Source organism: Sphaerodactylus townsendi, linkage group LG02 (assembly GCF_021028975.2).
Source record: "Sphaerodactylus townsendi isolate TG3544 linkage group LG02, MPM_Stown_v2.3, whole genome shotgun sequence".
NCBI classification, from domain to species: Eukaryota; Metazoa; Chordata; class Lepidosauria; order Squamata; family Sphaerodactylidae; genus Sphaerodactylus; species Sphaerodactylus townsendi.
In genome coordinates, this window is record NC_059426.1 from 121,996,068 (window position 1) to 122,132,019 (window position 135,952).

The 135,952-nt window shown below is 42.8% G+C and overlaps 3 protein-coding genes across 7 annotated transcripts; 2 read left to right on the forward strand and 1 right to left on the reverse strand.

The window, feature by feature from the left end:
* Positions 1 to 1,986: 1,986 nt before the first annotated feature.
* Positions 1,987 to 24,324, reverse strand: ZFYVE1 (zinc finger FYVE-type containing 1). 2 transcript variants are annotated; one of them, XM_048486605.1, is made up of 12 exons: positions 24,088 to 24,324; positions 22,184 to 23,023; positions 17,879 to 18,383; positions 13,322 to 13,536; positions 9,789 to 9,895; positions 8,547 to 8,655; positions 8,017 to 8,114; positions 7,791 to 7,908; positions 6,670 to 6,840; positions 4,438 to 4,618; positions 2,939 to 3,052; positions 1,987 to 2,272 (listed from the first exon to the last, which is right to left on the reverse strand). In XM_048486605.1, exons 2-12 carry the CDS (start codon positions 22,673 to 22,675, stop codon positions 2,040 to 2,042), a joined length of 2,343 nt encoding a protein of 780 aa, XP_048342562.1. In that variant the 5' UTR covers positions 22,676 to 23,023; positions 24,088 to 24,324; the 3' UTR covers positions 1,987 to 2,039. The 2 variants fall into 2 exon arrangements, with proteins under 2 accessions (XP_048342562.1, XP_048342563.1); XM_048486606.1 differs by lacking the exon at positions 24,088 to 24,324 and adding an exon at positions 23,874 to 23,993.
* A 2,618-nt stretch (positions 24,325 to 26,942) lies between these two features.
* Positions 26,943 to 67,418, forward strand: RBM25 (RNA binding motif protein 25). 3 transcript variants are annotated; one of them, XM_048484076.1, is made up of 19 exons: positions 26,943 to 27,099; positions 31,020 to 31,138; positions 31,390 to 31,439; positions 32,574 to 32,744; positions 34,942 to 34,999; positions 36,396 to 36,556; positions 48,111 to 48,293; positions 50,284 to 50,337; positions 50,601 to 50,684; positions 54,264 to 54,529; positions 55,226 to 55,430; positions 55,702 to 55,791; positions 58,359 to 58,432; positions 60,561 to 60,711; positions 60,862 to 61,189; positions 61,567 to 61,841; positions 63,993 to 64,091; positions 65,045 to 65,092; positions 66,022 to 67,418. In XM_048484076.1, the coding sequence occupies exons 2-19, from the start codon at positions 31,033 to 31,035 to the stop codon at positions 66,112 to 66,114; spliced, it is 2,496 nt and encodes an 831-aa protein (XP_048340033.1). In that variant the 5' UTR covers positions 26,943 to 27,099; positions 31,020 to 31,032; the 3' UTR covers positions 66,115 to 67,418. The 3 variants fall into 3 exon arrangements, with proteins under 3 accessions (XP_048340033.1, XP_048340032.1, XP_048340034.1); XM_048484075.1 differs by lacking the exon at positions 26,943 to 27,099 and adding an exon at positions 29,793 to 29,824; XM_048484077.1 differs by lacking the exons at positions 26,943 to 27,099; positions 50,284 to 50,337 and adding an exon at positions 29,793 to 29,824.
* A 3,260-nt stretch (positions 67,419 to 70,678) lies between these two features.
* On the forward strand, positions 70,679 to 114,362 carry PSEN1 (presenilin 1). 2 transcript variants are annotated; one of them, XM_048484078.1, is made up of 13 exons: positions 70,679 to 70,744; positions 74,946 to 75,074; positions 80,937 to 80,978; positions 81,562 to 81,800; positions 82,601 to 82,742; positions 85,645 to 85,712; positions 91,695 to 91,915; positions 94,519 to 94,617; positions 96,424 to 96,510; positions 97,804 to 97,971; positions 107,481 to 107,599; positions 110,582 to 112,852; positions 112,999 to 114,362. In XM_048484078.1, exons 2-12 carry the CDS (start codon positions 74,994 to 74,996, stop codon positions 110,735 to 110,737), a joined length of 1,422 nt encoding a protein of 473 aa, XP_048340035.1. In that variant the 5' UTR covers positions 70,679 to 70,744; positions 74,946 to 74,993; the 3' UTR covers positions 110,738 to 112,852; positions 112,999 to 114,362. The 2 variants fall into 2 exon arrangements, with proteins under 2 accessions (XP_048340035.1, XP_048340036.1); XM_048484079.1 differs by lacking the exon at positions 80,937 to 80,978.
* Positions 114,363 to 135,952: the final 21,590 nt, after the last annotated feature.

A 135,952-nucleotide genomic window follows, 5' to 3' on the forward strand; every position in this document is an offset into this window, starting at 1 on the left:
CCTACCAGCATGGCCAATTGGCCATGCTGACAGAGGCTGATGGGAATTGTAGTTCCTGAACATCTGGAGAGCCGCAGGTTCCCTACCCCTGTGCTAGCCTAAACAATGCGCCCCCTGCAGGCCAAAAACCAAAAAAGCACTAAAATGTTTTAAAAACCCACAAATGGAGGGGCGGAGCTTCAGACATGAATGGGGGGGTTCAAACCCAAGAACCCCCTCCTTACCTACATCCATGTTGGGCACCACAGTGGCAGGCCAGCTCCTGGGCCGGCCTGCTGCTGCGGTGCCCATCTGAGCAGCCCCCCTTGCCTCCCTGCAGAAGCCGGCCTGCAGGGAAGCGGGGGGCAGGGTGCCATGGCAGGCAGCCCAGGAGCCAGCCTGCTGCCATCGTGCCCATCTGAGCCACGTCCAATCCCTGCCCCCAAGGACCTGGGGAGGAAAGGAGGTGGCTCGGACAGGCACCACATATTGCCCATGGGGATGGGGGGTCCAATAACCCCAGGGTCAGCATGTGGGAGGAGCGGGTAGGGATGATTTTGCACCCCCCACCAGTGCACCCAGGGTCATTTGACCCCCCTGTTCTCATGGGTGGTATGCCCCTGTCCCCAGACACCAACTTGGGCCCAGCAAGGAGGGCAGTGTAAAGCCATTTTCTACATCAGGCCTGGCACAAGCCTTCATCTTCCCCTGTTCACCCTCTCCCACCCCCCAAACACCATCCCAGGCCCAGCAGGGAGGGTACCCTCCATGCCAGGCTTGGCACAAGCCTCCACTTTCCCCACCCAACCTCTCTCACCCACCAACACCAACCTGGCCCCGGTGGGGAGGGGAGGCTTGCCACATGCCTCCTCCTCCCCCCATCTACCCTCTCTCACACACACCCAAACACCAATCTGGACCAGTAACTCAGCAACAGCAGCAAAGTAAAAGATGCATGGGTGGATAAGAGAAGGGACAGGGGGAAGGAGAAGACAAACAAGCAGGAAAAGTAACCTCCCCCCCATCTAGAGCCCATTTTATTAAAGCATAAAATGGGTTTTACTGCTAGTTTGTTTTATATTCAGCATAAATGGCACTGTTAAAACAATAAAAATGCACAAAAAAATGAATGACTTTGACTGGCTACAAAGAGAAAAACAGTATTTCATCCTCTACTCTGAAAGAGGAACTAATTTACAATTGATTCATGAATACAGAGAAATCAGAAGTAATCAACTAAACTGGAAGTAAAAGGGACAGCAGCCCTAAGAAACCACAGAAGTGCTTCGATCGCTCACTTACAACTATCTCACATTTCAACTGCATTTTAAGTTTCAAAAATGGCGAAAACCAAGGTCTGAAAAAAGACAGAAAAGTAACACTGAAAATACATGAATGCCACAGATCGCCCATGGTTTTGTCTCGACCGTCTGCTAAAACTGAACAAGCAAATAATGGCAATTCCAGATAGATGGTACCATCCAAAGGCAGCTGGAGTAAAATAAATACGGGCGATGAATTTGCAGGGGCAAGTCCTAGGACTCCCTATTCAAATGCAGGGACCACCTCACTTCTCACAATATGAAACTGTAAGCAACAAAATGCTTCACACAAAGAATTCAAAGGCACTCAAGAGGCTATGTGTTTGACCCATTACACTTCATAAAATAGTTCCATTCACATTTGTTTTACTGTAAATAATCAATGTTTCATCCGCCAGCTCCATTCTCAGCATACTAAATTATATAATAGATATAGAGATACATTTAACCGGTATATAATACAATGGATTTGGGATTTCTCATTTTTTTGCAAGCTTCTCCACACTTACCCACCTTTAACTTTCAATATCAGTTTGAAAACAAACCCTGTTGGGCCTGTTCAAATGAGCTATATAGTAATCTTATTGAAAACAGCACGTGAAAAGAGAGCAGGAGTTCAGAAGCATGCACTCTGACTGTAAAAGGTTAAAAAAGGGTTCTTTTGTTGTTGTTGTTGTTGTAGTAGTACTAACCCTGAGAAGCTAACATAGTATGGAGAGCCCAGAGAAGAATCTGAGGTTAAAGGTCACCGGGCTTTTTATTGCAATTAAAGCAGACTCTGACAGGATGATCCCAACCACGGGAGGGGACTGCTCTGCGCTCATGGGAGCACTCATCACAGAAACCTTGGCCACAGGCACGGCAGTGGTGTTTGGACATCTTGATGTTGAATTCCTTCTGGCAGTTGTGGCAATGTAAGATTTCATGGTCGGGCACCCAGTAAGCAGGTCTAGCAGCATCCTTCATGAGACCTGCAGAGGGTTATAAAAATCCACCATGCTCTGACCATTATTAATAGAATGGAAAAAGGATTACAAAACCCTCTGCCATTTCCAATAACTTCATGAAGGGAAGGATTAAGATCTATAAGGTTCAGATAATGCTCACTCTGGGTTTTTTAAAAAAATTAATGAACAAATTGACATTAGGCAGCACTCATGCAGATCTCAAACTGCCGCTGTCTTGAGGTAAGCACACTGCAACCATAACCCACCTAATACACAGCTGCATGGAAGATGCTCATCCTACTTGGCTGCAATACCTACCAATTCCACAACCATGTTGTTAGAACAGTTAACACAAATCTGTCTCATCCTACTGGCTCCTTCCTTCCCAGGATGTTATTGATTTGATGTTATTGCTGTACTGTACTCAAATGCCAAACTACAGTTGTATCTGCGTGGGAAAGAAGTTCCCATGCACCTGTGTCTACAGGAGACCAGCATTTAAGAGCTGTTATGAATGTAAGATGTGCATCCAAGGACAACCCAAACCATGGAGAAAAAGCACACCACTCACAGAACCCTGACAGGAGTATCTCCTTACCTCACTCAGTGTTACTTCTCTAAAAACCCAACTCTGCATCTACCTTTTGAACTGCGGCCAGACAGTTCTAAACAGAGCAAGTCAACACTTACCTAGTGGGATGTCAATGGCAGTCACAACAGCCCCAAGAGTGTTCTGCACAGCTTCACCAACCTTCCTGGCTATCACTGTGCCCCCTTCCTCATCTGTTGGAGCCTCGGGCACATCTGTGTGATACATATTGATGTTCAGAGCCAAAGGCACAAGTTCAGCCAGCTAACTTCACAGTTTAGAAAGAAACTAATGTCCCCAAATGAAAGTGCTAGTCAGCAGCAGCCAGTGGTTAATATTGCAGGAGGATAATGATATATAAATGTGTAACTCCAAAGGAACTGCCCTGTTGAAGTAGAGACTTTATCAACTGAAAAGCCTCCTTGGGGCTGCTTTCATATAAATGTTTCTCAGCTTTTACTGGATTTGTTTGTTTTCAGAATCCTTACAATGCCATCCTCCAATCATCTACGTTCCACGTTTCCCCCATCTTGGACAAATTCAAGAAAAAACCAGGCCAAGTGCATTAACATCTTTCTGGATGGGGAGGTACACGTTTTCAGAGACCTCATCTACATTTAAAAGACACTAATATTCTGCCTTCCTTCCTAGACCTTAGGAATTTTCCAAGTAGCCAGATAGACAAGACATAGGGTAATATCCTCCCAGCAGTTTAATAAATGTACACCCTTGGATCTAAACTGAAAGCATGAATATCAGATTGATTATCCTGAGTTAACTGGTTCGTACATATATGTGAGATTGAACAGAAGTTAAAGTGAGCTGAATGTATGGAAGGTAATCCATCAAAACCAGGAGCTCTTGAATCACGTTTCATCTCAAACTAAGAAACTATATAAATAAGAATTGACCCATTAATATAGGAAAAAGGAAAAACTGAATTCACTGTAGGACCACAGTAATCCTCAGATGAAAGCATGTGGTTAGTAGTACCTTTGAGATTTCTTGCACACTATATTTGTGAATTCAGGTTACCAACCCTGGAACAGCCTTGTTATCCTCTATGTTAAATGATTTTGTCCTTCATCTTGAATCATATTCAAGCTTCCCCTACATCTGCTTTGAAGTACCATGTTACATAACTGGACCAACCTACTGCTACAGCAAATATATTTGTAAATAATGGGCATTTATATTAGTATTCTCTAGACTCTAGAGACATTAAATAGGAACGGAATGTTACCTTACATCTGTGGAATAAATCCATTTACTTTAGAATACACTGAAGGAGATTTTTTAAAAATTAGAATTCTGGCTGAACTCAATGTATAGCAGCTTCCTTTCAGAAAAGATATTTATAGCCTAATAAACTGAAAAATTTTGAAACTAGGTTATTCATAAATCTTTGTTACAGCCTGTGTTCTACTTCTTTATTATTCTGCTGTGCACTGTGCCTCAAATTTGTGGTTTCAGTTAAGAGCACCTAGAGGACCAGGTGGGACATGACAAGAGCAGCAATGAAAAGACTCAGCATTACCCTCACAGAAGGCTGTAGGAGCCTTCTTGAGTCACACACTTACTATGGTCATAACTGGATTACCTAATTGAATGCCCCCGTTGTCATGGCAGCTGTCACACACTCGCACAGGTGTGGGTCCCCAGCCCCGCTCTGGGACAGGGCGAGTCTTGGATGAACAGCCATCACAGAAACCTTCACCACATGACCGACAATGGTGTTTGGTGTCATTATCTTTAAATGATATGCCACATTTTTTGCAGTTCTGAAAACAACAACAAAAACCTGTTGAGTTATCTTCTTGTTTGGCTTATAAGAGAAAGCAAAGAAAGGAGATGGGGTAGTTTCAGGCTCAAATTGACCAATGCAATGATGTCTATAATGCCTGTAGAACCATGGTAGGCAAAAAGATCTCCCTAAAGACAAACAGGCCTGCTCTGAAAATACCAATAACTTGGGCTTTTGGGAGATTTTTTTTTTTTTTTTTGGGGGGGGGGGGGTTAGGACATGTGAATGGATGATTAGTATTTATTTCAGTCCCAGATGTTACCTCTTTGGATGTAACTGCCACAAGGCCCAGCATTTAGCAACTATTCTGGAAGGGTCCACAGTATAGCTGCTGGCTCTGGGTTTGGCACCATGTCCAATGGTACCTGGCAGGAGTCTGCACATTTTGCAATTCAGCAAGCTGAATGCAACCACATATGGTGACTCATCTGAGATTTACTGTTTGCCTGGGAGTTGAAAATCAGGGGATAGCCAAGCTCTGACTATGGCACAGGGCATAGTTGGTGGGATGTTGTTCAGGCCTGATATGTAGTGCTAGCAAGTGCCACATATGCAGGACCTCTACTCACAAGTCCACCCACCAATTCAGTAGATGCCATGATTCCATTTTTTGTGGGGAAAATTTTAAAATCAAAATATAGTACTGGGAATAAAAATTTACCACTGCAGCTTTTCTAGTTGGTATAGTTGAAGCTCATAATTGTGTAAACTTAGTGTTTCCAACCTACTCAATTTCCAGTTCACTAAACCTGAACAAGAAGAGACACATTCACCATCACTGTCAACATACAGAATCAGAACCCAAGGGTTCAGATTTGTCTATATACACCAATGTTGGATCATGGAGACCAGTCCCTACAGGCTCATGGAAGTTAGTCCTTCTAGCAGTCACTGGAGAAAGGCAGACAAATCATTTACAACATAGAAACAACAGACCAAGGAAAGGAGATCTAGATAGGATGTTTCATGATAAAGTTAAAAAAGGTTACTATAGCAGAGCCTCATAATTCAGCAATATTGGTCACCCAGCATCTGATTCACTAGCATGAGATTCCATAATATTCTCTCCCCCATGACCCCCCACATTCTGCCTCTCCCCAGTCCCAGAATACAAGAGAGAGCTAGAATTGTCCTGATCTCCTTCCCAGCTCAGGAAGACATGGAGAGCCACAAGTGATAGGCAACTGCTACTGGAGCTGAGCTGTTTCTCCAGAGCATCACAAATGGTGGCTGATCACTTTCAAAAGTAAAGGTTTACTCCTGGGAACAGGAAAGAGAAACCAGACCAGCAGGTAACCTCAGAAGGATTAAGAACATAAGAAGAGTCCTGCCAGACGAGACCAGTGTCCATTTAGTCAAGCATCCTGTCTCACACACAATGGCCAACTAGTTTCTGCTAAAGAGAGACACCATTGGCTTGTATGTTCTCTTGATAAAAAGGAAAAGTTAAAAGTCGGTGAACTTCTGGCTCGGTCCAATTGAAAAACATACAGGTCTGCTAGGAATAATACTGCCTTTTGTTTCTTCTACAGCAGGAGGAAAAGACAAGCAGCCAATACCTCAGGATTTACCCAGCTACCCAAATGCACCAAGACTGGCAGGACACTCCTTTTATTCCTCTCGCTGTACTACATAAGACAGAGCATCTACTCTAGAGGTAACAAGCTGGATTGTTTTCCCTAGTCCTGCCTATCCAGGAAGGAAGGAAGGAAGTGGCCACCAGAATGTAACTTTAGAGACAGCATGCCAAGATGTTTTTTTCACTCTATGGGAAACAAAGGGGAATGAGAGTACTTATATGGGAAGTTGCATACAGGACTGTCTTGTTTGGGCATTTTTACTCTCCCCAGGCAAGCAGTTATCTGCAAGCCTACAAAACACTGAGGACAACAGACTTCTAGCTCACAAAAGATCGCCATCAAATCAAACCATAATTTTTATCCTTTTGGGACACGAACAAGTTGTGGGAAGTCTTGCAAACATGGACAGATTTTTGCTCAGCATGCAAGTACAGTGGCTGTTAGATACCAGAATCTGGGAATTGGGTTTCCAGTACGCTGGGGCAATTTGGTCAGTCAGCCAAGATGTCACAGCTTTTGTGGGTCCCAGGCTCAGCTCAGATACTGACTGCGCCATGAAGTTCATCCCATCTATGAGGCGCTGGGCAGCATTGTTGTTGTCCTTCAGAAATCCATCCGTCTGCAACAAAATGGACATTTGGTACTATCACATGAGTGCCTTTCTGCTATGCCACCCTCCATTAAAAAGCAAACACAGGAAGATGAATGCCATCCTACAGAGACCAGGGATGGTTTGCTAGTGCAACCAGATAGAAATACCATCCTTGATAAAAAGACTCTCACTGCTAATCGTGACCTTTTGCAACACGATGCAAGTTTCTTTTAAGGACTTCAAAACAGTGGCTGTATCTGAGGAAATCAAAGGTTGCAACCTATTCTGTGCTCATTTGACTGGATTCTAACTGCCACAAACTGAAGGAGATTGTGGAGGGACTTTTCCTCACTGTTCCAAAAATCCTTTGCTGAGGACTGAGGGATTCTCCATAAGAATATGCCATTCAGCAGGGGGGGGGGGGGGGGGGGGGGGGCTGCACTAAAAAGTGGAGAAACAAGTGGAATTAGTGTCCCTTGCATGAGTTGAGCAATCCTTAAGCCAAGTTTGCTCCCCTGTGGATGAGTAAGGAATGGTGATTTTTATTCAATTCCTCCTCCTTACTGCAGCCACCATGCCAAGCTACACTGTACAAAATTTCGGGGAACACAGGGACAAGATCTGCTTCTGCAAGCTCCTTTCACTTGTAACAGTGCAGATCCAGCCTACTCTTCTCTCTGCTTTGGAATCCATGTCCAAGGCACAAAAGGTTGGGTTCTAAAGAGGCAGCAAGAAGAATATGTAATATACCACATACATTGGGAAACCGAGTCTTGTTAGGTTTTCTAATCCATGTTTCAAAGTGCGACTAAGCTTCTAAACACTCCCTTTGCTGTGTCTCTTGTTTTGTCCCTATAACAATTCTGGAGTGGCATTTTTTAATACTGAATGGACAGAAAACTTATCATTATGACAGTTTGAACACTTTCCTTTCTGTGAGCGTAGGGAAGACCACCAGTCCACACAAACAGACTTACTCCTGGCCAGACGTGCACAATTTCTGTCCTCACCACGGTGTCCACAGGATCTTGGTTGCCAAACCAGTACTGTCTGCTGCGGTACACAACTCCACAGGTAGGGCACTCTATCACATAGCTGTAGGCAGGAAAAAGAGACAATCACTCAAGCATGCCCCAACAAGTGATAAGAACAGGAGTTCATAAAGGAAAGAAGACAACAATTCTTCTGCACTCCCATACTTACCCTGACCAGGCATATTTTGCAAGACCCATCCAAGGAGAATCTGTGGAAGCAGATGTTTTTGGCACCACCCTAACCTCATTACCACGTTCATAACAGGCCTGGAATGGGAGAGATCCATTAAAATTCATGTCCCAAAGAACAGTTTTTGTGTGTACATGAAGAGAAAGCTTGTTTCCCAAGAAACTATTTTCCAAATACAGGTAAATTGGAAATCCCATGATGTGAATATTTGTATGAAATCATTGAAGGGAAAAAAAGCAGCACATTTGCCAATCCTCAGTACAAGATAGAAGCTGCCTAGCTTGCTACCCATCAAGAGCTCAATACTTCATAGGAGTTTCTTCTTGTCTACTTAAGACTGCAGAAATGGGGGGGGGGGTTTCCAAGAACTTCACAGGCTGCAATGTATAGCTGAAGGACCACAATCAGTTTGGTGCCTTACGAGTTGTACTTGTCTGCTGTAGCTCATGTATAAGCTGCATCTCCCAATTCCTGCACTTACTCTACTCTATTTTGCTTACTCTACTGACCTTGCAGGTAAACACTCTGTTATCATATTGATGGGTATATCGACAGCGACTCTTGGCTATATGAGGAACTCCTTCTTTTGCATGGTTCATGCTGTTCTTACATCCACATCTGGAATTTCAAAATCAAGCAAAGAAAAGTTCAGAGAAAAGGTTTGATACCAGCAACACAAATCTCAATACAAAATCAGTGACTTGGGGAGAGCCAATTTACAGTTTCCTACTGTCACTGAGTCAATAAGCCTGTGTGTATGAGACAGAGAGAGAATCAAATAGATAACATCAAGCATGAAAAGAGGAAAACATATTCACACTCATTCAGAATGAGAGCAGAAAGCAGTGCCCTCATTTGGCACTGGCTTTCAGACATGGTCACATAGTATGAGCCAGTTGATTCCATGGCATTTTGGCATCATCATGCTTATTATTTGATCCCCAATTAGGGGGGATCATGTTCAACAAAGAAGCAGTTCCTCTTTTGTAGAATATAAGACACAGAAGCAGCTGCTGGTAAGCACTGAATAGTTAAAGGGAAAGGAGGAAGGAAGGTTTTGGAGGGGAGTGTCAGGAACATTTCATTTCTTCCCTCTATTCACCAAAGAATAAACTGTTCACAAGCAAACATTTGGTGCAGCCTTATTTCTCACTGTTTGAACTTTGCATAAATCTTTTATTTTTCAAGCATTCTTTAGAAAACATACATTTCAAAAATTACATGGACTCTGCATCTTCCAACAACACTAGCAACAAAGCATGCAGAAATTTGCTTGAAAAGCGAGCTTTCTCAATAATGCTTCCAAAGTACAGTTTGAGGATGTGATGCAGCAACATCCCTGAAGCCAACCAGATCTGAGTTTGGTCAATGCTGAATGGAAGACCACCTGGGAAACCCACTTGTACTGTCTTGGATTTCATGAGAGAATTTCTACTCTATTTCTGTTTATTCATTTACATTTATACACTGAATAAAGTCAGGACATACATGTAATAAATAAGATATAAAATGTCAGAATCCAATTAATTGTTTTGGAATGTCTGTTGCAGGTATCCCTGTGACCCATTTCTGCCTGAATGGTTTGCTAAGTAAAAGCAATTTTGAATGTACACTTTAAGAGGCTATGGCAGAGTATGTATCAAAACTGGACAATGTCCTTGACGCTATAACCCTTACAGTACAATGAACTGCATACTCTGATGCCATAGACTTTATTCAAAAAGGTCACTGATGGATCTGCATCCACCTACCCACAGCTGAGACACATTGAGGAACAGGTGAAATATTCGTCTGGAAAGAAGGAGCTATGAGCCATTTGATCATCTGGGATCTCACCACTGAATCGATCACTCAGTGCCTGCAGGAAAGTGCAATAGAAGCCACAACATCAAATCCAACTTTAGTTTTTGTAGAAAGATAGATAAAAATGAAATGCTTCCTGTAAGACTGGTAATTCTTCCATTAATGCTTTCTGGGCTACCCTTCCAGATGTATTTATTGAAAACATTTGAACCCTACCTTTTGATATACGATATCTTACAGAACCCCATATTTAATTCTGAACCAGAACCTTGGTGCATGGATTGTTAAACCCAAACACTGTGGAGATGTTTGTACAATCATTCCCACCCCTTAAATAATCACTAGACACAGTGTGAAACAGACTTTTCTCTGTGATACACCTTTGAAGATGTCAGCCACAGATGCAGGCGAAACATTCGGAACAAGATCTACCAGACCACAGCCACACAGCCCGGAAAACCCACCACAACCAAATTTTAAAATGTTTTAATGTTATGGTCTCAGAGGAACTATCCCTGTCCACCCCCACCTCTCCCCCACCAGGGCTGTGTGCTTCTCCCATATGTGGCCTTTCTGTGGGCAGCCTTAAATCCCATGTCTGTGTTGGTCTGGAAGCCACTAGGTCCTGGTTTCCGCCTCGCCTCTCTAGTTGATGGTAAATATAGGGAGGCCAGGGGAACAGGCTGCAACCCAAGAAAATGGGTAGGCAGGAGAGGAGGAATGGGAACTGCTGCTGCTGTCCCCTTACCACTATGTGAGGAAGGTGGGCAGAGCCAGAGGGGGATTGGGAGCATGAACCACTGCAGAACCCCATCCCCCACAGCTTGAGTCATGCAGGTAGAGGCAGTGAGAGCAGCGCTCCAAGTAGGCAGGTGGGCAGGCTGGTGGCCCAGAAGGTGAGTGGGGAGGATGGAATACCATCCCACAAGTCTCACAGGTTCCTGACCTATAAAATTGATCAGTGGAGGAGCAGATGGCAGAATATGACTATCCTGCAGTCCTGGAGAAGGCAGTAACAATTGCTGTTGCTCCCAAGGCTGTAGAAAGATTTCCAGTTCCTTGGCATCAGAATTAAATATTTAAGGGGAGGATCAGGCTTTTAAGTAGCTGAGAATGTCTGTCTGTGTTGCTCATCCATTCAAATTCTCCAGCAAAACAACAATGGCAAATGACAAAGTCTTAGTTCCATACTAGATTGGTGATTACAATATTTTTCCACCATGTGACAGGAAAGATATGATTAAAAAATACCTTTGATTTTGATTTGATCTTAACACTGAATCAAGTGAATTCATAACAGGTATAAATTATGGGTGGAAAGGTACCACTGGGTGGACATTAGGAAAAAAAATGACAGTCAGAATAGTTTAGAAGTGGAATTGGCTGCGGTTGGGAAATGGTAAACTTCCCCTCACTGGCAGTCTTCAAGCAGCAGTTGGACAGACACTGGTCAAGGATGCTTTAGGCCAGTGACGGCGAACCTTTTCGAGACCGAGTGCCCACATTGCAACCCAAAACCCACTTATTTATCGCAAAGTGCCAACACGGCAATTTAACCTGAATACTGAGGTTTTAGTTTAGAAAAAATGGTTGGCTCCAAGGCGTGCGTTACTCGGGAGTAAGCTTGGTGGTAGTCGGTGGCTTTGCTTTGAAGCAACGGTGGAACTTTTCCAATGGGCGAATCACTACCCTAGGAGGCTTTACTCAGAAGCAAGCCCCATTGCCAGCAAACAAGCTTACTCCCAGGCAAAGGAGCGCACTTTAGTTCTTCGCATGAAAATCAGTTTAACAGCATTTAACAGGGTTATCTACACTGCTTCCCCAAAACTAGGTTTAATGCTAATAATCTTAGGTTTAATGCTAATAATCGAGCCCAGCAGCCCAGGCCAGCCTAGAGGTGTGTGTGGGTGGGGGGCGACTCTGTTTGCGAGTGCCCACAGAGAGGGCTCTGAGTGCCATCTCTGGCACCCGTGCCATAGGTTCGCCATCACTGCTTTAGGCTGATCCTGTATTGAGCAGGAGGTTCGACTAGACAGCCTACATGACCTTCCAGTTTTATGAGTCTATGATTCAATATGATTTTTTAATATTTGTTTTATCTCCCCCTACTGATGCTTACAAATAAATAGAACTTATATATATTCTCTTACACAATACTAAGTATATTCACCTTAAAAAAGATTAATCACAACTTCCAATTTCCAAGTTCATATTATCTTGACAATGGCATTCAGTCATTGGTTGTTTCATAAAATCAACAACAACCTTTTAAAATGAAACAAAATTTCCAGAGAAATCACCCCCTTACAAGTATAGCCACTCCCTAATGCACAGTTATTAAAGCCTCTAAAGTCATTTTGGATTTCAAACTCTACATGAAGACATGGTGTATGATTAGGACAGACCCCTTGTCTTCTCCCACTAAAAAATTACATGTTATGGTTAAAAAAAGTGTATACCACAATCATCCATACATAGATATTCCACACATGGATACGGAATAGTACTAGGAAGAGTGAATATAACCTTGAGCTGATTTTGTCAATTCTTGAGGTAACTGTGTGGGGGTTATAGAAAAGAATTAGTGAAAACCAAAGCTGAATGTGGAAGTAATGACAACACAGTGAGCACGAGAGTAAAGACAGAGAGAATTTAAAACTTCTCCTTCTCCCAAAGAAAAAATACGTCTTTGTCCTTGACTGAAAATACACAAAATACTGTTCATGTACCTTCTCTATCAGCTATTTAAATGCTAACATTTTCCCCTCAAGAGTTGTGCTCTAGACTGCCACTGGTTCCAGGTGTCACATCTTTGCTATCTACAGACAAAAAGCATTTTCCCATTTAAGGAATCTGAGAAAATCAAGGTGTGTCAAAAGAATGGGCTGTTGCTTGGAGACCTTATTTTTACTCTCAGTTACCCTGGCAACAACACAGGCGTTACCACTGTACAACAATGGCTTTGTCCTGGTTTGATTATGTATTTCACAGTTCATGGGTTATTGTCATCACTAGAACCAAGCCTAGGAGACAGCTTCTGAGTTAAATAATCTATAAAAATTAGATTTATTGGGAAAATGTACATGGGTAATGTACATGATCCAAAGTTTTTTCTATCCTAGATCCTTTATCAACTGGATCCTTTATCAACTGGAATGGGTATGCAAGTGGAACAATACACTTACCATAGAAGTATCAAAAGTAAACATCAGTGGTGAACCAGCACACAGCCTAGATTCTTTAAAACCAATTTTCAAACAAGTTTTCCCCAGTTTAGATTGGTTAGGATCTGTGAGTGCAAGGTCTGTATGTGATCCTGCCTTAATATCATCCAGTGCCTCATAACAATAACACAAGCTATCTGCCACCAGTACACCAACTGGCATACATAAATAATGTAGGAGCTAAGGATTCAGCCCCAGAAAGGGAGTCTGGATAGTTTCTACTAATCAACAGCAGTGATCCATAATTCCTAATTCACCTTGAGTGCTTTGTAGATAACTCCAGGAGGCCGGGGAGAACGGGTTGTATTATTTTCTAGTTGCTGCTCCACAGCATGCCTGAGTCCAGAGAAGTCTGTTGGAGGGTTGTAAGTCCTTGTTCCTTTGTAATGGATTGAGCTGAAGGCTTCAGGGAAGAGGCCTAGTTTCCGAAACCGATCCTGGACAAGTTTCTCAGGCACCTCAGAAGAATGATCTAAGTATATTGAACAATAAGCAGTATTTGAACAACGGCTTATTAAACTACACCATTCTTACAACTGATACAGACTTTTGGTAATCTATTAAGAGCAAGTTACATGATTAAAAATGAGATAGCCAAATTTGAAGTGAAAAATTATTTTTAAGGACTTTTTCCATTGTTAGGTTACACACACACACACACACACACACACACACACACACACACTCCCTTGCGTGCTTCTCCCTCGCCCCTCTCCCTGTTGCCGGCTACTTCCCACTTCTTATTCTGCCAAATCATTTCCACCACACTACAAAGTCCCACTGTGGAACAGCCTTTACTGTCGGGAAGTTTATTCAAGACGCTTCTTTAACACTTCGCCTTTTGTATGTTGATATCTTGATCTATCAATAGATTGACAGATCAATCGATGTGTATTGATCTATTGATTTATATTTATAAATTGATATATCTATTGAAAAGATTAAAGATAAAAATTAAAGCTTATATAAAAAATTAAAGCATGCATGTGTAATAGAGAACCCGCAAAACATTGCCCCCCCCCCCCAGCAAAAAGCCAGCTGATGGGTAATGCCTGCCCTGCTGCAAACAGGGCAGTGGGTAATAATGCCAAACATATCCCGAAACAAAGACTCCCCAGCTAATCTCTTTGAAGTTGCGGGAACCTCGCTGTGCGTACTTGGCCAAAGAATGAAATCTGCACTGGCCTAAGGACAGCTGCCACCAGCACCCCATAAAGTTTTAACCTGCATATTGTTTCAATCTTAGCTGGGCAAAGGATAGACATGTTGGTCTGCAGTTGAAATCAAGGTTGCACTTACCTGTAATTATTGTTCATCAAGTGTTTTCTGTGCAGCGTCAATACTCAGCCTGTGCACTGATCCCATAATGGTCTGCATCTAAAAAACTGGCAGACGTTGGAACAACGCTTCAGGATTAGAGATAACGCAAGCACTCTGTAGACAACAACAAGATTTTCAGTGTATAAACTTTAAGAATCAAAGCTCCCTTTGGGTTTCTGACAAGGGGAGTTTTGACTCCTGAAACCTTACACCTGCAAAATTTTGTTGGTCTCTAAAGTGGAAGTGGATTGCAATCTTGTTGAACTTCTCTTGTTGATGAATTGTTGTTGTGGTTTTGTGTCCTTACAAATCTTGTTGCTTCGTTAGCCACCTTGCATCTGAGGCACTAAGGTGGGATATCAATATTTTCAATGAACAATTAACTAGTTCTTTTTGAGTGGAGATATAAGTGTAAAGGTGTATCTCAGAAACAACAGGACCAGACATTTATATATATTTTTAATGAACGCAAAGAATGCCTCTGAATTCCTTTTAGATCAGGACAACAGATCAATATAATATTATAACAAAAGAGATCTAGCAATTACTGATTATAGTAAAAACCCTAATAATACCCTCCTGTGGCACAAGGGGGAGGGGCAGCAGTTATGGAAAGTTGAGGCCAAAAAAAAGTATTGATGAGGGTAGAAGTTGAAAAATGTGCACCTTCCTGTATACTTTGTGTACAAACAAAAGATCATATCAATTTATTTATGAGATTTATAACCTCTCATAAATCAGTCAGGCTTACGAGTGGTCACAGTTAAAGACATTGTTTCCCTTAGCAGACAGTGGGAATGGGCAGAAGGGGGGCTGTGGTGATGGAATAGCTAATCAGAATACAGGAAAAATTGGATGTTTGTGATTGAGTAGCTATGTTTGCACTGTAAAAAAAATAGCGAGTTTGTGAGAAGGGACAGAAAGAAAACGGATTGTTCTCCCCTCCACCCGGCCTCAACTTCAATTCCTTCACAGAAAACAGGCACCCACGCAAAGAACAAAACTGGAATAAAATGGACCTAGATTCAAAAATAATGGACGTTACCTGTTATTATTATGCTGTGCGGAATCCACCTAGGTTTTTAAAAAAACAGGAATATAATTTCATATCTGGGGTTTCCTTAACATACAAATCACTTCTGAACATATCTTCCAATTGGAAAAAGGAACTCAGGGGGAGAAAAAATTTCCTTTAGAAACACTTGCTGGGCGAAAGATGCCAGAAGATGGGGAGACAAACCGAAATAAAGATTTTCTTTTAATGTGAAACTGAATTCTGCATTCTGGATTACATCATCTTCTGCCTAGCCTCACTCTGCATTTAGTAGTGGAAAGTGATTTTATTTCCTGGTATAGCTTCATGAAAATTTTCAAAATTACTTTGTATCAATCTTTTTTTTAATCAAAAGCTGTTCTTGCAATAGTCATCAAAAGAGTAAGAAATTCATTTTTAAATGGTGATTTTGAGGTAGTTTCAAGCAGCAATGAGAACTGGACACAAAATTTGCCATTGTTCGCTATATAGGGACTTTTTTCACACATATACTTCTAATTACCTTTTTTTATATACTGGCTTCTGCATCTTGGTCAGTTTCTTGAGTCACCATTAGAGTTTCCAGCTGGTCTGGAGAAAAGTGTCTTGTCCTTTTAATAGAATCTTAATATGTGGAAATGGGAAGTTGAAGCTTTTCATAGCATGTACTATCTCATCAAGAGACAAGACATTTTTTTTCTCCAGGCCTCTTGGAAACCCTGGTCCCCTACTGATATCATCCAATGTTACTAATTACCCTTAGCTAAGCACTTTACATTTCAGCAGAAATGTATCAAAATAACTCCCTTCATATACGACCAGTATAAAGTTTGCAGATTTACATATTTTGCTTATTTTACATGATCTGTTTGGCTTCTGCTGGACCTAGGGAGAGGCAATGAGTCATAGGCCAATTACGCACAGCAAGGTTCCCATGACTTCATGGAGAATTGGCCAGGGCGTCTTTGTTTTGGGGCATGTTCAGCATTATTACCCACCAGCCTGTTTGCAGCAGGACAGGCATTACCCATCAGCTGACTTTTGATTTGCGGGTGAGGGGGGCAAAGTTCCACAGGTTTAATTTTTAATATAACATTTAAGTTTGATCTTTAATCTCATCAATAGATTGATATATCAATTTATCTATAATCTATAAATCAACGTACTAAAGGCGAACTAAAGCCCCCCCCCCTTCCAACTAATGGGACTCGCCGTTCCTCCCTCCTAGGGAGGATTCTTAAAAGTGGGGTTGCTGGACGCCTCTTACGTTTATCGCTGCTTTAAATTGTTTTAACTAGTGTTTTAGCTGTATTTTATGTTGTACACTGCCCAGAGCCCCTTGGGGATGGGGCGGTATAAAAATCTAAATAATAAATAAATAAATTAAAGAAAAATCTTGAATACGTCATCTATACACTTTGCCCAAACACTGATTGTCTTTTACGGTGGGAAGTGAAAGAGATGTAAAGGCAGCGTGCAAACTGCAAAACAAGGTGAACTGCAGTTTGCTAAGCTGCCATGGTTCATGGTCATCTGTCTCCCAGTGTGCTGTAAACCCAAGCATCAATACAGATGGGCTTTTCCCGATGTGGTCTGGAATCACTGATTGCTTGTGTAAAAAACCAAGAGGCTGGGGACATCCCAGTTTGTTGATCAAATGCAGGGGCAAATCAGGTGTTTGGACTGATCCACTAGTCTTATTATTTTTACATCTTTTCATTTCAGTATCAATCTATCGATATGGTTATTTTTTTTTTAATCTAAAGATCTAAAGATATGCCGGAGTGGGGAGGCCACAGGCAACAGAAATTATTTGGCAGGCAAGTAGTCGCCATCAGGGAGGAGGGCGAGGGGGGAAGCCTGCAAAGCAGCAAGAGGAAACGGGGTGGGGGGGTTGTGTGTGTGTGTAAGACTAGATGGCCTGGCTCTGGGTAGAGGAAAGAGGTCCAGAGGTTTCCTGCTCTGGCAGCGAAGCAAAATTAAAATCATGCTATAAGTATATTTGCTTGCAGTAGAGAGAGTGGAAAATAAAAGTGGGTCTAGAGAAAATACATCAGTACAAGAAATCTTGCCACGGTGGACATTCACATCCACCACACAGCAAACACCTTGTGCATAATTAGCCATACATGGTCAAGAACCCCTAACACTGCAAATCCTAGTCAGAATTCTGAAATCTCACAATGGAGATTTATTTACCCAATGCTAGATTTGTACAACATGAACCTAATTTTGGGCAGAATCAGTAGTGGAGCTATAAGGAGATGGTGTGTGTGTGCGTGCTGTGCACTGGGCGTGCACCAGTGGCAGCAGAAAATCACCTTTCCACTTTTGCAACATAAACAGTGAAAGCTCCCAGGACTAAAACTCATATCTTTCATATGGCAACTCTAAGCAATACTTGCCATACTACAGATTCATCCCAAATTATTCAAATTCCACCAGATATTCATCTACTCACCAGCACCCAGTAACTGTGTGTATACAGTCTCATGGAAGATAATGACTCCAGGACCCAGAGTTGATAAGGGAACATCCAGACCACAACGGGCTGTGGTCGCTTTCAGTTCTTTGGTGAAATGTTTCAGGTATGCCTCAGAGGCATCACCAAGAAATTTAAAAAGATCATTGTGAAGTCTGTCAGCATGTGTTCGATAGATGATAACATCTGAAATGGCCAATACCTTCAGAAGCAGCCGTGTCCTCTGACTGAGGTTCACTGTGGCTCCAAGAAGACCCTCTGTGTCAATTGCCACCATTTTGTGGACAGGGTCATAGGCTGCCCAGACTCCTACTGTACAGGACTCCTGAGCTGGAGATGTTTTAAAAACCTCTCGGCCATAGAAGAAAGTGTGGTTAAGGGTATGGGATTTGCCATCCCCAGTGTTCCCAAAAATAGAGACAACCTTGAGATGCTGGTCAGGTTTGCAGTCCAGTTTTCGGATGAATTCTTCTTCATTTGCCACCTAGCAACATAGGAAAAGGACGATATTAGAATTTTGAAACCGTAAGAGCCAAACCATGAAGCTGTGCAACTCCATATACATAACTTGTAACCCTAACGGAAACTATAACACTCAATGTTCAGCAAAAGTTCAGTGAAAGAGAGTTTCATGACACCTTCAGAGAGTGCCCCCCTCTTTCCTCCTTTTTTTTGACTCTGCTTTGTATTCAACACATTACCATCAAAACCCCATTCTGGGCCCATTACAAAGATAGCAATAAACAACTTCTCAGTACGTATGGCCTATATATATATATATTAAAAAGCTTCCTTGAAATGTGCCCAGAAAGCCATAAAAGGCTCACTCGGCCACATTTACAGCCTTTGAGTCAATGAATAAAATCATATGCAGCACATTCCAAAGATCAGCCTTCGAAGTAAGAAAATGTACAGTTGACAGCTACAGCTAAATCAGAAAGAAGTGTTCACAGCCATTCCCTGTAGACAAGCAACTCTAGTCCCAGCAGTGCGTTCAGAAGAATCTCAGAGATGAGAACCAAGGAGTAGCTGCTTCCAAGCCACAGCTCCTAAGCCAGGGAGGCGGCCGCCACCACAGCCTCATTTAAGCTCAAGTTCTACCAATTCAGTCACTGGCAGTTTTCCATCTTCAGTCAGTCATTGAAAAAATATCAAGATCTTGAATTAGCACATTCAACTCAAGACATATTTGTCCCATGCAGAATTTTCCACAGAAACAACTGGTTTTGGTAGAGAAAAAAATGTACATTTCCCTTATTCTTCCCTCGTCAAAAGGCAGCAATATTTTAAAAGAATCTATTTCTACCCTCAGTATTATGAGTCCAAACTGTATTTTCCTTTTGTCCTATAAAGTACACTTCCAGTAAAAATCTCTAGTCTGCAGACTAGAAGGTGAATACTCACATGAAACAGAATTTGCTGAAAGAGGTCTGTAATGATAAAATGAATTGTACCAGTTGAGTCTGCAAGTGTGTGTGGGAGGGTTGTGTTGTTGTTTTACAATCCCTTGCATAAAATAGTCCCTGCAAACAGAAAACTAGAAAAACAGAAAAAAGACCCCTGAACTCAAGGACAGATTGATAATGTCCACCAGGAGGCTCATGCCCCCCTTACCACTGGCTTTACCCGACCACAACAGGCACAAGTTTAAGAGACAATTGATTGGGCTTCTCAGCATCCAGGATTCTGTCAACATCGGCCTGTGAGAGTCAGCTGAAGTAGCCCAATACAGGACCTGAAGATAGCCAAGGGGCCTCCTGTTCGCTCACTGTATCAATATTGTTGGGGAGGTCTTGGTGAAGAGGCAAGACTTTAGCAACAAAATAGCTTGCACAGTTAAACACTTCTAGCCCATTCACTTAACACGGTGTAACTTTACTTAGGACTGCACTGTTAACATTACTAGCAGGGCTCCTGTATATTTAACAACTGCACAGCAGCCAGAATTGAGAAGGTGAAGCTTTTCCTGGTATAGTACTGGAATAGAAAAGCTTCACTAGCTAACTTTCTGCCTATTTTACAGCCTTCAGGCCAATTCCGCACAGCACAGGCAGAGCGGGTTGCAGTCAGGACAAAGTAACCCACTCTCCTGTTTTTGCGTTTGCACGCCTCAATGGAGGCAGAGAACGGCGCCTGTGGAAACAATGCGGGTTGCTGTCATGCCTTCGCACAGAGGCAACTCTTTTTTTTTACTTACTTCCCTCTGCTGTGTAACTATGCGGGCAGGCAGGCATGGACCCCCACAGCCATGCTGACGTCTCGCAATGCCACAAAATGTCCCTGTGACCACACAGCTGCAAGGCGGGGACTTTAAGAAAAGGGGAAAGATGGCTAATTAAAGTGCTTTCCAGCCAGCCGTTTGCTTGCAAGTGGCTGCGACCCGGGTTTAAACAAAAGACTCGTGGATAGCGCAGTTCTCAAAAAACCCATTTCGGGGGACTTGACACGGGGCAGCCTTGTTTAGAGGCAGGATCCATGCGAAGTTCCCCCCACACCCGAAAAGGGGTTTTTTCCGTACCCAGCCCGGGTTTATTGGCCCGTGCAGAAGGGGCCTCACAGTAGTATATGCCTATTTCTGCCTATTTTACAGCCTTCAGAGCTCCAAAGAGAAAATATAAGCAAATGCTGATGCAAGAAACCATGTCAGAATTTGCTCTTGCTGCACTGAAGCTGTTTAAGAGATCCAACTTCCAATTTGTGAACTAGCATAACAGATGCACTATAGTCATGATAGACAGCTGGCTGGCAACATTACAGTCACATGGAAACTGTAGATAGCCTAATAACCAAGGAACTGGATGGAGTTCTTCTCTTTATGTGCGCCAAAATCAACCTATTTGTTGCACAAAACACTGGGGTTTTTAAAAAATTGTTTATTTGTGTGCAATAGTTTTTAAAAAGGAAGCTGCAGAAAGGACAAAAATGTACCAGTATGTGTATTTTTTTGTCTTCATTGCATCAGAAAAATTATCCTTTATCTGGATTTTCCTCTTGAAACATTAAAAAGATATAAAAATAGAATTACTAAAGTCCAAGTTGTTGAAACTTGACAAGTGTCTGATGACAGATCCACTGCTATTCATAAACCATAACCCTTTTATTCTTAAGCAGTCCTGTTTAAAACCAGAATAACTACTCCAGCTTACGTAAATTCATCTCCATCCAGGGTTAAGAAAACTCATCCACTGGTTTGCCCAATAAGGGGGTAAAGGGAGGGAATCAGGAGGATGTATAAACAGTTTTCAGTTTTTATTAAGGTTGCCATCTTACAAGTCCTTTGCCTTTCACAGCAGCCTTGCATCCAGAAATGTACTAGCTTGAAGCTCTTCCTATTTTTTTATCTCCAAGAGGACAAACATTTGAAAAATGTCTGCATGTCAGGCTGTTCCAGAGGCACAAATTAGGACAACGGGGATGGGGGGGGGAGAAGGAGAGGGGGGAGCAGCAATCTTCACTGCCAATCAAGCCACTCAGGAATAATAATCAGGTGCGCTACATTCCAGTCTCTTGCCACAACAAGCAGACAACACTTCCTTCTCAGTGTGTGTATTTAACTTTATGACACTATTTTGCACTGCCTTTTGTAAACTTATCTATGTAAAGTATTTGTATATCGGGTTTCAACTATAACACCTCCATGGGCAATAGTCTTAGTAGCAGACTACAAAAGAATAGAACCACCTTTCTTCGCTAGCCCATTGATTTTTTTTCACCAATTCATCTTATTGTCAGGAGATGTCAACGAATTTTCTAGCACTGAATCAATGTCTGCTTCTGAGAAACTCAAGAAAAGGTCAAGCTTTGCAGTTAATGTCATAGAATAGCATGAATTATTGGCTCTGACATTTCCAAGTTTACAGATGTAATATGTTGGTAGGTACAATGCATGCTTACTTGGGTTTACTTTTATGTCTCTGGTTTATGGGGTTATATTGAGAATAAAATATTATTGTGGTAGAATCCAACACTCTCCATAGTACAACGGTTGTGGGAGCAAAGGAAAAAACCCTTCACCCTTCTAATTTCTATTTAAGAATATATATGGAACAGCGAATAACAGCTTGACTTAGTGGAATCTAGCAGACTTTGGAACTTGGTCAGGTGAAGGTAAAGGCCACAAAGAAAATCATTGACATTATCATTGCGTTCTCCTCAAGGCAGGGCTGATGTGGGCCTTTAGGCAAACCAAGAATAACTGATTAGCCTACCAGTAATATCAGAGTAGCCTATGTTCCCTCCCCACACACACATACACAAATGTTCAAAGCTCACAGCAGTGCTTACCTGGATCTCTTCTGTTTCATCTACCAAAAGGAAGCTTACAACATTTTCTGTCATCTTCTTTCTCTTGGCTTCTTCATCCATCCCCTCTTCCTCCTCTTGGGGTTTGCCACCATGGTATACAGTAATGGGGTGCTTCCGCTTGTTTCCACCAGCATGAGTCCTCTTCTGACACTCAACACATAGATTAGTTTTGCAGGCCTGGCACCGAACTACTGCTCTCTGTCTGGAACTTGTGGTATTGTTCTGCATGATATTTCCACTGGCACCTTTGCAAGAGTCACAGTATGGGACATGGCCAGCTTTAATACGGATCCGTTCATGATTTCGTAGTCTTTCTTGCCTGTGCAGTTCTTCTTCACACCGCTGGCACTGCAGACTTCCACACTCATCACACTCAAAAGTTGCCTCATCTGCTCCACTGCAAGCATAGCTTTCCTGGCACAAAAGGGCTGTATTTAATCCCTTGTCCACTGTTGGAGGCTGGGCACTCATTTTCAGCAGTCAACTATTGGCTTTATGCAACCAGTTTATTTTTTAGCAGATTTGCACATTGACTTTCCAATAGACTAAAATTAGTCTTTGTCTTAACATGAAGGATACCCTACTAAGGCAGTTTCTCTGTTCCAGTATGTATATATTAATCTCAATTTTCCTACAGTTTTTTCATGATATGCAAAGTGAATTTTCCCCCTAAAACAAATGCAAACACTGCAGCTTCATACAATAGGACCAATACTGACCGCACTAATTTCTAGGTTAAAAATTACAACCAAGTCAGATTTGTATAAAAAAGGCAACAAATGTTTCCAGAATACCACTTAGATTTCTTCTCTGAGGGACCTAAAAGAAAGAGATAGAAAAATTATAAAGAAAACTGCAAACACAGCAAACACAAGACAACGTTACAAGATCCTCTACTTTCCTCCCACAGTGAAATTCCTCCTTTAAAAAAATAAAGAACTTGCAGGCAGTTCTGAGATCAGCTTTTTCCAAAACAAGACATTTATTTTTGTTCTTAAAGAAATGCTGCCTCATTCAAGGGCTCTATTTTAACTGCACATATTTTATAAGACAGAGAGATCCTCACACAACGTACTTGTAGAGGGGTTTTTTCCCCCAAAAAACTAATTGCTGTCTGGCCTGATACTATGTCACTTTGCTCAGGCTTACTCCTAAGTACACGTATATAAGATTGCAGCTTTTACGTCATTACAATTCATTTTTCACAAACAAATCTGATCAGGGTATTTCACTCCAACACTTATTATTTAACAGGCTGCTAAAACCCTAGAAACTAACAAGCAGTTGGTTTTCCAGTGGTGACCTCCCTCTTTACCTGCTCATTACAAAATCATTTGACACTTATTATAAACTGTTAAATCCACTTTCGAAAGCAAGAGGGAAAGGTTACAGTAACAGCATTTATTTACTTTGTAACTCGACTGCCCCCCCCCCCTTCCGAGACAAGACCTTTTCCTGAACCACATCGAACATCTCTTATTGCTACAATCAGGACAGATAATGTACATTATAGCCGCTGAAGTGAAAGCTAATTTACGTTACTTTAGACCAACATAAGAAAATACTGATTTATGTTACACAGTATTGCTACAGCAATGCTTTCCATAAACAACAACATTGTTAGTGGAGGACGGATGGACAAAACAATAAAGTATGCCTAGAAACAAACCGGGTCGCCGATAAAAGAGACACAAATAGTTCAACCCATTGTTTACAAAACAGCAGACATCTTCCTCTTCCTCCTCCTTCCTGCAAGTCTAAGTGACTAAGGAATCAGATCATAGTCTCCTCCTCCTGTTAGTTGGAAAGGAGGGGAATCGGTCTTTTCCCCTCCCGCAGGATTAGGGCATGACTCTCGACATGCCTAAGCTCCCCACACAAACCTGGCACCCCCAGCGGGCATCTGAGCCAGTCCCCTGCCTGTCGTCTCCTTCTCCCCCCCTTGTTGTCAGTACTGATCAGCTGATGGCTGGGAACTTCAGGGTTATTTTTTTTCTCAGCTAAAACAGGAAAATGAGTGGTCGAGTGGGAAAGGAGGCAGGGACGGCGAGAGGCATGGTGGGATTTGTAGTGTTCCCACTGCAGTGCTTGAATGTTTTCAGCCCAGGAGCTGGACTACATGTCCCCCACTGCATAGCAGGAAGTAAAGCCGAACGCGCAGCATCCTGGGCGATGTAGTTTCAAAATCCCTGACCATTTAGCATCAACCGGCTGGAGAAAAAAAAATGGGTTGGGAGGAAAGGAGAGTGCGGGTGATATTATGGTTGAAATGTGTCTTGTAGGGTTGCCACTCCTCCCTCCCTTCAGGTAGTGGCTGGGGATCTCCTAGAATTATACCTGATCTTCAAGCCACATAGATAAACTTACCAAGAGAAAAAATGAACGCTTTAGAAGGTGGAGTCGATGGCATTTTACTTCCTCGAAGTCCCCCCCCCAAACCCCAGCGTCATCAGGCTCCATCCCCAAAATCTCCAGGTATTTCCCAACCCAGCTCTGGCAACCTGAGTGGAGGGAGAAAGGGGAAACTTCTGCATGTGGTGGGGTTCTTGGCACTTATGCATATTAATGTTTACTGTCTCTGCTTGGGAGAAGAAGGTTGCTACGATCTGCATGTAGTTTGCCATGCTTAATCGGAAGCTGTTTCTTCTGTAGCTTGATTAAAAAGCTGGTTCACTGGCTTGCAACAAGGAAAAACTGTGATTTTTTTTTAAAAAACCTTGTTTTGTGAAATTATTAGCAACAGATTATTGAGTGATGACCCCGATGGTAGAGAGAACTGGATTAATTGTTCATTATAGGAGAAAGAATCATATTTCAATGCACAATATTAACCATAAATCATTTGAAACCAACAGTTGAACAATTTAATACATAAACAGTTGGGACGTACTTATTTCCTTGTATCTTTTGGCAAGATATTAGCTGCCTGCTCAGATGCATCATAACTGATACTGTGTACAGATTAACTACAAAACTAAATGGTTTACCATAAACAAGGTGCATATAGAGTGTGCCCAGAAGACAGTAATTTGAGCCCCCTAAAGCTCCCCAAATGGATTCTCCCATTCAACTTATAGAATTGCACATCTCTGCTATTAATTATCCTCCAAAGGACAATGTAAATTGACAAAATTTGGAATTAAAAACTGACTAAACAACCTTTGAATCATAAGAACATAAGAAAGAGCCTTGCTGGATCAGACCAGAGTCCATCTAGTCCAGCACTCTGCTACTCGCAGTGGCCCACCAGATGCCTTTGGGAACTCACATGCAGGGTGTTCAGGGTTCAGGGTGGCATATACTGTTCTCCCCACATCCATTTTATCCTCACACTTTATAAATGCTCTAAATTAAACAAAAACCATATGCTGCCTTGCAGAGACCTACTCACAAAAGTCCACAACAATCCCATTAGGTAGGTTAGGCAAAGAGAGAACTGCAAGTTCATGCAGTGAGTGCTAATTCACACACCAAAGTCCTCACATCCCTCAAGCATCTGTCCCCAGATATGCTTTGGAAATTCTGTGCTTGGAACTTAATTCCCAGACACATGAGGTCCTGATTCAGTTTGGGACCATGGTGCATGGGCAGAGGGGGTTGAGCCTTCTCTGTCATGCCACTTCCACCTGTAATGGCCTTTGGGAGCTTCTTTTTGTCCCACCAGGCAAAGTGTTTGTAATAACGGGGCCACACATAAGTGGTTCCCTAGAATCGTTCCTATTTTTTAAAAATGTTGCAGGAAGGTTTACAGTTCAATCCTAAACAGAGTTACACCCTTATTAGCCCAAATATACTTAGGTTATAACTCTGTTTACAATTGTGCTGTTAAACCCCCTCTCTCAGTGCTTCGTGATCCTAGTCCAAATCAGGCTTGTTGTTTGTGCCTGGGAATTAAGTTCAGAGCATTGAACTCCGTTGATGGGACATGTGGGACAGGAGGATTTTGTAATATGTGAATTGGCCCTCACCCAGTTAGTTCCCCAAGCTAATTTGATACTCTTACCTGCTGCAATACATCAACTGTCTAAAGCTGATGAACCTAATGCAAAGTATTTATTGTTTGACTAATGTTGATGTTTCCATCACATTAGTCTTTGTTAGCTGATTTGCGAGGATACATGAAGAATATCAAAATAGTTGCAGTATATCTTGGCTAGAGCCAGCGTGCTGTAGCAATTAAGGTTCAAATCCTTACTTGCTGGGTGACCTTGGACCAGTCACATACTCTCAGTCGTAACCCTGACTAGTATTTGGATGGGAAACCTCCAAGAAATACCAGGGTCCTGACGGGGAGGAAGGCAATGGCAAGGTCTCTTGCCTTGAAAACCCTATGGGGGTCGCCATGAGTCAAGTGTGCCTTGACCACACAAAAAAAATTGTTTCAAAGACAGATCGGAGCTCTGCATTCGAGAAGGAAGTGAAAATGAACGAAACAGTATTGACAGTTCCCATGGTGAGAGAGAACGCAGGAAAGCCGTAGTTAGCCTCAAGATGGCGGCTCTCGCTCTTCGCCGACTATCATGTGCCGACATTGACTGCCCACAGCAAAAATGGAGACTGAGCGCACTCATCTGCCCTTTCTGGCAAGCGCTACTCTATGGTAGGGCACTCCAAACCGTTTGTTGTGCAGACATCCTTTCAAGCTAAACGATATTCCCCGCCCCTCGCGTAAATAGGAAGACGTTCTAGCCTCATGTCTATAGTCAAGGTAGCGCGATGCAGGCCGGGAGTCTGACGACAGCCGCCGCGAGGAGGTTGTTCACATGACCAGTCGCGTAGAGCAGCGGCGGCGGCTGCGTCTGTAGCTGTGCGCGGTGCGTTCGCGGCCTAGCTGCCTTTGCTAGGCTCAAAGACGTCGAGACGGACAGGCCCCGCTTCCCCGGCCAGCGATTGGGGTGAGAGGCGAATGCAGGCCAGGCCGCTGGCCCTCGGGAGAAGGAAGCGTGCACGGGCGAGGGAAAGGCAGGCCTTCCGACGGCAGGAACCTGCGGCACGGGCGCCAGCAGACCAGGGGGCGGGAGAGGGCTGACTCCGGTCTCCCCCCCCCCCTTGTGCGTAGCTCCTTTGGGGGAGGGGGGGCAAATCATCCCGGATTTGTTATTGCGGGAGGGGGCGGCGCTGTAGGCGCTTTTAAAGAAATCATTAGGAGCGCCAGTCAGTCGGTTTAGAATGAATTTGCGCGCTTGGGCGGGAGGGGTGTTCTCTGTGACTCCTGGTTCAGGCACGAGCAGGGCTCCCGGGGGATGCACGTCCAGTCCTTGGAAGCAATAGTCCATTTGTCTGTGAATCCAGAGGCCTAGCAGGGCAGGCGGCGCCGTCGTCTTAAATGTAATGCCTTTTAAAACATGTCTGATTTGCATAACGTGCCCTTAAAACTATTCTTTATAGTCTCTCTTCTGCGGACCCCGAATTCACTAATCAGCCTTAGCCAGTGAACTGATTTTCCGTTCTCACTGAATTTTGGTTCTGGCCTTGCTCTGAAAAAGTACAAATAGCTCTGTAGAAATATTTTGGTATGCCCACATATTATAATTGGGGTTCAGCGGGACTAGTAGTTTTAACGAGCAATTAATTTCTGTTTGGGTGAGCAAGACCATGGGATGTTCTGAGGCTGAAGTGCTCATCCTCTGTGAAAGTAATCTAATTAATCTTTTTTTAAAAATGTATCAACAAGTTTTTTAAAAAAACAATTCATTTATTTTTGTGGCATTTCCTTTGCAGTCGGCTTGCAGCCCTAGTAATGCTGGGAGAGCCATTGTGAACACTAAACTGCCCCAGAGAACTTCGGTAAATTAGCATTGAGAATTTGTGTGTGTATCAGTGTCGATACAAGCCATTATTATTTTGTTCACTGCTCTTTGTTTCCAGTTGCTCTTTGAGGAGTCAGTTAAACAACATTTGGATAAAAGATTAGGGAAATTCTAAATGCATTCAGAAGCTATTTTTCTTATTGCAGCAGAAATATCCTCAATTAAACTAAAGTTGTGCACCTGTAGTGTTAACTGCCCCCATCACAGAGATTTTATAGATACAAAAATAAAATTTCAAATGGGATAGGAAGAGCAGAGGACAACTACTGGACCTATAGAGCTTATGACTATTTCTACATCTGCTAAATTAATTCTCTCTACAGTGATATTCTCGCTATAGAATGCAGATATTTTGTGTTCAGTTGTATTTAGTACTGTTATTATGATGATTTAAAGCATTATGTCATTTTTTGGCACAATCAGGGTCCACAAGTTGGTGAATGTTAAAACATTTAAAATTACAGCTATGAATCATGAAATTCAGTCAAAATCCTTAAACATATAGAGTGTAATTGTGACTGTCAACTTAGATATTTTAAAGTTTTATAAAATTGCTTGTGTGGCTCTCAGCCTCCAGGCCCGCTGAGACTCCCTTCCACATCAATGGCAAGCCCACCAAGCCCACTGAGTCTTCCCCCTCCATCAATTGCAGTGAACCCCCTGGCCCCCAGGATTGCTAAGGCTCCCCCCACCATTGTTGATGGCAGTGACTAGCTCTGGCTCCTGGCTACCTGGTCTTCTGAGGTTTCTCCCCCCACGCCCCAACATCCTAGCGAGCCCAACACAGCTTCTGGAACCTAAAGGCCCCCCCCCCCCAAAAGTGATGACGGTGGCAAGGTTTCTTCCTCCTGTCAGTGACATCAGAGGAGGTAGGAGCATTAGCTGCACAAGCACAGACACCTTTGTGTGGGGGAAAAGGTGATTTAAACCTCCTTTCAATATTTTTTAAAATCTTTTTCAAATTTTTCTGCAAACCTGGAGAGTCCACTGAGTTTTCTAAACAAAACATTGTGACTCCAATCCGGGATTTAGGTATCTGTAGAGGGGGGCCATGCTGTTAGATGTATAGATCTCTCTGCTGGTCAAGGACAATGTTAAATATTGTTTCATCATATATGCATTTCTAATTGTACAATTTAAACTAATTGATTTGAAAATATTTGTTTCAGTTGCTGTTTAAATGATTGAAGGAGATCTACAACTATTTTAGATATTAATATCTGAAATAGTTGCAGATCTCCTTCAATCATTTAAACTGCAACTGAATATCTATTAAAGTACAGACCTAATCTCTCCCTTCCCCACCCCCTTGTTTGCCAGCACACCTTTACAATTAGTCATTGCATTTCTTTCAGACCCCTGTCCAAAAGCCTACCTCTGCTTTTTGCTCCTCTAGTATCCCGGCTTTCTCAATTAAAGTATGGCAGCTATACAGTAATTTATAAATTTATAAACAATAATTTTATAAATAAATGTATCAAAATGGTCGCTTTTGTTTATCTTGAGGACAAATACGTCCACTAAACTTAAAGCAAATCCTAGAATCATTTAACATCTGAAGTTCTGAAATATTCAGCTACACTTGAGTAGTGAGGTTTATTTATACACTGAGAAGAGAAAGGTGAAGGAAAAGGTGAAGGAAAAGATAAGAACTGCATGGTTTTAAATCATAAAATTCTTTCTTAAAGGGATTGTAAAACAGACTCCTCTGCATCATGGAACGACAGGTGGAAGAATGGCATTGTTTGTATTGAATTTTAGGAGGCTGGTGGCTCTGCACATTAGATGTAGAAATGTCATATATTTCCAGGTAAAAAATTACTGCACTAGGTCCTCATATCCCAGCACGCCTTTCTTGGACCATGATCCACTTTTTAATAAGCTTATTAGAACATATAAGAGAGGACCTGTTGGGTCACACCTATCTAGTCTCGTATTGTAGCCACCTATTTGCCCCTGAGGGCCAACAAACAGGGCACAGAGGCCAACCCTTCTCTTGGTGTTGCCTCCTAGTACTGGAGAGGTTGACAAGCTCAGGATGTGGAGGTTTCTTTTAGTAATCTTGACTGATAACCATTGATGGGCCTATCCTCCATGAATCTGTTTATTGCCATTTTGAAACCATCTGCTAACTTCATTGAATATTCCTGAGTTACAGTGTTTTGAAAGTGGGGAGGGGGGCGGGAGTTCCATCTGCCTTCTCCACCTTAATTTATTGTGTCAGTACCTCCCTGCCTGAGTTTTTCCAGCTACACAGTATCGTCTTTGAGATGTGGTAACCAAGAACTGTTGATACCATTCTATATCAGGGGGCACCGTAGATCTAAAGAGCATTTCAGGCAGTGATGTGGCGCAGACCCGATGAAATGTTTTGATATTTTTTGACTTGAATGGGAATATCCAATACTGTGAAAGGCTTTCCCATTTCAAGTACTTCTTTTGATAAATATTAGAACGATCCAGAATTGGATCAAGAAATCTTTAATTGTTCATAGCTGGTCCATGGTTTATTGACCCTTTAAACTTTAAAGATATATTATTTTTAACAGGAAGATTAGTTCCTGGATCTTCACAGGCCAGTCTACCCTCAACGATAATAATGGCAATTTAAAAGGCTGGTTGGTGCGCCCTAGAGCCAGTAACCCTTCTTCTCCTTTGCTCCCTGCTCTTATAGTTTTGAAAGTGCCCATCCTAATCATGACAAATCAGAATTAGAGGAGGGTGTGTATTAATCCAAACATTTATTTAAGTGACTTAACAGTGCCATTCTAAGCAGAGTTTAATGGCCTTAGGATTAGAATGGTGTAACTTTGCTCAGGGTGGTATTGTAAATCACCCATTCACATACCTATGTTAGTTTTTTGTGGCGTATGAGCAGCCTGAAAGCGAATGACGATCACAAAATCACCCAGTCTGATTGCTGAAGGTAACCAAGCAAATTACTGTTACAGGCCTTGTAGAACATCACATGTTTTGAAACTAATTAGTTCCATCCTTTTTCCTAGGTTTTTAGTAAAAATGTCTTTTCCACCTCACTTGAATCGCCCTCCTATGGGTATCCCAACACTACCACCTGGAATTCCGCCTCCACAGTTTCCAGGATTTCCCCCACCTGTACCTCCTGGTAAGATAGAGCTGAATCAGATCAGTTAACTCAAACTTTTATTATACTAATCTTTTCTTATACTGAACCTTTCTAGTTTTTAGTTCTACATTTAAATCTACTTTTGTTCCATACCGTATCAGGGAATACTTCTGCCTGTGGAGCATTTTACTGTTGCATTTGTTCAGTGGTGTTTGCTAAGTATCTGCTTGGAAAAATAGCTTAATCTTTGACCAACTTTGCTCTGTTGATACAATCTGTTCTTTTCTCAGGGACTCCAATGATTCCTGTGCCGATGAGTATTATGGCTCCTGCGCCAACCGTAAGTATACGATAATGGAAGGTGGTGGTGGTGGTGCTTGTGAGCACAGTAATCTCTGATGTGTGACAAATATACTACTGTTTATCTGTTATGTTTAGCAAATTGAGAGGTACCTCAGATAATATACCTTCCTTTCTTCTTTAGCATAGATTCTTACCTTCTCACTACAGGCTTTTATCATTACACTACACTAACGCTGTCAATTTAACTGATTCTGTCTATTAACTTGATGCGAACCATGGTTCTCAACTAGGCTTTGCAAACCTATCACAAAATCTGGTTGGGGAGCCTTCTTGGCTTTGGGGCCCAAAATACTCATTGTGCCAGCTTACATCAAACAAGGGAAGGGTTGGGGTCATTTGCATCACTAGAGGGGGGGTGGGGTGCATGAGATCTGGAGACTTGAAGCTTGCAGGAAATGGCTTCTAGGGAGACAGTTTTCTCAAACATTGCTCAGTTTCATTTATCTCCTAATTTGGGCAAAAGTGGTAGCTTTGGGGTGGAAATTTCCTATTTGTAAAGGATTTGCATAAAGTTATAGACTTAAAGGTGTGTGTGTTAAGTGCTGTTAAGTCACTTCTGACTCACGGTGATCCTATGGATCATCATCCTTCAAAATGTCTTATCGTTAACAGCCTTGCTCAGGTCTTCCAAACTGAGGGCCGGGGCTTCCTTTATAGAGTCAATCCATCTCATGTTGGGTCTTCCTCTTCTCCTGCTGCCTTCAACTTTTCTTAGCGTTATTGTTTTTTCCCAGTGATGCTGGTCTTCTCATAATGTCATGAAATTAAAGATATAGCATGTTCAAATATACGAAACGTGATTTGTGTTAGAGATTCATTTTAGTAATTAAAATATTTTCTGGTTATTCTTTTTCATGAAATAGAATCAAATCAAGAAATAATTGCCTGAAATTAGTAACCCTTGGAAACAAATTCTGTTCAGGCAAAATATTTAATTAGAAATTCTTTAAAACAAGCATATTGCTAAATGTTGATACAGTGTTTCTTTTGTTTTAATGAATTGATGTGTTGAATCTGTTGTTCTTTATTCACCAGCTTGTAAATGTAGCATTTTATATTTACATGTATATTTCTGATTGTAGTTAAGTTTGTCTTTCCCCCTGTTTTTCAGGTATTAGTTCCAACCGCAGTATCAATGGTTGGAAAGCACATGGGGATGAGGAAGGAGCATCCAGGTCTGAAGAATAAGGAAAATGACGAGAATAGCGGTCCTACAACCACTGTATTTGTAGGCAACATATCAGAGAAGGCTTCAGACATGCTGATAAGACAGCTTCTTGCAGTAAGTGCAATAGTTTTTAAAATATGTCCTGTTGGTGTAATAATACATATAATTTTACACTATTTAATGGCTTCACCCCACAAAACTCCCAAATGCTAAGATCTACAAGTTGGATGGAAGAAGAGGCCAGAATTAATACATGTTCTTGAAATTTGCATGCATTTCCATAAGAATAACAATAGTTTTGATAAAAAGCATTTGTGTTGGTTTTAGATGATGCATGTACGTAGTGTCTCTACTTGGACAATGCTGCTGTCTGCAGTGTTGTTTTTGAAGATAGAAATTAACGAATCTCCCCAAATTCTACATATAATATTATATAGAAATTAAAAAATATTTGATTGTTCTTAATGTAAATTCTAATAATCCAAAGTATATAATAAACATGGATAAATGCCTTCCTATTATAACTTTCTAAAATTTGTCACAAAATAAAAGTTGTATTGATATATTACAATTTTTCATGATTAATCTTTTGTTTCCCTTTAAACCCCTTTTCAATCTAATATGTCATCAAGGTTAATGATAATTTATATACATCATTTCAACAATATCCTTCACTTTCCACCATTGTGCTTTTTTGTAATAATTTAAGTAATGCAGTTTCTATTTTTCTTGGATTTGTTTGATCACTTATTTGCTGTTGTTTCATATGCCACTAGTTTATTTTCCCACTTTTCTTAGTTTGGATGTTCTTCTGCCGTCTAGTTTGTTGCAAAGTCTACTCTGGCCATTGTTATTAAATATTGAAACAGTTCTGAAAATTTTAGATTTTTTTGCAACATGCCTAATAACATAGTTTTAGCATCAATTGCAGATTTGATTTTAAGGATTTTCTGAATTTCTGCATGATTTTCTTTCCAGAATTTTTAAAACTTTTCTAAATGTCTACCACATATGATGAAAAGAGCCACCCACTTGACATATCCAACATTTCCCTTTTTTATTCTTCTCCATCTTATCAGTATCCTTTCAAGTAATGTATCATTAATAGAATATCTTGTACCAATTTTCTGTTAATATTTGGCTGGCAGTGAATTTTATACCTTTCACCCATAAGGTTTCTCATTGTTGAAAAGATAATAAGTCGTCAAAGTTTTACATCTTCCTACCAAACACGTTTTCACTTGTTCTGCTTCTGTATGAAATTGAAGTAACAGTTTCTAAATTCATCCTAATTGTCTGGCCCCGGTGATGGGCCTTTAGCCCCTGCCAATGTCTTCTTATTTCAGAGGGTTTTTGTGAGGATAAAGTGGGACATGAAGAACTGTGTGTGCTCCTTGAAGCTTTAGGAGAGAGAGTGGAATAAAAATGTAAAAAGTTGCAGGATACCTGCTTTGAGGCAGGAGGCAGGTCTCTGTGAGCCCTTTGTGTACACATGTAAAAATACTGAGCGAGAAGAATATTTAAAAAATAAAGCTGCAGTCCTATTTACATTTAGTTAGAAGCTAGTCAGCTGAACAAATGCAGACTCTGTTCAGACATGCTTAGAATCAGACTGCACATGCATAAGAGTAGAAGGGATATGAAATAGAAAGTAAATAGAAACTATGATGCAAACTACTGTAAGCCCATTACAGAGGCGAGAACTGTGTAAATTGACATTAATAATAATAGGTGTCCATACAGTTAGATTAGTAGTCATTAATAATTTGATAACAATGCATTGCAAAGATCAGGTAAGAGTACAAGATTATGCACATAATAGTTCTGCATGGATTCAGGAGCTAGATAAATACTTGTATTTTATTGTCATAGTTGTATTTTATTGTCGTTTTTAATGTTTAATCTCAGAATTCAGATTTCTGTTCATAACAGTTCACGAAACATCTTTTAATCTAGTCTCTTGGGAGATGTTCATGATTTAGTTTGAAGAGAAATAAATTCAGAATTCATGTTTTAGTGAAGTTATACTATTATACTAAGTCATACTATTGGGAGATAATGGAGTATATATTTTAAAGAAGTCTAACATACATGGAGTAGCAAATCTGGAGACAATAAAGTGGTTGGCGTTAATGAGTTGACACAAATATAATATTACACTGAGTATGATTCTAACCCATGACTACTAGATGAACTTGAGAGTTTTCTTTAGTTAAACCTGTTGAGATACTTTGAAATGTGTTTTTGGTTTTGCTGCTATATGTATTGAAGCATTGCTTAAATAAGCATATTTTAAAATATGTATTTACAGAAATGTGGTTTGGTTTTGAGCTGGAAGAGAGTTCAAGGAGCATCTGGAAAACTACAAGGTATGTGCTTTATCCCATCAATATGAAAATGAGAGGTTGGTAAACTTCACTGGTTTTTTTAACCACTGTAGGATGGGCAGTGCAATCTGCGGGGGGCGGGGGGATTCCCCTCTGGAGGTGGCACAGGTTTACCCTAGTGGATTTGCCCTCTCCAAGGCACTTATGCAAAGAGGCAAACCTGCCAGTGCCAGGCTGCAGCAGGTCCCTAGGATGTCCAGCCGTGGTCCCCAGCTCCCTGCTGGCACGCCCGTGCGTCCCAGAGCTGTGCCGGCATCTCGGCAGCATTCCGAAGGTTGTGGGGGGCTGACCTCCAGTGCCCTCTTGGCCCCCATACACCAGTGGGACTGCTGATGGAGATATAAGTTGCGATTTTCATGGCATCTCCCCTATGGGAGAGTTTCAGGTAGAATTTTAAAGCAGGCAGAGTGACACTTAAGCAGCGCTGTCCCTGCCCACCAGCTCTGCATTGAGCTGTAAATCTATTTAACCCCTAGCATTTTAAATCCAGTCCTGTTAGCCACTCTGCCACCTATCAGGTATATAAGGTGATGGGCTTTATTGGTGCAGTATGGCCATTTGGGGCTTTGATCTGGTATTCCTGTACTGACCAAGGCAATTTTGCAAGCACAACAGGCCCACCTAGCATGGGTGTGGGTGGCAGAACTCAGTAGGGCTCTCATTTGGTATCCTCTGAAGGCAGTTACATTGTAAAAACCTTATGTTCTTGAAATAAAAAGGAGGACTGGGAATTTAACTGTAATGGCAATTTAACTGAAAGGAGACATCACAAAAATGGTTGTGACTTACCAGGATCATAGAACCCATCAACCACATATATAATTTAATGATTATTTGTAATGTTCATTTTCTAAATGTTCTAAAATATGTTATTGTTGATAGCCTACTGAAAATTTTGAATTATACAAAAGCAAACTGCTAAAATAGTTGAAAAGGTGTATGTGGTGTATTCAGTTATGATGATAAACCAAGGTTTGATACAAAGACCTGTTAGTTTTGACATCTTGACTACACATGGTTCAACAAACCTGGATTTGTTAATTGACATCAAAGTAGGTTTTAAACTGGGATTTGCAGCTAGTTTGTTTTCACCTTGTACTAGCTGCGTTTGGCTGTGATGTCTGAATTCATAAATTGACATAAATTCATAAGTTGACAAACTGCTGACAAAAATGGGAAGCATAGGCAAGAAGTAGGCAAACCATGATTGATTTGCAAACAAGAGTATGTTGCTTACATCTAATAGGCTAGCCAGAGTTTGTTGCACAAATCATGAGTTATTGTAATATCCAAATGCACCCTGTACATGCACAACCTCCTGTATTGTGTGTAATTTTAATGTGAAATATTTTAAAACATCTAAATGATTCCCTTCTAGCCTTTGGGTTTTGTGAGTATAAAGAACCAGAATCTACACTCCGAGCACTCAGATTGCTACATGATCTTCAGATTGGAGAGAAGAAGCTGCTAGTGAAAGTTGATGCCAAAACAAAGGCTCAACTGGATGAATGGAAGGCAAAGAAAAGGTCTTCCAATGGGGTATGTATACTTCATATCACTGCTCTTAATAAGAGGGAAAGCAACTGAATTACCAGTTCTTTGCAATTAAGTGTTTGCACCTGCTTTCTTTGTGATGTGCTGCTTTGAATTGCTGTGCTGACTTCTATTATGTCTCTTAAGACAGGTACTAAATAGTTCCTTGGTTTCTAATTTTCACAGTCAGTTGTTCGTACAGACCTCTAAATACACCAGTTTGGAACAAACTGCATTTTCTAGAGTTTATAATTCATATTAGAGATCATCAATTGGGGGTTTGAGGCCAAATCTGGCTATTAGGATAAAAAGTTCTCTGACCACCATTGTAACTTGAGTTCGGATTTTCTAGTACTCAGAGCAGGCTTTGCTTTTATAGACAGTGGCCCCTCAGCATTAATACAGTGCCTTTTTTACTCAGAGTTACCATAAGCAGTCTTTCTTTGTGATGTGCTGTTGTGCACTCAAATGCACAAGGGAGCAGCAGTGGTGTAGTGGCTAAGAGCAGGTGCACTCTGATCTGGAGGAACCGGGTTTGATTCTCAGCTCTGCCGCTTGAGTTGTGGAGGCTTATCTGGGGAATTCAGATTAGCCTGTACACTCCCACACACGCCAGCTGGGTGACCTTGAGCTAGTCACAGCTTTTCGGTGCTCTCTCAGCCCCACCCACCTCACAGGGTGTTTGTTGTGAGGGGGGAAGGGCAAGGAGATTGAAAGCCCCTTTGAGTCTCCTTACAGGAGAGAAAGCGGGGATATAAATCCAAACTACTCCTCCTCCTCCTTCTTCTTATGGCCTACCAGTAAGCCTTCATAGAAAAGCAGTTTCCTCTTGAGGCAACTACACCCTGGGGTGCTTCTGCAAGCACTTAACTAATATTCATATCATACCTACCATATAATAACCTTTGAGCAAGAAAAAATAAAATAAAAGCCCCACTGACAAAGTCCAGTCTGTTTAATGACTGGATCCTTTTACTGAGTCTGGATTATGTTCTATTTGTACCTAATCAGCTGAGCTTGTCTTCCTCACATACAATGACCAGAAGGCTTCTCCCAGTGACACCCAGAAAGGAAACGGTCCCAGAAAGTTCAGTCCTGGATACTTCTTGATGGTCATCAGTTTGCAGCCCCATATACCCCCTTTGATGCCAGACACTGTGTGTCTTGTTTCCCACAACTAAGGCATCTATTCACTTCCTGGGATCGGGCGGAGCGAGGGGAAACTGTTCCCAAGGCACGTGGGCGGCGTGCGCCCCTGCTGCAGTGGTGCCCATCCCCAACTCGCCCCCTTCATGGCCTGTCCCTGCCACGGCGGTGCCCAGGGTATCGCATCCCCTTCCCTGTTGGCACTACACTTACTGGGATGTATAGAAAGTAAGGTTGAGATTGTAGATAGGTGGGCTTGCACAAACCCTCCTGCCACTGCTGTCCTAATTACTGGCATAATTGCTTGCTGACTTGCCATGTTATCTCCACCAGAAGGCATTTTCTGGCTTGAGTCTGTCACCCATCTCCCTGTCACCCACTCCCTTGACATCCACAGTGGAGTGAAAATTTGGGCCTTGTCACAAAGTACCAACAGGGACTATTTCCAATTTAGTGTGTGGCAGTGTGAGAGACAAAAAAAATGGGTCAGGTGAATTGGATGTCTAAAAACTAGTTGAACTGGCCAGTTAGCAACCCTAACCTAGATGCATGGGAACAATATGAAGGAAAATTGTGACTGTAGTTCCTGAACTTGCTGGCACTTCTTAGTGGCTGTTGACCACAATTCTCCATTTCATTCTCTGAGTGGTCTTCATAAAGGAGGTTTCTGGCCTGGAATATAAAAGCAGAGCTATTTTGAGTATGAGGAATAGTGTAAGAAATTCAATTGACTAAGGCGCTTTTGTGCATATTTTGCCAGTGGGGAAGTACTTAGGTTAATTTGAACCTATTCAAGTACCTTTTGGTTGTTTCACTGTTCTTGAGTAATATAATAGTTCAGAGAGATTGTGCTGGGTTGAATTAGATGTTGATTTATGAGTACTAAAATAGCAGGAATTATTATTTTGTACAGAAAGGACAGGAATCTGGACAGGAGTAAAGCGGCATTTGCTTATGCATTTATTTGTCTTAAAATTGCAACCAATTTATGGGAACCATGTAGTGTTTTCAGGGCAAGAGATGTTTGGAAGAGGTGGCTTGCCATTGTCTGCCACTGGCTACCCTAGTATTCCTTTGTGGTCTTCATCCAAATACTGACCAAGGCTGACCCTGCTTATCTTCCTTGATTTGATGGGATTGGGCTAGCCTGCACTATCCAGGTCAGGGCAGCACTTATATATGTGGTCAAAAATAAAGAGAAGTTCTTCCTCTATACCTGATGTTGAAATTCATTTAGTTTCTACAATGAAATGTGCTTGTTTAAAATAACTGTAACTTTGAATAGACAATACATGTTAAATAGAATTTGCTTTGCTCACTGAAAATCTTCCTTGTCCCACAGCTTGCTTTTTGCCCCATTGTGATGCAGTGGAGCAACTTTTTCATTTGTAATTCATTTTGCAGTCACCTCTGAAGATTATACTTGCTTTACTCTGGTCTTTTCCAATTTGTTACAACGTTATTATACCTGGTGTTCTTCAGAATCCAACTTCCAGGATTAGAATCTTTTTGGAATCAAGGGTACCTTTGAATAGCACTTTATATCCATTCTGTTTTTCTGATAAATACATCAAAGGAAATATTTTTAATGCGTCAAGATTTAGGGGATAATTAATTTATTGTTCTGCAACAGTAGACATTTGGAGGTTGGCCTTCTGAAGTTTCTAGATTTTGATTATCGTGACAGGCTCTAGAGAGTCTCTTGTGTATTGAATGAGCAGAGGAACAGGAAAGACAGTCACTGTCTTTTTATATAATAAACATTACCATTTTGTGCAGTCCGTAGGTTGCTGATAACAGACAGCTTTGACATTCCAGTCAGCATTTGAAGCCTTAGCTACAAAAGGAAGATAGTGTCCAAGCTTTTTGAACAGCAATTCATCCGTTTTTAAAAATAGCTGTTAATAGGAGTGAAGGTTATCTGGTAGAGTAGAAGTAATCTCTTTTTTAAAACCCATTGTTAATTTAGGCTTTCCTTAAAGCCTGGCAGCTGTAAAGCCTACCGTGTCCTCTGGGTCAATATCCATCATAGTTGGTTAAAGCCAGTGGTGATGTTGTGCAGATCCCTGAGTACAGGGATCTTTCCCTGAGTACAGGGTTCTTTGCCTGAGTACAGGGGTCTTTCCAGCGGACCTAAAGGAGGCGGTGGTGCATGCAATCTTGAAAAAAAACGTAATCAGATTTGTTGGATGTAGTAAACTACCTTCTAGTGTCACATTTGCCGTTTCTGGGTAAGGTGGTTAAGAGAGTGGTAACAGTGAAACTCCAGGCATTCCTAGATGATTCACCAATGTTGGACCAATTTCAGTCTGGCTTCCAACCTGGCCATGGAACAGAGACAACTGGATCAGTGTGGGTCAGTGCTGCCAATTCTTCTTTAACTGACAGCAACAATTGACCTGGTTGATTATGATATTTTGACTTACCACCTTGCCAACACTGGAATAAGAGGAACAGCCTTGCAGTGGCTGGTTTCCTTCCTCCAAGGTCAGGGACAGAGGTTGGCATTGGTTCTCCACTCACTGGTTTGCAGGGTTCCTCAAGGAGCACTCCACTCGTCACTGCACTCATTGGTTTGCAGGATTCCTCAAGGAGCAATCCTTTCTCTAGTGCTATTTAACATCTATATGTGCCCTCTAGCTCAGCTGGTACAGCTTTTTTGACAGGGTTGTCATAAGTACATTGATGACACCTAGTTGATTGGCCAACTAACCGTTACTCTGGATAGCTTGATCAGTTGTTGGATGCCATGGTGAGGTGGATGAAACAGATCTGGCTGAAGCTGAATCCAACAAAGATGGAGGTCCTGTGGCTGAGCCAGGATGGGTCTGAGATAGGGTTTCAGCTCCTGACTCTTGATGGTGTGCAATTTAAACCTAAGCCATCAGTCAAGAGTCTGGTTGTGATTCTAGAGGTCTCCCTTTCAATGAGGTCCCAGGTCACAAATGTGGCCCAACTAACATTTTTCCATCTTTCCCAGGTCAGGCATGTGGTGCCTTATCTGGCCAGCCCCAACTTGGCTACAGAGATCCACACAGCAGTCACCTCCAAAACTGGTTACTGTAACTTGCTTTATGTAGGGCTGCCATTGTTCCTAATCTGGGAGCTCCAGCTGGTCCAAAATGTGGCTATGCAGGTTGTTACTGGGACACCATAGCAAGCCCATATGCGACCAGTTCTCTGTGTGCTGCATTGGCTCCTAGTGGAATACTAGATCCCAGTGGCGTACCTAGGCAAACTGGAGTCCTGGTCAAAACCTGAATTTGATGCCCCCCCATGGGCGGCCACCCTCCCCCACCGTAACCAAACAATGATTTTTTCCACCAGGTCATTTCAAAGTCACCATCACACTGTAGAACATGCTCCAACTCACAAATCGCAACACAGCAATAGTTCATGCCCATTGAAAAAATTTTTGAAAAATTTTTCAAAATGTTTTCAAAATGTTTTATTACTGCTATGAAACATTTCCAGTCCCCCCCAATTGGGGGAAACAGCATCACTTTCAATGTTATTTAAACTGGGGACCCCAGATTCTCCCTTTAAGGTGGATTTAAGAGGAGAATCTGGGCTCCCTACTTTAAACAAGTGATGCTGGAATCCACCCCCAAGCAGCATTATTTTCAATGGTGTTTAAACTAGGGAGCCCAGATTCTACTTTTAAATCCACCTTAAGGGGAGAATCTGGGGTCCCCAGTTTAAACACCGCCCAGAGCCCTTCGGGGATGGGGTGGTATAAAAGTCCAAACAATCAATCAATCAATAAACAAACAAACAAACAACATTGAAAGTGATGCTGTTTTGGGGTGGATTATCCCCCACCCTGAAACAACATCACTTTCAATGTTTAAACTGGGGACCTCAGATTCTCCCTTTAAATCCATGCCGAAGGGGGTGGATTTAATAACAACAACAACAACAACCCTTTATTAGGCATTGAGAGAATAAAAGAAAGAAAACAAGCATTGGCAGGAAGGGGGTGGATTTAAAAGGAAAATCTGGGGAAATTTAGGGGGTGCCTGCTGCCAGGGGTGCAATTATTAAGATAGCAGCACCAAAATTTCAGAGTATCTTCGTGAGCCCCTACTGATGACACCACCCAGGTTTGGTGAAGTTTGGTTCACGGGGTCCAAAGTTATGGACCCTCAAAGGTATAGCCCCCATCTCTATTAGCTCCCATTGGAAACAGTGGGGGAGAATGGGGCACTCCCTTTGGGAGTCCATAACTTTGGACTCCCTAAACCAAACCTCACCAAACCTGGGTGATATCATCAGGAGAGTCTCCTGAAAAATCTCTGACATTTTGGTGCTGCTAGCCTAAAACCCCCGCCCTCTGCAGGCCAAAAACGGAAAAACACTGAAAATACAAAAAACCCACAAATGAACCTCCAGTTTTTGCGCCCCCCCCCCACAAGGTGGCGCCCTGGGCAACTGTCCAGTTTGCCCAATGGGAGGAACACCTCTGCTAGATCCATTTCAAGGTCGTAGTTTTAACATTTGAAGCCCTTAATGGTCCAGGACCTCTGCCTCTCCCCAGGACCTCTGCCTCTCCCCAGAGAGCTCTTAGCTCTGCCAGACTTGCTGGAGGTCCCTATCCAAGGAGTGTCCTGTTGTCCTCTGCTAAAGGCAGGGCTTCTTGGCCCTCACCCTAACGCCGTGATGGCGAACCTATGGCACGCGTGCCAGAGGTGGCACGCGGAGGCCTCTCCTTGGGCACGCGAGTGCCAAATCTCCCCCTCCCCCTTCCCCCCTCGCCCTGACATTGGTGGCTCCCAGGCCGGGTCATCAGAGGTGCCAGAAAGGGCCTCTGAGAAGGGAAGTGCGGAAGGGGAACGCCCCAGAAGGCACTGGGGCTCTAGAGAACCCCAGTGCCTTCTGGGGCGTTCCCCTCCCGCACTGCCTTCTGGGGCGTTCCCCTCATTCCCGCACTATGCTCTCTCCACTGTATGTCAGAGGCCCAGAGCAGCAGCAGCAGCAAGAGGAGGAGGAGGAGGGGGCTTCACTGTGAAGTTTCCTGGAAATCCTTTCTCCTTCTCTCAGTGCCTGCAAATTAAGGGAATGGAGCTGGCTGGCTGGCTGGCGAGGGGTTGTTGCGGTTTGTTTCACAGAGAAAGTAGCCTTATCACTTTATTTCAAGGCTAGAAATCCCTGGCTCGCCATGCTACAGCAACACAACTTCTCCCACTGAGGCTTGCTTGAGCACACGTGCAGGTCAGCAACCCTCTTGACCCGTTGCCCCTCCCAAAGCCGTGATAATTATTTTTGCAAAGAGACCTAGCAACATAAATCTGCACCAGTGCCTTTTCCTGACCTAGTCCTTCCTGTATTCGTGAGGATGCATGAGCGTTTCCTCCTATCATCCCAAACTCAGATGTGTAAATAAGAGGTATGGGGTGGGGGGGATGAGGGAGGGAGAGAAAGGAAGACCCACTTTTGTTTTTGTATAGTACACTAAAGTTCTTCCCAGGGTCTTGCAAAAAAGGGGGAAAGTTGCACGTTGAATGCCTGCACCTTTCCTGGAGGTGGCGGGGGGGGGGGGGGGGGGGAGAGAGAGAGAGAGAGAACAGAGAATAATCTTACAAAAGGTCACGCCGAGGCATGTGGAGGTGGCTGTGGCCCGGCGGTGGCAGCTGAGCGAGGCTGGCTGGCGGGGGGGGGGGGGATGCATGGCCAGGAGCTGGGGAGAGCGCACCGGCAGCTCAGCGCACCTCTTGCACCTGGCCCAGCCACCGCCGCTGCAGCAAAGTGAAGCCTCCTTTGCCAGGGGCTTCTGCGCCCCCATCCAGGGGCTGGCCCTGCCGGGCTCCCTTCTGCTGCCGCCGCCACCTCTGCCCACACTCCACTGGGGTCAGTCTCCAAACAGCTGCCGGGATCGCCCGCCAGTTGGCCCGGCCCTGCCGGTCCAGGAAGTTCTCTCTAGCTGGGGTGAGTGGCCTGCCCTGCCCTGGGCCGGTGGGGATCGGAGGGGTCTTGAATGGGGGCCCTGCTGGGATGGGGCTCCTGGCTGCAGGTGGGAAAGAAGCAGTTCCAACGGCCCTGTGGCTAATTCTCATCTTGCTAATCGAGATCTCTTTACTTTTCGGTACTGTGTTAAACTAATTATTTCCAGGATTGCAATAATAATCACCATCCCGTGTTTAATTTCTCCCCCAATTGCTCCCTCGGAAACTTTCTTGTAGAACAGCCTCTCTCTGTCTCTTCCCCCACACGTGTTGATGTAGACTAGTCGGGACTGGTCTCTTAGGAAACTGCGACCTTAATCGTTGTTAAGAAGCAGGGCAAGGTTTCCCTCTCCCCCACCCCTTGGCCATCGGCATATTTCGGGGGGGGGGGGGGGGGCTTTAAAATGTGAATGCAATTGCAAAAGGGGAAGGACGCGGTGCCCTTTGGGAGTTTGTGCAAAAATATCAATCCGGTCCCCCCCCCCAGTGTAAAATAACAACATCGGGGCGGGGGGGGGTTGCGGGAAGCTGCGACAGTTCCTTCTTACTCTTTGGACCCACGCCCCAACTTGGCCCAACTTTGCTCGCAGCCGGGGAAGCGCCCGTGCAAAACGTGGTTCTCTCCCGCATTAATCTCAGCTCGACGGAGGTTAAACTTGCAGCTTGCGAGCGGCTGTGCAACAGGCAAAACACATCTTGTTGCAGGGCAGAGTAGAGCAGCAGCCGAGCTGGTGATGCTGAAAACTTTGCAAAGGGAGGCCAGGGAGGGGAGGAGCCGCCATCGCTGCTTGTGGATGGTGGAGGTGGATTGAAGTTTGTCATGTCGATTTGATAAGTTTGCTCTGACTCTCCCCCTCTCTTCTGTGCTTGCTCCCATACCTCTAAGTCCCCTGCGTCTCTCCCTCTCTTCAGTGTATCCTCCTTGATGGGTTATAAAAGAGGAGGGCAAGTTCCGTCTCCTTGCTGGATAGGAGATGGGAAGTTCTGGAGCCCAGATCTGGATGAGGAGTTTGCATGCCATTACAAAATTCTACACACAACTAGCAGTAGCAGTAGCAGGGGGACACTTTTTAGGGATTGTGTGTGTGTGGTTCTGTAAGGAGGCGAGATGTTTAGCATATTAAAAGACCATGTTTGCTTCTGGAGTGGATTGGCTGAAATGAGTGGCTGAGGGATACTTCAATTTTTATTTTTTTAAACTGGGGATTCTATCTTACAGAAAAACTCCAGGAAAATGGTATAGAAGTGTAGATTTTTCTCTTGGCCCTGCAGGTGGGTGCTCTATTGCTGATATCCATACAGGGCTGATGTATTCATCCTTAAATGATTGGGAAGGGGAAACGTTTCAGTGCTGAACCTTTATAATTGCCCAATTTGAATATACCTTTATCTGTTACACCAGATCTCAAGCTGCAACTGGTTAACTTCTAGCATCGTAGTTTAAGATAATTATTTCCAGTCATTCTTGGATATCTTAGGCCGGTATTGGTTGATGAGACAGTTTATAAGTTGGTGATGGTGGGTATCTGCTGTAAGATGAAGTTTCTCGTATCGATGAAGAATGTTTGAAAACTCTATGCAGGCATTCTCTTTCTGCAGATGCTTGTGTGTGCACTTTGTGGAGGCAGGAAAGAGCGATGTGCCCAGTGTCTCATCACCACACCAGTCATATTTGTTTTAGGGTTTTATTTTCCCTTTGAAGGCTTAGGGGAGATACTGTGTAAAATGCCATATTGGCACTTGGCGACACATAAGTGGGTTTTGAGTTGCAGTTTGGGCACTTGGTCTCGAAAAGGTTCGCCATCACTGCCCTAACGGATGGAATGCTCTGTCAAATGAGACCATCACCCTGCAGGACTTACAATTCCACAGGGGCTATAAGAGCTTTTCTACCAGGCCTATAGTTGAGGACAGCAACAGAGATGAGATATCTAGCTAGCTAGCCTCCCTTCCTGCTGCCGCCTCAATTTTTCCATCTTTAAGTCGAGGTGATGGTGTGTTAGCCTACCCTGATTTGTTTCCTTGATTTGTTTTAGGGCCACCTTTACATGAGTTTTATAATTGTATAGCCCAGGGGTAGGGAACCTTTAACAATCAAAGAGCCATTTGGCCCCTTTTCCATGGGAAAAGAAAACACTTGGAGCCGCAAATAATTTTTGACATTTAAAATAAAGATAACACTGTATATATTGATTTTTAAAAACCTTTTACTCTGCTCATTCTGAGAAGCGCATGGATGCGGCAAGGATGGGGCCAGCGGCTTGGCCTTGCCGGCCACCGAGAAAGCGCCTGCCCCGCTCCAACGGGGCAGGCGAGAGGGGAAGCCCACGGCACGGCCCAGCTGGCTGCGGGCAGTTGGTGCGCCCGCCCTGCTGCCTGCAGGTTGGGCAAGGATGGGGCCAGTGGCTCGGCTTATGGAGCCGCAGTGCAAGGGCAGAAGAGCCGCATGAGGCTCTCGAGCCGCAGGTTCCCTATCCCTGGTATAGCCATTCTGAGCCTCCTTCAGCGGAAAGAGTGAGATAATAAATGTAATGATGATGACGATGATGTCAGGTTTTGCACTGAGTATAGCCATAGACAAACTGCAGTCACTCAGACTCAGGTTTTCATCTGTAAATGGGAACTAAAATGCTCCAGTTGGCTGGCTGTTTGTGAGAATATTTTAATTTATTGCTTTTTATTATTTGGCATTTGTACTGCGTTTCAGTTTGATTCTGGGCTCGGAATTGTAAGCCACATTGAAACTGAGGAGAAGCATTAAGCAAATACATAGTGCTGCTTCACTCTTCCTGTGTTTTTACATTAATATATCTAGAAACCTGCAGTTAATTGATTCCTGTGTGTATGACATACAGCTCCATCCAAAGGGTAGGAGTTGAAAGGGCTCAAGGGAGCAGCTCAACCTCATGCATTCACCTTCCCCAGGGCACTTACCCTGGCAAAGGGGACAGATTCCACAAAACCTGGAAGTTCAGGCTGCGTTAGAGTTGTGCTGGCGTCCTGCTCAGATGCCAGTGGGGGTGGGCCAGGGTATTCCTGGGGGAAACCTTCCAGGGTTTAGGGCTGGATGTGTGGCACACAAGACCTTTGATGTATGTTCCTCTTTTGGCAGCATATGGCCTTTAAATCCTGTGGGGCTTTCCAGCAGTGGAGGAGTTTTTTGTAACAGTTAACTTTTATGTAGGAATTGGAAATGTATGAAGCAGATGATAGGGTGGATTGCAGGATTAGGATAGGTAAAATCCAGATTCAGATCTCTGCTCTGGCATGGAACCTTGCTAAGTGACCTTTGATCAATCATACCCTTTTAGCCTAATTTACCTCACAAGGCGGTTGTGAGGATAAAATGGAGGACAGGATGACAGTGTACATTGTTTTCAGTCCCTACTGAGGATTGAAATAAATTATTATTATTATGTGATGGTTATTTCAAATGGCAAATCTGTCATGTTGCACTTGTTGCCTAGAGATGTAATGTTAGTTTACACTGAACAATTAAGTTCTAGAATGAATAATTATTGTGGGGTATAGATCTTTTTTTTAGCTATGAAGTTAATGTTTTTTTATTTTTTTATTTATTTACAAGTTAATGTTTTTTATTTTTTTCTATCCCTGTGCTTCAGTGATTAATTTTATTTGTTGGTAGCTTTATGAGCTCCCCACAAGAATGAAGTTAAAAATGAGCTGCTAAAGTCCTTTTTCATAGAATCATAAAGTTGGAAGAGACCTCAAGGGCAATCAAGTCCAACCCCCTACAGTGCAGGAACTCCTGACAGATGGCCATCAAGCCCCTATTTAAAAAACCTCCAAAGAGGGAGACTCCACCACACTCAGAGGTAGTGCATTCCACTGTCAAACAGCCCTTAATGTCAGGAAATTTTTCCTGATGTTTAGGTGGAATCTCTTTTCCTTCATCTTGAACCCCATTACTCCTGGTCCTAGTCTCTGGAGCATCAGAAAACAAGCTTGTTGCCTCACCAACATGACATCCCTTCAAATATCTAAACATAGCTATCGTGTCACCTCTTAATCTTCTCTTCACCAAACTAAACATGCCCAGCTCCCTAAGTCTCTCTTCTTAGGGCATGGATTCCAGACCTTTTACCATTTTGGTTGTCCCGTTCAGCTTATCAATATCCTTCTTGATTTGCGGTGCCCAGAGCTGTTGCTTTGTGAAAACGAGGGAGAACAACATGGTTAATTTAAAGGCTTTTTTGTCATGACATTTGTTTTCCAATCTCTTCTGTTTTAACAGCCCTAATTTTATGCATTCACTAATCACATTTACAAAATTCTGCTGTAATTCCAGGTTAGAGCAAAGTGTGTAGTTAAACATTTAGTACACTTGTCATGTCCATGTAACATTTTCAAACTCTAATAGTATGTATTAAAGCTATGCAGAAAATACTGTTTTTAATACTATTCTTGCTGCTTACAAGATGCTTGACTTAAAAATTTGTGCTGTTTCCTAGAACTCACGGCCAGAACCTACAACTGAAGACGAGGAAGCTCTTGATGAGGAGGCAAAGAGGAGAGACCAGCTAATTAAAGGGGCCATTGAAGTGTTAATACGAGAATATTCCAGCGAGCTCAATGCCCCCTCCCAAGAATCTGACTCTCATCCCAGGAAGAAGAAAAAGGAAAAGAAGGAGGACGTATGTGTTTTGATTTTGGACACAAACAGATTTACTTCATCTCTCCTTACATAAAGGCCAAACCCTGTGCCAACACATTAGTTCAAAGCATCTGATGAGAACACAAATCGGCAAGCCTTGATGTTAGCTACAGTTTTTGTTTCATACTGAAATTAACTCAGTTCTAGATGACAAACCCTGTGGATGGTGTAGGTATGTAGGCACCAGGGTCGCAATGCCTAGACTTCTCGGAGCTGCAGGTTTGAGTCCCAGCAGGTTTGATTCAGCCTTTTATCCCTTCTAAAATACATGTATTGCAATATCTGCAGATTGTTTCCTGAGAAGGGAAATGCTTTTGAGACCCTAAAAATATCCTGCCTGTTATGTTTGATATTTTAAAATGACCTATGGCATTGGATCATGGGGGTTTGCACTGGTGTTATTAACTACAACTTGGCACCTTGAACCTTTTCACTGTCCTCCTTTAATGTTGTTCATGTACATAGTTAAGAAGGTCTTTGTTATCCTTGATGGATAAAGCCATGTTATTATAAATGGTTTGTAAATATCTGGCTATTGGCCTAGCTGATTTCTTTTAGGAAACATCTTAACATTTTGCGGAAGAATGCTGTAGTGCTTTCTTCTCTCTTCCATCTTCCATGAATGACCCTGCTAATGATTATATTAAAAATTGTGTGGGAGCAAAGAGGGAAGACCAAATGATGGTAATGTTGACTAAGACTCCATAAATCAGTCTCGATCACTTCATTGATAGGCTGTGGCACCTGCAAATGCTGATTGCTGCCAGGCTTCAAAGATGAGTTTTGGTTTGAGTTCACAAGCCCTTTCTTCTTAACACTTCATTTTCTCTGTGCTGCATGTTAGCTGGCAGTAGTGCAGCTGTTGCTGCTATTGAAGTATTGAAGAGTAGTGCCAGAAATAATACTTCTTACTTGGGAGAACGGGTTTAGAATGCCATTGCTCAACTCCCACTCCCCCTTCAGTTAACCTGAGGAGTAATTCTTTCCTTGAGGTTTTTCCTTTATTTATCTCTCTATAAAAGATCTATTTCTTTCTTTTTTAAAATGTTTTATCCATGCAATGGAGTCTGTTATGTATATAATGAGAAACCATGCAATGTTGTTGAGGCATGGGTACTACCAAGGGGTTACTTAGTTGCTTAATGTCCCATCATACAATATCCAAACATCGAATTTCTCTGGTGATACTGCTAGTTTTGAGTCACTCGGCTGAATTTTGAACTGGTGCTGTCTGTCAGCACAGAAAACTGTTGTAACTCTTGCCCATATGTATCCACCCCACTTGCAAGTGGAAGAGTACACCTTTGATTCTAAGAATGCAGTGGGAATATGGGCATGGTTTCTTACCCCCTTATTTCATAGGAATGGGAACTATAGAACCAATGTGCATGTGGGGGAGAACATGTCAAGTTTGCCCTGCAAAGTTTGGTTTGAGGCACTGTTTTCCCCTTTGTTGAATGTTTGCAACTGAAGCCCATTCTGTTGACTGGAGAGATGAGGGAGAATTGGGTGATTCAAGAATGTGGGAAAAGTAATGGCAAATGGAATCTGATTTTTAACTTCAGATGTAGGGGAACCTCGCTAATTTGCAGTAACTGTTGGGAATCGCCCTTAATATTATTAAATTTTGCGAATTAGCGAGTAAGAAACAAAACCAGGCTTACAATACCACACAAGGTACCAGTCATTTCTTAACAAGCATAGATTAGCATCCCTAATATGCTAATGTGCTGCAATTTTAAAAGAAAACTTGCCAGTGTGGGGCCTCACTGTGGCACTCAAAGCCCTTGCTGAGAAGTAGATCAATAAAAGGAGAATTAGCGAGGTTCTTCTGTAATTTCTTGAGTCAAAGACCAAGGGTCACAGCAATATAATATTGCTTATTCTACAAACATACAGAACATTGTTTTTTTTCAGAGTAGTGTGCAATCTATTTTTTAAAAAAAAAATCTCCGTGGATTTTTCCGCAGATTTTCCGCAGATTTCCAGTGGCCCCACTGATACCTTATCCACTCATCACCAAGGTTCGTTTACATTGTAGGCTTTGACAATAACTATGTTTACTGCTAGTTACCAGATTTGTGACTCGTGTCCATCTGATTTTTTTTTCATTCATTTAACATCAGACTGTGAGGTTTGGTACTGCAGAAGGCCTTTATTTATCTCTTACAAGACTGGTACAAAACATCTAACCTTCAGCTTTTCTTTTGGTTCTCCTGTGCCTGTACAGATGGGTTTTAATTTTTTATCTCCTGTGTTCTGCCCTCCCTTCTTTTTTTGTTTGTAGGAAGATATAAATGCTATAGAAATGGAAGAAGACAAAAGAGACCTGATATCCCGAGAGATCAGCAAATTCAGAGATACGCACAAGGTAGTGTTCTTGTTTTCTGGATTATACAGTCTTACGTTTTTACAAAGTCCAGTCTCCCTTCCCCTGTCCCTTGTAGAAAATTTACCCGCACATGACCATATCACTTAACTTTTTTATAGTAGGCTTCATGTGTATTTTAAAAGTCAATACAAATATTTTTTTCACTTAAGTGGTCTATGATTGCAGTGCAGTCTAATCACTTAATCTGAACACACCCTCCAAAACACTTCCTGCCCCGCTTTTTGTAACATGCAAAGCAGATCAAATCATATACATAAGACTAAATACTTAAACTGACCTGTCATTGTGAAGCATATTCTGACTCCCACAATAATCAGAAAGCTGTAACACCTAATTCAAATGAACTGTTTTTTTTTCCAAAGCTCTAATGCTTAATTTAAATTATAAGTTTTAATTTAGTGGCTCTAAGATAAGAATGGGGGTAAAATAATTAGAATAGTGTTTACAAGACTTGACCAAAATTTAGATGCATGGAAGAACTGTAAATTCCCATAAAAGCTAATCTATTCATTGACCCCCACCATTATGATAGAGATCATATGGTGACTAATGCAAGATGAAACACACAGCTTGGAAAGTAACATGGAATAGGATGTAAGTATGAGCTTCTGTTTTTTTACTATTTATGGATGCCCCCTCAGAAAAATATGCAAAGGGGTAACTGGCTTGGAAATGTTTTTTGCACAGCAGATCCTACCTCAGGGTTCCCACCTATAGAAGTTTCTATAATGTGAATTTGTGAATGCATTCTGGTTGGGAAGGGTGGTTTCAGGGGGGTGAGATGCAAGGAATGCATGCATTGTATCTTGATGTTTAGGAAATGATAATGTTGCCCACCAAAGATTGGAGAACTCCATGTCAAATGAAGTGTTCGCCCCTGAAATGAATTATTTTGTTTATTGGTGTGATAGTTTGAAGGTGCAAAATGGTGACACATACTCCTGGTAACAGGGCCATGCTTACTTACATATAACTTCAAGGCAAAAGCGGATGTACATTACTGCCAATGCAAGATATTCCGATACAATTTGGGAATGAGAACCTGAGGGATTATTGTTCCAGAAGATGATCAGTGGTTAAAAAGTTTTATTTCCAAGCCCCAACAAGTTGTAAAAAAAAAAAAAAAACATTTAAAAATGCTTCACTGTTTCAGAAGCAATTGGGCAGTTTTCTGCCGTGGATCTATTTTATTGGGGGATATTTTGAATCAACTTCAAAATAGATGCAACTAATTCTAATATCAAGTAACCATTTAATATATTGGGTGGGATGTTTAAAAGGGGCTTGCTAGTGAGCACAGTGAACCTTTGCATGTTTTTTGGTAAGAGTTTGTAAATCAATCAGATTATTAGGGTATATCAGTATTGCAGGGGGCGTCCATTTACAGTACAGATGAGTCTGAAGATAACCTAAGGTAAGACATTATGATTTTTCTATCTGTCCTCTTTGCCCATTTACTTTGACATGTTTCTGATCCTTCCCCACATCATGTCCTACTTCATACCCTTTTATTTACATGGTAGCAGCCTATTAAATTTTCAGTATGAAATTCTATGGTGATTGATTTTTTTCATTGGCTCTTAAAAAAACCCGGATTTTAAGATGTCAGATTTAAGACATAGATTGTCATGATTCTTACTACAAAAGAAAACTTAGGAGAAAATCCAGGAACTTAGCAAAGACACTTTATTGGAACAACTAAAATAATCTGTAAGTATCACTCATTTCAGTATATAAACTTTTCTATAAAAGTAATATGTAATTTGAGGTAAGTTCTGCTTTTGAAAGTTGATATAGCCCACACTAATAAGCCATATTAGAGTAAACTAAATTTTATAAAAGCACTTCATTTAGAAATTCAGTTGTCCTGTCCAGACATTTTATACACTTCCACCTTTTCCTCTGCATTATGACAGTTTTCTACCATTCTTATCCTCTTTCTTTTTGTGAGTTCAATGTATCTAACACCATCTTGCTTATATCCAGCTGTGTACCATTTAACATGGTGGATAGATATATTGATCTCTTGTTTGTTAGTTTTATTACTATATCCCTGTTTTGGTTCTCTGGTCCATGAGTGCATACCAGAAGACAGTCAGGTAAGATGTTTTTAAAGTTGTCTTAAATTCTTTGTTGAAACAGAGAAATATATGCATACTATTGTCTCAGCTTATAACTTCATTGGTGGTATCACGGTGCCAAAGGGGATGAACCTTGTATGGTTTGATTTTGTTGTCCCCCCCCCCCCCCCAGTTAATTTGCACTAAAATATATCTTGGGCATGATCCTTCCTTGTGTTGGAAGGATGCCTATAGAATGGAACAAGGCCTTGTTTTCCATTCTTTTACTCTTTAGCGCATGGATGTGCACACAGACTCTTGGCCAGACTGCTGTGAACAATGCAAGGTCTGTGCATTCCTTGTACATCTTCATCTGCTCTTTTTTTTTTTTTTGCTGAACAGAGATATGCAAGGCATGCACAGATCCCCAATTCTCTTAACAGCCTGATGTAATGATTGTGGAAATACCAAAGAGGGAGGAGACAAAAGCGGCACTGTTATGCCCTGTGCAGATTTCCTCCAGACTCAGCAGTTTTGTGGGGAAGAATCATGCTTATAATGTTGTGGCATTCATTAGGCTTATACTATCTGCTTTTTTTTTTTTTTTGGTTTATTTGTGAACCATGTACTTGCTCTTCCTCCCAGAAATATAGCTTATAGGCAAGGTTAATCCAGTGTTGGCGGTCCATGTCCTAGCACAGCATCTGTAAGTTAACAAACACCAATTGCTTCCAGGGATGGATTTTATCTGTCACTTTAGTGATTTTTTATTTTTCTATTGTCTTTATAGGAGTTTGGTCATAGGCTTGTCTCTTTCAATTCAAAAATGCAGTTTTATACCAATCAAATAAAACTGTACTGGATAACCTTTTGGTCTGTCTCTTATGTGTGATTTCCAGCCTTTTTTCTTTACGAAGAGTAGAATGAAATACCTAACTAATTAATACTGCAGAAAAAGAGTTGGGAGGGGAAAACTCCTGATTGCTGTTCTAGTCACTTCACTACGCAGTGGAGTGATTTTACCTCCCATCCTTACACAGGATAATTTTGGTTTGCCTGAAGCATGGGGTATATTTAACTGTCTTGTCCTTGACAGCATCCTACTGAAATCTGAGCAGGATTAGCTTTTGGTAGAAAAAACTCATCTTGGTTATGCTTAAGTGGTTCTTTTCTTTACTTTTTGGGATTGTTAGTTTTACTATGAAGCATTTCAGGCAATGTGCTGATTGTTTCAAAATATGAGGAAAGCGTTGCCTTTCTAATCCAAGGTTGGAGGTTGCTGATCTGTTAGAGAGACTTTCTTTGCACAACATCTAGCCTGCTAGTTACAGAATTTTGTTTTCATTCTTATGAAATGAAAGCAAACTACTTAATGCTTCAGTGTTAAATCAGCAGTTTTGTTAATGCTCACTACCAGTCTTAGGTGTTGTGCATGATGGTGGGATGGGGCATCCAACAGTAGCTACAAATGAACTTTCAAAATCCTCTTGGTTTCTAGAAACTGGAGGAGGAAAAAGGAAAAAAGGAAAAAGAAAGGCAAGAAATTGAAAAAGAACGGCGTGAAAGAGAGAGGGAGCGGGAGCGTGAAAGAGAGAGAAGGGAACGTGAACGAGAGAAGGAGCGAGAGCGTGAACAGAAGGAACGAGAGCGTGAACGAGAACGGGATAGAGATCGGGATCGAACTAAAGACAGAGACAGGGAAAGGGATCGGGAGAGAGATCGTGAAAGGAGCTCGGACCGCAATAAAGATCGAAGTAGATCTAGGTGAGAAATTATATGGAGTAAATGCTTGTCAATAACTTCACTTATTTATTTTCTAAGTGAAATAATGGCTGGAGACACAACCCATCTTTAAAAATAGTGGTGTAGAATGGAAGATCTGTGTTTAATAACATGGTTTGGATCCAAAGCTTCTGCAAATGAAACAAGTTTGTAGAAGCAATTTTAAACTTCTTTTAACTTCAATCCAGGACAAGTTATTATAAACAATGTCCACGTTGTCTCTTCCCGCCCCGCCCACCCCTACCCCCGTGCATTTTTTTGGAGGGTGAAAGCAACAGCTTACTGTAGGTGAGTTAATAAGGAAAGGAGACAGCACTAAAAATCACTTCTGTGAAAATGCTTCATTCACATAAATGTTTGATCAGTCCCTGTGAGTTTGTTAATGTTTTGTTCCTTGGACCCCTTTGTATTAGTTATCAATAAAGTCCATGTCAAAGAGGTGGTTGTGTGAAGCCAAAGGACACATTATAATGTCACTGTTCAAAAGATTATTGACCTCATGACTATACATGTGGAATGATGTGTTTAACATGAATAGGTGATACTTGCATTAAGGCTGTTCTAAAGCCATGTATTTATAATTGGATTATTCTTAGTATTAATATGGATCAAAGAGGAAACCATCAGCATTAAATAGTGACAATTACTTGCTATAATTACATGATATTTGTCCTTCAGAGAGAAAAGCAGAGACCGGGAGAGGGAGCGGGAAAGGGAACGTGAAAGGGAGCGGGAGAGAGAGAGAGAACGGGAAAGAGAAAGAGAACGGGAGAGGGAACGAGAAAAGGACAAGAAAAGAGATAGAGAAGAGGACGAAGAAGATGCCTATGAGCGGCGCAAATTGGAAAGGAAGCTACGTGAAAAGGAAGCAGCTTATCAAGAGGTATCTTGATATCACTTTTGATTTGACTGTTTAATGTAGAATGTTTCATGTGTGGATCCTAACTATAAAACCACAATTTGAATATTTTGTTCATTTTTGGCAACATTCAGAGCTTGCTACAAAAATCTTTGTGTATGCTGGAGCAAAATTATTAACAAACCTAATTAAATAGTTTTTCCTAATGGATGGTAAACTTACTAGTTCTTAATTAAAATATGGGGCTTGCGCATTTTTCAAAAAATGGGGACTTAAACTGGTTATTTTGTTTCAGCGTCTTAAAAATTGGGAGATTAGAGAACGTAAAAAAGCTAGAGAATATGAAAAAGATGCTGAAAGGGAAGAAGAAAGGCGGAGGGAAATGGTAAGTTAATTTATTCTCTTCATTCGTTTAAGAAGGAGGCTTGTGAAGATTTCAGATTCTCTCGCTCAGGATGTCTTTGCTTTCTGTCCTCTTCCAATTCTTTCTTCTCCTATCATTCACCTTCCTAATATTTTTTCCCGTTCCCTTTCCGCCATCACCTACCAACTTTCCTTCATTCATTTGTTGGAATCTGAAGCCACCCAAAACGTGACTTTGGAAGCTTTTTCTTACATGCACAAACATAGCTTTTTACTGCATGCTTTTATGTAGATTTTTTTTCCTCCAGTATTTAAAAAAAATTTTTTTTAAAGTGCTTTTGGTACCTTTCTTCACACCTGTTACCATACAAATATAATATAAGCATATGAAGGTGCCTTATGGTGCTGTTCAACAAGGGAGCTGAAACCTCTGAGAAGGTGGCATTACTCCTGTTCTGGCGTAAATGTCCTTATTCCTTTGTAAGGAGCACTTATGCTGATGTTGGGGAGCCGTGCAGTGGCATAGTCTCTGAGCACCATCCCAGCCACAATGCCAGTATTCCTCTGGTGTAGGAGCCCACACTGGGGCAAGGGGGGGGGGTTCTAGAGACGAAGATGGCTTTTGTTGGCTTTGAAGCCAATGCGTACTTACGCCAGCAAACTCAGTGACACAGCCCATTGTGCTGCATAGGTCACTTGAATGGGGAAAGGGGCAATGTGACTTTTTGCATGCTGGCTGCAGCCTGTTAGCTCTGCAGGGTTGTAAGTGACCTAAAACATGCCCACCTTACAGGCAAAAAGAGTTGTGGGTGTTAAACTACTCTGGACTGAAAAGGCACAGTTCTAAAACCTGTTTCCCAATGCCATGGATTCATAGATTAGGGGGGTTAATTTATATGGCACCCTGAATTTAGATATTAAGATTTAAAATAGTATTTAATTTAACAAGAAAAAGGCCAGCTTTGGTATCAGAGCATCTAGGCATGGCTCCCATGCCAACATAGAACCTGTGAGACAATAGAAAAGACTGTCCTGTTTGCTTGCTCTGTCTCTCTTCATACCATGTGAGGAAGTGAAAGTAAAGGAGGGAGAAGGAATCTGAAACAAGAATTTAAGGAGGAAAAGGAGGATTTTGATACTCACCCAGATATTTTTTGAACAGGCCCATTGTAAATAACCCTGTAACCTGATGGTGAAACTGAAATACTATTGGTTTGCTGGATTATCCCGGAGAAGAGTGAAATATATTTGGAATCTTCTGCTTTCTCAAAGAGTAAAACAGTGTTATCTCAACTCACTAATCAATGAAAGCTTCTGTCTAAAAATGCTTTTGTGTCATTATGTTTCTGCATAGCTTCAGTTTTCACTTGGTTGGTTTCCTACGGTTTGGAAAGGTGGTTTATTTCTGAAAAAGGACAACTTTGATCATGTCTAAGATTGAATATAGTGCCCATATGTACCCTTCAGAGAAAAGAACACAATAGCTCTGAGCTCAAAAAGGATGAAAAAGAACCATAACAAATTTAGTCTGTTTTTACATAGTCAGAGATCTGGATCCAGGTCATTAATTTAGATCTGTGTGCCTAATGAGATCAATTGTTGTTGTTTTTTATTTGTATATCAGGACAGGACAGACACACACACACACACACACATTCTGTATTACAGACTGCATTTGAAGACTTAAGAACATAAGGAAGAGCCTGCTGGATCAGACCAGAGTGCATCTAGTCCAGCACTCTGCTACTCGCAGTGGCCCCCAGATGCCTTTGGGAGCTCACGTGCAGGATGTGAAAGCAATGGCCTTCTGCTGCTGCTGCTCCCAAGCACCTGGCCTGCTAAGGCATTTGCAATCTCAGACCTCTCACCTGGCTTGCCCTATATCATGGAGGTTGCAGTTTTAACAAGTTCCTATCCAAAGCCTCCCTCAGGCCTTGTATAACATACATTTTCATATTACTTGGGGGTGTTGGGCATGTACATGTTTTTCAAAAACCCTGACTTGTTAAGAAATGCCAGACTCAAATCCAAACTTAGCACAGAATAGTTTTAGAAAGGATCTTTGTGATTTTTCTGCCTATTCCCAGCTGCCTCTGAGGGTTTGAAAACCTTGGGAATGATGTTGAATGTGTCATGGGGCTACAGTGGTAAGAAACTGAAATCCCTCTTCTCTTTTTTTATGCGTGAATTCAGTAGGAGCTCATGCAAGGGGGGAATCTTTCATTTCCCACCCCCACTATATCATGTTTTATTCCAAACCTTCTGAAACAGCTTATCAGGAGGTCAGTAAAGAATGGTGGAACTAGTACAGATCTTTTTGGCAAATTGTAAGTCCAAGTCACTGTATGGAAGATATGAGAGGCCCAAGGAAACCGAAAACACTGAAATTAGTCTTGATGTTTAGAGAGGAGATAGTTTCAAACAGTGGGAAAGCAAGCTAGTCCCCATTACACAGAAACAAACAAGATTCCCACTGTAGTAACTTTTCTGGTAGAGAAGGACTTCTGCTTGCAGTTTCTGCGCAAGCATAATAAGGCAGAAAATGCCCTCAGAAATAAACAGACTATTAATATTAAATGTTCTTTATAGGCAAAAGAAGCTAAACGTCTGAAAGAATTTCTAGAAGATTATGATGATGACAGAGATGACCCAAAATATTACAGGTATGTTTAATATTCACAAATGTTGATCTTCAGTTGTTCTCTGGCTTTACTAAATTAGTAGTGTCAAAAGTATGCTTATTCTGTCAACATGAGAAGGAGAACAGGAAGGGTTGTGTCAGTGCTTGGCTTTCATGCCCTTTCTTATGTTCCCAGAGTAATGCTGATCACCACTTTTGGATCAGGAAGTAATTTTCCTCCAGGCGAGATTAGTCAGGGATCTTGGTTTTTTGCCATCAGATGAGCATGGAGAAGGGGGTCACTGGTCGTATGGGGGAGTAGTTGTGAATTTCCTGCATTGCGCAGGGGGTTGGCCTAGGTGACCCTGATGGTTCCTTTCCCACTGTATATTTCTGTGAACATGAAACCCTGTTTTCTGACATAGGGATGGATGTGTTAATCATTTCTCGATCAACCAATATGATTTGAGTGCAATTAGTGTTCTTATTGGTTTTTGCCCAATTTATGCTTCTGGCTTAGTTCTGTGCCCTGGAATCCACAACATGTAACAGTTTATTTGTAAGATGTCTAGGGTGTCTCTATGTCAAGGTGCTTGAGGCAACTTGCACATAATCTTTGTAAGAAATTCTAATGGTAAAATTTCCAAATTTAATTACCGTATATACTTGCATATAAGTCGAATTTTTCAGCACATTTTTTGTGCTGAAAAAGCCCCCCTCGCGAGTCAGGTGTATTTTAAAAAATATTTTAGGGTTTTTACTTCGTCGGCTGCCAGGAAGCGCAGTTTTTAGGCTAGTGGCACCAAAATTTCAGAAATGTTTCAAGATACTCTCCTGATGATCCCCCCAATTTTGGTAATGTTTGGTTTAGGGGGTCCAAGTTATGGATCCCCAAAGTGAGTGCCCCCATTGTTTCCAATGGGAGCTAATAGTAGATGGGGCTACATTTTGAGGGTCCATAACTTTGAACCCCTTGAACCTCATCAGGATAATCTCTTGCTGATACCAGCCAGGTTTGGTGATGTTTGGTTTAGGGGATCCAAAGTTATGGACCCCCAAAGGGGGTGCCCCATCCCCCATTGTTTCCAATGTGAGCAAATAGTAGATGGGGCTACATTTTGAGGGTCCATAACTTTGAACCCCTTGAACCTCATCAGGATAATCTCTTGCTGATACCAGCCAGGTTTGGTGATGTTTGGTTTAGGGGATCCAAAGTTATGGACCCCCAAAGGGGGTGCCCCATCCCCCATTGTTTCCAATGTGAGCAAATAGTAGATGGGGCTACATCTTTGAGGGTCCATAACTTTGGACCCCTGACCCAAACTTCACGCGAAACCTGGGTGGTATCAATCAGGGGAGTGGTCTCCTAAAACATACTCTGAAGATGTTTGGTAGTAAGCTAACATCAATATTCCTCCCGACCAAAATCCCAGTTCTTTGAAGGATTTTAACTCTGTGTTTTAGCCATTGCTTGGAACACGTTCGTTGAGCTAGTAGGTTTGGTACTTTTAAAGTTATTGTTGAGACCATATTGTTTTTGTTGACCCTCTTTTCCACTTACAGAGCTAGTTTACTGTTTTTCTTTGAAATAAATATTCAAAAACATTTATCCTACTGATGCCTCAAATAATGTAATTTTATTGGTATCGATTTTTATTTTTGAAATTTACCAATAGCTGCTGCATTTCCCACCCCCGAGTTATACGCGAGTCAGTAAGTTTTCCCAGTTTTTTGTGGTAAAATTAGGTGCCTCGACTTGTATGCGGATCAACTTATACACGAGTATATACGGTACATGTTGCTAAGGATCAGACTTGTGATTTGGGTCACCTTTGAGAACATTTGATATGAACGAGAGAAATCACTGAACAAATCATACGAAACAGAAAACTATTCTGAAAAATAATATTGGAAGAATGAGGAGGTTCATCATTTTAAAATTATGATAGAAATCTTTTGTTTTCCTCATGATAGAATTATGCCTTAATGTGTCGTTCTATTAGGAATCAAAGTGCCAAGAAGCAGATGAGACAATTACTTCTCAATACATCAAGCTGTCTTTTGAATTAGGGAATAAAGCTTGATCCTTTGTAGTTCAGATTCTGAACAGAATGGTTGGGGAAAGCTTGTGTTACCAAACCTTGTAAATCAAAAGTCACTGTATGTTACAGGGGAAGTGCTCTGCAGAAGAGATTGCGAGACAGGGAGAAGGAAATGGAAGCAGATGAAAGGGATCGGAAGAGGGAGAAGGAAGAACTGGAAGAAATACGGCAGCGCCTGCTGGCAGAAGGACATCCAGATCCAGATGCGGAGCTACAGCGGGTAGGCAACTAATTATTAAGTAAATCTGGGGTAGTATTGTTTGTATAATTTATAATTATTCCATCTTGTCTAAGTAGTGCAGAAATGCAACTCTGTAGGCTTTGAGTCACTTAGCTTTTTTTTTTCATCAAAATTTTTCTTGCTTCACAGATGGAGCAAGAAGCTGAAAGGCGTAGACAGCCACAAACCAAACAGGAGCCAGAATCGGAAGAGGAAGAAGAAGAAAAACAAGAAAAAGAAGAAAAAAGGGAAGAGCCGGAAGAAGAAGAGGAAGAAGAGCCAGAGCAAAAGCCTTGCCTTAAACCAACGCTCCGCCCCATCAGCTCTGCTCCATCTGTTTCATCAGCAAGTGGCAATGCAACTCCTAATACCCCAGGAGATGAATCTCCTTGCGGCATCATCATCCCACATGAAAATTCACCTGATCAGCAGCAGCCAGAAGAGTACAGGCCTAAAATAGGACTTAGTCTTAAATTGGGCAAGTGTTGTGTTTTCCCCTTTCCCCCCTCCCCCTTCAGATGTTGAAATGTACCAAAAAATAGCAAGATTACACACGTTATAATGAGATTCCCTGTGTTGGATTCATGGGCTTTGCTCTACTTCAGATCTTCCCAAACCACAATAACTTTTGGTCCATTTTAGAAGCCAAGCAATTGCACATCATCCCAACTAATAGGTTGAAAGGACCAGAGCAGGGTGAAAATCTTGGCTTCACTCCCTACAGCCAGTCTTTCCTCTTCTCTTTTCAAGTTGTTTGATCATACTTTTAACTGCAGAATCACCAGGAGAACTGGTGTTTAATTATTTTCAGACAGATCTTAGACTTTTTAATAAGGCTTTTCTTTTGTACTGTAGGTGCCTGCAATAGTCCGAACCAGCCCAATGCTGTGAAAAGAAAGAAACTCACTGTGGACAGTGTGTTCAACAAATTTGAGGATGAAGACAGTGATGATATGCCCCGAAAAAGAAAACTCGTGCCATTGGATTATGGTGATGAAGACAAAGGCTCCTCCAAAGGCAGCGTCAATACTGAAGAGAAACGTAAACACATTAAGAGTCTTATCGAGAAAATTCCCACAGCCAAACCAGAGCTCTTTGCTTATCCTCTTGACTGGTCTATTGTGGATTCGGTGAGTATAAGATAATTCAAATCTGGAATGCAGTCTGCAAGGTGAATTTATCATAGTAATTGGTTATCTCACAAGTTTTGATGTTGGTTAGTGATTGGTCACATACAGTACAAGTGATGCTTGGTGTCAGTTAATACCCATTCATTAATACCCATTCATTAAGATGGTGAATTTAAGTAGCTGGTGATACTACTGAGAAGAATTCAAAGCCATTTGTTAAGTTCATTGTGCTTATTTCCAGTTATGATCCTGAATGCATATCTGCCTTTGTGAATGACTTGGAATTGTTTGCCCACTGCTGTAATTAGTCTCAGATGTTCTGCAGTAAAACTTGTATTCAGCGTTCAACACACAACCCCTCATCTATTTACTTTATCTAGGAAAAATATGTTAAATAATTTTTAGGTGGTTGAATTTGCCTTTATCCCGCCTATTTAAATATATATGTATATTATCACAAATTCAGTATAGGCCTCTTTAAGATGCTGAAGGAACTACAAGGTAGTTTACAATGCAATAAAGAATAACTGCCATATAACAGTCCTCTTTGTTTTTTCTCTTCCATTTCCTGCTACAGTTTTTAAGGGATCCAAAATAATATCAGAAATTAACAGGTGTTATCATCAATTAAACAGGCTTTTGTAGATTGATCTACTAGAACTGTAACTGGTCAATTTACTGGTCAATTTTTTTTGCATGAAATGTGGGGCTGAGGCAGTCTATAATATGTAATACACCTCAAAAGTCAACATACAAATATCCATATAGATACTTAATGGTGACTTAAAGCTATGCCCATTGCAGAAACAAATACAGTGGGCTCTAGAAAATTGTTGGTGAGTTAACAGAGCCCACCAAGGGGGCCAACCCCTTCCTTTCCTCCCCCCTTGGCCCCTCGTCACCAGCTTCCTCTTCCTTGTCCTCTTCTCATATGCCTGCATCAAGACACAGGGGTTAATGGTGCCCACCAAGGTGGGTGACCCATCCTACCTTTCCTTCCCCTCGACCCCGTATCACCAGCTCCCTCCTCCTTCTCTTCCTCTTCCCGGATACTTACTCCTCTTCCCAGACGCTTGTATCACTGCACAGCAGTTAACAGTGCAGTTGCAGCCACCAGCAGTTGTGACCCTCCCACGGGGAGTGGCCAGTGCTGCTCCTCCTCAGGCAGCTGCAGATGGTGCAGTGACTAATTATTCAGCAGTGGGGGAGAAGGGTGCGCACGTGAGAGAGTAAGTAACAGCCACATTCTACAGTGTTGTTTTTAACCTGTTCTGTGTAAGCCCCGCCCTCAAGCTTTGTGTGCATGGCATGTGGCTGAAATTGAGTCGTCACCACCACCACCACGGCAAGGCCTTTATATTTATAGGATCAGCTGGCAAGCTTTGATATTGCAGTTATAAGGCCAGTGTTTTCAACCTTTTTTGATAATGACGGATAGAAGTTTCAAAGCATAAAAGGTTGGATCCCATCTAGCATAAGTGGAAATGCATTAAATGAAGGGCAGCTTTTCCCCTCCTGTTCCAGTCTGTTTTGCTTCCAGGTTTTAATAGACCCCAAGGAACAACTGAGGCAGGGGAGAGGGGATGTCTGCAGTGGGAGTCACCCTAGTGCATCCTCATGCAAGTACAAAAAAAAAATTAGGATCTCAGCCACAAACTGTAAATTAAATAGTGGCAATGCTGACAGCCTTTGGAAGAACCATGTAACAATATGTGTATACATGATTGTCAAGGCAATCGGATAGCTAACAGTTGTTAATTTCTGAGTACTCACCTTTACAACTTTCAGCTATTCCTCCACCAACATCAATTCTAAGTGTATGTTTAATTAGCAAGGGCATTTATAATCCATTAGAGCCGTGGTGGCAAATGCCATGCTGGCAGGGGCTGATGGGAATTGTAGTCCATAACATCTGGAGTGCCAAAGGTTTGCCACCACTGCATTAGAGGAGTATGCCAGAAGGATTATAATCTCTCAAACTCTGCAATGCTCCCATTAAGTGATTGTTTTACTGTTTAAACTCTTTTAAAGATTGCAGCCCAACTACGGCCTCATTTCATATGTGGCTGGCTTTAGTTGCTAGATGAAAAAATAAATGGTGCAGTTATCAAAGGGATAATTACTTTTTTGAAATACTATTTTCTGTTCTAGACATTAATGGAGCGTAGAATAAGACCATGGATCAACAAGAAGATAATAGAATATATCGGTGAAGAAGAAGCAACTTTAGTTGACTTTGTTTGCTCAAAGGTGAACATACAGTATCTTTATACATTTATGTTGGGGTGGCTTGTATCTTTGGATGGAAGGTGGTATATTTTGTCCTAGTCATTTCCTCTTTATATTTTTTCAAAGGAAATATTGACACAGCATGTATGTCTGTTTTTTAATGCACAAATAGAAGAAGAAGAGTTTGGATTTATATCCCCCCTCTCTCTCCTGTAGGAGACTCAAAGAAGCTTACAATCTCCTTGCCCTTCCCCCCTCACAACAAACACCCTGTGAGTAGGTGGGGCTGAGAGAGCTCCGAAAAGCTATGAGTAGCCCAATGTCACCCAGCTGGCATGTGTGGGAGTGTACAGGCTAATCTGAATTCCCCAGATAAGCCTCCACAACTCAAGCGGCCTAGCTGGGAATCAAACCCAGTTCCTCCAGATCAGAGTGCACCTGCTCTTAGCCACTACACCACAGCTGTTGTTTAGCCCATTATTGTCCTGCAGAATTCTCTGTGGACAGTCTAGGGAATTTTGAAACACTGGCAAAGATGAAGGAGTGAAGGTTAAAAAGTTGATGTACATGTAGCCCACCACCACCATAGAGGCTTGCGTGCTGGCACTCTACTATAGTCATAGCCACCAAGCAGTTTGGAGAAACAAGTGGCAGTTTCTCTATTATTCCATGCAGTTTTATTCAATTATTTACAAAACTGTTGGGGTGCTCATTCAAAATCAAACCAGTAATTTTAAAAGGTTTTGGGTTTTGCATTTTGGTCTACCTTCTGAATTATGCAGTGTGGAGACTATGCAGTTGCTTTTCTTGCTGAAGAGTTCCTTAAAGAATCCAACCTGATATTAAAAGTGATGGCATTTCTTTCTTTGTTCATTTTTGATGGCATTAAGATATGTCAGCTTATTACTTGGTAGAGTTTTGCTGTCTTTATGGATAACAGACTTAGGCCATCTATACATCTCTTGTCTTTTCAGGTTATGGCTCATAGTTCACCACAGAGCATCTTGGATGATGTCGCTATGGTAAGCAGAAGGCAGAATACACGCCAAATGTAGAATGTTGTTAACTTGTATAAATTTGTAAATTTCTTTGATGTATCTAAAAAAATATTTTAACCAAAAGCCTTGGAAAAGATACGTAGATGTTTCTTATTAAAGTACTAGCGGGCCCGGCCACGCGTTGCTGTGGCTGAGTCTGGTGAAGTGGAAAAGAAAGAAAAGGGGAAGCGAATGGTTCAAACATGTGTCATTGCACAGTGATTGCAGGGGAGGGGAGGGGCAAGGGGCCCCTCGCTCCCCTCCCTCTCTCCCGTTCCCTTGCATGGCAATCCGGCTGGTCCCTCCCTAACGTTCCCCTTCCTCTGCTAGGGTGGGTGGGCCATGTGCAGGTGGCTGGTCCTGCCCCTTTCACTCCCTTCCCTTGCAGGCGAATTATCTAGCATAAAACACGCTGGGAGGCATGAGCTACGTTGTGTTCAAATTTCCAGAAGCCGCTTTGGTCCAGTAAATCATCACTGGATGCTCCTCCTCTCACCTTCCCACTCTTTCACTCCATACTTAGGTTGGGTGGGCCGTGATGAAGATAGCCCGCTTCCTATTCCTTTCTGTACTCCATAAAGGCAGTGGTTTTCAAGGGAAGGTGGCATGGTTGTTTCCCTTGTATCAGGGGTGGTGTTGCTTTGATGGCCAGCAGATGGCGCTGTTGCGGAACAGAACTGGGGTTCCAACTGTCACAGGTGTGGCATGTACACAATAACAGGCACAGTTGTGACATGTACACAGCAGGAGGTGTGGAAACAGTATGGAAACCTGGCCGCACGCAAATGCGACGTTGTGTGAAAATTTCAAAGCAATCGGTCCAGTAGTTTGGGAGATTACCTGTCAGCAGAAAAACGCACTAATAGATTTTTATATATATATAGATGATTCCCTACTTTTTCCTTTTGTTGCAGGTGCTAGATGAAGAAGCTGAAGTTTTTATAGTCAAAATGTGGAGATTATTGATATATGAAACAGAAGCCAAAAAGATTGGTCTGGTAAAATAAAGGATCATTTTGTTTTAAGGGCTGCATTTCATTTTTGGTTCCTACCACTGAAGAACTTTGAAATTTCTCTGTCCTCAGACATTTGTGAGACTTGTATTTTTAAATGTAGAAAATGTGATTTTTTTTCATCCTCTGTAACAGAGACCCCTTCCTCCCTCTTCACTTCCCAGCTTCCTTGGTTGTAATTATCCAAATCCTGCATTTGGTGGTTTCTCACTAGGTACAGTTACAGGTATTGTTTATAAACTGCAGCTGCTGTACACAGTCTCTGATCTTCATCTTCTAAACTGTTTACTGTAAATATTGTCCCATGTTTTAGAAAACATTAATGTTTACCACTTAAATACAGTAACTGAATTTTTATGTAAATACATCAGCCTCTTCTTTCCCTTATCCATTTTTAAAGATTGGAATAAACTTTAAGATTCTGAAAATGGATGGGAGTCATTGCTGGCACCATAGTTTTCACCTGCATGAATGTGGACTTGTTAACGGATTTGGTAAAAATAGAACAAACTTGCATTATTTGTAGATGAATATGTAGGGGAAATGGTGGTATTGCATCAACTCAGGCATCCTTGTAAAGCCATTAATTTCCTACTCATTACACGAGGCCTTCTTCAGTTATTCTGATGACAGAATTTCACACATTTGGTTGTTTAAATCAAGGATAACTAGTATATAAATTATTTGAATTTTGTTCTTTGAAAACAAATTGGACTTTTTAAACACCTGTTATCTTTTTCTTGATTTAAAATAAAATTTATTGCCCAGTTTAGGATACTTGAGGAAAGAAAAGGTTTAAAGATATAACGAGCACAACAGTTTACAATGTTAAATCATAGTTTTCAAACAATGGGGAAATTTGTCTTTATGTAAGCCATCAAGTCAGCTGTGACTGTTCCTTTTTGTACTGTAAGCTGTCTCTGGTTGGATTGATAGAGGGTAATATTTCCTGCCCTCTTTCTCTGTATGAGTTTTATACATACGCTGATGTAACAATGTACTGTAAACTGCATTTTTAAAATCTCATACACAAGTAAGACTGTATGCTATGAGCATTTTTGATTGCAGGATGAACACTTTCAAGGAAGCAACAACTGGTTCAATTTTTTTAATGTCGCTCTTCTGATCTCTTTTTACCTGAAGGAAACAGTTTAATCTGTTTAGAAGGCATAACTTGTGATCCTGAGTTACTGAATTCTTGCATTATATGAGGACATATGAAAACTGTTCTTAACAAATGGGATCATATCAAGGTTCCATCATGTAAATATTTCAGATATTAAAATGTATATATTTGATCTGGACTATGATTATTGGAATAATGTGTCAAGGTAAGTCACCATTTTAACCTTTTTTTAAAAAAACAAACTTTATATTTTATTAATATGATTTTAATGCCCTGCTTCTTGCTTTGCTGCAGGCCACAAGTTAAATGTACATTTAAAAACAGAAATAGGTAAAATAGATTAAAATATGTAAAATATAAATAGTAAGATGGTACCTTAAGCTCTCAGCCAAGCAAACTACCAAGAGTAACAGACCTTCCACAAAGTAATAAATAGAGCAACCAAAAGTTCTCAGCCATGTGCCTAGCAGAACATCCTATAGAACTGGGCCAAATCCTGTGATGCTGTCATCTCAGAGAGAGAGAGTTCCATTAGGAAGGGGCCACAGCTGAAAAGGCAACAGCAATCTTGTTCTCCCAATTTAGGAGTCCAGTGTCTTGACCCTGGCACCACACACAAATCCAGTCAGTTGATGCCAGAGTGAGATGTAGAAATAAACTTTTATTTTAGGCTGCAGTCAAAATAGACTCCTAGCTAATGGCAGAAGCGATATTACAATCAAAATTCAAAGGTTTTGTAGAACTACATATGCCAATCATCTTACATCAGTTGTTACATCGTTATGGCTCCACCTTTCATATGAGAAGACAGATGAAGTCTCTAACAGACGATTTCATAGGTTCTGTAATCAGAACATGTGAGGGAAAAGGGCTTGAAGGTGGAGAATTGACTATACTAAAGAGACTGAGATTCACTTTCTCCTTTAGCTGACACATTTTCCTTACTTGCAGGGTCATAAAACAATAACTTGAAATTCTAATTCATGCCCTTTTCTCTTGCAGTGAAGGAACAAAACTAATTCAGCCATTTGTCAAAAGTGCCTAGTGTTCTCAGGAAATCCTTGAATGCAGGGAAGGAATTCCACTCCCTCCTATAATACTGTTTAGCCAGGGAAATAATTCAGACTTCAACACATTCTGTTTGACAAGTTATGGCTGCCAACTGCTGCCCTGGATAGATTGCCAAAAAATAGAACTTAGGGCCCTAGATTTAAGCAAACACCAAAGGGAATTTATCTTTTCAGTTGACTGAATAACAAATCATTTTGCAATCTTAAAAGTGCACCAAGTCTTTATCAAGTTAAAAATAACTATACCTTGGCTAAAGCTGTTGATAAGTATGAAAGTATTTCCATATCCTAGCTATTACTACAATCTAACTGCTCTCGGGCCAGAGACTTACAGTAAATTTTCAGAACTAGAGCTAAGCATCCTTGGGTGGACATAGCAGGAAAGGCATTCTCACAAGTATGAGGACCCAAGCCCATTAAGGTTAAAACCAGCATCTTGAACCTGATCTGGAAGCATATCAGCAACCAGTGCAGCTTGTGGAGGTTGAACAAATGCTCCAAGGGGACTTGTTAGGACCCTCATAGCTGCATTCTTTACCAGCTGAAGCCTCCAGAGGAGTCTTGAGACAAACAGCAAGTACAGTAATCCAGACTGTAAGTGACTTGTGCATGGATCACTGTGGCCAAGTAAGAGCAAGACAGGAAGCTAATTGGTCAACATGGTGAAAATGATAAAAAGCTGTCCTGTTAACAGGGTACTCAAAGGGTGCTCATCAATGGCTCATCTTCATCCTAGAGAGAAGTGACTAGTGGGGTGCCACAGGGTTCTGTCCTGGGCCCAGTGCTGTTCAAATTTTTTATCAGTGACTTGGATGATGGAATAGAAGGCATGCTAATCAGATTTGCAGATGACACCAAAATAGGAGGAGTAGCTAATACCCCAGAGGACAGAGTCAGAATTCAAAATGACCTGGACAGATTATGGCCAAAACAAAATGAATTTCAACACAGATAAATTTAAGATACTACACTTGGGCAGAAAAAATGAAATGCACATATATAAGATGGGTGCCACCAGGCTTGACAACACTTCATGTGAACGGGATCAGGGAGTATTAGTAGACCACAAACTGAATATGAGTCAGCAATGTGATGCGGCAGCCAAGAAAGCCAATGCGATTCTGGTCTGTATAGTAGTAGTGTCTAGATTGAGGGTTGTAATTGTACTTTTATTCTGCATTGGTAAGACTTCACCTGGACTATTGTGGACAGTTCTGGGGACCACGATTCAAGAAGGATATTGACAAGCTGAACAGGTCCAGAGGAGGGCAAACAAAATGGTAAAAGATCTGGAATCCATGTGCTACGAGGCGAGACTTAGAGAGCTGGGTATGTTTGGTGAAGAGAAGGTTAAGAGGTGACATGATAGCCATGTTTAGATATTTGAAGGGATGTCATGTTGGTGAGGGAGCAAGCTTGTTTTCTGCTGCTCCAGAGACTAGGACCAAGAGTAATGGATTCAAGGTGAAGGAAAAGAGATTCCACCTAAACATCAGAAAAAACTTCCTGACAGCAAGGGCTGTTTGACAGTAGAATGCATTACCTCGGAGTATCGTGGAGTCTCCTTTGGAGGTTTTTTAAGAGGCTCAATGGCCATCTTTCAGGAGTGCTTTGATTATGTGTTACTGCATTGCAGGGGGGTTGGACTTGATAACCCTTGAGAGCTCTTCCAACTCTGATGCTGTGACTTATCTCTGTATAGAGATTCATATCCTGGGTATTCCCAGGTCCCACCTGGAGGCTGGCATCCCTATCATCAGGCTGGTACTGCCATCAGTGCTCTGCTTCTGAATATCCACTTAATTTTCAAAATTTTAAAGGCTAAATTTTTATGTATGCTCGCTTGAGAGTAAGCCCAGTTAGAGTGTATGTCTCCCTAAGTTAGACAAAGTAGAGTTTACGTCTTCATTTCGAAATGTACCGTGATATGTCTTAGTAAAACTGGCAGCAGAAATTGATTCGCATACGCCCCTGTTAGTAATACGGTTTTAATTCAAGAAAACCAGACAGGCTGTATGAAGCACAATGAAATTTGCAGCCCACAGTGGAAACGAAGCAAGCGGTATATGGGGTGAGGGTGGTAGACTAATAACGTCGGGTCTGTTCTTCTCCATGCTAGTCACCTCGCGCTACGCACGCGCGTTATCCATCCTGAAGCTGTGGCTGCTGCCCTTCCTCAAAGCTGAGCGGGGATCAACATTCATAATAGACCGACGCCGACAGACAGGCGAAGAGGTCCTAGTAATGCGCAGGCGCACACCTGGTTACGCCACAGAGGGCGTAGATGAGGAGCGAAGGTTGAAGGAATGGGAGCGTTGGGGCGTTGGGCGGAGCTTTAGCCGGAAGCATTGGGGAGGGGTGGGGTCAGTGCTCTGTATTCGGGTCGGAAGGGAAACAAACCGGCGGGCCGGCTTTGAGGGGCGTGCAGGTAAGCGTCTGTGGCTTTGCGGGTAGACTGAATGCGAGGAGGTGGGAAAGCCCCGAGAGGGAATAAGGCGCCCAAACTCGTGAATCCTCCCTCCCTCAGCCATAGTGGGAAGTGACCCCAACGCGCCTCCTCCAGTCCCCCCCCCCCATCACGACCTCCCTCCCTCCCTTTACACGCGTCTTTATCTCCCGACGCTCTGACCAGTTCCCTAAAGCAAGGGCAGGGAACCCAAAAACTTTGGGTTTTTTAATCTAGAAGAAAAACGCCCTCCTCTACTCTCCCGTCCCTGCATACCCGGTCTCCTAATTCATAACAACACGGACTGGAATGCCTCTCCTCAACCATGCGTGAAAATGCCTGGAAAGGAGGGGAAGAAGTTTCCACTTAACCATTCTCGTGTAGTTGTAGATAGTATGGAAGTCAAGTGTTGAGATTTGTGAGAGTTTATGAATAAGTCAAACGCTGGTTGAAGTTTCCATTTTTACAGTTTTTTTACTAAGAGGTTCTATATTTTTAGCAGCTCTATAGAATGCAGAAAGTTGGTACAGTTTCCTTCTGTATCAGTGGTTCCCCAAGTGGGTGCTACTACTCCCCGGGGTGGTGGGGTTACCTAGGGGCAAGGGGGCAGCAGGGAGGTGAGCCCTTTCCATTGTGTTCTCTTATTTACAATAGAGCTATGGCACCATGCTGGCAAATCTGGTGGAAACTATAAGATTTCCCCAAAAAACTTTGAAAAACTGGTATCACTAGTTCAAGTTCATCAGTTTTGTTGGATAAATTTAACTGAAAAGTTTTAGTTTGATTTTGAATTGGTTTGATTTTGAATAGTTTTGGTTTGATTTTGCAATTAATTGTTACGGTTTTGAAATTTATTGTTATTATCTTCTTTAGTGAGTCACGCAAACCACTATTTTGAATAATGCTTTTTATAGGGTTGGATAGGGAGCACTGGGGATGAGTTTATGGAATCAAGAGATTGATGGCCTGAAAAGGTTTGGGAACCACTGCCCTATACTGAGATGTTGTTACAGAACTTTGCTGAATTTTTGTTTGTGACACAGGTTTTCTACCAATAGAAAACTAGTATTCCTAATCCTGATTCTGTCTTTCTAAATGAAAGAGGGTGGTAGTTTCATTTGGCACAGTGTTAAGTTCCATTCATAAGCTGTTTGGCTGCTTTTCCCCACACAAAGCCTGAGTTCTGACATTTCGAAATAACAAAATTAAGAGTAGCAATTAAGTTATAATCCAGTACTTGTCAGTAAGGACTTGAAAAAGTCTCTGAAGCAGAAGTTATTAATGAGATATGGCAATGTCAATAAATATTTGGGCTTGAATTTTAAAGTAGGGTTTTTTGGCAGGAGGGAGTTATTTGAATTAGGAGTTTTTGATTCACTGATATTGAGTTAAACAGTGTTGTGATCATTTTAAAATTGTCTGCTTGGGGGAGAAATCCAATAAAAAGTCTTGCTTCTGTTCTTTTGTGTTCTTTTCAGGGTTGCCAGGATTGTGTTCTTTTCAGGGTTCCCATGTTTTGCCCCATTATTAGCAGGTTAATGTGTGCAAATTGGTAGGTGAAGGTTTTCATGGCATGGAGGTAAACATCACATTAAGCCTCTATTAAAGACTATTAAAGAGCAACACTGCTTTTTTAGTTGCCTTGTGCAGTGCCATAACTATTAAAATATGTTTTAACTGTATGTAAATTTATTAATAGTTATTAGTGATGGTTAATTTTTTTCTAGATTCCTGCGTGGTTTGTACCACGATGCCAACTACTGAATAAGTATACCCATTCCATTTTCAAGGACCTCCAATTGCAGTTTGTTAAATCAGTATAGAACACTTATGGACTCTTTTAAAAATTTACAGTATGAATATAACATTCTGCCCACCTACCCTGCCATATATTTCTGAGCCCCTGCATTCTTAGTGCATTCATTCTGACAACTTTTACTAAACCATTAACAGAAGAACAGAAAGGGGCAGAGGTTCGATAACTGCTACCAATAACTTCCACCAAGTTGTGCCTGTTTTATAACCATTCTGTCTGCCGTTCCTATATTTTAAATTCAGATTTTTGATTTTTCTATTATTACATTCCTTTACAAGGCTATACATTTGTTGTATAAGTAGGCATTTTATAAAGTGAACTTGAAAGGCTCACAAAGTAGAAACAATCATTTTTAACTTTCTCTATTTTTAGTATAATTTTCTTATTTCACTACTTGTAAAACATTATTGTAAAACATAATGATAATATGTTGTGCTTTTCTTCATCTATCTAACTGTTTAATGTTGTTTCACTAGACAGTTAAAATATTTCAGTTGTGATTTTGTCATGTGGATTAATGTCAGAAAAGAGTTTATCTGCAAAACAAAAGTCAGCTATCAGAACTCTGCAATTTTTCATGGGCATTCTTTGACTGAAGCTTATGAATGGGAGAAAGACGGATATTTGTAACATCAGCTAACCTACTGAACTTACCACCTACTCAGAAACTAGAGGAATTGTCTTTCTTGATTGCCTTATGCAAGCCTTATTAAAGAATCTGTTCATGGTGATACTGAGGTAAAAAAATAATTTCCAGAAGTGGATTCTGCAGTGTCTTTTATTATCTTTCTGAAATCCCAGATGAGATAGTTTTTTAAAGCGACTGTTTTCAGTGGGTGAAATATAAATGCAATAAGCAGGAAATCATTTGGCCCCTTTTCCTGCTTTATTTGGTTAGTTGGTTCCCACCTTAGTATCATTTCCTGTGGACCTCTACATAATCTCATGGGGGTTCCTTTTCCAGTAACAAAGTAGCTTATGCCCCAGTGGTATCATAGAGAAACCCCAGATGGCTAAATTGAAGTAATTCAAGTGTTACCAAGCACTTAATTTGATAATTGCATTGGCTTCAGTTCTAAGTATCTAGTGCTAGCTAATGTCTTAATTGATGTTTTAGAAACAGTAGCTTTAGATTTAGGTGTTGCAGAACACTTTTCACATTTTATACCTGCTTATTTTGTCTTAAATTCTAAATATTTATCCTGACATTTTAAGATTTCTCTTGGCCCTTGAAATTTTTGATGCTGTTTTCTGTATTTCCTTGTTAGACCATGGAGTGAAGAATACAAGAATATATTTTTAAAAATGTGTTCTCGTTGATGTTTAGACCTGTTTTAGACCTGATGTTTAGACTATTTAGGCAAGAGAACCTCCTAATGCATGTCTTGCATCTCACATTTGAATGTATTCATCTTAGTACATCTGTGTTGGGGGGGGGGGGTGAAAGTTAGTGTCTAAACCATTGCATGTAAATATTGTTGCATTCCAAGCTATCAGTCATTCTGCTTCCTGTGCCTGAAACAATCTTTTGTTATCTTGTCAATAGACCATTTTTCCTTCAAGCATTAGCAGAGCCTTTCTCCTGGAGGCGACTGAGGGCATCTTGGATGAGTGATTTCCCAACCCTTTCTCAGGGAGACAGGGACTAAAACTTGCTGCTTCCTGTGGAAGGCTTGGGCGTCCATCTCGTGCTCCAGTATTTTTCCTGCCTCGGCAGTGATTCCACTTCTGTTCTTTCTACATGAACCTCTACTGCCAGTGGCTCTTCCCCCTCTCCTCTGGACATTTGTTCATTAATATTTGCATATCAGGCTTCCAAATTTAAGATCATAACAGTTGCCTTTTTGGAAAGTTTATTTAGCTACAAATATTGGAAACAATGTTTTTTTTAATGTTGGGCTGGATTTGGTAGGGGAAAAGAATGTGAAATATGCAGTAGGCCTATAGCAAGTTTGTCTGGATACATTCCTTTAACAAAATCACCCTTCAGAGGCCTATAGCCCCTCCCAAGGTTGGTTAGGCAAATGGGAGAATCCCCACATGCTTCCCCTTTCCTTTCCTGTTTTCAGCCAGCTCTGATCAGTGTTATTTCCACTTTAATACAAAGCATAATTAGTACCAAGTCAGTTTGCCACTATTGTTAAAAGCGGATTTGCAAATCCGATTTAGGCTAGCCATGGTTAACCTTAACAACTATGCAGAAGAATGAACTGTAATTGGCTTCATAACTAGAAGGGGAGAAATAAATGCTCATGAATGAGGTGAGAAGAGAGTGATTCAGTAGGGTACTCCAGATTACTACAGGCTGTATTTTCACTCTAGCCTAGAAGACCAACACTAAGAAAGGATCTTCATTTAATTTTACAGTTGCAGTGTCTCAGGAAGAAATAAAGTTTTGTGGAGTAAAAAGTCCCAATGACAGAGCTATCTGCAAACGTACATTTCCAGCATGGGCAGCTGACAGAAAACTTACCTGACAACCACCTGAGCAATACCGTACGTAAGAAAACAATTATTTTACATGCCAGAACATAAACTGAATGGAGGATGCATAGTACTGGTACTTATAATAGAAAATGCCAATTATCAGTGGAGAAGCCCCTTATACTTGCTAAACAGTTCTTACAATCATAAATGTGATGGCAAAAACCACAGAAGACATAAGTGACTTCGTTTCATTTATTGTTAACTAAATGTGTTTCATGCTGTACTTTCTCTTCTCAGTACCATAATAATATTCTGATACTTTAGAGAGAAGTCACCACCAGGCAATTCTGTATGGTTTTGTTTCATTTACAGGGCAAGACTGTGCAGCACAGAGTTGCTGCAGACTCAGTACTGCAAATCAATTTGAGGTACCTGTATGAAGCACAGCATGTGCAATATTCTCTGTCTACCACATTTAAATTCTTCCCCTGCCAGTGTTACTGAGCAAATTATAAAATTGCACTATTTGCCTGATAAATGATCACAGGGAAGGTTCAACCCTTGCCTTTTTCAGGTAAAATAATATTTGTACCCTACCTCTTCCGAATGGAAGTCTGAATTCAGCAGAAAGTCACGTAACTTGGGTCGTAGTCGGAATTTCATTCTAGTGTCTTGGAAGATAGACGGAATCCAGAGCATTGCAGTTGTGTGCATTACAGTACATTTCCTTGGTTTTCATGTTCAGCTGTAGCCCCACTCCTTCATTGCACTGGATTCTGTTCTTCAGTATCCTCTGGCATTCTAGAGTGCCTCTTTCAGATGTTTTGGGGGTTGCAGTAACAAGGGATAGTCTGAAAAGGCCTTGTTCATGAACTCCCTACCTTTTGAATCTCTTTGTGGAACAAGAACTTTACTAAAATAGACTAAAACTTACTCTGAGAACTTTTTTAAAGTAATAACTCTGTTGGCAATAAGTAAATTAATATTGTGTTATGATTTATATTGTGTGATCAAATTTTAACTTAGATCAGTGATGGTCATATTTCATGCATCCATCCAATCATAATTCTCTGATTTGTTTTCATCTTCTTTGACATATTTATTGTTTTTGGGGGTTTTTTGCTTTTCTATCTTGGAACTGTTTGTAAAGAAAGAGAGAAATTGAGTGGCATGCAGTGTTTTTATTTATTTATTATATTTATATCCCGCCCTATCCCTGAAGATGTAGTAGAGCTCAATGGACTATTATTTATTTAGTTAGCTTGAGAATACTCTGAATGAGAAGATAGTGTGTATTGGCAAGGTGGGATATGTAGACAGAATAAACTAAACTTTTTAAAACTGCTGAGATGGTAAGTACTTGTGACTGTTTTCAAATTCACATTTATCCTAACATATCTTTAAACTCATCTAGTCTGTCTATCCTAGCATGTTTTTCACCACATGCAGTTCTTCCTTCTTCATTGTATTCTAATATTCACTCTGTGGGCTAGGATAGACTGAGAGCAAGAGAGTGACTAGGTGCTAATCATCCAGTGATCTTTACGGCAGGTGAGAGATTATGAACCCAGGTCTCCAACATCATAGCCATTCTAATCAGTTTACCACACTGGCTTATTTAGTGATCATTTATCTGTGAAAATACTTCTTCAGTTTGTGGCAGCAAGAACAATATGGACAGATACTGTAACTGATGCAACTGTATTGAAGACACCTGTGATCTTTGGTCAAGGAAGTGTTCTTTAGCAGTTCTGACAACTGTGGCAAAGTATTTTCAGTTTCTCCCATATTAGATTTCATCTGAATTCTTAGCAGTGGTGGTGCCAGTGTCCTGATGAATCAGTGTGAAAACTAAACGCTTTTGTATTATTACATTTTGTTATACTCATAACTTGTGGGAAAAGTTATTTAACAAAGAACTTTGCATCTGTTAATCTTTCTGGTTAAATCTGTGACTTCATGGGCAGCTGAGTTTTTTGACTTGCCAGTAAAACTGTGGGTCATTATGCAAGAAATGACTTTTTTATTTCCAGTAATACTTCATTGTGTCCAGTCAAAATGGATATGATAACAGTAATATCAAGTGCCTTGTGTTAAATGATAAGGAAACCCAGATTCTGGCATACAAGAATTCTAAATCCTTTTGTCTACGGCTTAACTCTGCCTTTATTAAACTGAAATGTCTGAGTTTTTTAAAAAAATTAAAATGCATATCCATGATTCTGAGCTTGTTGTAGCTAGTGTATTTGCTAGTGATATATGCAAGATCAGGTAAGAAGTAAGCATCCTTGTCAAAGTGTATTGTTATCAACATTGCTTGCAGCTGAAGTAGCGGGTACTTGTAATTCCTGATTCCTTGACTAAAATATGTGTATATTTTACAGCCTTCAGCATCATTTGGAAACCTTAATGAATGATAAGTGTTAAATTTTGGTATTAAAGTTAATGTTTTGATTAAAGTTTTGGTATTAAAGTTAATTGTTTTATCTGCAGCTAATACCAAATTCCTGTCTCTTCTTTGTGTAAGTTTAAAGTTGTGAAGGATCTGGCTCCTTCACAACATTTCTCTTTTCAGTATATTACTATTGTCTCCTTTCCATTAGCCCTTTCTTCTTTGGACAGGGGCTTTTTCAGGAAGCCATTAAAACTTTTTGAAAGAGAGATTTCTTTTAGAGAAGACCTGAATGATTATCTTGTGTCCACAAAGTAGGCCTTCCAGTACTCCTTCCATATCTCTTCCCAAAACTTGCAGTAATGTTGGAGAACAGTTGGACACATGAGGAAGTTTCCTAAGTTACCTCATCAGTCAGATAATGTAGCCCACTAGTATAGTATCAAAAATATAGAGACAGAGTGAGGTGGTTTAAAAGACAAGTTAAAAAAATAATTGTACCGATTTGCCTATCCATTTGAAAGCCAAGGTGGGTTCTAAGTCTGTTCTTATGGGTTACATGTGCAGGACTTCATCTCTGTTCTGATTTTCAGTGGTAAGACAAGCTATTTTCAACTCTAGCATCTGGAAAGAAGTGAGAGCTAACAGAGCCATCCTGGCAGGGGCTGATGGGAATTGTAGTCCATGAACATCTGGAGAGCCACAGGTTGCAGACCCCTGGGTTAGGGGGACTGACTGGGAGAAGATTTTACTTAGGCCAAGCTTTTCTTTGGGATGTGGAACTGGAGAGGTTGGGAAATTCCAGATTGGTGTTGGGAGTCGCTAGGCATTGACCCTATTTCTAACAATAATAGTTAAAGCAGAAGAGGAGCAAATGAGGGAAGAACTGTTCCCACTCCTGGGGGAGTTTTGGTATATGTGTGTGCCTGTGACAGCTGAGCTGCTCCCTAACAGAGTCAGACGGATAATGTAAATATTTCTCAACAAACAGATATAGTTGACTGCTAAGTAAAGATAGTCCCAGTACCAAGAACTGGGTCATTACTGACCCATGGGGTGACATCACCTCACATTGTTTACTAGGCAGACTAAGTTAACGGGAGTGCTTGGAGTGGCTTCCCCAGTCATTGCACATTATCCCCAGCAAGCTAAGTACTCCTTTTACCAACCTCAGAATGATGGAAGGCTGAGTCACCTGGCTACCTGAAATCAACTTCTGTTGGGATTGAATTCAAGTCACAAGCAGAGCTCTGACTGCAGTACTGCAGCTTACCACTCCTGTAATTGACTGTTACTCTCACACACAATACTTTCCAACAGACCCCTGCAGAAGCCAAGCCAACTAAACTGATCCTTTCAGTAGTATTAGGGAATTGAAGGGTTAGCTTAAACTCATAATGAGAAAATTTGCAAAGCCCTGCAAATCATACTGTTGCTTGGTAGTGCCCCCTTAATTTCTAGTTGAGAGATGAAAAGCAGGGGAAGTTTCCACCCAGACACAATTCCATTCCACACCTTCAGTTTAGCTGCCTTGGGTTTGATATTAACTGTTTTCTTTGATAGTTGCCAGGCTGCTGTTTATCTTTAGCATTACTCATTCATCTTGATTGTATATAGTTCATACATGCCCATAAACCAGTATTTCAAGGGTTTCATCAAAACCCTTTCAGAGATTTTAAATGCATAATGGCTGATGGAAGTGAGGAATCTATACCTTTGCTTCCAGCGCAGTTGGCATCTGTGACTTCTTTGTGTAATGCTAATCAGGTAGGAATTTATTATTTTTCTTGCTGGAACAAAGGGCATTTGGTATAAAAGTTTCTTGTGTCATACAAAATGCACCTTTGATCAGATGTAACTGAAAGAATACCATTCCAAAAGTTATTTCCTTGTTCGGTCTTTAACAGTTGTAAACTGCAGTTCTAAGTTGATTTTTTTTAGCTGAATTTTTACTTGAGGACCATTTTTATAAGTCTGTTTTTCCTGTTTAATCTGTGTTTGTTTTACTACAAACATATATACTGCATTTGAGGGTGACATACAATGTTTTTGTTTGAAAAAGAAAACTAACTCACATAGGTACAATGAGGTATCAACATACTTAAAATAATATACCCTTTTCTTCTTAAGGCTCATTGAAATTTCCATAAATTCATCAATAGATGTTCTCATGGTTTCTTTGGATACAATTGTAATACACAGAACTGATACCCATGGTTCTAATTTTCATCAGGATAGGGAGTTTAGCATCATAGGTACAACTGTGTCTCATAATCCTATGATTTTCTTATTTTCTGTTGTATAGATTTTTCTGCTTTGTAGTTGAAACATTTTCATTAGGTATATTTTGTTATAGAGAATACGATTGTTTATGCAGTATGCATATTTAAGTTTAGAAACACTAGAATAGTACAGAAGGTTAAGATTTGTATTGCTACACGACTTCTGTCACCTTGCATACACTTATATGCTGTTGCTATTCTTTTATGGAAATGCCTACTGTACTGTTCTGTACATGTCTGCCATCTTATCATTAGTGTGCATGTCATTTTTAATTGCAAGAGAAGTGACCTCCCAACTATGGACAGTCAGCCTTTCCATGTGTAAGAATAGGAGCATATATTGGGGGCAATTCAGAGAGGAATACAAGCTAAATATTAACTTGCTTTGGAGCCAGCCATGAGGTTTGAACTAAAGACCAAAACCGCTAGTTCTAGGATCTTCACAAAATTGACTGCTATGCTGACAGCCTATCTAGTTTAAATGAACCAAAACAAATCACTGACAGATCTAACTGCAAATGTATATAAATGTTAAATTAGTTAGTGCAGGATACAATTTTGTGAAAGTCCAGAAACAAGCAGGTTTTGATGTCTGATCCAAACCCTCATGACCTGCTTGTCCCAACTTCCCCCCCCCCCCCCCGTTTCACCTATCACCTTTTCAACTCCACAGTGTGTTTTTCCAGATACAAGAAAGAGCATTGCAGAATTTTTGCACAGTGCTGACACAAAAAGGAGGGGAGCTTGTCAATAATATTTTCTGTAGCTTCAAAAAGTTCTTTCACACACCTGTGGAGAGTCTTAGTGCTTTCAAAGAGTGAGCCATATATTTTCATCTTTTCCAAATAAGGGCAGTGTTAACATCAGTTTGTAATCATAGCTGGCTTTGTAGCATCGTGATGTCATCTTGTGTACTGCATGGTGCTGAATTGGTTGGGATAATCTACATGACTGCAGAAAAAATGATGTAGTAATAAGAAGGAAAAATGACTCCGTAACCTGGGTTGATAATGTGAACATTCTGGTAGTTTACATATTGGAATGCTGTTTCAGACACACATGCTCAATAGTACAACTTTTGATCCAGAAATCAAAATGGGAGAACATGTAACAATGCTATGTCAGTTTTATATATTCATTTATTTAGAAAATTTGTCTTAAAAAATTAGAGAAGTGGTAAAGCAGAAGTAGATGGGTACCAATGCACAAAGATATTGCCTGTTTAAATAAACGCGTTTCTAATTTTTATTATCGCAGAGAAGTTTCAGATTGAAATATGATGAAGAAAGTGATGAAGAGGTAAATAAAAGAAATCATGTATTTAGCAGTCACTAATGGAAAGTCCTGTCAAGGGCTGGTTTTGTAATTGTTTGTACCTTTGTAGATGACAAATTCAAACAAGAAATAGACAAAGTGATTCAGGTACATAAACTTTCATTTGACATTTACCATTTCAGAGCACTGATGGCAGCCGTGCCAAATTACCCAAATACAGGCAACCTACAACATTTATCATTATGACCCTTAGTGCTGACCCAGTAGCCTACATACCCTCATTTCTGTTGATCCATAGATGACTTTTATATTGCTTCCTTTGTTTTCTGTGTGATCTTTTTGTTGCTGCAATACAAAGTATTCTGTGTTTTTAAATTCTTACTACTGAATCTTTGATTTCTTTCACACTTGTTTCCCTTTGTAATTTATTGTTATCCCTATATTCCATTCCTACATATGGTTCCCTGTAGTTTCCCATTCAGGCATTTGTTGGGCTTGCACAGGTCAGTTAGTGACCCCCACCTTTGTCATTTAGAGTGCCAGGTACGTGTATGATTTGCAGTTAACTTAAGGAAATGGGATTTATTTTTAACAAAAATATTTCTAGAATGACAACACTGACAGACGGAGCCATGAGAACAGTGATATTCCTGATTCAGAGTCGAATGGGCAGCCACTGAACAGCACTCAGCGAGTAGTGGAACAAGATGACGAGGAGGAAGAGCTGACACTGAAATATGGGGCAAAGCATGTGATTATGCTGTTTGCGCCTGTCACGCTTTGTATGGTGGTAGTTGTTGCAACCATCAAGTCTGTCAGCTTTTATACGCGCAAGGATGGACAGCTGTATGTATCAACTTTTGCCTTGTTTTTTTCCCTCTGAAATCCTGTACTCCCCCCCCCCTTTTTTTTTTTAAACTAATACTGGAATCTTTCAAGTTCTAACTACATGCAGCAGCAGTAGACTCAATCATGGGTGGCTTCTACAGAGGTTTGAAATAGGGGAATGTGGGTATGGTTTCATGTGGCAAAGTGACAACTAGCATGCCTTCCATCTCCTCCAGGCTTTCTTCTGGCCAAAATTAGAAGTAAGCTTTGCTAGAAGAGCAGCAGCTGGTAGAAAACACATGCACACGCAGCTAGGGAGTGACCTTTTCCATGTTTCGAGTTAGAAACCTTACATCCTCCATTAACTTCCCAGTATTGTAATGTTGTCATTTGACCCTTGTTTGTTAATTGAAGTGTGTGTGCATATACATCCCCCTTAAACCTGTAGTCATTTAGAAATGAAAAATTTGAAAGAATAAGAAATATTCCATTACCAAGTTTGTCCAGTCTTACTGTTTTGTTTGCAATGTTGAATGAAGTAGCAAGTCACTTGTTTTTTAATTCATTTCCTATCCACTAGATGGTGTATGCATAAAAGCACTGCTGAGAAGCAACGTCACTTCAACAGTGCAGTGCTAAGCACTTCTAAATGCATTAGCTTCAGTGGATGTAGAACTGCATGACTCTGCTTAGGATTGCCGTGTAAATGCATGTTTAAACATTGAATATGTCTTTTAAAAATTTATTGGAAGACTAGGATTTAAGAGCACATTTGTGTGGCACAATCTTTACTTGTTTTTTTCTGTATTGTGTTTCAGCATCTACACTCCATTCACAGAAGAAACAGAAACAGTTGGACAAAGAGCTCTGAATTCTATTCTCAATGCTGCTATCATGATCAGCGTCATCATTGTCATGACCATACTCCTGGTTGTGCTTTATAAATACAGGTGCTATAAGGTGAGGCATTCACTGAACCATGCCATCATAATTCACTATATCAAAGAAACAGCAGAGATGTTCAGATATGTCTTTTCCCTGTGTTTCTGAAAACATATTTGAATGTATCAGTTTTTCAAATTAAAATGCTTAAATCTATGACTAAAATTAAGTTCTCTTCCAAACTGAGGTACAAATAAACATTTGCATTGTATTCGCCTACAAACACCTAAAGCAAGTTACAATCATTTTAAAATAGCTAGTCTTTAAGAGTAAATACAAGTGGGGGACATGCCAGGAGCTTGCAGTAATAACCATACCATTCCTCCCACTTTTGATCCCTCTCCCCCTATTTCTCTGTTTCACCCACCTTTCCCCCTCCCCTTTTCCCCCCCACACCATGTCTACTTCACTCCTGTTTCTGCCTCCCTCATATCTGTCTCTCGCCTTCTTCCCTTCTCTCTGCCTTCACACACCCCATTATTCTGCATTAGTAGCAGGTACTTCATTGCCTTGACAACAGTGTTGATGCCCAACAGCTTTGCTGCCTCATCCACTTGACCTCTTCACTGCCTCTCTGCCTCAGTGGTGGTGGGGACAACTTGCCTGCAACTTTGCCACCTCAGTGGTGGGGGTGGCAGGTATGGTTTTTCTGCCTTGGCAGTGGCAGGGACAGCTTCCCCTCCCACCATCAGCTTCAACAGCAGTGATAGCAACAACATCTTTTGTGCCTCAGAGACAGCAGGGACAACTCCTCTAGTCACCTGCAGCATTGTGACTGTGGCAGGGAGAGTCAGGACAGCTTCTCTGCCTGCTTGCAGCCTCACTGTGACAGCAGGACAGTTCTCCAGGCTACTTGCAATGGCCAGTGGAAAGTGTTTGAGCATTGAGGAACTTGTGCAGGCAACATTCTTGTTTGGGGGGTGGGGATTTAAACCCCCATCCATTTTTTAAAAAAGTTTTCAGGTTTTCTGCAAACCTGGAGAAAGTCTCCCAAATTTGCAGAACTATTTTATCAATGTGGGCCTGATCCACAGATTTAAGCATCTATAGATGACCTCCACTCCAATATCAGTATATAAGATATTACTGCATTTTCAGTATTGATTGCAAAAGACCCTTATCAGGCTGAGAATGGTCAGGTAAGTGTGTGGCTTTTTAAATGGGTAAGTGATAATTGCCAGAAGTCTCATGTAATGGACAGGATTGTGCCTCAAGAGGAGATTTGCCAATGAATTTTACGCTGGCCTTTGAAGAATCCTGTAGTTAACAGCAACTGGCCTGTTCTTTGCCAAATCCTTGTACTATGCAACCAAAAAATCTATAGTACTACAAAAAATCTTTACTTGTACTATGCAACCAAAGTCAGCTTTAAAAAAGTAAAAAACAAATTCAGGGTGTTGCTCATTCAGGTTTGCTTGCTGAGATTTCCTGGAAAAGCAGTAAAATTGTGGGCTAGGCAAGTGTATTAGTGGCTTTTCAAACTGAGAAACTGAAATGTATATCTATATGAAGTAATAAAAGTGGTTAGGAGAAGACAAGAAAATAGGAAGTACCATTCAGGCTGTGTTGGAATTGTGACCACTTGATTCCAGTGTAAGTGGTTACAGCCTTTTGATTTCTGCTTTCTCCCCCCCCCCCCCCCCCCACACCTTTCCTCCTGGTCTTGTGTCGTAATGAAAGTCTGTGCTCCTGCTGGAACTAAAATACCTGATTTCTCAGTGTTTTGCAAATCTTGGTAGCAGAATTTTATTCAGATTTTATCAGGTAGAACTGAAGTCTGTAGCAACAAATCAATTATACTAGTCGCAATTGTCAAGTGAGACATGAGTCTTTTAATCAAAACTCTAGAGACCTGCCTTGACATGCCGTTATGAAGTATGTTGGGAAGAATGTTGGCCAATTCCTTTCTTTCATGTGAAGCATGTTGTGAAATGTACATCTAACAAAAGGCAAGTGATGGATAACAATTCAGTGTGTCAAGTGTTGGGGATACATAAAACCTGTTTGATAAGGGTTGTGTCTTTTCAGCTGAATGTTTTTTCAGCTGAATGTACAGTGCTCCATCAAAGCCTGTTGAAGTTCCATTTTCAATAAAGAAAGAAAGCAGAGCTAAAGTAGGCACAATAAATGACTTTGTTTCTAGTTTTTATCTTATAGTTTGAGTCCGTGCAAAAGGAGGTCATGTTTATTTACTAACAAACTAGGTTTACATTTGTACTGTGAATATTTGACTTTGGTCTGAAGACATGCAGCCATTTGCTTTCTTTCATTACATATTGATTGTCTGAGGTTTGCTTTCTTTTAAGGATGGTGAAGCTTTGACCTCTAGATAGAGGTAGAGTATCACTACTGCAGCAATACTGAGTGGCTTGGGAGCCATACATGGCTGTTCCCACACCACATGTCACTTCTCTGACCACTCAATGTGGCACTGCTGCCACATTTCAGGAAAGGGGGGCAAGGCCTGGTGGCGTCTACCTTGAAAAAGTTGCCAGCGGAGGGACAATTAAACTGCAAGCCTCCCTGAGATGCAGGCGTCACGTCAGAAATGAAAGTAAATGTGGCTCTTTTGGTTGGTGGTAATTGTGAATGTGGCTCTTGGCAAGCCACACAGTATGCAGGTGGCCAACATCTCTCCTGCCACATAGCATGCATGACCCTCTGCCCACCCTCAGAAATCACTTTTATATAGTATAAAGAGCTGTTTGAGGAGTGGGGAAAAGCTTGGAAAGGCCCTGTGCATGTGTGGCTTTCAGTTTCACATAGCTATTTATATTTTATAGAGAGAACAGTTTGCATGTTTACATAACTATAGATTTTTCATGTGAAATCCATATGTTTTCAAATAGTCACTTTTGAAATGTGATAATTTTAGTATCGATCTGAAAATGAAATCTTTATTGTTGGTTTTGTGTTTCAGGTGATCCACGGATGGCTCATCATTTCTTCTCTTTTTCTGCTATTCTTTTTCTCATTCATTTACTTAGGGTAAGTTTACCCAACAGAAGTATTTTTAGGACTGTCTCAATAAGTAATTGGATCGATCTGTCTGCACTGGGTTGTGAAGCCTGCATCCCTTCAAAAGGATAAATCTCAAAATGTGTCAGGAATAAAGAACACACATTTTGTCTATGCTTCTTGGAATTTGTTATACATGTGTTTTCCTGTAATGTTGCCTCACAAATCCATCTTATTCTGCCAGCCATTATCTGCAGTCTGTAAAAGGTCTGGGTTAACATTCTTTTGTGGGCAGCATATGGATCACTAGTTTTCACAATCTTTGTAGCTCTATATGCAAAAAAGTGTACTTCCATGGCAAGAGAAGTCTGAGAGATTGTGGCAGAATCGCTACAAATACTGCCAGGGTTTATGTGCTTAGTTTGTAAAGGCAGCTGACATGTTTGTGAACTCATACATAGCTATAAAAGAGAGCCAGGAGTGTGGCTGTTACGGTTTTGCATTGATGCTTAAAAATGTACATCATCATGGGTGGCACTGACTTTCAGGAAAATGAACTCATAAATATTCCATACATAAGTTTCACTTGCAGTGCCATCCCAAACGCAGCTATGCCTATCTTAGCCCACCGAAGTCAGTGCTTAGCGCTAGTCACTGTTGCATGTTGAATAATTTAAATGGCCTACCCCTCTACAAATTCTGGTTTAAAATAAACCTTTGAAAGTGGCTGTTGTAAGTGGGGTGTTGTGTGGTTTCCAGGCTGTATGGCCATGTTCTAATAGCATTTTCTGCTGACGTTTCGCCTGCATCTGTGGCTGTCATCTTCAGAGGATGTGATGGTAGTAGAGCAAGTGGAGTATATATACCTGGGGAAAGTCCAGGGTGGGAGAAAGAACCATTTGCCAGCAGGTGGACCTGGCATGCATCACCGAAACCTGACATACGCACCAGCTGTGAGAGAGCTGGGTGTGTTCTATATATTGACACTGCTTATTCAGGACTGACCGGGCTAGCCAGTGGCAGTGGCTCCCGGCTGTTGTCTGGATTATATTTGTCTGGTCTACATTTTTAGTTTCCATCCTGTAGCTCTCCTGACTTGCACCTAGGCGGCTGGCTCAGGTGGTGTGAGCCCTGGACCCACCGCCTGCATAATAGATATTCTACCACAGGAGAACCTTTTATCATCACCCCCACCGATCCCACTGGGAACCTAGATGACAACGATGCCCCCTTGAGGAACGGTCTCCCTTAATCTTCATCCAGCATCTTCAATTTGCATCCCTTTTCCTAACCCCGATTTGCCGTTGGTAACCTAGGGTTACCTAGATCATTTTGATAGATGGTATTATTATTGATAGATGTTAGTTGATTATAGATTGTATTTTAGTTGATAGCTGTGGAATTGTATTAGTATATATTGTGGGTAGCTACTGGAGTTGTATTAGAGCTAGTACTATAGCTAATTCAGCTTAAGGCTGGATTGATTAAGACTGGCTTAGATAGTTATACTAGGGATATCAGTCAGGTTTTTTAGGGGGAAGGGAGGCTGGTAGAGTCATGGGGGCACAAACTCCGGGGCTAGGGATCCCTGTGTTGATGGGACGGGGTAGATATTGCGGTAGGCGGTGGCCATATGATAGAAGACACACGAGAAACAATTATGCTCGTCTGCCTTCTGACCTCCGACCTATCCCGAGAAACGATGGTGGTTGGGATCAGGGATACTCTGCTTCGTCTTTGGTGTTAATTAATGCCAGGTCCATTAATAATAAGACCATGGTTCTCCGGGACTTTCTCGGAGCCCAGCAGGTGGACCTGGCATGCATCACCGAAACCTGGGTGCGCGAAGGTGAGACCGTCGCCTTAGGCGGTCAGCGCCCTCGGTTTCAGCAGGTCTTCACCGCATCACGAACCCAGGGCCGGGGGGGCGTGTAGCACTGTTCATCCGTGAATCTATTCCCTTCAGGGCAGCCCCCGTCCCAGAGGTCACCGGCATAGAGTGTGTCGGCCTGGAGTGGTTGGCCTCGGAGAGGTTGGCTGTTCTCCTGGTGTACCGGTCGCCTAGCGCACCGGGAGACAGCCTGCCGCAGCTGCTGGAGGTGGTGGCGGACTGGGCGTTGCGATTCCCCAGACTTATTGTCTTGGGGGACTTCAACGTCCATGCCGACGCTGCCTCATGTACGGCAGCCGCGGACCTAGTGTCATCCATGGCGACGCTGGGCCTCTCCCTGATAAATTCTGGCCCCACCCATGAGGCTGGGCACACGCTGGACTTGGTCTTTGGGTCGGGGATAAGTCTGGTCGTATCCTCTATTGATAGAGTGCCATGGTCCGACCATTTCGCCCTGAAGGTCCGGGTGGACTTGTCGCACCTCAACCTCGCTCAGGCGATCGGCTGATTTACGCCCCCACGGAGACTCATGGATCCACTTGGTTTCCTGAATGCTCTGCGGGACCCTGAACCCGCCGCACACTCGATGAGCAGGTGGAGGATTGGAATTCCGACTCTCCGATGCCATCGATGTTGTTGCCCCAGCGTCCTCTACGTCCCCGCCTCGGCGCCTCCGTGGTATACAGAGGAGCTGCGCCGCATGAAGCGGGGGCTTAGACGTCTAGAGCGAGTGTGGAGGAAATCTCGCGACGAAGCTGCGCGAACATCCTATAGGACGCTTATGAAAGCCTATGAGATGGCGACAAAGGAGGCGAAGAGGACTTTCTTCTCCTCCTCCCTCGCGTCTGCTAGCTCCCGCCCGGCACAATTATTTCGTATAATTCAGTCATTGACCTCCTTATCGGAGAGATCTTCAAACCCCCAATTGGATATCAGCTGTGAGGCATTTATGAGCTTTTTCGCAGACAAGATCGCCGCCCGCCACTCCACCTCCCATCCACGTTAGCTACAATTAGCGAACTGGAGACTCCCTTGCCGTCTTCGGGTCCTTGTCTGACCCAGTTTTCCCTGCTCTCTGAAGCCGCTGTCGACAGAGCCTTAGCTGCTGTTAGACCTACTACCTGTCCTCTGGATCCGTGCCCGTCCTGGCTTGTGAAAACTTGCCGGGCGGAGCTACGACCCCATCTGTTGAGTATCATCAATGGTTCTCTTGAGCAAGGAACCTTCCCGGATGGGTTGAAGGAGGCAGTGGTCCACCCACTCTTAAAAGACCATCGTTAGATCCAAGGGATCTGGCCAATTACCGCCCGTTTCAATCTTTCGCTTCTGGGAAGGTAATTGAGAGAGTGGTGCTGGAGCAGCTTCAAGGTTTTCTGGATGACGCATCGGCTTTTGACCCCTTCCAGTCCGGCTTCCGTGCTGGGCATGGGACGGAGACTGTTCTCGTCGCCGTCACAGATACACTCAGATTCAGCTTGACCCAAGGCGGATCGGCGCTGCTGGTGTTGTTAGATCTCACCGCAGCATTTGATGTGGTCGACCACGACCTTTTGGCCCACCGCCTGGCCGCCTCCGGAGTGCGGGGCACTGTCCTTCAGTGGATAACCTCGTTTCTCCGGGGCTGGAATCAGCAAGTGAGGTGCGGGGACCAGGCCTCCCGGAAGTGCCCGCTCCAATGCGGTGTACCCCAGGGGCATTACTGTCCCCGCTGTTATTTAACATCTACATGCGACCTCTTGCTCAGCTGGTACGGAGTTTTGGGCTGATTTGCCATCAGTCTGCAGCTGATGACACACAGCTCATTCTGTTGATGGAGGGAGCAGCCGCCGCCGCGGCTCTACAGCACTGTTTGGAGGCGGTCGCTGGTTGGTTGCGACAGAGCAGGTTAAAACTGAATCCATCGAAGGCGGAGATCCTCGGGCTCGGACGTGAGGGGGGGGAGGGACTTTCCAGCCGCCCGGTGTGGGAGGGGTCACATTGGCGCCGACCCTCCATCCGCAGCCTGGGGGTCCACCTGGATTTGTCTCTCTCAATGGAGACCCAGGTGGCCCATACAACCCGGGCTGCTTTTTTCCACCTTCGTCAGGCCCAGCGACTGGCCCCTTCCTCTCCAGACCAGATCTAGCCTGTGTGAGCCATGCAACGGTCATCTCCAGATTAGACTATTGTAACTCGCTTCTACGCGGGCCTTCCCTTGCGTTTGACCCGGCGATTAAAACTGGTTCACCATGCAGCAGCACGTCTGCTTACAGGCAGCGGCTTTCGAGAACACATTCAGCCTGTGCTGCGGCAGCTGCTTTGGCTTCCAGTAGAGTTCCGGATCATCTTCAAGGTGTTGGTGCTGACCTTTAAGGCCATTCGCGGCCTGGGGCCATCGTATCTTCGAGACCGCATCACCCCATACGTCCCTACGCGGCCTCTCCAATCGGCGGAGGCCAATCTACTGGTGGTCCCTGGCCCCTCGGCAATGCGGCTGGCCTCCACACGGGCCAGGACCTTTACAGCCCTGGCCCCGGCCCGGCGGAACAGCTCTTCCACCAGCTGTCCGGGCCCTGCGGGACCTTGGGGAGTTCCGCAGGGCCTGTAAGACGGAGCTGTTCACTGGCCTTTGGAGGAACCAGCCGCTAATAGTGCCCCTTCCTTGGCCCTTAACATCTGGGCCGCTAACCACCTAATGAGACTCGCCATGCCTCCCTTTACCGCGGGGAGGGAGGGACTTTATATTTTCGGAACGCTGGACGCCACCTACATCTTGAATTTAAATTTAAATCTGAACTTGAGTTTTATACTTGGTAATTATATTGGGAAATTTTATCGCTGCTTTTAAATGTTTATTTAATTATATTGCGTTTTAAATGTTGTACACCGCCCAGAGCCCTTCGGGGATAGGGCGGTATAAAAATCTAATAAATAAATAAATAAATAAATAAATAAATAAATAAATAAATAAATAAATACGCATACAATTATCAAGCTTGATTTGCATGTGTTGGGTGGGATCCACCTATTTACCATGTGAATAACCATGAAGATAGCATAATCAATTAGTGAGGGCATCAGCATTGTAGTAGCCTGGCCTTTGATCCCTTTGATTGCTTACTGCCTAGAGTGGTGGGTGGTGTTCTGGGTGGTGTTCACTAGTCATTTGATTGCTTACTGCCTGGAGACATCCTTTGTCTGGGTGGTGTTCATTAGTCACTGTCTTGAGCCTAGTGTTTTTCAGTACTGGTAGCCAAATTTTGTTCATTTTCATGGTTTCTTCCTTTCTGTTGAAATTGTTCATGTGCTTGTGGATTTCAATGACTTCTCTGTGTAGTCTGACATAGTGGTTGTCAAGAGTGGTCTAGAATTTCTGTGTTTTCAAATAATATTCTGTGCCCAGTTTGGTTTATCACTTGTCCTGCTATTGCTGATTTTTCCGGCTGAATTAGTCTGCAGTGCCTTTCATGTTTTTTTATTCGTGTCTGGGCGCTGCGTTTGGTGGTCCCTACATAGACTTGTTCACAGTTGCACGGTACGTGGTAGACTCCTGCGGAAGTTAGAGGATCCCTCTTAAGCTTTGCTGAACGCATTTGTTGAATTTTCTTAGTGGTCTGTAGATTGTTTCAAGGTTATGTTTCTTCATCAGTTTCCCTATACGATCAGTGATTCCCTTGATGTATGGTCAGAACACTTTTCCTTTGGATGGCTGTTTATCTTCTTTCCTGTGGTTTATTCTTGGTCTTGCAGCTCTTCTGATGTCTGTAGTCTGTGCCCATCTTGGTTTATCACGTGTTCGGCTATTGCTGATTTTTCTGGCTGCAAGTCTCTAGATTTAAGTATCCATGGATTTGATGTTCTGATTATATTTCCAGTTATGGAGATTAGTAAGGGGCAAAAGGAAAACAAAGGAATGTGTTACATGGAACTTTATTAGTAAATTACAGCATATAATGTCATGAAGCTTGAACCATTTATTCCTTCAAAACTGAACTTTTTATCTGTAAGTTGTAACATAGTTTGAAGACCAAGTGTTAATGTTGAGATAGGAATAACAAAGCAAAATTAATTGTTTATTTGTCCCATTCTCTTTCTTTGCTCTGATGCAGTAGTAATATTTCAACATTTTCTGTGTTTCACAGGGAGGTTTTTAAGACCTACAATGTTGCTATGGACTACATTACCCTCGCTCTAATGATCTGGAATTTTGGTGTGGTGGGAATGATCTGCATTCACTGGAAAGGTCCCCTTCGGCTCCAGCAAGCCTATCTCATTATGATAAGTGCTCTAATGGCTCTGGTCTTCATCAAATACCTCCCTGAATGGACTGCCTGGCTCATCTTGGCAGTAATTTCGGTGTACGGTAAGATCTTGGAGCCAAAAATTGTATTTAATACAATAGGGACTACTTATTCTACCTTTCCATTATGTTTTTTCAGATCTCAGGAAATTAAATTCATGAACAGAGCTGATTTACTAGTGTGGATTTGGAATTTTAGATATATTTAAATCTGTGTATAGTTTTTAGAATAACAGTAATTTATCCTCAGAGCATTGTTACTTGTATTTCCCTTTTTTTCTTTAAGGGGGCTTCCTTGCTGAAATAGATTATGTAGGGAAAACACGCCATTCCATGTATCCGACCTTCAAAAAAACTGGGAGGGGGCGGGGGGGGGAGGAAATAGAACTTGTTTTTGTTTTGGGTTTCTTGGAAGCTGCTACAGTCCATAAGCATTTCTTGAAAAGCATCATCTGGTCACGGTGATCCATGCTATGACACATCCAAGTTAGATTACAGGAATGCATTACTCTTCTGCTGGTCAGGATTACTTTCTTGACGACGTGCAGTCCCAGGCTGTGACATCGGAGGTCCATCGAAAATATGTGGACCAACTCTTATGAATAGCCAAGGCCCTAAAGAGCATGTATGTATGCCCCAACTCTAAATCTGTGGATCCAGTAATGAGCATGCTAGAGGACAAAGATACTTCCCAGATCAATTGCCCCAGTCAAAGGGATTCTACGCATTTCCACAGAGATCTGGGAGAGAGACTGGTTTTGGGGTCAGCCTTGATCAGATGCATTGAGAACCTTTACAAAATCAAAGAGATGGATGCGGACTATTTCTGCCACCACCCTGCCCCCAACTCTCTGGTGGTGAAAGTGGTGCCTGCAATGGTCAGGCACAGTGTCAGCTCTATTAGACAAGGAAGGGTGCAAGTGGAATGCCCTGGGGTGCAAAATCTATTCAGTGGCAGCTATAGGGCTCTGCACAGCTAATGCTGATTGGGTGCTACCAGTTATCTGTGGGAGAGGCTTGGTCCCATAATTGCTTTTCTTCTGGAAGCAAAAAAGGTCTGTGTTTGTGCAAGCCAAAGGACTAAAATTGGCAAAAAAAACCCAAAACACCCCAAATGAATGCTGCAAAGGATTCTGCCGACAGCCGTTGCAGGGTTGTGGTCTCCAGCATTGTCTTGAGGTGCCATCCATGGCTTCATGCCTTCACCCTGACTCTTTATATTAAAGTTCAGGTGGAGGACTTCCCCTTTGACTGCAAAAAGTTCTTCAATGAGGAAACTGACGGTATTTTACATGGGCTTCATAAAGACAAGCTAACCATAAAATCCCTCTGTATTAATCAGTCTTCATCATCTAGAGATCCTTCATATTGGCAGAGATACTTTTCAGCCCAGTAGGCTGTTTGAATATGGTCATACCAGTCTTACAATCAGCAGTCTAATCAGTATAAACTGGGCTCCGTTCAGCAGAATAAGGGCAGGTACCAGCCCAGAGGGAGGGAGGAGAAAGGCAGTAGCTCCCCTGAGAGACCTGTCTCTGCTTCCAAAAAGCAGAATGCTTGACTGGCTGTTCCTGCTGTTTCTCCTATAGTACAATTTGGCAATAGTTTAGCTCTGTTTTAATCTGTTCTGATTCCTGAGTTCTTCTGTTAATAAAGTGTGGTTATTTCTTGGAGCTTGTCTCTATGCCTCTGTTGTCAACTAGAGTTCACTCTATTTCTTGGCCTTCTCCAGCATTGTCCACAAAAGTAGGTACCATGTAAGCCACAGCAGCTATCCAAGAAGTAGATCAATCTTCCCTGGAGGAAGGTTTCTACTTATGTTACTTCCCTGTCCAGAAGAAGGATGGGGGCCAGCATCCTATTTTGGACCTCCGGGACCTTAACAAATTTATGATTGTTAAGAAGTTCGGTATGCTGTCAGTGCCTGGAACTATGTCCTTCCTCAACAAAGGGGACTGGTTCGCTGTGGTGGACCTCAAGTATGCTTATTTGCATGTGGCTATCCAAGGGAATTGCTGCAAATGCTTAAGATTTGCAGTGGTGATACGGTCTATGAGTTCAGCATTCTACCCTTTGGGTTGCCCTTTGTGCCTCAGTATTTACTAAGATGATGGAGGTGATGGTAGAGCACCTGTCCTTGCACGGCTGCACTCTTTTATTTTATTTGGAGAACTGGCTCTTTATGGCACAGTCAGTGGAGAACCTTGAGCTAGGCTAACCTTGGATTTAGAGGTCTTTCAGGGTTTGGATCTTATACTCTGTCAAGTCATGTCTCAAATCTTATCACCAGCTCAAATTCATTGCTACCACATTAGATTCTAAGACTGACCTTGCCGTCCTCCCTTTGAAGAAGATTAAAACCATTCAGAGCTTGATGACTTGGTTTCTCTGCAAGAGATATCAGCAAACAATTACCATTCAGAAGTTGTTGGGCCTTCATCTTAGAATGTCGCCCCTTCAAAATTGGTTCATTAGGCCCTTCAAGATAAATGTCGACCTTCAGTGGTGCAGGTTGTCCATTCCTAGGTATGTCTTCAAATCCCTCGGGGTGGTAGGCAGACCACAAAATGTTATATAAGAGCTTTAAAATATTTTAAAGAAACCATATTGTCAATGTTTGGGGTCTTAATCTTTCTCTTCACTACATCACAATGTCTGTCTTCCAGATCTGATTGCTGTCTTGAGTCCTAAAGGACCACTACGTATGCTGGTTGAAACAGCTCAGGAAAGAAATGAAACACTGTTCCCAGCACTAATTTACTCATGTAAGTATTACAGACATTCGTAATCTGATATTTGTTTTTAATCTGAAAGAGAATTTTCCTATACCACCTGATTTTTTTTACTGAAGTACAGGAGGCTAGTTGAGCAGCTGTGGGTCATGTTTTCATTTCCTTTGGCTTCCGCTCTTTGTTTATTGTGGGCTGAAAAGTTTGAACTATGTTTTGTATAAAATGTCCTAAGATAAAGAGAACATTTTGTGTTTTTAAGACTATTTCATGTAATGTTAAGTGAAAGTGAACGACAGAAACTGTGTAGTTATAGTTCAATTAAAGCAGTAGATCAATTACAACAACATATCACTTTGGGTTGGATCTAAACTCTTTTAAATCCAGATTATGTACCTGACCTGGATTGCTTCTGCCTAGCCTGATCTTGTCAGATCTCATGTCTCGAATAGAAGCTAAATAGGGTCGGCACTGGTAAGTTTTTGGATGGGTAGCCTCTAAAGAATACTAGAGTCATGATGCAGATACAGGCAGTGGCAAACCACCTCCAAATGCCTGCCTTGAAATTCCTATATGGTTGCCATTAATGAGCTGTGACTTAGTGGCACAAAAAATTTGAGTACTTTAACAAATTGTTGCTTGTTCTTTCCTACAAATTAGTACTCAAGAAACCAACTACCATATATACTCGCGTATAAGTAGACTTATATGCGGGTCATACTCTGGAAATATGGTAATTCTATTCCATTGTTTTCTATGGCTTAAGCTCTGTTTGTGTAACCCAGGGTCTATTAGGGGGAGCTAAAGAGCTCAGATTTTCCATATAAGGAAGAAGGCTCCATTTTCTCTAAGGAAGAATAGGGTTCATAACTGCTAACAGGCATCAACTTCACAGAGTTCAGTTGTTATGAACTGTATTTACATATTTCAGGTATGAGAATGTTTGTATTAATTGTTGAGAAGGGGATATTGTGTTTATATTGATTGACTATTAGTTTGTATTTTGGTTTTGGACACAGCCAGAGAGAACCACAGGACTGAGACCCTGCTGGTCTGTTTTGCATAACAGGCCAGAACTATTGTTGTTTCTGTATTGGTTTGCCGTTTTTCATTGTTATACTGCACACTACTGTTTATGAAACAGAAAACAGATTTATAGTTTCTTTTGTTGTAAGTCTGGTTAATGTCAAGGGTCACAAGGTGGGATCACACTGACAAAGCCTTGAACTCCTATAACATGTCTGATAGTATCCCTCTTAAAATCTGAGTTGGGTTACATTTGGACATACAGATGAGGAGGAGGAATTCAGTTTTGAAGGATTTTAACTCTTGGGTTTTAGCTTGGCTGCAGATTGAGTTAAGGTTTTTGTACTTTTGAAGTTACTGTTGATACCTCTTTTCCACTTACAGAGCTAGTTTACTGTTTTTCTTTGAAATAAATATTCAAAACCATTTAACCTACTGATGCCTCAATTAATGTAATTTTATTGGTATTTATTTTTGAAATTTACCAGAAGCTGCTGCATTTCCCACCCTCAACTTATACGCGGGTTGACTTATATGCGAGTATATACGGTAGTTTGTTACATCAGGACATCTTAAACTCCAAGTTCTTTCAAACTAGGAAGTTGTCAATGTTTGCTTCACAAATTTCCTGGCTCATTTGTCATTGCAAAGTGGTATTTGTTCATAATATCTAAATGCAGCCTGTGTTGTAGCACAATAAACTTTGCAACAAATCCTACAATGCTGCTATTGTGTAATCAATATGTGGCAGAAAAACAACATTAATTTTATTTTTAACAATGCCATAATTAACCAGGATATGAACTTCTCCCTCAGCAACAATGATTTGGCTGGTGAACATGGCTGAGGAAGACCCGGAAGCACAAAAGAGAGCTCCCAAAAGATCCACATATGATAAAAAAGGTATGGCTTTACTTCATGTCTTTTTTCCCAACTGGCTTTGCAAGGATTATGTCAGTGTTTTCCAGGTTATATTTTTTATATTTATTTAAAACATACTCAACACTCCTAATGTTGCTACAGCTTTTAACAGAACCAGTCAATAAAAATAATAAAACACATGAATAGTAAATACAATAAAATCTATCCTAATGAGGGTGTTGTACCATACATATTGCAATGCACTCTACATAGGTCTCCCACTGAAATCAACTTAGAGCAGAATGCTGCAGCTCAGTTATTATCAGGAACTTGGCAGAGCATACATATTACTCCCACTGGCTGCCCATCAGTTACTGGGCTCAGTTCAAGATATTGGTGATCACATGTAAAGCCCTTCATGGCCTTGCTCCCTGATATCTGCAGGACCATGGCTCTTCCTATGCTTTGCCAGCAGGGCCTTTTTCAGGCACCACCATGCAAATGGACAAAATCAGCTGCCTGTGAATACACATTCTTTCATGGGCCCCACCATATGGAATGGCCTGCTTGATGAGGTCTGGAAAGTTCCTACTGTCCATGCTTTCTTCAAACTATGCAAAACTGAATTATTCAGGAAGGCTTTTTTACCCAGGCAATTGGGGTTGTATTGTAATACAATGGTTCAGAAAGATGCCTGGTAAAGTGACAGGCTATACTATTGTGTAGTGTCTATAGCTGTAAGTATGTGTAATTTTTTTCCATTTATTGTGTCATATTTAAATACTTGATTTTTGCATTGTTTCAGCTCTGTCATATTTCTTCTTGTCAAATTTCTACAATTCAAACACTGTTGCATTGTTTTTTGTCTGTCCCAACCTGTTAATCTTGTTGACATGCACTATGTAATTCATCCTGAGCAAGATTGGTGGACTATAAATAACATGAATATATGAAAAAATAAATAAGGTCCAGCAGCACGCCCAAATTATGCATTCATTCTTTTAGGCAAAGTGCAGTGTTCCATCCAGAACAGGAGATATCTTAATTCCTCAGTCAAACCTTTCTCCCACCAGTGACACCTTCGTTTTGTCAGGATTAAGTTTTAATTTGCTGGCTTTATTTGATCCCCAAAATGCCTCCAGGCATATATATAGCTGAGTACTGTCCCAGAACATCCTGTTTTTCAAGACAATTTTTGGTGACACCTGGGGTACTAGAAAACAGTTATTTGTTTTTACCTATCTTTTGGTCATTCAATCTTGATGATATGGTTATTGCATGATAGATCTTATGTCAGAAAGTTAAGAACTATTTATCTTTATTTTTCAATCACAGGAAATCAGACCCAGAGGGGAAATACAGAAGCTGATGATGGAGGATTCAGTCAAGAATGGGAGCAACAAAGAGATAACAGAATAGGGCCACTAGATTCAACCCCTGAAACACGAGCAGCTGTTCAGGCTCTCCCCAGTAATTCCCTAGCAAGTGAAGATCCAGAGGAGAGTAAGTAGGATTTCCAGACAAACATGGATTAACTTACTGGCCAAACATGGATATACTTTCTGTGTATAGGGCTTGTTGTACTTGCCTGGCATTGCAAAGAAAGCAGCTGTTGCTGAGCCAATTGATCTGCACAGGAAAAGAGAGATGCATTCTAATTTCTTAAACTCAGAATCTGAAGAATGATGGTACACGGAGAATTTATGAACCACTAAAATCCATTTGCTTTGCACTATTTAAATGGGTTTGTAAACCTTTGTAGTTGAGAGATGGGATATCATATATATCTCGTGTGAGAAACTGCATTGATGGCCTCTGAAATGATCACTTTGGGAGCTGCTGTCCACAGGAGGGGGAGAGTATTTTCATGGGCTGGAGGTGCATTTCTTTTGGCTTCTGAATATCACCCACTAAAGAGTCTTAAACTATGAATGAGGGGATGGGATTGACAGCACCCCTAGCTGCTGCCTTCTCCTGCTCTCCTGGGAACCCTGAACTGCAGAGACTGGTAGTTCTCATCTAGGGATGGTTGGAATTTTATGTCCTCAACTGGCCTCATTCCTAGATAGAGCTGCCTCTTGGTATCACTTCCCCTCCCTGGTGTGAGGCAGCCACCAGCATTTCTCTGTTGGCATCTTTCTACATTAATGTTTTTCCTTCTGTGGGCCACAATGGTCACAGGTGTGGACCACCATCCAACATTGCTCCCTGTATCACTACATCCACAGGGCTTTTTCCCATCTGAAGCTGGCTTACCACTTTCATACCTGTTGGGACTCTGGAGTCCAGACTTCTTGTCATTCTGCTTCAGATACTTTTCAGAAGTCCTTCTCGGTAGCAGAGGGTGAAATGTAGAAGCTTTGGCCATTACTGAGTCATAACCAAGGTTAGCAGGAAATGATAGTATTTATAGGTACTGGTTCATATTCTCTGTGCATTCCCACACGGTAATACTGGATTTTCACAGTCTGAGAAGTTATGTGCTTTCCTGGAAATCTCTTAATCAGGATGAATTTGGAAAACTATGCCACTGTCATCACAGGATTCTTGCAGCAAATCACAAGTCCTGTGGTTGCAGCAAAGTGAGCTTTAGAGTTACCCAGGAACTATTACCAGTGCAGAATATTTTGTACTTTGGTTTTTGTAAGGACTTAGAATATTACTTGGTTAATTGCTGTGAGAAGGCAGCCATGGCAAACCATCTCTGAAAGTCTCTTGCTTTGAAAACCCCACAAAGTCACAATAAGTCAGCTGTGACGACAGCAAAAAATTACTCTGATATCCCAAAATGATGTATGTTTTATGTGTCTTTATTATTATTTTGGTATCCAAAATGTCATTTTCTGGTGGATTTGTAGGCAGACCCCGAAGAGGAGCTTGTGCGCATTGGGACACAAACCCACAGTAGCTAGGGGCATGTGGTGCATATTTAGAGAAGCAAGTAGACTGTGTATTACATTCTATAATATATATAGGCAAAAACCATATGACAGTCTGCGTGCTAAATGGGACTTGGTTTTGTTTCCTGAACCACAATCCCCCCATATCGGAGACTGCTATTAAAATGAGTGCTACTTTCCAAAGCAGTGTGTGGTATGGTATATGAATCTGCTGTAGAGAGTCGGGATCAGAAGTCCCACTGCTTACACCAGTGCTATACACAGACTTGCACACTACCCAGCTGAAAGGTACACAGGATAAGGGATCATTCCCCCATGGTGTGACCGGGAGTATTTGTATGTGATGAGCTTGTTTTCACCACAGATATGGATGCAGGTAAGGTGCATCAGGAAACACCTGGATATTTGACTAGGAAAGAGCTCTTGCATAGAGCAGTATTGGGCTGCAGGTGTCATTATCTCCCATATGGCAACAGTGGTGCTTGAGGATGAGAACTGTGCTGGGTTTGGGGATAAGGTATGTTTATTTATATCCTGCCTTTCAGCCTTTACAACTAACTATTTAGGTACCTAACAATTTTAAAGATATGTGATAAAATTACATTATAAAACCCTTGTAATAAAACATTAAAAACATACATTATTAAAACAACTTTTAAAGGAGCTAAAATACAGAGTTAAAATACTTATAAAACATAATAACCTTGGTTAGAAAGAATGTCAGAACCCGGAAACCACACAGCCCGGAAACCACACAACCACACAGCCCAGAAACCACACAGCACCCAAATGTCAGAACCATCCTTGTAACTTAGAAGACTAAAAGAACAGCAAGGTGATGCTTGGATCCTTCTATTAATTGAATACTACTCTTCTAAAATATCTGCCAAGGCAATAGTTGTGAAAACAAGTCTGATAGTTTATACAATAAAACCATAAACATAACTTTAATCATGAAGTTGTACCATAATTAGATAAGTGTGCTTTAAAAATAATTATTCTCCTGGAGGCGACTTAGGGCATCTTGGCCGGGTGATTCCCTTCCTTTGTCTAGAGAGGCAGGATGTTGATTTTTTCCACTTCCTGTGACGTCCCTGGCCTCCATCTTGGTTCCCCAGAAGTTCTCCTGCCTTCGCAGAGAGTGCAGGTCTTTCACTGGCTTGCAGCCAGTTTAGGTTTTTTCCTTTAAATTTAGCCTTTTTTAAATAGTTTAGAAGCTAGGCAGCAAGGGGCTGGGTGCAGCGGGATCGCTTTAAGCTCAGCTGCACCGGATTGCAAGGGATTCTCCAGCCAACGCGGAGTCTCTCCTTGCTTTTTCTCTCAGCCCATCCGGCGGCCACAGATGGCTCACCGGTCTTTTTCACCCCCGCCCGACTTCCACAAGTCGGCGGCGGAGGGGACGAGGGCGGCCATCCGCAAAGGGAGTCAGGCCGCCCAGAAGAACTCCGAAGCCAGCAAGAGCTCCGGAGCTGCAGCGCGGAAGACGGCAGCCCCCGCAGCAGCCGCGACGGCGGCGGCGGGAGGGATCGACGGGTCCCGGCAGCAGAAGAAGTCGCGCCGGGACGAGATGCCGGGGGGATCGCCCCACAGGAGCGCCAGTGACCCATGTAGGGCCGCAGCGGGCGTTGCTCCTGCACCGCGGCCGTGTGATGGCTCCCCGGCGCCAGGCAACCAGCCGCGCCGTGATTCCGGCCCATGCAGGGCCGACGAGGGAGCAGAGCGGCGGGAATCCTCCTCCGGAGAGGCATCGCCCACCGGAGACGAGGCAGACGGCCAGAACAACACGTCTGAAACCAGGCAAGACCGGGAAAGGGGGGCGGGACGCGCCAGCCGCAGCCCAGGCCCTTCGGAGGGCAGAGCTACCTCCCGGGAGGGCAGAGCAACCTCCCATCGGGAGGACAGGTCAACCTCCCCCCCCCCTTGCCTGCGAACATGGCGGTTTCTGGCTCCTGGAGAGACGCCTCTCCACGGGAACTCATGGGCTTCTTTAGAGAGGCCATGAGGGAAGAGATTACAAGGTTCCATAACGGCGGGGAAAGCCACAACCAAAGAGCAGGAGCCAGATCCCCCTTGCCCCCAGAGCCCAGACGGAGGCACCGGTCCCCATCCCGGTCCCTCAGCCCCGTGGCAGAGAGGAACCCCCTGACCATCCCGGGGGACACCTCTGAGGAATACAGCGAGGGGGAAATCGGGGACCAGTCGGATCATTTCTCTGATTCCGAGGAGACCCCCATAGAGTCCAGTGAGTGCTTTATGAGGTTTTTCAAACAAGAACACCTCTCTGCACTAATGGCCAAGACTATCTCTGCCCTGGAACTGCAAGATGCAGTGGACGCAGAGGACCCGTCAGCCCCAGCCCCGACCACCACCAAACCCATCAAGGGATGCCCCAGGGGGAAACAGGACATCTTCCCAAGGCAGGAAAAACCTCAGGAGGTTTTCCCACTTCCAGAGTATTTTGAAAGGAGGATCCGCAGGGAATGGTCGGATCTAGGCTCCAATAGGGGCTCCCCGTCCAGTTTCAAGAAACTGTACGCAGTCCCTGAGTACGTCCATCACATGCTGCAGACACCGATGGTGGATGCCCCGGTTGCTACTCTCCAGTCAGGGGGGCTGGTGACAAAGGACGGGGAGGGGTCCCTGAAGGATCCCACGGACCGCCGCATAGACGTCTTCCTGAGAAAGACGCACGAGAAATTAGCCCAGGCCACCAAGATCTTGGCACCATCAGCAACTGTTGCTCGTGCCTCCATCCTGTGGCTAAGAAGGCTCCTGGACATGATCCCTCCGGAGGATCAGAGGATCAGGGAGGGCATTGAGAGGGTCCTCTTTGCTACATCTTACCTAGCCGACTCCACCTTTGACGCCATGATGATGGTGACCCGTGGCTCAGCACTGGCATCGGTGGCCCGCAGACACACGTGGCTGCGCTCCTGGGCTGCCGACTTTCACTCTAAACAGGTGGTGGCCACCTACGACTTCCACGGAAACAGACTTTTTGGACGGGAGCTGGACAACGTCCTAGTTGAAGCAAAGGACAACAAGAACAGGAAGACCCTACCTAGATACATCAGAGGGGACACGTCTTCCTCCTCCTACAGATCGCACACCAACTTCAGAACCCAACGGACCTTGCCTCGGGCCCCTAGAGATGGACGGAGGACATATCATCAACACCAGTCCTTTCGGAAACAGGGCAACTTCGGCAACAACAACAACAACGCGGCAAATTCCTTTCGTCCCAATTTCCGCCCCGGAGGCAAGACTGGCCAGCCCTTTCGCCCAGGTGGCCAGAATCGCAGCTGACCACCCGAACATTCCGGTCGGCGGACGCCTGTCCCACTTTCAAGACGCATGGACGGGCGACCACGTAGACCGATGGACAAGGGAGGTGATCGAGACGGGTTACCTCCTGGAGCTGGCAAAAACACCAAAGCCACGCTTCCGCACCTTCCAACGCCACTCCAGACTGGACAAACTCCAAAGGACAGAACAAGCCATCCAACACCTTCTGGAGATCAGAGCCATAGAGCCAGTGCCATCTATGGAGAGATTCTTAGGAGTCTACTCCCACTTCTTCACCGCCAAAGAAAACGGGAGTGGCGCTGCCATCTTGAACCTCAAATACATCAACAAGCACATACAGGCCAGGTTCAGGATGGAAACTCTTCGATCCATCACGGAGAACCTTCAACCCGGGATCAGCTGACGTCAAGTAGATCCTCACAGAGGCTTACCGCACATTCTTATCAACCTGCTGCACCGGCCACGGTTCACAGCTGGGGAGCACACTACCAATACAGAGCTCTCCCGCTTAGCAACGGCCCCGCTAGTGTTCTCCAAGGTCCTCGCTTCCATCATGGAGTGCCTCAGACAGGAGGGAATACACGCTCCATCCCTACCTCGACGACATCTTGATTCGGGTCGAGTTCAGAAATAATGGCCCGGCGCGGAGGTCGACAGAGTCCAGGGAAGTCCTGACCAAACACGGCTTCCTCATAAACCTGGCCAAAGCTCTCACCCCATCACAGCGGATGGAACACCTGGGGCGGTGATAGACACGCCCGGAGCCCTCTTCATGCCTCAAGCTTAAGATCAGCAAAATACAGCGGCTGACCAGAGCCTCCTCATGAAGACAGCAGGGCCTCCCTACTCCAGCTAGCCAGCTTGATGGGACTGTTCATTTCCACAGTAGACCTGGTGCAATGGGGCAGAATGCATGCGGTGACCGCTGCAGAGGTTCCTGCGACCACACCAGCTGCTGATCATGGCAAAGACAAACAAAACTCTACCCCTGACCCAATCACTCAAAGACAGCCTCACATGGTGGACTCAATCATCCAACTCTGGGCAAGATCTACCTGCCCCAGGACGGGGTACAGCTCTTCACGGGATGCCAGCCTCATGGATGGGGGCCTACAGCCAAGGCAAATGTGCACAAGGTCAGTGGTCGCACTAATGGACAACTGCCCATCAACATCTTAGAGACCAGGGCAATTTGCCTGGCCCTGGAATCACTTCCAGGAGGAGCTGCTGAACAAACACGTCCTGGTGAGGGACGGACATAATATCACCAGCAAAGGCATACATCAACAATCAAGGGAGGGTCCAGATCCTCAGCACTGCACCGAGAGGCGCAGCAGAGTACTGGCCTGGGCGGAGGCCCACCTACACTCCTTTGACAGCGGAACACATCCAAGGCAGCCTCAACACGGCGGCAGATTGGCTCAGTCGACAACAGATCTCGAGGCAGAGTGGAAACTCAACACTCAGATCTTCAAACAGATCGCAGACTTCATTTTGGAAGGCGGAGGTGGATCTCTTCGCATAGCGGCAAACCACCAGCTACCAACCTTCATGACCAGATTTTACCCACCCACAGGCGATAGCTACAGATGCTCTGAATTCGCTTTGGCCCGAGGGCCTCCTGTATGCTTCCCTCCGGTCCCAATCATCCCCAAACTTCTGAAGAAGCTGAGAGCAGAACAGGCAGAAATCATCCTGGTGGCAACTGCGGGTGGCCAGGCGACCATGGTTCTCTTCTAATTCTACAACTATCCATTGCCCCCCCGCCACCCTACGAGTCCCCCAGACATGCTGTCCCAGGGACCGGCCCACCACCCCAACCCTCAGTGGTTCTGCTTGACCGCATGGCACTTGAGCGGCAGGCTTTGAAGAGGAAGGGCTATTCAGACAAGGTCACAGACACTATACTGGCCTCTAGAAGGCCGTCCACAACCAACATCTACAACTGCTCGTGGAAAGCTTTCTGGTCAAATGGGCCAGAGCCGCTCACATCGACCGGGTGAGGAACTCCCGGTTCCACAGATTCTCCAGTTCCTACAAGCAGGCTATGAGAAGGGGACTCGGAGTCGCGACCCTGCAGAGACAGGTGGGCGCCTCGCAATCCATATGGCCCAAAGGCTCAAGGGCAGCAGATCTCTAGGCACCCAGACATCATCCGCTCCTGAAAGGGTGTGCAGCAACAGCAACCACCGACTCTTCATCGCTTTCCCTCTTGGAAGCTCAACACGGGTACTCAGGGCCCCTCACTAAGCCACCGCCGAGCCCATACGCTATACCGCTTAAGTGGCTAAGGATGAAAACCCTCTTCCTGGTCGCAGTTACATCCGCGCACGCTAGGGTTTCCGCTCAGGGCACTATCGGTCAACCCCAACCTTTGCTTATTTCAAGGACAGGGTCGCCCCTTCTGCTGGACCCCACCTTTCTGCCAAAGGTGGGCCCCTCCTCCACACCAGACAGGAGGTCATCATCCCCAATCTTCTTCCCTAAACCATCTCATCCAAAGGAAGTCCGTGGCACGGCCTGGATGTCGCTGGTTGGCCCTGGAAGGAGTTCATTAGACGGACGGAACCCATCAGGAAAACCGAGGGCCGGTTCATGAACATCACGACGCTTCGAGCAGGGAGTACTGATGTCTAAGAGCAACTATCAGTAGCACCATCAGGCAGTGCATCATCGAGGCTCACAGGGCCGCTAACATACCAATCCCACAGGGAATCACAGCACATTCTGACACGATGCACCGTAGCCACGCGGCGTTCAGTAGACAAGTGCCTGTAGAAGACATCTGTCTACGGCCACTTGGTCCCTCCAGCTCGACTTTTCATCAGACATTACAAGATCCAGTCTATCTCGGGCGGCGGAAACGGCCTTTGGAGTCAAGAGTCTTAGAGCACATATTGGGAGACTGATCATCCCCACCCAAGTTACAGGGACACTGCTGGGGGGAGGTCCCAGCCAAGATGCCCTAAATTAGCCTCCAGGAGAGAAGCGGTCCATTGGTTCACTTACCGTGAAGGGGCCTTCTCCGCAATGAGGGCGGTAATGCGGCATCTTGGCCTCCCAAAGATCAATCAGTCTCTAAAAGCAAGAAGTTGCACATAAAAGTTTCTATGTTTAATAAAGTTGTGTTTGAAATCTAGAGCATGTTATTGGAATTCTTTCTGTTACCCCTGGCACATAGGAGATGGTGACTGCTTTGTCAATAGATCTCTGGGGAACCAAGATGGAGGCCAGGGACGTCACAGGAAGTGGAAAAAATCAACATCCTGCCTCTCTAGACAAAGGAAGGGAATCACCCGGCCAAGATGCCCACGTCGCCCCACAGGAGAAGGCCCCTTCACGGTAAGTGAACCAATGGACCGTTTTCTAGGAGGCATAGAGTACTGGATACAGTTTTGTGCATTCACATCATTTTAAGTAGAAACTGCAAACTCCAAGAAAATTACTTGCTCTGTGAGCAGGAAAACAGTAGTGATCATTTATTGAAAAACTATAATCAAGTAAGACACATGTTTGAAGAGGCGCACACATCATTCTGTTAGACTTCAGCATTCACAAGGCAGGAAGAGACAAGTGATGTGCATTTGATAAAAATTCAGTAATTTTCAGATTTCAGGAAATGTGTTCATATAGGTTTTCCAGAATATTCAGGATCCCAATACTGTGTGGGGTTTCAGATTTTTTTTCCCCAATTTTTTTCAGGTCAATTTCTTGAGGGGGTGAGTCTGAAGTGGCTATTTTTCATACAAATGACACTAAAATTGCAGGGAATCTAGTCCTGCCTTTTTACTAAAGACACCCCCCCTCCAAGTTCTAAGGAAATTGATAGAAGGGATCTAATTCTGTAGCCCCTGAACATAGTGTGCCCAGCCATCCTACTTGTCTCCATTGTTTACTATGGGGGTGGGAGGTGGGGAATTCCATTCTGTCTCCAGGGCAAGGAAGCCAATAGCCAAACACACCAGCCACTATTCAGAAGCCTCCAAATGCAAATAGAATCAATAAGTCCAACAGAAGCAACATCAAACCAAATAATCCAAATCAAACAAACCTTCCAAGATAGTACCCGCATGGCCAGCCAAGACTGGCAAGACACAGACTTACGCTAATGTCATTCCTCCGAGGAATACTATAAAGCAGAAGGCAGGGGATTTGAAGCACCTGAGTTCTCCTCTCTTGGCAGTCTGTAGCCTATGCAATCCCTGGCTTGTAAGAGAAGCTACAGGAGCTGTTACCGTTCATCACTGGTACACCTGTTTCCTCACCTCTTTATAAAGAAGAAACATATGCATGAGCTTCATGTTAAGTCCCTTTCAGTTCTTCCTGTTCTAATTGAAATGCTCATCTGTTTTCCTAACATATTTTTTCCAGTGACATTTGTGGGACAGCTTCTTTATAATAGTATCAAAAGCAACATTCTTGACAGCATATGTGATAGTAGCCTCTGAGCCACTAGAGAGAGGTCTAGCTAGACTGTCTCTTTTCTGGCCCAGTAGCTAACATAAACCAGTTGATATCCAAGGTCTACAATAATTTTGTTAGGTTTTTTCCAATCATATTTGTTTGCTATGCAAGAGCCTGCTACATTGTCAAATGCTTCTAAGACACCCCCTCCCCCGCCCCCCTGGGAAGTGGTGGAGTGAGTAACCAAAAAGATAGAAGGTGTGAGGTGTGTCACATTGATTCTGGATTTAAACAGTAGATGATAATTAAACTTGTTTCTGCACGTCGTGCTTTTAATGACAGGTTTGAATGACAACTGCAACTTTGTCTCTTTGCTTAGCCGTTCTGTTTTTCCTTTGCAGGGGGGAGTGAAACTTGGCTTAGGAGACTTCATTTTCTACAGTGTTCTAGTTGGCAAAGCCTCAGCAACTGCCAGTGGAGACTGGAACACAACTTTAGCTTGTTTTGTAGCCATTTTAATTGTGAGTATGGTGTTAGGTAGCGATTATCATTTTCTACTCCATTCCTTCTAATCAAAGTGATTACAATCATGTCAAAGAATTCCAGGGACCTCACTTCAGACTATTATTTGAAGTAGTTTTTTTCAGTCCACCTTAGCAAGGTGGAATAGTTCCATTCTTTTTATGCAGTTTGAATCACCTTTTTGGGGATTCAACATCATTTCATGTATACGCATACCAAGTTTCATTAGGGAAGGACTTGGCAAATTATGTAAGAATCAGCAGAAAATGAAGTTATTTAATTTGGTAGCAATGAATTGAATAACAGTAAGGGATGGATGGAGTACAGAAATCCTGCCCTCTTTTCCTTTAATTGGTCAGTACTTGATAGGGTTAGGGTAACAATAATGAAACATGTTACATTTTTGTTAATTATTTAAGTTGACAAATTTGTCAACCAAAAGAGCATTTATTATGATTGCTTTGAACTCTCATGAACCCAGCTACCAGTGGCACATGTAAACATATATATGGGGGAATTTCAAAAAGTTATTCTTTGCTGAAACCACAAAGGGTTTTTTTTCCTCCACTGTTCTAAAGGAGTTATTTTACATCAAGTGACGGTACCAGTGCAAAGCGTCTTGCTACTGCGAAGGAGAGAGGAGAGTTTATTTCTTGCTTGGTGCAAAAGGGACTTTCCTATTCACCACCCTTAGGCCTTGTTGGTTAGTCATAAAAAAGAAAATAATGGGGTCTTGTGACATTTTAAAGAGTAATGAATTTATTGCTGCATAGGATTATGTGAGTCATAGCTGACTTCAGCAGATACATGAATCATTACATTCAGTTGTTATTAATACCAAAAGTTAGACTCCGTGGGGATTTGGGAAGATTAGGCTGCTACATTAAAAACTGTTTCTTTAAATGGGGTTATATACACTATTCAGATTCATCTTAATTTGTTGATTCTGCTATAGGAAGTGGCCCAAAAGCTGTTTGAATGGATCATTTACTCTCTTTTTTCCCCATTTATACTCTGCAATGTAACATCATATTCCTTGTCCTTGAAACTGGCCCTTCCTGCCTCTCTTTGTAATAATTTCTTCAGCCCCACCATCTTCCTGCTGTTGGTAGTCTAGAGATTAATGTAAATCTTCATGCATTTGGTAAAGTGGACTCTGGCTGTCACTCTGAAATTCATAAACAGAAGGCTTGCTTCAAGTGAGTTTTCTGGTCTGTTGCAAAGTCCTGACAGTATTCCAGCCAACTCCACACTTTCATTTCTTTAGCTTGCTAATCCCCATTGTGAACCAGGCCCTATGACTGATTGTGATAGGTGTCTGGGGCCTACTTGCTTCTTAAATCTTGGGAATAAATTCCAGAGTACTGAATAGAACACAACAGGGAATTCCAACATGGAATTTCAACTCTACTCCCTAACAGCTGATTGACGAGCAAAGCACTGAACTTACCCTGGATAAGTATAATAAAGACAGTCCACATATGCAGACTTACATTTCTTGACTTGACAGCCACTGGATTCAGCATCTCTTCTCCATACCAAACAGTTAATCTTGGAGCAAGAGGGGCTTCAGAAAAGCCTGTCACCTTTGTATCTGCAGTGAACCCCTATTCAGAAGCAGCTGTCCAGTCATAGAAGTTATTTGGCTTGGAATTTCCCAGCCTTTTGGGAATCAGGGGAATCCCCCACCCATGACAGCCATTTTGTGATTAACTAATCACTGCTTTTTATCAGCCAACAAGGCTGTACAAGATTGGAGGCCCTTTCTTTTGCATTTGAGAGTGTGCTCAAATTCACTTGGAAATTTGCCATAATATTCTTGCAAGTAAGCTAGTGAAATGTGGACTAGACAATGCTACTATTAGATGGATTTGTAATTGGTTGACTGATCGAACTCAAAAGGTGCTCATTAATGGCTCACCTTCATCCGGGAAAGAAGTGACTAGTGGGGTGCCACAGGGATCTGTCTTGGGCCCAGTGCTATTCAATGTTTTTATCAACAACTTGGATGATGGAATAGAGGACTTGCTAATCAAATTTGCAGATGGCACCAAATTAGGAGGGGTAGCTAATACCCCAGAGGACAGAGTCAGAATTCAAAATGACCTGGACAGATTACAGAGCTGGGCCAAAACAAACAAAATGAATTTCAACAGAGATAAATGTAAGATACTACACTTAGGCAGAAAAAATGAAATTCACAGCTATAGGATGGGTGACACCTGGCTTGACAACACTACATGCGAAAGGGATCTGGGAGTCTTAGTAGATTATAAACTAAACATGAGTCAGCAGTGTGATGTGGTGGCCAAGAAGCTAATGCAATTCTGGGCTGTATCAATAGGAGTATAGTGTCTCTATTCTGCATTGGTTAGACCTCACCTGGCATATTGTGTACAGTCCTGGGCACCGCAATTCAAGAAGGATATTGACAAGCTGGAATGGGTCCAGAGGAGGGCAACCAAAATGGTAAAAGGTCTGGAATCGATGCCCTACTATGAGGAGAGACTTAGGGAGCTGGGGATGTTTAGTCTGGAGAAGCAAAGGTTAAGGGGGGACATGATAGCTTTGTTTAAATATTTGAAGGGATGCCATATCGAAGAGGGAGCAAGCTTGTTTTCTGCTGCCTCAGAGACTAAGACACGGAGTAATGGATTCAAGGTGCAGGAAAAGAGATTCTTTCCGGGCTGTTCGACAGCGGAATTCACTGCCTGTTAAAGTTGTGGAGTCTCCTTCTTTAGAGGTGTTGAAACAGGCTGGGTGAACATATGTCAGGAGTGCTTTGATTGTGTGTTCCTGCATTGCAGGGGGTTGGACTTGTTGGCCCTTGTGGCCTCTTCCAGCTCTGTGATTCTATGATTCTCAATTCTCTTATTACTGAGGATCTTCTGGGGCAAACAGTTTTTCATGAAACCAGGCAATCTTACTTTGTGGGTTAAAATTCCATTAATTTATATATGTTCTTTTTTTTTCTTCTTCAGGGCTTGTGCCTTACCCTCTTGTTGCTTGCCATATTTAAAAAGGCCTTACCAGCTCTTCCGATCTCTATCACCTTTGGGCTCGTTTTCTATTTTGCCACAGACAACTTGGTGCAACCCTTTATGGACCAGCTGGCATTCCATCAGTTTTATATCTAGCACACTTTAAGTTGAAATCCATGGACATTTATATTAACTGTAGCAAATGTAGAAGGGAGGAATTATTTCTGCCTGTTTGTTAAAACTGCTGCCATACTGGGCTTCACTGGATTCTTCACTGTAAAACTGGTCTCAACCAATGTGGTCTGGGGCGTTAAGTCTTCAGCATTCTGAACTATAAATCTTTGTAAGGACCATTTGTACTAAAGATGCCTGTGCTTCCACCAGCAAGATAACTACTCAGCGCACACGTTTCACCCCACCCCCGTCCAGAGTGCAGAGAATGGCTCTGCAAAGTACAGGTAAATCAAACTAAGCTGTCTGAACCACCTGAGGAATTAGCCTGGCTTCAGCTGTAATCAGTACTTTCATTCTGGTTCTCCTGTGGGATACCTGGAGAGCAGTGCTTAGCTGTGGCAAGAAGATTTTGTCTCACGTGAAGAAAAAAATCATGCAGGTTATTCTCTGTACTTGTTTGGTTACATCTTAGATTTTAAGTTTCACTCAGCAAGTTTGTAGCCTTCTCCAGCACAGAACACACAGTTTCTATAATTGCTGCCAAATGGTTCTTGGATTCCGTTTGAGACAGGTTAGTTGTATAACCAGAATTAGAATCTTTGATTCCAGAAGATTTTAATTTCTTACTGTATTTGTATAACCTGTTTCCTAGATTTCTTTCACTCTTCTCACCCCCACCCCGCGTTCCCCATAGACTGAACACTCAGTGTTACATTTCATCACAGGAAACTCCATAATTTATTTGCATGTTGAGGGGTAAAACAAGAAACCCTTAAAAAAGCTACGGAAGACCAGTTGGACCACTATTTTTTTAAGTTGTTTTTTAACCAAGTGACAGATGCGTGAATGTCACCTTATTCTTTTTTGTTTTGAAACTTATAATTGTGTAGTGTTCCTTGAGATCATTGTATAAAATGGAATATGTTGTATTGAGGAAACAAAGGTAATAAGAGAGAATTCCATATTATCTGAAGATCCTGTGCTTGTACAGTTGCCAGAAATGAAGATGTAACTTTTTTACCATTTACTACTTTCCTTTTTTTACCCTTTTGTCTAAAAAAATGACAGAGATGATGGTACAACCAGGAAGATCAGTCTGCATCCTTAAATATCACCTAAATGGTTGTCCCTGAAATATTTTTTATTTTAAGCTGTAGGGCTGATAATCACATTGTTTTAAAACACATGTAGCCACTGCACTGGACTGTCTTGGCATAACCTTTGAACATTCACATCAATTACACTAAATTTGAGCTGGTCATCTGTGTGGATTTTTCAGGCAAGATCTGTGAACAAAATACTAGGTTTGTGTCTGGTCTTGCTCATAGGAGCATTTAATTAAAAATCATGGGGATAACCAATTCTGAAGTAACTTTTTTCCCCTATTACTGTGGGAATCAATCCAGGAATACTGCCATGGACAAGCATGTTATGTCACACAAAGACCTAAAATCTCACACATTCTTGTAAAATTATGTTTTGTGTTAATAAGGGCTCTGTTGTGTATCTTTGAGTGGCTCATCTTGAGTGCTCTTAAACTCCAGCTGCGCTATGTCTACCATCCAGAGATTATATTATTCAGTAGAAAAATGTTGTTGCCCAAATAACCTCATGTCACTAAATGGCTGACAGTTGCTTACTGAATTCAATTTGGATAAGGATTAATAAAATGAAAATCATATCTTACCTTTGTCTGACATAAACTAGAACTAGTTGTGTAAATAATACTCACTGTTCATGAAGAATAGGATTTGAAATGATCTCTTGACTGGCATGAGTTAAGCTGTTGATATTTTGTTTGTATTGTTCCGTGCATCTGTGCTCATCTTTGAGAGAGAGAGAAATCTTTTTATGTCAAATACACAAACAATAGAAAAAGATTTGCCAAAAACTGTTTGGTAGCTGGTAGTGTGCACCCTTGAGTCAAGACTCAGCAGAGTTGTTATTATAGAGGGTGCATTTATTTGTGTGAGATGTTATCTGAAAAAAATGGACTTCAATTCAGACTGTTAGAAAAAGATACTAGTTTTTCACTGCCAAGAACAGGTTGAACCAAGTTTCACAATCCTATATCTGTAACAGTGGACCTGTATCTAGGTCAGGGAACCTGCGGCTCTCCAGATGTTCAGGAACTACAATTCCCATCAGCCCCTACCAGCATGGCCAATTGGCCATGCTGATGAGGCTATTTAAATTCCAGGGTGAACATCTGGAGAGCCGCAGGTTCCCTACCCCTGATCTAGGTTGTACCAGTTCAGGCTGTAGCTTATATGATATTTTAAAAGATCATGCAGCTTGTATTTTTTAAAAAGGAGAGAAAAGATAATCTCTGCCCACAAAAACATGTCAGGAAGAAAACTGGGCAAAAACTAGTTTCCATAACATCAAATTTTCTGGGTAGAGAGAATATTTTGTACCAGAAAGTGTTCAGTCATGTAAATGCTCATCTGTAGTCTAAAGTAGTGTACAGCCTCGCTAGAGGTTTAAACCTCGTTAGAACTAAGTTGCTGTCACACAAAATTGTAGTGGAGATTTCTTTTGAGCCAAAATTGGTCAGTTTATGTGCCTATGCTTTATCAAGTCCTTAAATATTGAGGCTGAAGATTAAAAGTTACTTTCATCCAATTCACTGAATGTTGAGAAATTTAAAGAAAGTGCTAGTTATATTATTGGATCTTGGATATACTGGATCTTCAGGGTATACCCCTAAGGCAGAAGAAACAAGAAATGGAAATACCATTTCTGTTACATATGATGATAGAAGATTGACTGTATTCCAATACCAGATACTTAAAGACAGCATTAATGTTAGTGGATTCAATGATAAGATGACAAACATGCTCATGAGTGCATTAAGCTTCTGTGCTTTTTGAAATTGTAGCAAGCCTGTAATGTGATATATGGACAAATATTCAGTAAACCTATCAGATTTGATTCAAGGATTGCCTAACATTGTGGATTCTGTTCAAGGTTATACTGATAGCTTCTCTAACTTCAAATCTGAATAGATAACTAGCCAAAGCATTGAATATTACAGGAGCACTTCAGAATTGTGAACATTGGTTTTTCATTTCCTTTTTTGCATATTGGATTTATTCCAGACAGATATCTGAAGTTGCAGAATTACCAGTCATCAACTGTATAGTAATAATTGAGAATAAGATTCTACTTGGATGTTGCATCTGCAGTTTCATCCCTGTATATTACAATTGCTTTGTTATTGATTTAGAAAGAGAAATATTGGAGTACAGTAGAGGGTAATATTAGGCTGGATTAAGTAAATATCTTCAATGTTTATTGGTAAATTATTTTGGCAGCTACCATGTAAAGACCATTATTGAGAAATCTACAGTACTTTATTTGTACAGTAGCATGATCTTGTTTCTTAATACTGGCCTGCCAGTGGGAATACTGAAATATGAACTAGAATTGTATGCTTTTACACTCTAGTATGTGTGTTCTTACAGACATTGACTTGTACATTATCTGAACTGAATGTGAATAAATCTTTTAAAACACCTTTCCAATTAAGATAATTTTGATAGGTTGTTGCAATTTTCCCTATATTTATCAAATTATTTAAAAAATAAAGAATGCATGGATCGTATGATTATCTCTCATTATTTATTGAGTTCTCAGAGTCATGCAGACTGGAAGGGCATCTGTGATCACATCTAGATATCAGATCCTCAACCCTTAAATTAATATGGGCTTATCTCCAAGTTAACTGAGGGAATTTTTTAAAAGCCAAGTAGCTCAAGCAAGTGTACCACAGTGCTTGTTGTAGATTGAATAAACTCACACTATTTTCTCATGATACATTTTTCCGATCCCAAAACATTATATTCAACACCAAAGCAAAATTAAACCCTGAACTTCGCTGAGAAAAATTTCTTGGCTTATGAATTAAATGTGATATGTAAAATACCACAGTGCCGTTCATATCCAATTAAGCTTTAAAATTAAAATGGTTGCCAGGAATCATCTAGTGAATTCACTACAAAATTCCAATTGATGTTGCCCAGTTTGAGATTTTAAAATCATTATTTCACAGTTACATACATTAGTTTATCCTAATCTAAATTATTTTAGCCTTAGACCGCTTCTACTTGGTGAGGATTCTCTGGGTTGCCTTCATCACTGCAGCAAATGCAGAGTTGGGTGCATTGGTGGAGCTTGGCTGGAGCTTCTACAAGTGGAATGTTCCATGCACTTTCTTGTAATTTTCCCTTTCTTAAAAAAAAGTAATTGCTATAGCACTGTAACAATTGCAGAATTGTTTTTTAAAGTCCTGTGGCATGGAAATAAGGATGGAAAGCCAGCCAGCCAGCCGGCAAAAGGAGGTCCTTATTTGGGCAGTGACTCCCCCTGATGTCACTGCCCAAATAAGGAGCTCCCTCTCCCTGCCGGCTGGGTTTGACAAGCCCAGCTAGCTGGCAGGCAGAGGGAGGTCCTTATTTGGGCAGTGACTCCCCCTGATGTCACTGCCCAAATAAGGAACTCCCTCTGCCTCCTGGCTTCTTACCCTCCGCTTATACCTGAGTCAATAAGTTTTCCCAGGTTTGGGCAGTAAAATTAGGCGCCTCGGCTTATACACGAGTATATACGGTATTATAATTATTAATTTCTTGCCTTGAAATTTTTTGAGAAAGATCTGAGAACTCGGCGTAAGCCAATTTCTGCTTTAAAAAGCAAAACCATCATCTGCTTATAGCAGAAATGTGACATTATTGGCTAGCATGGGGGGATGGTAACTCTTTATCTCTGAAGTAGCTCAAAAGATTATTGATACAAAGGCTGAATAATGCTGGCACTGGCATTGAGCCTTGCTTGTGCTCCTTGATCCTATTTGATAGATTACTATGAAGCCTACACCTCTCATGTAAATACCACTATGAAGGTTTTCATTAGTCATATCGGCCTGCAGCCAGTAGAGGATTTCTCCAACTTATTTCATAATCTCTCTTGTGCAATAGAATCAAAAGCATCAAGTAAATCTATAAACACTGCATATAAACATCTTCCTCTCATAGAAGTATATTTCTTTGCTAGAAAGTGAAGCACTAACCCATGGTCTGTAACACCTAAACCTCTTTGAAATCCTGCCTGTTCTTGAATAACAATGTTCATTCACCACCCATTCCTGTAACCTAACATTCAGGTAAGCAGAGTAAAGTTTGGAGATACTGATAATAAGCAAATTGGTCTATAATTTGTTGGTTTGTACCTTGAACCCTTTTCATAAATTGGAACAAGAATAGACTCCTGTTATGTCTCAGGAATCAGGAGTCGGAGGAACAAAACATGGTACTTTATTTCATGGCTGCTCCACACACAAAGCCTAAAATCACTCTGCAGCTGTGCTCAATATAACACACCTACTGATTACCAATTCCAGTGCAACAGCTGCAGACTCTTAAAACAATACAGTACCTCACAATCAATACAATACATTACACCCCTTCCCCCTAATTCCTGTAATAATCTGGTGGGATTCTCTTTCGCTGAGATCGTCTCAGCTCCCGCTCTGGCTCCTGAGTCTGTGTTTGTTCCTGGTTCTGCAAAACAATTGGACCATTTGCTGTTTCCTTATCCTGCATCTCCATCTGCGCCCTTAACGCCCCAGATTCCTCGGGGACAATTGGACTATTTACTGCTTCCTCATCCTGCAGCTCCCATCTGTGCCCTTAACTTAGATTCTCGAGGGACCTGGGGTTCCTGATCTACTATTGGACCTGGCACTCTTTTTCTTACTTGGTCAACATGTCTGCGGATCACCCGCCCCTCTTCAGTTTCCACCCTATAAGATAAGGGCCCTGTTGGCTGCCTCACAACTGCTGGGACCCAACACGGACCTGTTCCATACCTCATGGACATACAATCAGACGCTCCTATCAAATGTCCAAGGTGCTTTCAACACTTGATCTTCTTTTCGTGGACGATCATCAACTGAATCAGGATGCATTCGGGTCCAGCTTAGCGTTGTAAGTTTCCGATTCATTAGTAACTCCGCAGGGACTCCTCCGGTGGCTGTGTGTTATGGTGTTATGCTGTGTTAACAAAATTTCGCCAAACCGGGACGGTGCCAATTCCCCTCTACTATTAAGCTGCAATGCATCCTTCGTTGTACGCATCTATCCTTTCTGCCTGCCCATTCGTAGTCGCGGATGAAAAGGGGCCGAGGTAACCTGGCGAATAACACCATTGGCCAGGGAATACTCTAAACTCTTTGGATACAAACGCTGTCCCATTATCCAATACCACCGTATCCGGGAGGCCGTGGGTTGCAAATAACTTACGCGGTGCCCTAATTACTGTTTGTGATGTCATTGACATTACTGGCACTACTTCTAGCCATTTAAATATGAGTCCACTACAATGAGAAACACCTGGCCTTGGAAGGCCCTGCAAAATCAGTATGTATCCTTGACCCTCACGGTCTTTTGTGGACTCCCATTGATAGGCTCGAGGGTGGGCAGATGGCGTTATCTGACACTCCTGCACCTGGCCAAATCTTACCTTTCTATTTCACTATCCATCTTTGGCCACCACACACAACTATGGGCCAATGCCTTCATTCTCACTATTCCGGGTGCCCCACATGTAAGGCCTCCAGTAACTGGTCCCAAAGCTGTGGGATCACTACTCTATTTCCCCACAGTAAGCACCCCTTGTGGACAGATATCTCATGCTGCCTCATTCCAAATGGTCTGAATTTTTCCTCTAACTTACCCAATGGCCAACCCTTCCATGCCCAATTCAAGACTCGGGCAAGCACTGGGTCCTTAGCTGACCTTTCTGCTACTTCTGCCGCTTGCACTGGAGGCTCTGATAACGATTCCAACATCAAAACCTCCAAAAGCGGGGAGTGATCTTCCTCCTCCCTTTGTACTGGCAAGCGACTCAATGCATCTACATGACCAATTTTCTTTCCCCACTGGTGCTGCAAGACATAATCATATGCATTCAGGAACATTGCCCACCACAGCATTCTAGGGGACAATATCTGTGGTGTCTGGCACTCAGAGGAAAATAATCCCAACAGCGGCTTATGGTCTGTAACAATCACAAATGGTCGCCCATACACGTAATCATGAAACTTCTTAACCCCAGCCACTATTGCTAATGCCTCCTTATCTATTTGCGCGTAATTACGGCTCCATTGTAGACAACGTTCTAGAATAATACGCAATTGGAGCTTCCCGCATATCCTCCAATTGATGGCTCAACACTGCTCCAACTCCATATCGGAGTAGCATCGTGACGCCAAAATTAATGGCTTCCTCTCATCAAAATGAACCAATACACTTTCTGATGACAACAATCTTTTGACATCTCGGAATGCCTTCTCATGCTGACTTGTCCACTGCCACACTGCCCGTTTATCTAATAAACGATGCAGTGGCTCTGCCATTGTGGCCTTATGCTTTAAGAATGAATGGTAAAAATTTAGCAATCCCAAAAATGCCTGTAACTCTTGCTTTGACTGTGGTGCTGGGGCGTCCTGGATGGCCCTCACCTTTGCTGATGTCGGGTGGATTCCCCTTTCATCTACCATGTATCCCAAAAACTCTACTTGCGCTACTCCAAACACACATTTTTCACGCTTGATGCGCAACCCTACATCTGAGAAGCACTGTAGTACTTTCCATACCAGTGTCATAAGAACATAAGAACAAGCCAGCTGGATCAGACCAAAGTCCATCTAGACCAGCTCTCTGCTACTCGCAGTGGCCCACCAGGTGCCTTTGGGAGTTCACATGTAGGATGTGAACGCAATGACCTTCAAGGCTGTTGCTCCCGATCACCTGGTCTGTTAAGGCATTTGCAATCTCCAGATCAAGGAGGATCAAGATTGGCAGCAGTAGACCGACGTCTCCTCCATAAATCTGTCCAAGCCCCTTTTAAAGCTATCCAGGTTAGTGGCCATCACCACCTCCTGTGGCAGCATATTCCAAACACCAATCACACGTTGCGTGAAGAAGTGTTTCCTTTTATTAGTCCTATTCTTCCCCCCAGCATTTTCAATGAATGCCCCCTGGTTCTAGTATTGTGAGAAAGAGAGAAAAATTTCTCTCTGTCAACATTTTCTACCCCATGCATAATTTTGAAGACTTCAATCATATCCCCCCTCAGCCGCCTCCTCTCCAAACTAACGCTGCAGCCTCTCCTCATAGGGAAGGTGCTCCAGTCCCTCAATCATCCTTGTTGCCCTTCTCTGCACTTTTTCTATCTCCTCAATATCCTTTTTGAGATGCGGCGACCAGAACTGGACACAGTACTCCAAGTGCAGTCGCAGCATGGCTTTATATAAGGGCATGACAATCTTTGCAGTTTTATTATCAATTCCTTTTCTAATGATCCCCAGCATAGAGTTTGCCTTTTTCACAGCTGCCATGCATTGAGTTGACATTCCCATGGAACTATCAACTAAGACGCCCAAATCCCTTTCCTGGTCTGTGACTGATAGCACTGACCCCTGTAGCGTGTATGTGAAGTTTGGATTTTTTGCCCCTATGTGCATCACTTTACATTTTGCTACATTGAACGGCATTTGCCATTTCTGAGCCCACTCACCTAATTTATCAAGGTCCCCTTGGAGCTCTTCGCAATCCTTTGTGGTTCTCACCACCCTACATAATTTGGTATCATCTGCAAACTTGGCCACCACACTACCCACCCCTACTTCCAGGTCATCAGTTCCTCCTCAGTTGCACCCACTATCAAGACCATCAAAATACGGTATGACTCCCGGCAAGTTTCTTAATATTTCTTCCATCAAGCTCTGGAATATCCCAGGAGCTACGCTCACTCCAAACTGCAGCCGCTTTACTCTGAATGCCCCCCTGTGAGTCACTATCGTCTGGGCTTTTGCAGTGGCATCATCCACTTCTAGCTGTTGGTATGCCTGCGCTAGATCTAATTTTCCAAAAACCTTTCCCCCTGCCAATGTTGCTAACAACTGACTGACAACTGGCAATGGGTAATGATGTTTCTGCAATGCCTTATTAATGGTGTGCACTTATAATCAGCACAAATGCGCACATCCCCATTGGCCTCGGGGTCACAATTGCCTCCCATTTTGCATTTACCACTGGCTCCAATATTCCCTGTTCAAATCACCAATCTAATTCTGCATCCACTTTAGAGCATAGCAAAATGGAATACTGCGGATTTTAGACGTATTGGGGTACTAAAGGATCAAGATGCAATTATATAGGTGGACCCCTGTACTGCCCCAGTCCCTCATCAAATACACTTCTTAAATTCTCCACTAGCACCTCCCATGTCAACTTACTAACCCCTAAGGAATTCGTAATTGTAATTCCCAACCTCCCAAACCAATCCAGTCTCAATAGGCTCAGTCCAGCCTCTTCCACTATTAACAATTTCAAACATCCATCAAACATATGATATTTCACATGGACATTATACATGCCAACCACAGATACTCTATGTCCTTGATAATCCGTAAGTGGTAAGTCACCATCCCACTGTCCAAATCATCCTGTGGGCAAAATGTTTTATAAGTGTCCCATGACACGATGGAGAATGCTGACCCAGAATCCACTTCCCCCATCACACAAGGGACATCCTGGATCTTCACAGTCACCGGCCAACTTCACGCTGGATCTCAGGTTGCACATGGTTAATAACATCAGCTGCTGTAAACACCATCACACTGCTACATGTGGCCAATTTGGCCAAGCCAGCTACATGGGGACAGCAAGGTGCATCCACAGAGTGTGTAGCCCATGAGCTCGAACATGTCTCTTGGTCCCTGATGCCTTTTTTTCTCTGCACATCTCCCAATATGCCCCAACGCTTACAACAAAACATTGTGCCTCTTTAAATTTACACCTTTCTCTCTTCATACCCACCACAACTCACACATTTTCTGTTAACATCCTCCCCTCTGTTGTGGTGGTCTTCCCATCTTCATTAACACATGCTGCAGTCTCTGAATTTCACCATTACCTGGGTCTACAGTCCCACTGCCAGCTGTTTGTAATCTCTGTGGGCTTCTGGTTTGTCAGACCTCCGGTAGAGGCTGCAGCAAGTTCAAAATTCAAGGCTTCTCTTGCATCGTCATTGGAAAGTCAAGTCTGTATCTTTGCCAGTAAAGCAACTTTTATAATGGTGCCTCTCTCTCAGGAGCCACAGACCAGACGCATCCCCTTAACATTTCTTCCAAATTGGAGAAGCCTACATTACATTGTTGTGCCAACCGCCTTCGTAAAGGTTTCGCAACTTATAATCTGCAATGCTTTCTAGTCCCTCCTGATCAATGGGGCGAGTATAAAACACTGCATCTGCAAGAAGGCTATTTCACAGGACGGTTGGGGAATGAAATGATTCCTTAATGCAGTCAATATCCCTACAAGCGGCGTTGCTGATAAGTCTCTTGGTGCTATTAATGCTGAGGCGAGGTCAAACACCCCTTCACCACAGAGGCTCAAAAACATGGCTCTTTTCCTTTCTGGCTCTGTTATGCCATTTGCCAGAAGATAAAATTCCAATAGGGCCTCATAACTCTGCCACTTCAAAGGAAACTCCAAATTAAACTGTTCCAGCTGCCCTTGAAAAGCCATAATTTACTCACATTCCATGTTTCACTAAAACCCTTCCAAGACCTTTCATAAGTTTAACCTTCGTCGCCAATATGTTATGTCTCAGGAATCAGGAGTCGGAGGAACAAAACATGGTACTTTATTTAATGGCTGCTCCACACACAAAGCCTAAAATCACTCTGCAGCTGTGCTCAATATAACACACCTACTGATTACCAATTCCAGTGCAACAGCTGCAGACTCTTAAAACAATACAGTACCTCACAATCAATACAATACATTACACCTTCCATTTCACAGGGAATTCACCAGTTTCTTAAATTTTTTTGTAAATAATTGGCCTAAAATTGTAGCCTGGTCCTTGGGATCTGCTTTCAGCAACTCTATCAGTATCACACCAAGCCCTGGGATTTTCCCTGATTTTCTCCTTTGAATTAAGGTACGCATCTTGTTTTTGGGAACAGAGTGCCAGATTTCCAGCTCTCCTTCAGCTTCCAACGCTGTTTCTATATCACACCTCCTTCCATACAAATTCTTGTAGAATTTTTCCCAAATCAGAGGGGGAATTGACAGTGGAATTGAGAAGGTGACATAGGCAACTTGAAGTTACTGAACTCCAAGAGACATGATTATCATTATTGTTATAGGCAGAGATACATTGTTTCCCTTTTCTCTTCAGCATTTCCTATTTCTTAAACTTTATTACTTTGTATTTTTTTAATCTTTCTAACCCATCTGCTACATTCAGAAGGAGGGAGGGCACTATGTCCCCTCAGCACTGGACATACTTCAGGCTAAAGTGACTTTGCAAGTAACTCATGAGGCAGAAATATGGATTGAGGAAGTTAATGGAAAAATTGATCAACCTCAAAACCATTTTGTGAAAAGGATCCTGGGGGATCCAAACTATGTTTCCAGAACTGCTTCAAGGGAAGGGCTTGCATTGAGATAGCTGGAGGTGCATGCCTGCCTGGCTACAACCTATAAATATAAGAATTTAGGTTCTCTTTTCTGGAGATGGCTTTGGGCTATTAGCCAGAGTAAAGCAAGAGCACTATGGGAATGGAAGGTTACATCTTCATGGCCTTTTGTGCAGCCCCACATTGAGAACTGCATTTGTGCAGACAAGCAACGGTAACAAATAGTAAGCTTTAACGAAGATTAGAACTCTCCAGAGTGCTCCTCCCCTCCCAACCAGAGCCTCAGGGCAGGCTCTCCTGCCTAAAAGGTCACATGACTAGGAGGGAGGAGGAGCACTCGCCTTAGTTCTTCTGCCGCAGAAAGCAGTAGCAAGTTTCTTTGGCTCTATTGTGTGGGGTTGTCTCAGCATGCTTAGTTTGTTTTTCTGAGGTAAAACTTCTCTCTTCAAAATGTTGCTAAAGGAGAAGCAGTATTTAAGAAATACTCCACTTGTGGACCCAAAATGGCTAAGAATGATGCCCACAAGGACTGCCTCCTGAGCTTGGATGAAGGCCATATTCCCTTCACCTGCAGATTCTGTGCCCTCTTCACCTCCAGGGCTTTGGCTGTGAGAACCTCTCATCTGAAGGGCTCTCTGTGGGAGAAATGACTGGCTCCTGAGGTGCTTGATGGGAATGGCTTGCCTAAATCCCCCTTTGTGGCTTCCCTCATGGCATCTTCCTCCAAGCCAACTAAGCTATCCACACCAGTTCAGGCATCTTTGGAGCTGCCGGGCAAAAAGGCTCCTAAATGCTCCAAGCCACAGGTGTCAAACTCATGGCCCTCCAGATGTTATGGACTACAGTTCCCTCTTCATTCAATTCACGCTGCCAGAGGGTGGATGCAGCGCGAGCTCAGACCGAACTGGTCTGACAGGAACCGGTTGTTACATTGTCTTCAGTTCGGGGAACCGGTTGTTAAAGATTAACTTCAACTCCTTTGATCAATCTTCCTCAGTTCTGCAAACTGCCGGTTAATGATTAACTTCAACTTCAACCGACCCAGCAAGTCTCAGAAAGTTAATGATTAATCCCTCCCCTCCATGGAGCAGATGTGCTCAACCTGCCTTTGTTAAACCGCCCTCAACCCCTTGTGGCATGGGGATGGGGAGTGCAGAATCAATAGTGTTTATTTCCTGTGGGCAATCCTCACTTCCCAGGGCAGGTATGGCGATGGGTCCGGGCTGTTCCCGGTTCGGTCTGGTCGTCATTGAGAGTCACCGCTGAAGCAGCCGGGCAGGCAGGAGAAAAGACATGGTGAACGGCCTAGCCCAGGGTCGGAACCATGGTTCACGAGTCGCAGCCGTTCCCATGGCCTCCAGAGGTTCCATGCACGTCCTCCGAAACTAAAGGAAACCGAGGCCGGGTGAGCCCAGAGCAGAGCCAGAGCCGAAAGTGAGAGAGCCAAGTGGGGAGCCGAGCCGGCAGGCAAGGAGCCACGGATCCATGCCGAGGCAGGTGTCACGGGCAAGGAGCAAGGAATGAGCCAGGGCCAACAAGCCGGGGCACAGCCCATAATCAGGCAAGGAGCACAAGCCGGACAAGAGGGCTGGCAAGGCAGGCATGGCAAGTGGAGCTGGGCAAGCAGGTGGGACAAGGACAAGGACAAGGCAAGGCTGGCAAGTGAGGCAAGGCAAGCCATAAGGACAAGATGGAGCCGATGGCAAGGAGGAGACCAAGTGATCAAGAGCCAACTGAAGGAAAAGGTGGAAAATGAACGTGGAAATATGGTAAGGTGGAAATGGTGGAAAGGTGGAAGGAAAAATATGGACGTGGACAAGGAATGGCATGGCAGGTGGAAATGGTGGAAGGTGGAAATAAGGTGGAAAAGGTGGACACAAGGAAAAGAAATGGACAAGGAATGGAAATATGGTGGAAGGTGAACATGGTGAAGGAAAATGGAATGGTGGATGGCAGTGGAAAGGAGTGGCAGGTGGTGGTGGCAGGTAAATGGACGGAGGTGGTGTATGGACGGGAGGTGAGGGGAAGGGTGGTGGAATGGGGTGGCAGTAAAGGGAAGGAATGGCAGGTATGGTGGTGGAAGGGTGGCAGGTAGGAAAGGGTGGAAGCGGGCGGCAAGCAAGTGCGCAGGCAAGCGGGCGGGCAAGTGAGCCGGCAGGCGCGCAGGTGCCGGTGGGCAAGTGAGCCGGGCGGCAAGGCAAGCAGGTGCTGGCTGGCGCGAGCTGAAGGCAAGGCAAAGCAGGTAAGCCGGACGGGCAAGTGAGCCGGGCGGGCGCGCAGGTGAGCCGGGCGGGCAAGTGAGCCGGGGCAAGGGCGCAGGTGCCGGGCGGCAAGGGAGCTGGCAGGCAAGCAGGTAAGCTGGCAGGCGCGCGCGGTAAGCTGGCGGGCGGGCGAGCGGGCGGGCAAGCGCAGGTAAGCGGGCGGCGCGAGCCGGCAAGGCGCAGGTAAGCGGGCGGCAAGGGAGCCGGGCGGGCAAGGCAAGTGAGCCGGGGCGCAGGTAAGCTGAAGCGGGCAAGTGAGCCGGGGGCAAGCAGGTAAGCCGGAGCGGCAAGTGAGCCGGGCAAGGCAAGCAGGTAAGTAAGCGGGCAAGAGCTGGGCGGGCAAGGCGCGGCAGGTAAGCTGGTATGGCGCGAGGGGGCGCAGCAAGCCGAGGAGGGGGGCGCATGGGGGCAAAGCGCCGGGCGGGCTAGTGGGGGGGCAAGCCGGGCTGGGGGGCAAGTGGGGCGGGCATACGCAGCCAAATGGCTCTTTGAGGCACTCACCCCCCGCCCAGCCGGCCAGCGGAGCGACGTCACCTGCTGCCCGCAACGGGCGGGTAAAGATGTGGCCCGGCGGCTTGGCCTGGCTGGCCACCGGAGAGCACCGCCGCGACACAAGCAGCGGCTGGCAGGACGAAGATCACGGGCGCACCCGGCCGGCCGCTGGTGACGCGCCCGCCTGACTCCTGCAGGGCGGCAAAGATGGGCGCTGTAGTGGATCGGTATTCGGCTGACCGGGCTGCCCGCCCCAGCAGCGGGCGTGGCAGGAGGTAAAGCTCACGCAGCATCAGATCGGCCGGGCCGCTGGCGCAGATGCTCGCCTGCTCTTCTGCAGGGCGGTGAAGATGGGGATCACGCTCGCCTGGCCGGGCCGCTGGAGAGCACCACCGCAAAGCACCAGGATGGCAGGAGTAAAAGCTCACGGCAACGCCTGGCCGGGCCTTGGCGAAGCGCCGCCTGTTTCCGTGGTGGGCGGGCGAAGATGGGACGGGCGGCTCGGCCCGGCCGGGCCGCCGGGACAGCACCCACCCGCAAAGCAGTGGGCTGGCAGGAGGTGTAAGCCTGGCGCGACCCGGCCGGGCCGCTGGCAGACGCGCCTACCTCCTGCAGGGCGGCTTAAGATGGGCGCGGCGGTGGATCGGGCCTGGCTGGCCGGGCTCTGCAGGGCTGGCGAAGATTGGTCCGCTGCTCGTCCTGGCCGGCTGTCGGAAGCCCGCCTCGGGCAAGCAGTGGGCTGGCAGGAGGTGCCCACCGCACAGCCCGGCCGGCCGCTGGCGACAAAACGCCTGCTTCCTGCAGGGCTGGCTTAAGATGTAGTCCGGCGGGTTCGCCATGGGAGAGCCGCAGAACAGTGGCGGAAGAGCCGCAGCGTGTTTTGCAGCCACCGGGTTCCTACCCCTGCCTTAGTAGGGATGCAGGAACACCACCTAAATAATTCAGCCTGTTCCTCCTGGCTATTAAAGTAAGTAACCTCCTTTGTTAAACGTTCTAAATTCTGTGGCATGGGATGGGGAGGGCAGAATTTGCCAGTGTTTGGTTTCTGTGGGCAAATCTTTCATCCCAGGGTATGGGATGGGAGGCAGAATTTGGCCTGTGTTTGTTTTCTGTGGGCAAATCTTTCTACCCTGGTGGCATGGGGATGGGGAGGAATTTGGCCAGTGCTTGGTTTCTGTGGGCAAATCTTTCTACCCTGGTGGCATGGGAATGGAGAGTGCAGAATTTGGCCAGTGCTTGGTTTCTGTGGGCAAATCTTTCTACCCTGGTGGTGGCTGGGAATGGAGAGTGCAGAATTTGGCCAGTGCTTGGTTTCTGTGGGCAAATCTTTCTACCCTGGTGGCATGGGAATGGAAAGTGCAGAATTTGGCCAGTGCTTGGTTTCTGTGGGCAAATCTTTCTACCCTGGTGGCATGGGGATGGGGAGAGGAGTTTTTGCTCAGTGCTTGGCTCCGCTTTGCAAAACTGTCTACCCAGGTGGCATTGGGGTGGAGTGGGGAGATTTTGCCCAGTGCCCCTGCTGCAGACCCTGCTCTGGAAATCCCTTCCCCCAGAACGCCCAGACCATGCCCTCGCCATGTTGTGCCCCACCCTGCTCCGTTTGGCACTACGCGACTGTTTGAATCCCACCACCATCGGAACCTGTTGTTAAAATTTTTGAATCCCACCACTGCCCCGCACCATCACCATCAGTCCATTTACCCTCCAAATAGAATTGGGCCATTACTTCTTAAAGCTTATGCATGAAATTAGGTTCTTAAATTAGGGTTGCCACCTAACATTACAATTCTGTGCAGTCTTACTTGGGAATAAGTTCTAATGTGCATAATATTGGGCTGAAAGACTGCATATTCATGAGGAAATAAGCACAGGAAATAGGTACATGGACTGGCTTCAGACTCTTATTGTTTTAAATACTTCTGTCCTAATTATTTCATTCAAGCTTGTCCTCCATCTTCATTATTTAATGAGTAAGAATTGGACTGCAGAAGTATTTAAAACCTCATGTCTCAAAGGAGCAATTTAAAAAAATAAAATCCCTCCATAAAAGCTTTTCTTCACATTTAGTTTTGCAATCTTATCAAAGCCAATTATTTTGAAACCCCCTATTTGGACAAAATGTATATAGATCACCCATGGAAAAAGTAGTTTCACAAATAGCTTCCATTTTTAAAAGAAGTTTTTCTACAGTTTCACACCAGCAAAATCTTAACTAATCCTTTCTCTTTTTGAGTGATTGCAAACTGGAGTAAATCCCTTTCATGTGGGTAGGGGTTTAACAGCAACCAGGACAGAACAAAAGTAGTCAATTTATCTTACAAAGCCACGGCACAAAGGAAATTGATGAATGTGGGAAATTATGATTGCTTAATACTTGTTGGCATACAAAATCTTTGTTACTCTGTTGCTTCAAAATAGGCACCATTGATTCAACAAATTTCCTTTAACAGAGTGCTACAGAGTGCTGTGGCATCCTATGAAAGGATACAGGCTTTCCAATGAAAGCACTCCTTGAATATTATCTATTCAGCAAGCCTACTAGAACCACTCTGGGAAGATCCATCCTGAGCCAGATTCAAAATGTTGTAGGCCCAGGACAAAAAAATCTACAGCATGTCCCACTACCTTCTGCATCAAGCCTGATTTTGGACCCAAACTCTCTGAGTTGCAGTATCTTCGTGCTGTCTATGAGTCTTGGTGCTGTCTATGAGTCAGCTATGTATTTCTGTGGGTGTAAGCTGAGCAGTCTTTTCATCCCTGACTTTCAGCATCAATCAGTCAACAACAATCTGTTCAAATACTGTCTTGAAGCCACTGAGCAGCAAGCTTGCAATACACAGCTGCAGCTCTGGGAATCAAGAGGAAGTAGACTCAAGGGGTAGACTCAGCTGGTCGAGGTGGGAGTCTTGCTTGGCTGTCTGGTCTTCTCCAGAGCTCCACTGCACATATCAATAAAGACTTGTTCCTGTCTCCTGCCCACCTTACTTCTCCCTGTACACTGTGTGGGAACTGGACCTATTTTGCTGCCAGCCAGTGTTCAATTGCGGCAGGCTTTTTTCTACCAACTGAGTTGACCCACCCAGTGGGGGGGAGGGGGATCTAGGTTTGTTTTAAACTATTAATATTCCCCTCAGTTTCCAGGTGTTCTAAAGGTAGCAAGGTAGCTTTGGGTTCGCTGCCGTGAGGTAAGTTTTGAACAAAAGGAGATTGTGGAGATCATTAAGGCAGGATTAGTATAAACAAGAAAGAAAATTGGTTTATTTACAAATTGGTTTAAAGGAACATACTAGCATAGGTCTCCAGGTAGACAAAGGAGAAACCTGACTGAGACACATACATTGAAACTAACTATGGCTTCAGTTAGGATTTTCTTTAATGCTTTCAGGGACAAACAGGCTTTTACTGACTAGCCTCTAGGTTGGAATCTCTCACATATGCAGGATTCAACCCACTCTTATATTAAATTAATATTTATTTAAAATATTTACATGCTTGCATTTCTCCTGAGCAACCTAAATCCTCTACATTACCATTAATAAGTATTTCTGCTATGATTCAATAGAAACCAGAAGAAGAAGAAGAAGAGTTTTGGATTTATACCCCCCTTTCTGTCCTATAGGAGACTCAAAAGGGCTTACAATCTCCTTGCTCTTCCCCCCTCACAACAAACACCCTGTGAGGTGGGTGGGGCTGAGAGAGCTCCAAAAAGCTGTGACTAGCCCAAGGTCACCCAGCTGGCATGTGTGGAAGTGCACAGGCTAATCTGAATTCCCCAGATAAGCTTCCACAGCTCAGGTGGCAGAGTGGAGAATCAAACCTGGTTCCTCCAGATCAGAGTGCACCTGCTCTTAGCTACCACGCCACTGCTGCTCCTGCACCACAAGGCTTTAGGTCTTCTTAATTTATAATTTAATAGAAATAAGTTCTGTTTAAATATTGACAACCTTCACTCTGATAATTGAAATCTCCATGCAGTCTTATTTGTTTCTCATTCTAGGGAAATAAATAAAATGCAATTTGTGAACCTTTGCCAGTCCCAGTTGTGCCATATGAAGAGAGACTTACAGGGTGGGGTATGTTTAGTCTGGAGAAGAGAAGATTAAAGGGTGACATAATAGCCAAATTTCGATATTTGAGGGGAGCAAGCTTGTTTTCTGCTGCTCCAGAGACTAGGGCACAGTAATGGATTCAAACTACAAGAGATTCCACCTAACATTAGGAAGAACTTCCTAACTGTAATGGCTGTTCAACAGTGGAATACGCTGCGTTGGAGGATGGTCCTTTTTTGGAGGTTTTTAAACAGAGGCTGGATGACCATCTCTCAGGAGTGCTTTGACTGGGTGTTCGTCCATGGCAAGGGGTTGGAACAGATGACCCTTGTGGTCTCTTCCAACTCTATGATTCTATGTGTTCTGCTACAGTGGTTCCCAATGTTTTGAGTAGGGTGAGCCATTAGTCCAAATGCATGTATGGTATTTGTTTAACAGGATTTCTATGCCATCTTTCTAACCAAATATGGTCCTGAAAGCAATCCCCATTTATTTGGTACGGTGACCCACTTTTAAAAAGAACATGAGCAAATCAGTACAACTGCAAAGCCTGGGACCCACTTGCACAGGCTTTGCAACCTGCTTTTGGGTCAGGGCTCACAGGATGGGAAACACTGCTCTGCTGTTGATCAGTGATCCCGTCCACATATGTACCCACGCACAAAAATTTCCATCCAAAATTGTATATCTGAGTACTGAATTCTGAGTGGTCCCAGTTCAAATCTTGCTCTAGTCTTAAGTGAGCTTGAACAAGCCCATCCGACACATACAAGGGCACATGCAAAGCCATGATTTCCAGTAGCTTAGAGATATATACTTTCAAAAAGACAACAGATTTGTGAACCAAACCACACTTAGCCATTATTCCCTATGTGAAAACTGGATTCTCAAAATTTCCAAACTACTTTTGTCATAACGCACCACAACAATGCCACCAAAATCACATGATTAGTTTTAATTTCTTTAGTAACAACATCCAATCTTCTTACCATGCAGTAATTCCACTGATTTCAACCATCTTTACCTTGAAGTAAGTCTCATTAATTTCTATGGAGTTTGCTTGCTTAGAACTACAGCCGTTTCCCACGTTCTGCTCCACTGGAACCGGCTGCTGCTCAGTAAAAGGAACAAGGGCATATGGCCAATCAAGAAGAATCACAACAGCACAACAGAAATTCTTGATAATTCCAACAACTATTACACCAGACTACACAGAGAAGCCATTGGAATCTACAAATACCAGGAAAGTTTCAACAAAAGTGAAGAGTCTGAAAATCAACAAAACCTGGCTATTAGTACTAAAAAACACCAAATCAAAAAATCAGAGACATTTACAAGCAACTGCAAATGAACTCCACTTAGACAGATGCTAATAAATGCAATTCGTAGTGAGTTGCAAACGCGAATGCAGTTGTGAATGTGATTGCAAATGCAACAGCAAATGCAACTGTAAATGAACTCCACACAGACACATGTAAATGTGCCTCACCCCCATTTGAGGTGGACAAAATATATACTCCACAATACAACCACTCCATACTATGCCATGGAGAGAAACACATGTCACCATGACATAGCTCTGAAGATGCCAGCCATGGATGCAGATGAAACCTGGCCACGCAGCTTGGAAAACCCACAATTGCCAATCACAATAGCCGCACAACTTTATTATTGACAAGCTTATAATACAGGGTGTGATGTGTTGCTCACACAAAATGTTCCACTACATCCCCTTTTTTCTTTCTATTCTTAGCTATTCCTTTCCAAAAATGCACAGCAAGAAAAAAACACAAACACAAATAATACAGGAAACAAATGGACAGTAACATGTATTTGACATGGATCACTAAGTGCTGGGTTATTGGTACTGAATCCTCTAGATGAGTCATACATAAGCTCAAGGTCATCTGCTTCCAAACTATTTTAAGAGTAGCATTTAGCTGTTGCTATAGTAGCAGCAAACCCCTTTAATCTCACTTCTTGCAGAGGTGAAGCTGTCAATTACTCACTTTGGAATATCAGTGGTGGGCTGTATGAATGTCTGAGAAGCAAGAACCAACATACTCAGGACTCCAAGCTAATGTCATTCAATTTAATGAGAATTTCCACAAGCAGGGTTTTTTTTCCAGAAACGGGTGATACACACACCCACACACAATACCATGTCCATTTTACAGAGCATCAGTGGTAAGGTGTCATTGTAGTATAGTGGATAGAGTTTTTGGTTTGGACTGGTGAAGGTTGGGCTGTAGTTCCCCATCATACACTCATTGCTATATTGTGGTAACCGGGTGTCCACATATGCCCACCACCCCATCCCACCTCCAGAGTGCTTTTTCTCTGCTTTTTTTAAACAATAAAATCAGTAATGACAGCACAATAGCAATATGCTTACTACCATTTTTAATGGGCAAACCCCCCACTGAACTCACTGTGGGGTGGAGGTGACAGGTACAGAGGGAAAACTATGTCAGATGTGGTCCAAAAGTCCCAGAAGTTCTATCCACATCGTGGGCTAACCCACTTTGACTCTAGACTTTCTGAAATGATCAGAGCAAAGCAGATCAGAGTAGGTTTGGGAAACAAAGGGGCAAATGAAAACCATAGGAGACCAAAACAAACACTTGTACAACAGTGCTGTGTGGATGCTCCAAAAACACCTACTTCAGTCTGAGAGCCAGTGTAGAGCACCTCCTTAAAGTGGAAATGAATTTGGATTCTTGCTCCAGGCCAACCTCCCTGTCTCTCAGTGCAGTCTGCTTTACGTGCCGTTATGGCCTCATCAGAGGACACTGAACATCAAGAAGAAAATCCACTGTATTTCTGTTCTGCACAAGTATAGGAGCATGCTAATATTCCAGCAACACTGTTTTTCTTTCAATTTTGTATCTGTTATCTACAGGCATCTGAGGCAACATAATGGAGTGAGAGCTGACAGTGCCTAGATTCACCATTTGAATGAGGCAGTCAATAATTTCCGCAGACGCAAGAGGAAGTCAATAATTTCCACAGACACAAGATTTCCTCAAGTGATTTTCTTCAGTGGAATGGAACATTCTCACCTTCCCCATTCTGCTACAGCAAAAATGCTCCTGAAAGATAGATGGCCCCAAGGAATATCATGAGGGTCAAATGGGGTCTGCAGTTGAACAGATAGTCAGCCAAAATTTCACACACCCTTCCATTTAGTGGAAATTTACCTGGATCCAACTGTATGAATGCAGTGTGAACAGCTAACTTACAGAGGCTGTTTCTAGAAGAATAATTAAGACAACCCTACTGAAGTTGCTTGCTTGCTTAAATACTTATTTGACTAGGATCCCTCCAGCCAGCACCAAAGATAGTATATTGTAAAATGTTCTTGGCACAGTTTTCTGTAGAAGCTATTTGAGATGCAGGTGCTCTTGAGGTACAAACATTTTTCTTAATTATAAAATATGTGGATGGGTATGCGGATTAACTTTCTACTGAAAGTTGGCCAAGGCTCAGCATCTTCTGGGCACACTGCAACCTTTTATTTATATATTTATTTTTGCTACTAAATTTACTCAAATGAACTCCTCACCCATACCATTTTCCTTATAGTTACTGAGCATCTGGGACTGTTGTAAGCCCTAAGACAGAGAGAGAGAGAGAAAGCCAAGTACAATTTGGGACCTGACTTAAAGCAACATAGGGAGTCATTTTCAGCCAGAACAATGTGGGGAAAGCAGCAACAATTACAACCGTAACCATGAGTGCTTCCCCAGCATTATAGTTCTGAGCTAAAATCCAGTCCTGCGAATCCATTCATGGGTATAGTTTGGCCCTCAGATACAAAGCCCTGATGCTGCACAAACTTCACGCATTTTAATCAGGCAAGCATCAGCACTCTGATGGGAAAAGGTTTTTGTCTCCATCTGTAGCTGAATTGGGTATCTTTGGTGTAATTAATGTTAACTGGTATATTCTTTTCCACAAGCCCAGCAGATGTCCAACTTCAGTCAGCACACATTTTTCACTTAGGATCCTTCCGCACATGCAGAATAATACACTTTCAATCCACTTTCAATGCACTTTGCAGCTGGATTTTACTGTGGGGAATAGCAAAATCCATTTTCAAACAATTGTGAAAATGGATTGAAAGTGCATTATTCTGCATGTGCGGAATTAGTGCCATACCTGGAGGACCTAATTTTATGACTGACTGCTTTAGCACAGCAACACACACACTCCAGTCCACCACAACTGGGGTTAGGGCTGCTCTGCTAAAGTTTGCTCTAACATTGCTAAGCTCTGCAGTATAAGAGCAAAAGTCTGTGCTGCAGATAAGAAATAGGAGCAAGTGAGGGCTCTCTCTATGGTTTCTTATGATAAACTTCATGGTTGGTTATCAATGATAGGATATTGGGATGCTCAAAGGTTAAAGGGTTGGAAAAAGAGAGTTTCCTTGTCAAGGCATGATGCCAGGCCTCCAGGAAGAAATACTCTCATAGCTGCAACAGTAGAAGTAATACTTGTATTGCCACAGCTTGACAGATATATATTGATTCTTTGAAACTAGTACCTTCAAATGCAGAAAAAGTAACCCAGCCTTAAAAAAAATATATTGGAAATCTTGTGTGCTTGGGTCTGTTTCTCTCACCTCTTTAATAATCACAATGTAAAGGGGTGGGGGTGGGGGGATGCCAGGCTGGATCAGACCAAAGATCTGTCTAATCCAGCCTTCACTTTTTCCAGCAGAGACAGAAAAAACATGCTGGAAGTCAAAAAGAGGGCAAGCTGGAGTCATTATACTTTGACCGTGAAAAAGTTTTGTTCTTCACTATAATCTGAAGACTTGGCTCCAGTCCACAAAATCTTAAACTGGAATAACATGTGGTTTGTCTTTAAAATGTCACAACACCCGTGTTTATTTTAGCCTTTATGGCTATTAGTAGACCTTCCCTCCATGAATTTGTCTAATCCCTGTTTACAAGCCATCTGTGCTAGCAGCCATTGCAGCATCTTGTGGAGCATGAATACCATAAGCTGCTTATGCATTGTATAAAGGTTTGCTTGCCCAATGACCCCTTGCCAATGAATTTAAAGTCACTAGGTTGGCAGCTATAAGGGCTCAAAAGTCCCTCAGTTATTTTTGTTAAAAATTCGTTAACCAGGATTAGACAAAGTCCCACAGGCTTCTCCATACTCCATCACTGGTATAAATCTTTGTACCTTTGTTCCTTCACAGATAATTTCCACTCTATGAAATCGAGGTACTTCACCTGAAAAGCCAGAAAATAACCTTTTACCCATCTGCATGGCCTCCATCACAGAACATGAATTGAAGGCAAGTTCAATTTAAAGTAGACATTGTAAGAAGCACAGTATCAAATCTCAATTTTGAATCAAGCAACCTTTATACAAGTGTTCTCTCAATGACAGCACCTTATCCTAATTAAAAGGTGCTGGGAAAGAATCAAGACTTTTCCTTTTTGTTAAAACATGTTCCAGTGTGTTCCATCAGTTGCTGTGTCACATGGGATCTGGGCTTGGCGCCAGTATGAGGTATTCTGCAAGGGCATTAAGGACATACATTTTCATTATGATTTTCTCCTCCTTCCCTGTCCCCTCCATTCCATTATAAAGGAACTCTGTCTGGAAAGCAGCCTTGGCAAGGCATTGGAATCCAACTACCAAGACTAGAAGCTACAAGTCACTGAAAGGGGTTAGGGACAGCCTCTCTGCTCAGAGCCACGGCCTTTTCATTCAGTTTAACATTCTGCGTAGAGACCACTTGAGAGTTTGGCTCACATGGTGGGTGCATTTCTACCTCTTTCTGCACCAGCTGCAGCAGATGATAATAGGGAACAAAGCATTCTTTGCTTGAAAAGGCAACTTGTGCGTCTCATAGTGAAGAATGGAGACAAGCATGTTGATCTCTGTACTCAAAAGCCATTTCTGCAGGTAATCTGAGGCCTGCTATTCATGCAGAACGTACCATGAGGCTGTTTGCTCCGCAATATAGTTTTCCTGCATTTTTTCATTTTCTCAGTATTTCTGCCAAGCCACCATTTTGTCCACCCCCCTCCCCATGCTTCCTTGTTTCTGCAACCTCCAATAGGAGAAGTGCCTGTCACCTTTGATGGGGAACGCATTTCAATGGTGAACCAGATTAGCTTTGCACTCCAACACATACCAACTGAGTGACCTTGGGCTAGTCACAGTTCTTCAGAGCTCTCTCAGCCCCACTCACCTCGCAGGGTGTTTGTTGGGGAGCAGGGGAGGGAAAGGAGATTGTAAGCCCCTTTGAGTCTCCTTACAGGACAGAAAGGGGGGATAACAATCCAGCTCTTCTTCTTCTCCTCCTGTGATAGATGTACAATGTTTAAACAAAAAATAAAGACACCCCACTGGTCTTCCTGAAATTCCAGCTAAATTCCACCCAGTGGGTGGAACTGCTGTTTTGTGATTGTGGGGAGGAATGGGAAAACCTGAAAAAAGCTGCATTCCTACTGACTCCCTTTGCTCTCCCTGAAGACAAAAAGTCTCTCTTTAACCATTTTCAGAAACTGCGTGGGGAGTCTGATCTGAAGCATGATGAGTTCTGAAGAGTGGGAAATGTGTGCATAAATGAAAGTTCAACCCAAAGATAATGGATGTTGAATGTCAAGGAGACCACAAGTGCATAAATGACCTGAGTATCTTACATTTAACTATACATTAAATTATCAACATTGTTCCCAGGTCAGCTGGAAAGCATATGATATAGCAATAGCAGGTCAAGGTTTAGCCAGCATCTGCATAGGAGAGCACCCATGGAACTTATGTAAACCCAAGCTGGGTAACGCCTAGGATTGCCAGAACACCAATGGGAGGATTGTGCAGGAGGCAGAGTCGTTGCAGGAAAAAATAAAAGGCAGGAAAAAATAAAAGTAAGGCC

What these genes read in the sequence shown, in the direction of transcription:
- RBM25 (XM_048484075.1), top strand. An exon ending in AAAAGGAAAAGAAGGAGGAC is followed by an intron (nt 48,294 to 50,283) that starts GTATGTGTTTTG and finishes ATTTTTCCGCAG; the next exon opens with ATTTTCCGCAGATTTCCAGT. An exon ending in AGGAAGCAGCTTATCAAGAG is followed by an intron (nt 55,431 to 55,701) that starts GTATCTTGATAT and finishes ATTTTGTTTCAG; the next exon opens with CGTCTTAAAAATTGGGAGAT.
- ZFYVE1 (XM_048486605.1), bottom strand. Translation starts at nt 22,675, where the DNA reads ATGAGTGCCCAGCCTCCAACAGTGGACAAGGGATTAAATACAGCCCTT. An exon ending in CACACAGTTACTGGGTGCTG is followed by an intron (nt 13,537 to 17,878) that starts GTGAGTAGATGA and finishes CAATATACTTAG; the next exon opens with ATCATTCTTCTGAGGTGCCT. An exon ending in TTGTGCACGTCTGGCCAGGA is followed by an intron (nt 6,841 to 7,790) that starts GTAAGTCTGTTT and finishes ATTTTGTTGCAG; the next exon opens with ACGGATGGATTTCTGAAGGA.
- PSEN1 (XM_048484078.1), top strand. Translation starts at nt 74,994, where the DNA reads ATGACAGAGCTATCTGCAAACGTACATTTCCAGCATGGGCAGCTGACA. An exon ending in TTCTCATTCATTTACTTAGG is followed by an intron (nt 85,713 to 91,694) that starts GTAAGTTTACCC and finishes TGTGTTTCACAG; the next exon opens with GGAGGTTTTTAAGACCTACA. An exon ending in ATCCACATATGATAAAAAAG is followed by an intron (nt 96,511 to 97,803) that starts GTATGGCTTTAC and finishes TTTCAATCACAG; the next exon opens with GAAATCAGACCCAGAGGGGA.